Below are 120165 nucleotides of genomic sequence, written 5' to 3' on the forward strand. Positions count from 1 at the left end.
CATACAAACATTGACGTTTCAGGCTCATAAACAACTGTATTTATGTGGTAGTGCATACCGAAATTTTAAGCACTCCCACATAGTCCTTTACTCACACATTAGCACTTTCTACTCTAAGTAAAGAAATAAATGAATAAATACATAAATGGCAGGATGCATGTCACATGACTCACATTAACTGTTTAGTTGCTTCAATAGCCAGTGCAGCTGTAATAATTTGGGAGTGTACCGTACCTGAGTGCGCTCCTCCATTGATGCTACGCATGCCAGGACTCGTTGGAGACGGAGAAGGGGATGGATGCACAGTTAGGTCTGCTTCATGTTGGTGTCCTCCTGCCAGTCACTCCACCATCCCTGCATCCCTGCCCATTCAGTCCTCTCTGCGGTTCCCTTATGAATCTCGGTCCTGCAGCAGGCTGAGTCCCATCCCTTGTGTCCCCTCACCATCTCACTGTGGCCCAAGGTGTGCCCGGCACGCTCTCCTCCTCCCGCGTCTTCTCCCCGCTTCCCTCCCTCTCCTCCCCGTATGTCTCGCTCCAGCAGCAGCAGCAGTCGCGCTGTAGTCGTGACCAAGACAAATAGCTGCAGTGCTGTAGTCATGAATCAAACAGCTAGTCTAGCCTTGGGTAAGGAGCTACTTCTGTAGCTATGACACAGCAAACAGTTAGTGCTGCTGTTGTAAATCCAACAACCAGCTGCATTGCTGTGGCCGTGACTCAGCAAACAGCTGCAGTGGCACAGTAAATGTGTAAACAACAGCAATGCAATGCAGTCATGGGCAGCAGGTGGCGTGTTGGTTAGTGCTGAATACCCAGGTTTGAATCCCACCTTAAGTAAGGTGCTTACGCTGAATTAATACAATAAAAATTACCCAGAAATGTAAGTGCCGTGACTCTGAGAAGCTATCATTTTGATGGAGACAAGTTGCCATGTTTCACCCATGGCTCAATGAAAAGCTGCGGTTGTAAATAAGACGAACGGCTACAGCACTGCTGTTGTGACTCTGACAGACATCTAATGCTGGTGTATGGACTGTTGCTGCAGTTTTGACTTGTCGAAACCGGTGAGATTGTGTAGTTTTATGTTAGTTGTTTATTGTCTTGTCACCATACACAGCTGTACAGGAGAAACAAATGATGCTTGTGCAGGTTCAAGTGGAAAATAAATCAGCCTGGCACCACACCACACAACAAAGTGGACACATAGGTTTATTCATTTAGCTGACACTTTTCTCCAAAGTGACCTACAATGTTAAGATCATAATTATGCCACACTTACAATTATTTACCCATTAATTCAGCTAGGTAATTTTTCTGGAGCAATTTCAGGGTAAGTACTTTGCTCAGGGGTAATGCAGCCGGGGGGGGGGGGTTCAAACCTGCAACCTTTGGACCCAAGGGTAGCAGCTCTGACCACCGGCATAAACCATAAACACATGATGTCCTCATAATGTAGAGGACAGCTGGTAGCATTATTTGCATTTATTCAGCTAAATGAATAAATGTAAATAATGTAGTCATTCAAATACAGATATGATAAAATACATAGCGCAGCCAGTAATCTCATAGATAGTACTAACTTGCAGTAATTGTAACTTCTCCAAAAACAACTTAAAACGTTAAGCTACTTCGAATTATGGACTTATATATACAGTGGGGAAATGTTTAATAGAGCAATTTGGCACAAGTATAGTGGAAGACTCAGAAAACTATGTGTGTGCACAGATAGGATAGAAAAGTGTTTGCTGTACATCTACTCCTCTATTCTGTGCCCCAAAAGGCTGAGGACTGAGAGCTACTTAGGTAACCTTTTTATGATCATCACAATCAAATGGTATGGGGAATAAAGGAAGACCTGTTCCACTAGACTGGTGGAATGTAAGAGCATCCCTAGAACTTGCCAGTATTCTTGTCAATATAATTTCCCCATGATGATTAATATATTATTGTATTTCAAATAAAGCTGCAAGAGTTTCTTAACCCTCATAAAACCGCTTAAACTTTTAATGGGACCTGAGAAGAACCTTTTATGTCGGAGAGACAGTCGGTACATTAGTGTAAATGGTCTAAAGGGTATTACAGCAAGGAGTGGAGTTTGAACTTGGGTCCTTTGAGTTCAAAACAAGCCACTCTAACTACAACCCTACCTGCTGCTCACTTAAACCTGCAATTCTAATTTGCTACTTATTACTAAATGTATACTGAATTAGCAAACATAAAGCCTGTCCCATCATACTGGGCATCCCAGGGTACAAAAAGCCTTAGTTCCTTTCAGTATTCATCTCAACAGCAAGGGGGCGATGTAGCGTCGCTGTTCGCTCTCTTTCCGACAGCATCAAAACAGGAGGGCAAACACGGAAAGACACCGTGACATTATTTTACAGTTTATTGGTGCTCTCATACAAATCCACTTGTGACGACGCAGCAGGACCGACTGCAGGCCGGCCTTTACTCAGACAGACAGTGTCCCTTGTCCCCTGAAGAAAAGCCCACTCAGGCCCCGGGGACTGGCTCCTCGGCACCCGCGCAGACCCCTTCCTCACAGATCACGTGCCTCCCTTTATCCTCTAGTCCAGGGGTTTTCTTCACCCATTCCCCACTGGTCTTAGTCTCTGTAATTGTTGACTGCTACCGGACATGAAAATACACAGCAACACACATTCACAGAAAAGCACGTGCCTTTGTTGACACTCCTAGCAGGACTGATGCTAGCACACCAGGGTGCACTGATGAACATGGTGAACAGCGGTTACAGGTACCCAGATCAGCATCAGGCAGAATACAGGGTCCAAGCAGAGAGTCGTCCTCAGTGGTTTCTGCTCTGTGAATCTCCTGTGTCTATTATTCTTAATTTAGCTGATGCTTTTCTCCAAAGCAATTTACAGTGTTAAGATTACAACTGTTTACCCAGTAGGGTAATTTTTACTTGGGAAATTTAGGATAAGTCCCTTACTGAAAGGTACTACAGCTAGAGGTAGGAACTGAACCTGTAACTTTTGAGTCCAAAGGGAGCATTTCTAACCACTGCATTACCAGGTGTGTTGAACCTGTACCCCTCCGTGCCTAAGTGGGCACTCAATGTCCCCAGTCAAAACAATGTGCATGAAAATCAGATTGCAAATTCAAACATACGGTGTAGTTACACAAATAAAAGATTTTTTTTCTCGTCCAGCCTTTTCTAAGACGACTCAGACATAAGCCTCTGTTTGAGCCAGTGTATTCCAGCCCCACACCAGTGCTGCGCAGTAACACACGAACAGGACCAGCCTGTCGAAAATTAGGACATTTTCCAGCTTCGAGCTGCACAGTAGAAACACCAGGTATGCATTTGTGGAGTATATGTATGTGTTCATGTCTTCAGGGATATGATATTAACGTGTTTGGGGTGGGGGTGTGCACTTTTAGTTCCCTGCTTTAAAATGGAGAGTGTGTGCACTGGGTGAAACAACTAGTACTAAGAGCCCTTTCATTGCTCAAGAGAAGAGCACACACACACACACACACACACGAGGAGAGAGAGAGAGAGAGAGAGAGAGAGAGAAAGAAAAACTGTTTCACTCATACACATGTACACACACTCAGGGTGTTTCCAGACATTTGTAATACTCTTTTATTCCTTGGGCGTTCCATAAACCACCTATGTTGCTTTTAAATTTCAATAATAAAATTACTTTAAATAAAACACAGATTTTCTGGGGAAAAAAATTCTCTATCGGCCCTGTGCTTCAGTCAGTCCCAGTCTTAGCCGTTAGTGTCCCAGCATGCACCACTGTGCCCCTGTCTCCCTGATGCACATGTGGAATAAATAAAGGGGGGGGCAGGGGCTGCCAATGTTCTGTCGCCGGCACTCACACCCCACTGCGCCTCTTAAGGCAGCCAATTGAAAACGCATTTCAGCCTGCTGTTATGCTATTGGCTAAAAGACATCCAATCACTGAAAGATTCATATCCTGTTGGATTGAATGCAAAGTCAGGGTGTGTGTGTGTGTGTGTGTGTGTGTGTGTGTGTCAGCCAGCAAGAAGAGCCCCTCTGCCAAAAGGATCAGAGCTCATCACGGGATGCTCGGGTGGCAGGAGGGGGCGTGTCCCCAGTGACGCTGTTTTGCGCCGCAGGCTGGATGCGGCCCTGCTGCTCAGTCTTGTGGGCATGCTGTCGGTCCCAGTCCGTGCTCACAGCCTCGTCGTCCCAGATGGTGGACGTCTCTGTGTCACTGACGTAGCCCGGTTCGCCCGTGTAGTGTGTGGGATAGAGCAGCAGGGGCTCCACAGAGAAAGCGCGCAAGTTGCGCGGTTCAAAGTGCTCCATGTACTCAGCCCTGCGGGGACAGACAACATTGTCATGCTCTTAATGAAACCATTCATACCCACTTGGATGTGTTGTCTATACACAGCGATAAGAGCCATACGTGTACCTCTCCACACATAGGTAGTGCTTCGGAAGGTGTCTCAAGTTCAATGCAACAGAGAGTGTGGTGGTTAGAGCTGCTGCCTTACATCTGAAGGGCCCCACATTCAAATCTCACCTCCTGCTGTATAACTGGTTAAATCATTCAGCGAGCATTGGAGAAAAGCTTCAGCTAAATATATGCAAATATATTACTTCCCCAAGAGTCACACTGCTGATGGTTGTCCAACATTGAGAAAACCAATATCTTTCACAGGGGCTTTCACAGGCTGGCAAGGAGCCGCTGGGCTGCGCTACGCCGTGTCGCATTCTGCTCATGAGCACTCATACAGACACGCATGTACAGTGCCCCATTTCTCTCACACACTGTCACATAGTCACACTTCTGGCAAGCACATTGTTAAAGCTGCAGATACCCAGTAGTTTCTCAAACACACACTTCGTAGTGAATGCGTACATACACAGCCACCGACTGTGCCCCCTCACCCACATACACACTCATACACAGCCTCCATCTCAGCAGTCCTTCTCTATCAATGGCATTCTGTCCCTCTCAGTCAGGAGGCAGGAAGAGCCAGTCTGGCCTCGCATTCCACCAAGAGGGAGAGCAGGGGCGCAGGCAGAGAAGGAAAAGGGTGAGACAGGCCCATCTGGGTAAGGGGACACACAGCTGGGTGAGGAGGGAAGTGGGAGCAGTGCAGGATTCCCTCTGGAGGAAGTGGTCGAACAGGGAAGCATTATGTGTGCAGGGACCCCCTTTACCACCGATGGCCCTGAACAATGATGGTCCTGTGTGACCGGCTCACTCAGCTCAACAGAAAGGAGTGTGAGCAAAATGTGGGAGACCGGCCACATGTCTACATGTATGGGTTTAGGTTCGCCTGAGCCTACGTGTGCTCTCTAGCTGAGTGCAGTGTACTGTAGGAAATGTCGCCGTCCATGTCTGACCACTTACTTAGGGTGTTTGTTGAACATGATCGGCAAGAACTCGTCCACGGGCAACATCTTGCCAAAGATCTTTGCCTGCAGCAGCTTCCTGGCCCCCTGCAGAGAGAGGGCATAACCCAAGGTCCAGTAGGAGTAGTCCGCCACCACCAGATTGTGCACCCCCTCCACTGACTGCTCAGGCTCCTTCACCTGCATTCGCTTGCGACCTACATACCTGTGGGAAACAGGTGAAAAAGAAACAGCTAACATCTGACATCATCTGAAACCACTTGTCCCATGCAGGGTCACGAGGAGCTGGACCCTAATCCGGCAGTACAGGGCGTAAGGCTGGAGGGGGAGGGGACACACCCAGGACGGAATGCCAGTCCATCACAAGGCACCCCAAGCAGGATTCGAACCCCAGAACACCTAGCATGCCTTTCCGATTTACATATGATCACAGATCAAATACTCTTACCTAGACACCAATGTCTCGAAACACTCAGAGTAGCAGTATTTAACATACAAAAACATACAGGATAGCTCCGTCTGTGATTTGATCTGTTTATATAGATTTGAACTGTGCAGAGGGGAGTGCGTTGGTGCAGTGGGTCGGACCAGGTCCTGCTCTCCCGTGGGTCTGGGGTTCGAGTCCCGCTTGGGGTGCCTTGCGACGGACTGGCGTCCCGTCCTGGGTGTGTCCGCTCCCCCTCCGGCCTTACGCCCTGTGTTGCCGGGTAGGCTCCGGTTCCCCGCGACCCCGTATGGGACAAGCGGTTCTGAAAATGTGTGTGTGTATGTGAGAACTGTGTGGGTGATTTTATGTTGTACTCTGGAACTGCATTGGCCTCGTGTTATTAAATATAAAGCATTACAGGACTGTTATGTTTATAATGTACTGACACAGCGACTGCGACACATATTTAGAAATAAATAACTGTCCTTCGTTTGATACTGCTGACATAAGAATGTTCCCCGACACACAGTGGTCCAAACAGGACACAAAACTAGAGAATGTGAGTTTTTTGATTTAAAGTCAATTATACGTTTTCATCAAGACAATATGAAGCTACATCTCGACACCCCACAGATGTTTGCCCATCCTAATATAAGTATAATGATTGTGCAGTGTGTCTATGGAAAAAAAAATCACTGTTATAGGTCTGCCTGCTGCTGCAGAATAATAAAAATTGATCACACTGACACCCAAACAGAGCAGAGTCTGTTTGCAAGGCTACTCTGGTAAATGTTTTGTAAATGTAAATGCAGGGATAGCTGGTAGCATAGTGATTAGAGCTGCTGCCTTTGGCCCTGATGGTCATAAGTTTGAATCTCACTGCGGGCTGTAATATCCTTGAGCAATGTACAGTACTTACCCTACATTGCTTCAGTAAAATTACCCAGCTGTATGAATTTGTAAAAAACTATGTAGATTAATAGTGGGGTGTGGTGGTTTGGCCGGTGCTTGCTGTATGGCAGGACTGAAATCCCGTCCAGGATGAGTCCCCCTCCCCCTTTGGCCTGTGTTACTGGGTTAGGCTCCAGTTCACTGCAACCTCACTTGGGACAAGTGGTTGTTGATGATGGATGGAGATTAACAAAGTAAGTTGTTTTAGAGAAAAGCATCAGATAAATATAAATGTTTCATTTTTGGCTGTATGGGTAGATGTTTTAGAATGCATGTTTGTATCAATTGATGTTTTGTTTTGTGTTTGAGGATACATGAGCAAATGCCTCAATAAGATGTCCTCACACAAGATCCCAGGCCAGCTTGGCTTCTTCAATGTTGTCCATTATGGTCACCAGTCGGCTCTTAAATCGGGGTTCAAACCTGACATCATCCTCCAGCACCAGTACTTGCTGCAAGCCCTGTTCCACAACCTGGAAACAGCACCACACACAGTGTAACTGTGAAAAGCCACTAGTGGTAATATAGAAGATATTGACATTGTGGCCTAATGGTCGCAGGTTGAAATCCTCCAGAGCTACAGCTGTTTCAGCATCACCAAAGTGGTTTCTCCTAATGTCTAGCTGTAATAATTTACACTGTAATGTATAAATTACAAATGTTTCTCTGGACAAAAATGTACACTAAAAAAGACTCATAACTCAATAACTCATCACCCAAAGTCACTAATTTAAGTTTTACTATCGCTCAAATAATTTTCTCTTTAACTGATTCAGTCATGTTAATTACAATTCAACACTACAGTTAAACTACACCCATAAATCTCTTTTAGGGTAAGCAGGCTAAAATGAGCAACTCTTATTAAGAGTAATGTTGGATTGCTCACAACACTCTGTGGTCTACAAGAAGAGCAGTGAAATAGATTTTTTTCTTTAGTCTGGTTTGTTATTAATTGTAAGGTAGGGGCTTTTGATTTATTGCTGCTTATTGTCAAAAGAAAACATTTTGCCTTTGTGAATATGATATGGTCAGATATACATTCGCGCTTACCCTAGTTACTGCACTTGCACAGTTAATTATATTTAGTTCTCTATTAGTTTTATTGCTGCTTAGCAACATTCTTGAGGGCACTGCAGAAGAGTCTCGAACTGGACTTGAACAGGCAACGAGTCTAAGTCTTTATGTACTGTACAATTATTGCATGTTGCTGGAGTCACATGATACAAAACAAAAAATAATACAAACTAAGTCTATCATGATTCTGTGTTTAGTACACAGCACATCACTTCAGTTGAAGTTTCTGCAATGACTGGTGTGAAAGAATTGTGGTCGCTAATTGTTAAAAATCTTTTATGAGGTGTTTGCTCAGATATGCTAATAATAAGGCTTATGTCTATAGCTGTATTCATATTGGGTTAAAAGATTAAAAATGTGCATTTTTGAACGTTAGGATGAACTAGACCCAAGCCTGTCTAGTTTGCTGTACCTGTGTCCAGATGTAATGGTGACTGAGGAAGCAGCCAATCTCCCCTCGGGTCAGCACACGGCCAGAGTAGGGGTCCTGGTAGCCCGGCAGCATCTCAATGCCCAGCGCCTGGATCTGGGAGGAGTTCAGGGCTCTGACAGGTACACAGTGGGGAAAAAACTGAGTACCGGAGGGGACAGTAGGGAGAGTCTGAGGTCCAAAGCTTGATCTAACAGCAAAGTTAACCATGTCTTCAATATTTCTGTTTTTACAATTATCAGAATTTCATTGCTTAGTCAGCTTTTTATGCTAAAAGGGTTAAAACTTGAGGGGAGCGCAGTGGGTTGGATCAGGTGCTGCTCTCCGGTGGGTCTGGGGTTCGAGTCCAACTTGGGGTGCCTTGCGACGGACTAGTGTCCCGTCCTGGGTGTGTTCCTTCCCCCTTCAGCCTCACGCCTTGTGTTGCTGGGCTAGGCTCCTGCGACCCCCGTATGGGACAAGCGGTATCGGACAATGTGTGTGTGGATTAAAACTCTATATTTATTTCATGCAGCTTGGAGTGTTACTGAAGAAGTCAAATTAAATACCTCACTCAGGGGAAGCAGGGCCCCTCCTGGGAACTGACCCAGTAGCCTTCAGACCTTAACTACCATGCTGCCCGCTGCTCTTTATCACACTAATACACTGCTGAACACTTTCTTTAACTTTACCATATCCACTGTGTTTTAAAAAGAGAGCACACACTGAAAAGAAATCACCAGTAACACCCAGGTTACCAGACTGTCCTTAACCACCATTTTCCCTTCTGCAATGTTTCTGATTGACAGCTCCAGGGCAGAGCACTATACGCCCTTCACAGTTTCTCCACCTGGAGGGCAGAGTGCATGTTGGTCCATCTCCCCTCACTGTCTTACTTTCCATCGACTGCGTCCATCACAGTGGCCTCGATACCCAGGGTTGCCAGCGTGCACAACATCCGCTGTCGGCGTTCCAGGCGCCGCTTCAAGTTGATTAAGAAAATCTGAACAGTTTGTGCCAGAAAGGGGAATGGAATTAGGGATAGGGTTAGGAAGACACAGAAAGGATAACTGACGCAACGGCTGCAACCGTGCATAAACGACTCCACTGACACATTCCGTAAGCAAACCTAACCCCCTGGTACATTACCTCATCGAAGCCCATCTTGTCCTGCACTTTTGGAGGAGCGTACAGGTGTTGCGAGGGTTCTAGGTTGTGATCAACTGGAAGAAAAGAGTATAGTTATTTACCACATCAATGCATCCCTTTCCACGAGTTCACAGATTTTGCAGAGGATTTTCCTGGACAGCTGTGTTTCTCAAGCATGAAGTCAACGGGGGGCAAGAGCTGCTCACTCAGGGCCTCGGTGATGGTGTGAGTAAAGCTCTCGTCCTCCTCTTCTATGCTCTGCTGTGGTTTCAGGGGGACAGGCAGGAAGCCATAGTGCTCCCTGTTACACACGTACATCTGCACACCTGCAGAAACACAAGACGCACGTTGGCCTGGAACATGCGCAGACGCACTGACACACTGCATGCTTAGTACCATCAGGTGTGATCTGTATGAACTGCACGCAAATTCGGCTTTACAAACATAACAAACAGCGCAGCAGTTACGGACCCAAGTTTGTAATAAAATCTTTGCTGGCCCTGCTATTAGGCCTTTGAGGAGGAACCTGTCTCGCTTGCTTCAATAAAATATGCAGCCAAACAAAAGGGCGAAAACTGTAGGCTGTTTAGGAGAAAATGAAAGAAGTGACATAACAACAAACTAAACTCACTGCACACATTGCTTAGGCAATATATTTATTAGATCCTTTTCTCTGAAGTGACTTTCAATGAACTCTATGTAATGTTACCAGCCCCTCCACCTTATTTACCGTGGTGACTTACACTGCTAGATACACTACTTACAATGAGTCACTCATCCATACATCATTGGAACGCACGCTCTCTGTCACTCACACACTATGGGGAACCTGAACAGCATGTCTTTGGATTGTGGGAGGAAACCAGAGCAAACCCACACAGATACAGGGAGAATATGCAAACTCCAGACAAACTGAGCGAGGATCAAACCCATACCCTCTCATACCACCCAGGTGCCGTGAGACAATAGCGCTACTTGTTGTGCCACCGTGCTGCCTCATATTTATAGTTTGTGTGCGTGTGTATAGCACTAGTCTTGAGCAGCATGCTAACAACACATTAAATCAGTTCAAACACTCTTCTGACTTTGTATGCTAAAATGCCCACCCACATATCTGTCTCCCTTTATTACCTCATTTGATGCTAAGCCAAGAGTGTACAGAGGTACTAAAACCACAGCAAATCTTTATCTAGTAAAGTTAGAGGTGGGAAAACAACATCCTCCCTACTCTTATACTACATTTATATTTACTCATTCAGGTGACACTTTCCTCCAAAGGAGGAAATAATTATTTGATTATAGTAGTAAATACACACACACACACACATTTTCAGAACCGCTTGTCCCTTACGGGGTCACGGGGAACCGGAGCCTACCCGGCAACACAGGGCGTAAGGCCGGAGGGGGAGGGGGACACACCCAGGACGGGACGCCAGTCCGTCGCAAGGTACCCCAAGCGGGACTCGAACCCCAGACCCACCGGACAGCAGGACTGCGGCCCAACCCACTGTGCCACCGCATCCCCCGTTAGTAGTAAATACACACACACACACATTTTCAGAACCGCTTGTCCCTTACGGGGTCACGGGGAACCGGAGCCTACCCGGCAACACAGGGCGTAAGGCCAGAGGGGGAAGGGGACACACCCAGGACGGGACGCCAGTCCATCACAAGGCATAGTAGTAAATAATGATGCCTATATTAATTACAGAGTCATAATCACTTACGACAATGTTAGGGAATTTTTCTTGAAGCAATTCAGGAAGCACTTTGATCAAGAGTTCTAGCACAGGAGGCAGGATTCAAACCAGGGTTACCTGTTTTCCAAGGTAATGTGTCAAACCATTACACCACCAACTGCCCTCTACACCAGCATTTACATTTTTTTTAATTTCATACAGACACACTGGCCGCAGATCTGTGCTACTCTGAAGATCGCTCTTATTTCTGACCTGCTTGCCGAGCAGAGAAGGCAAAGACCATGATGTCATCAAAGGCCCAGCTGTAGTCTGGGTGTGGTGGGTGGAAGGCCAGGACCTGGGTGGCGTTGCGCCGCAGGTCCAGCAAGAAGGTGGAGTGCACCATGGGAACGGCAAAGCAGCCCAACCGCTTCCACTCACGGATCAGGATGTAGTCAGGGGTGCGCTTGTAATACCCCTGCCAATGAAGGAGAGAAGAACACACGAAAAGAGCAGACAACAGAAAAACAAAGGTGAGAGAGAAAACAGATGAATTTGGCTGGGGTATAGAACACAAGGGATGAAGGTCTTCACCTGGGGGGTGATGCCACACCAGAAGTTGGAGTACAGGGAACGTGACTCCAGCATGGGGGCCACGAGAGTCAGGTTCTCCGCCATCAAGAGCGTCAGCACTCGCGGGTTCGTCAGCAGGTTGTCGCTGTCTACAAACTGAGGAGGCACAGCAACAGCCTCACACCTTTCAGATCACACACCAATCCTCACACTCAATTAAAGCCCAACTCTTCCAGACTCACATCGCCCATGATCTCTTAAGTTCATGTTACGTGTAAATGTTCATGCACTATAACTTGGTCATGGTCTTGATCATGGTCCGAGCCCGGCTCGGGATAAGCGGTTTCAGACTCTGCGTGCGTGATCAGGAATCGTGGATATTCGGATGAGGTTTTATGCAGCTACTTATGTGATCTACATTGGTTCATATGGTGGAAAGAAACAAGCTAACTGTGCCTAAGAATCACACATCTGCAACTATGTCTCACTTTCTGCTGATGTAATGAACACATTGTATTTTCTGTGAGATGTACGTCGCTTTCGAGAAAAGCGTCTGATGAATAAATGCGCACGTAAATGTAATGGACAAGACCTCCCACTGTCCGATGCACAACATATAACAGACAGACACTGAACGCTTTGCGGTGTAATTATATCATTTTCCTAGAGCATGGTCTCAGCAGTAAGGGACTGCTCAAAATGCTCTGAAATGTTACGAGCATTTCAAACCCGGTAACTGCACAGTAGGTGGGAAACCAGACAGGGAACTGGGATGGAGACCAAAACAGTGCAGGTTTACATCCCAGGAGAGCAATAGCGAGTGTGCGCCACATGTGCTGTGGCTGTGAGGTGGTGGGAAAGTCAAGGTCAAGGCCGTGGCTGGACACCACTAGTAGGACTGATTCTGTTCAGTTCTTTAGCTTTCACACCTAAAGGTTCAACCCTTATTTTATGATGGCAGCTGATGTTTCTTCAACTGCAAGACAAAGCTGTTTGGCTGCATGTAGTGAAAAGCTCTGGAAAAGTGGTCAAGAGACTTCTGAAACGTTAAATGAAGAGCGAGTGATCACATTCAATCTGGGAGAGCAAGCACTGGTATTACAGATCTGATGAAGAGGTGAGAAAAAGCTGGTCACTGTCTTGAAGACAATGTCAAAAATTTGCTGAAAGTGCACAGAGTGTGTAGGAAGGAACTTCGAAAAGGAGACTTAGGAAACGTTCAGTGTGAATGACAGGTATAGTGTGTGAGTGTTAGTGGGGGAGTTAGTCTGAGTTAATGAATTAGACAGGGTAGTGTGTGAGTGACACAGAGAGTGTGTTCCACCAACGTATGGATGAATGACCCAGTGTAAGTAGTGTATCTAGCAGGGTAAGTCACCACGGTGAATAAGGTGTGTGGGCTGATAACACTACATAGAGTTCATCGGAAGTCACTTTGGAGAAAAGTGTCTGCTAAATAAATAAATGTAAATGTATACTCTCAATACTTTCCAGTCAACACTTTCATTACAGTAGTCCCCTCTTATCAGCAGGGGATATGTTCCAAGACCGCCAGCGAATGCCTGAAACTGCAGACAGTACCAAACTCTGTTTAAATGTTTTTTCCTATACATACATATCTACGATAAAGTTTAATTTATAAATTAGCCACAGTAAGAGATTAACAACAATAACTAATAATAAAATAGAACAATCATAACAATGTACTGTAATAATATGCTGGACAAAGGGATGATTCACATCCCAGGCGGGACGACGCGAGATTTCATCACGCTACTCAGAACGGCGCACAATTTAAAACTTTTGAATTGTTTATTTCTGGAATTTGCCATTTAATATTTTCGGAGCGTGGCCGACCGCCGGTAACTGAAACTGCGGGGAGGGAAACCGCGGATGAGGGGGGATTACTGTACTCTACAATTTTTGTGAAGGACATGTTCATCAGCAGAATCACCCCAGCAATGGTGTCTCACGACAGCTCCACTGTCTCACCAGAATGTAATCAGCCCAGCGCTCTCTGGCTGCTCTCAGCGCCGCCTGCCTCAGCTTCATCACATGATTAAAACGGGAGGCAGACCAGTGCTTTGGACCCCACTCATCGGTGTAGGATCTGCAAGAGGGAGAGCAGGTGATGACCACCATAGTACTGCTGGAGGACTGAAGGGGTTTGGCTCTGGGTGCGAGGGGGCTGCGGGGACTCACTGAGGCTCCTCCATGGGTCTCCACTCCACGTAGTGGTACTGGCCCTGCACATTCTTCAGCCACTCACGCAGCATGGCCGTACTGTTATCCACGCTGTGGTCCGTCGCTACCCTGCAACACAACACCACACTCCAGGAAAAGGCGACACGTTCACCGTGCGGTAGTGAAGAGTGAAACACACTGTTTTGCCCCGCACACCGGCGCCATGCAGTGCGTCATGCATCGTCGCTACCGGTTAAAACACACAGTAAGTGCTACAGAACGGGCCAGCGCACAGGAATGGCTAGAGGAAAAACCCAAGTCAGACACACATTCTCGGTGACTCTGCTCCGGCTGAAAATCTGGAAAGCTCCGACAGGGAAAAACAAAAATAAAAACCACAGCGCACAAACACATGGACATAAAACTTGTTTTACACTTACTGGTCTGAAAAGTAATGCTGGGAGTGCTGAATATGTATGACATGCAGGTTCCACACTCAAGGTGGCGATGACGTACTCACTGGTAAGTATGCTCACTGCTTTGGCACCTAAATCTCAGTTCAGTAACTGTCAGTGACCAGCCCCAGAGACCATCCCTTGGGCCTAAGGGGATCCCCCAGCTGAAACACTGGTCCCCTGTCCACACCCACACTATATTTAGTGGAGGAGAGGTTGGGGATGGGGGAGAGGGCTGCACCACAAACATTTTGTTTACCTGGCGGGAGTGAGGATGCCGTGCCAACCTCTCCAGGCACACGCCCACGCTCCCTCATTCACTGTGGAGTTTTCCACTGAGGCCTGGAATATTCCTCTGTACCCTATCCAGCCTCTCCACAATACATCACACACAGTAGAGAGAGAGACAACAGCACAGATGCATCATGCTAATCGTGGGCGGCACGGTAGAACAGCAAGTAGTGCCGCTGTCTCACAGTGCCTGAGTGGTGTGAGAGGATATGGGTTTGGTCCCCACTCAGTCTGTGTGGGTTTCCCTCCAGGTGCTCTGGTTTCCTCCCACAGTCCAAAGGCATGCTGTTCAGGTTCACCCATAGTGTGTGAGTGACAGAGAGAGTGTATTCCACTGATGTATGGATGAGTGACCCATTGTAAGTAGTGTATCTAGCAGTGTAAGTTTCCTTGGTGAATAAGGTGTGTGGGCTGATAACACTACAGAGTTTATTGGAAGTCACTTTGGAGAAAAGTATCTGCTAAATAAATAAATGTAAATATAATAAATCACACAAACATGGACTTAAGAGATACCCACACAGCAAAAAATATTTTCAACTACTGCAACGATACCGTCAGAGAAATAATTGTACATAGTCATTCTCATGCTTGAAACTGGTGCAAAAATATGGTTAATACAGTTAAAACACATTCCAGGAAGTACCAGTATATGAAAAATACAGTTAACAAGCTTATGGCCATCATGGACAATGACTCGCACCCTCACCCATGAGTTCTCTCACTGTCGAGGTGGAACTGACCTCTTATTGTTTGAGTGGTACTGAGCTGTGTTTATTACTTTTTCTTGAATGTTATCTTTTACAGGTTAGAGTTGGGGAAGCAAGTGTGCTGTGGCACAGTGGGTTTGGTCTGTGCCCTGTATGTGGCAAGTCTGGGGTTTGAGCCCTGCCTGGGGTGCCTTGTGATGGACTAGCATCCTGTCCTGGGTGGGTCCTCTTCAGCCTTGTGCCCTGTGTTGCCGGGTTAGGCTCCGGCTTGTCGCAACCCCGCTTGGGATAAGCGGTTTCAGACCCTGTGAGTTGGGGAATAGCATCACTTTTCTAAACAAATGTCATCCTGACAATTATATATGAGCAAATTTAGTCCACAACATATAAATACAACCACAAAAGACATACTTTACCACAAACATACATCCATTGACAACAACTACTTGTCCCAAGCAGGGTCACGGCGAGCTGGAGCCTAATCCGGTAACACAGGGAGCAAAGGCTGGAGGGGGAGGGGACACACCCAGGACGGGATGCCAGTCTGTTGCAAGGCACCCCAAGCAGAACTCGAACCCTGGACCCGCCACACAGCGGGCACCAGTCAAACCCGCCATGCCACCACACCCCACCATACCTGGCCACACCCCCCTACCACAAACATCCATCCATCCATCCATCCATCCATCTTCAACAACTGTTTGCCCCGAGCGGGTTGCAGCGAGCTCGAACCTTACCCAGCAACACAGGGCGCAAGGCCGAAGGGGAAGGGGACACTCCCAGGACGGGACGATAAACATACATTTAACAAAAAAAAACAAAGTATTTTTACATACCATCTGTAAAGACACTTATTTTAAACTTACTCAAACACACATAAATACCACAAATGTTCCTAAACGTACTGACATTAACCATTAATTAACATTATTATCCAATTTATGGGCAGTTGTTAAGCAGCGCTTTATACTTCAAGAAGTGCAGGCAGCTGATGGGAAGGATTGCAGACGCAGAGTAACACACACCCCAGACACATTTTACAGGCAAATACAGGCCAGAGTGGAGAGAGGGAAAGACATGAAGCAGTGAATGTGCTTTATTACATGGTACGAACACGCCAGCAGACATACAGCTACTGCAGCTGTGGAAACACCTGAAGGGCCATGAGCCGAGCCCTGGGGCGCACACACTCAGTCAGGTGTGTGTGTGTGTGTGTGTGTGTGATTGTTTGGTGCGTTTCTGCTTCTTTAATAGATGTGTGCATGTGAAGGCTACTGCGTCATACATGATGATGGTAGGTGCTTTTTTTCCCCACTGTATAGGAACAGCTGCTGTGAAGCTAATGGATGTGGATCAGGTTTACAAACATGTTTTTCACTCCAAAAATCCTGTTACTTGAATTTTTGTGCTCAGACTGGTTATTTTGAGACATACTTTTTAGAAGTATGGAATCACCAAAACAAAGATCAGACTTACTTGTCTTTTGACATACAACATGCGCGATTGATTAAATCTGCTCTCGTCTTTTGTTTGACTATTACTTTTTACTCTTTTAAGGAATGATAGTGGTAAAAGTCAAGGAATGGTTTATACACACACACATAGGCTAAAGCCGCTTGTCCCAAGCGGGGTCACAGCAAGCCGGAGCCTAACGCAGCAACACAGGGCAAAGGGCTGGAAGGGGAGGGGACGCACCCAGGACAAGATGCCAGTCCGTCACAAGGCACCCTAAGCGGGACTCGAACCCCAGACCCACCCGGGAGCAGGACCCAGCCAAACCCGCTGCGCCACTGCACCCTCCTTGGAATGGTTTATATATAAACAAAATTATTACTAGGAAGGTGATCAGGTATCGTGGATATTCAGATAAAGTGATGAACATTGATTCATATGGCGGAAAGAAACTACCTGTACTTTAGAATCACACATCTGCATCTAAGTGTTTCTTCCTGCTAATGTAATTTTACACATTGTATTTTCTATGAGACGTACATCACTTTGGAGAAAAGTGTCTGCTAAATGAATACATGTAAATGTAAATGTAACATTTTCCGATCAAGAAGGTACCATACAATGCTGTCCAACAATCAGCAAATATGGCTCACATTACAAATATTACAGCCAGTTCTCAGTAAAAGCAGTTAAGTGCTGGTGTTCTCACAATTGGCCGCAGTTTCAAAAGAGCCTAAATCTCTAATAACAGAAGTTTTAGATTACAGATTTACACTGATGACAAGAAGACCCCTCTTTTCATAAATGCTGCTAAACTGAGATTCCGTGTACACGTAACTTGTTCCATTACAAAGATCCACATTGCACTTTGACTGCCCACAAGTGTGAATGTTCCTGGTTAGTTTGCTTTGCTGTTGGTCAAGGAACAGATATTTGGGTAAGAAAATGGCAGATATCTGTAGGAAATTATTTCAGTAATGATCCAGCTGTGCAAATGGTTTCCAATGTAATGACTGAGCTAAAGCCAGCCTCCCCAGGCGTGGCGGTGTGCCAAGCAAATGAAGAAATATATTAAGGTAGTAGTAAATAATCCAACTGGCCGAAATGAGGATGTATGTATGTATGTATGTATGTGTGTGTGTGTGTGTGTGTGTGTGTGTGTGCGCGCGTGCGCACGTTTTCCTATGTGTAGATTCATCCCACCTGCTCACAGCGCACTTGTCATATTGAGTTTTAGGAAGCAGACGTGCATGAAGGATGCACCTCTTCACCTGTTAATGAAATCAGCCTCTATCTGCCGTACATGAGCTGCGTTCACATCCCTGCAGGAGGTCCATAGGAGTGTTGTTGCCCATATTACGTGAACTTTAACAACACGTGTGATGGCCTGTTTTTTCCAGCATGTTGTTTTGCCACATGATTACATCAGTGAGCACATACAGTACATACTTGTGTAAGTGCTCTGCAGATGTCTTTGTGTGTACCTGTATGACTTTGTTGGTGTATTTACATTACATTTACAATTATTCCTTTAGCAGAAACTTTCTCAAAAGCAAAATACAGGTCCAAGTGAACAAAAGAGCATTTCACAAATACCTTTAATTGCAGACACATTTGTCAAAGCACAGTAAATTTGTCAAATACAACCACTTTTCCTGGTGTGGATTATACCTGTCACGGCATGTAAAACTGAAATACTAAGGTGATCGTGACAGATGGTATGGTGCAGCTTTAGGAGAGACTCTTCTCTCCTCTCCTGTTTGGAGATTAGAAGAGAAGTGGATCTTAAAACAGTGGGTTTGAGACCCTTCTTCAATGCTAGGAGGGATTCAGCATCTCTGAGGGACAGAGGGAGCTCCTTTCTCCCATTGGAGGCAAAATCGAGAACCTAAACTTCTCATTTGGCTCTCGTATATGTGGAACTACCACGTGGCTAGAGGTTTCGAAGAATAGTGCTCTTGGTGGGGTGTAGGGAGTGATCAGGCCCTCTAGGAACTTATGTGCAGATCCTTTTACTGACTTGTAGGCCATAACCAGAGTCTTGTACCCATACAGGCCGCGACAGGAAGTCAATAGAAAGTGACAAGGAAGAGAGATGGAAATTTTAAAATGGAAAAATATATAAATTGAAATACAGTTGACCCTTGAACAACGCGGGGGTTAGTGGCACCGACCCTCTGCGCAGTCGAAAATCCGCATATAACTTTGGAGTCCCCAAAAACTTAACTACCAATAGCCACACTGTTGACCGAAAGCCTTACCGATAACTTAAACAGCTGATTAAAACATATTTTCTATGTTATATGTATTATATCTGTATTCTTACAATACAGTAAGCTAGAGAAAAGATAATGTTATTAAGAAATTGATAAGGAAGAGAAAATGTATTTACTGTTCTGTATTTATCAATACCGTAAGTTTACGTTGCCTGTTTATGATGAATCATCTGTCTGTCTGTCTATCAGTATCTACATCAATATTGTCTTATATGATACAAAACACTGTAGATGTTATATTTATTACTAGCACTAGACATCAAAAACGAAAAGATGATGTGAAAAAGAAATTCGTATTTATTTACAGGTATAACGATTCATGCATTGACAATGAAGAAGGAGCAATATGTCAATATGTCTGCTTTACAGTAGCCCAGCCTATACACTAATGAATGAATTGTTATAAAGTTTTTATGGCATACAGTATTAGTCATATTCATAATATGTACATAAACTGTATTTTATGCATTCATGACATACCTAACTTTTTCTTATCATATTTCTAGGCTACGTGATTCATCTGCGAGTTTTTTTCAAATTGTCGCAAATCTCCAAAAAATTTTCCAATATATTTATTGAAAAAAGATCCACGTATAAGTGGATCCGTGTAGTTCAAAGGTCAACTGTTTTGTTTACATGCATCATTGTACCGCCGTGCACATATATATGCTTCTAAGAGAGAGGGGTTATACGTGAACACGTGCCCTCCTCTACACCTCCTTCCACCCCTCCCTCCCGTCATGCTGTGTCTTCTTTGAACTTCTGGGCAACACTATAGCTCATTATTTTCTAGCCCAAAGCAACATAGCTCCCTTCAGTAACTCCCCATTTTAGACCAACATCTGGATGACATATGCTCCTGGTAGCTCATGTACACACACCTATTCACACCTCTCCCTTCCTCCCACCTGTCTGAACTAGCCTTTCTGTCCACTGTCACACGTGGGGCCGGGGTGCCGTGTTAAAGGAGAACGTACCCTGCTTAAGAAGTGGGGGGATATAGAACACTATTTTTTCCGAGAAAACAATTAGTGCAAGATGCGGGTAATTGGGGGGGGGCACAGCGGGTTTGACCTGTGCCTGCTTTCTGGTGGGTCTGGGGTTCAAGTCCCACTTGGGGTGCCTTGTGGCGGACTGGCATCCTGTCCTGGGTGTGTCCCTAACCCATCCAGCCCTATGCCCTAAGTTGCCGGGTTAGGTTCCAGCTTGCTGCGACCCCGCTCGGGACAAGCAGTTTCAGTCAGTGCGTGCGTGTGTGTGCGTGCATGTGCGTGTACATGTGATCGGACGGCTTAAGAAAGCTGCGAATAACGGTCGCTGGAGAAGAGATTGAAGAGGTGAACTGCTATGTCTATCTGGGATGGGAAGTGAATATGCACCAAGAATTAGGAGGTGAACTCGGAAGGAGAATCAGAGCCGGGTGGTGCGCATTCAACTCCATCCAAGAAGTTCTCACGGCAGGTGTCAACAAGGCAACACGTGCAAACCTCTTCAATTCCACGGTGCTACCAGCCATGCTGTACAGCAGCAAAACGTTGACATTAACAAAAAAAGAGGAGCAAAGGTTGTTGATCACTGAAAGGGCAATGGAACACAGAATGGTTGGTGTGACACGCCGAGACCACATAACCAACGAAGCGCTGAAGGAAAGCAGTAGAGTAAAAGATGTTATGGCAGAAGACAGGCGGAATAAGATGAGATGGGCAGGACACATAGAGCAGATAACGGACAACCGATGGACAGCACTCCTAGCCGAGTGGTACCCAAGAGAAGAAAAACAACCACCTGGATGACCTCCAAGGAGATGGGAAGATGATCTCGTCAGATGGGAAGGCCGTTTATAGAGGAGAAAAACAAGGAGAAGAGACGAATGGAGAGCGTGTTGTGATAGGTGCTGTCTAAACAACAGCTGATGGACCGATCGACCCAGGTATCGGATCCAGGTAATTAGTGGAACATGGCACAGAACCAGAGGAAGATCATGCAGGGGTTTTTCTTGAATGCACCCTCAGCAAGGACGAGAGATGTGCGGCTAGCTGGCGTGTGCTCATGAAGGGTGCCAGTGCCGTACCGATGGCTCTCGTTTGGCAGCGGCAGCCGCACGCAGCTGGGACACTGCACCTACTGTTTGAAAGGCGACGCAGTGCTGGGTCTGTCAGTGTGTATTCATGCCTGCGAAGGAGAACATCTGTGTGTTTGCTTGGCAGTAAAATCCTCTCAACCCCCAACCCCCACCAGGAGTGGGTCTGACGTGGCATCAGTTCTGGATGAGGACACAGAGAATCATGGTTCCTCGCAGGTCCATGTAGTCAGCTCTCTCGAACCACAGGCCAGCCAATGTACTTACATCTGGCTAAGCAACTGGTCTTTTCCTTTCACTTTTCATGCTAACACATTAACAACATGCACTCATAGACATATACACAATGTGATCAAGAAGTTCTGAGACTGGCCATCATGTGGCAGTGCTAAGCAACTTTGGACCAAATGCTCAGCCCTACAGAGACTTGTTACACTATTAAACGTAACATGCGTGTTTTGGTGACTTGCAACCACTGCAGCATCACACAGCAACCAGTCTCAGAACTTACCAACTGTCCCACATTACATTTATCCATTTAGCTGATGCTTTTCCCCAAAGCAACTTACGGTGTTAATCTACCTACAGTTATTTACCCATTTATACAGATGGGTAATTTTAGTGGAGCAATTCTGGGTAAGCACCTTGCTCAAAGGTACTGGACCCGGAGGTAAGATTCGAATCTGTAACCTAACCTACCAACTCCCCCACATGCAAGATGGATTTTGGCTCCAGCAGACAGCTCACACATGGACATGCTGGCATGGGAGGGCAGGATGCCCACAGCGCTGCTCAGTTTGTTTCGGTGGTAAAACTGTACAAAGACACAGCCTCCTTCAGCTAAAATTACATTCCAGCCTAAAAGTGGACGAGCGGCTGCTGAATACCTCATTGTCCAGCAGACATTCTGGTAAACCTTCTACCTGACGCTGTGGCCTGGTCACGGGCCATCTTTCTCTCGGGCCCCCTTCCCCTGGCATGAATGAGCCATTGTTTCCAGGAGCTTCAGGCACCTTCCCTCCGTGGAGCCCTTGGTTCCAAAATATACGTGTTCACTGACACACAACAAAACACGCCACGTGCACAACAGAGACATGGTACAGTGAGACAAACACCTCTGTCTGTTTGAGTGGGGATGAAAAGATGCCTGCAGCGACAGAGCTGCGGCACTTACAATCTAGCCCTTAAGCCTACCCTCCACCCCAAAGGTTTTACTGCACTCACTGAGGACAGGCCCCCCTCTGACTGACACCAGAGACACTCTTAAACTCCATCTCTAGAGCTCCAGCTCTGATCAAAACCAGACTAAGGCACTCTCATAGTGTTTATGTCCACACATACACACTCTGGCAGAACCCTAGTACTGATCACTCACACACTACCGAGTCAGATATGATATAAACAATACTACCAGTAACCTGGTACTCTGCATGCATAAACACACTCAGCGACTATGGCCCAGGTTTAGTCACCTAGAGACAGAAAGGGGGAAAAAAAAAATCCATCCCAGAATTTAACCCCTCGTCCCACAGCAAACACAGCCATTTCTCTGAACTACTCAACCCACATGAGTTAGAGGTGTCCTGCAGAAATACAACTGAAACGTCATCCTCAAAAGGACGAGTGCTCTGAGACCCAGTTACACCTGCCTATGGGCACTGCTTCAAACCAACAGAGGACAAGGAGACAAGCTCTTGTGTTCAAAGCCATGCACTGTGGTGTACTTTCAAGCATGCGTCCCGAGGGAATGTAATCATAGTATCAGAGGAGACTCAGAACAGGTAAGGAGCAGGGTAGTGCACCCGGCATCGAGAAGATGTTTTTCCAGTTAACACTGCATCTTCTTACCTAAACGAACCATTTAATCCACACTGTTGAACAAGGTGAACCCAGGAAAAGTAGTCAACACAAAAGCCAAACTATCTACATATACGTATATATATATATATATATTTTATATATATATATATATATATACACACACACACACACACACACACACACACACACACACACACACTGCCTGGGTGGTGTGAGAGGATGTGGGTTCGATCCTTGCTCAGTCTGTGTGGAGTTTGCATGTTCTCCCCGTGTCTGTGTGGGTTTCCTCTGGATGCTCTGGTTTCCTCCCACAGTCCAAAGACATGCCGTTAAGGTTCCCCCATAGTGTGTGAGTGACAGAGAGAGCGTGTGTGTTCCACTGATTTATGGATGACTCATTGCAAGTAGTGTATCTAGCAGCGTAAGTCACCACAGTGAATAAGGTGTGTAAGCTGATAACACTACATAGAGTTCACTGGAAGTAGCTTTGGAGAAAAGCGTCTGCTAAATGAATAAATGTATATTTACATTCATGCATTTAGCAGACGCTTTTGTCCAAAGCGACGTACATCTCAGCAAAAGTACAATTTATGCATTACGTTAAGAGAAGGAGACATAGCTGCAGACATGAAAGTCTCAAGCAAACATACATACTGTACATGTATGTATATATGTATATATACAGTGTGTATGTGTACGAGTGTGTTTTTGAATACAATAAGGAGAGGAACATTAAGTATTATTATTTCACTGACATGCACACAAACAGAGGTGCAGTTGTGTCTCCGCTCCCACGCTCACGCTCACACACACACACACACACACACACACACACACACACAGAGCAGGCAAAGGCAGCAGCCAGCCTCCAGCAAACCGTGAACAATCACTTCTGACAAGCACACAAACCTATTGTTCTCAGGCGCAGCCCTATCAAAGAATTGTGCAAAGACCTACCAACCACTGACGCACCGCCATTCATCATAAATCCGCAAGCTATCGGTCACCTTCCCTTCCAGGTGGCACATTTTGGTGTTTCCTTTCTATTCCCTTTCACTGTTATCATGTATTTTGTACTATTATTTATATTGCACTCCTTGTGTGAGTTTGCTTAATTTGGTTTTATTGTTTTATTTGTTGTTAACCGATTCTTTTTGCATTTTTACTTCTCTCAGTGTATCCTTCTTCCTTTTGCAAAGCTTTCCGAGAAGCTGCTTCTAAAGGTGTCATATTAATATATTCAAGATTCAAGAGTTTGTCATGTGTAGAGTAAACAGTTCGTCACACCATACAATGAGATTCTTACTCTGTGAATCCTCTCAGCAGCCTATGACATAAATCATAAGGACGTAAGGAAAGAAAAACACAAGAAAACCACAAGGCGTAAATCACAATATCAGTAATTATTGTCCAGTTCAGTGGAGTTAGCCTGGATCAGAGTTGCCCAGGGTGAACAGAGGGTACAGGGAGTGCAGACGGAAGCCTGCAAACCTGCCCCTGGGTAGTTATTAACAGCACCCCCCCATACCCCTTCCCCCCCTTTTCTCTCTAATTCCCTGCATTCTTTCGCAGCAAACTGAGAGTCCTTCTTGCAGCTCTTCTCCATTTGCTTTACACCTTCTGGGCATTTTACAAAAGTGTCTCAGAATTCTTGGGTCAGTCACACGCATTGCCTTTTAAACCTTTTCACACTCCAGAGTTCTCTCCCATGCAACACTTACACATACAGAGACACAAATACACTGGTACAGAAATGAATGGTACCACTGTCCAGTTGACTGAGTCTCAGATTATGAATGGATCAAAGCTCCACTGGAATGTAAATGTGAGACACCTTCATCAGCTGGTTACCATAGCCTGTTATAACGTTGTAACAGAGCCTGTCTTATCTGATTCACTCTCTCGCCAAAGCGTGAACTTCCACAGGTAGTCACAAGAGAGGGAAGAGAAGGGATGTGATATGGAGATCCACACTGGGGAGGGAGCTCTCAATGTCTCTGGGAAAACAACCTCAAAGTCCTATTTCCTCTCATGGGAAATGAGAACTGAAACAATCAAATCCAGGAATACCAAAAAGCCCATGACATGTGATGTGTGGATGGGAGAGTTTCCTCTGTGTTTGAACAGAATATGAACGATGGCTTAGTTTTTCAGGCAAGTATTCATAAATTACCTCTCCAGTATGGGGGTTGAACTGGGTCCTTGCAAACAGAAAACAATAATTCCCTACTAGATTTAGACAAGAAAAAAAAACACACAGACATTGACTGAAGCCGCTTGTCCCGAGCAGGGTCGCGGCGAGCCGGAGCCTAACCCAGCAACACAGAGCATAAGGCTGGAGGGGGAGGGGACACACCCAGAACGGGACACCAGTCCATCACAAGGCACCCCAAGCAGGACTCGAACCCCAGACCCGCCAGAGAGCAGGACCCGGCCAAGCCCGCTGCTCCACTACGCCCCCTAATAGACAAGAAAAAATAAGACCGAAAGAAGAGTGGCAGGTGAAGGTTGTAACTGACTTAAAATGACACAGAACCAGCAGAGTTAAGAGGGCTGCAGGAAGTGCTTTAAGTTATTAGAAACATTCATTTATTTGACACCAAGGTGACATCCCAGATGTAAATAATCAGCTTCACCATCGTTTAACCAAATTACACAGCTGGATATTCTTACTGTATCAGCTCAGGGTAAGTACCTTCGGCAAGGCTGTTGCAGCAGGTGTGGGTTCTGAACCACAGCCCTCCCCAGGACACCACCTGTTTAATGCAGTGTACGCCTAGGGCCATCAGTCATCACCCATCCACAGCCCTTCATCAAACTCTCCCCCATCTTCAAAGATCTGTCATTGCACCTCCCCCACACCGACAGGTGTGACCCCCAAGTATCTCATACGCAGCTGTGCCTGTATCCAGTTTTTATACATTCTTTCATTTGTGCTTGGTGCCAAAAGTGACTTCACTGTAAAGCTGATTACAATTTAACTGTCCATTTCCACAACTGGGCAAATCCTACTGGAGCAATTGGGACTAAGTTCCTCGCTCAAGGGCACTACGGGGGGACTCGAACGTGCGACCTTCACATCCAAACAAAGCAAAAGAGGCATTCTGCCCTCAAACTGCTACCCGAACCCGCAGCACGGAATCGCTACTTAACCGTATGCAGACAAGCCGGCTACGCCGGCCACGCCACGGGACTGTAAATCCCGCAAAGCACTGTAATCTCCGGCTGGGACTGGAGCCCAGAGCCCCGCGGTCACGCGACGATCGGACACGCGCTGCGACGGGAGCGTGGCGCGCGGGCTCACCAGAGGGCGACGCGCTCCTTCGGGTACTCGAGGCGCTCGAGGCAGCCCAGGTAGCGCGGGAGGCTGTGCGCTGCGTTGCGCGCCAGGATGGCGATCATCACCTTGGGCTTCATCAGGGCCGATTCGGGACGGGCGGCTTCTTCGCTCGCGGCCGCAGCGTCCGGACGGGTCCCGGGGGCCACGATCGCCAGCAGAGCCCACAGGAGCCCCGATCCCGCCGCCCGGAGCACCGCCAGCATGATCGCCCAGAAGACACCGGTGATCGGACCCGCGGCTCAGCGTGAGCGTGTCAGTCAGTGGGAATGAGCATGTGTGTGTGTGAGGGAGAGAGAGAGGGGGGTGTGTGAGAGAGGGAGTGTAGTAGGTAGAGCTGCTACAGGATGAGCGAAAGGAGCTGCCCCCCTCCTCCTCCTCCTCCTTCAGCCCCCTTTATTGCTCCAAACACTTCATCGGGGCATGATGAAAAAAGACAGACAGGCACTAAAATACAGCACTCAAAATACACACATTTTCCCCACTCGCACTTCCTCTCCGTCACTTTGCCCATCGTGTGTTTTTCCCCAGCAGCTGCAGTGCAGTCCGGAGAGACAGTTCAGGTAAGAGGAACAATGGGTCTGAGCGCTCCAGGTCATACTTCTTTCAGAAAAAAACTGGACAGTGCAGCACATTCCAAACATTATCCTTATTATCATTCTTATATCATAATATTCTGATTCAGATGTGGGCTTTGCTGAGTGGACAAGAAACACTGACTGTGCCAAAGGGACTGGATGCTTCTATTAGTAATCCTTTATCTGTGAGCACATCTCTATCCTGCCGAGTCTGTTTTAATATTTACGCTCATTTTAAACGTCACTGTCCTCCTTCATACATTTATTCATTTAGCTGATGCATTTATGTGACGTGCCTCAGTGTTGGATAACTTCGCGTTGATTTAGCCATTTATGCTGCAGGGTATTCCTCCTGCATCAATAAGGACAAGTACCTTGATCAAGGTGGCTGCAGCAGGAGAGGGATTCTGAGCTAGAACCTTCAGGTATCAAGGGGGCAGCCCTAAACACAGTATTACTGCTCCTCTTAAACTTTTCAGACTTCTGTCTGGTTTGTCAGAAGAAATTTTTGTGTATCCATGTATGTCTCCATTTATACCTAAGTACAGGGTGTCTTCTCAACCTTAGGAGCAGCCTTTCTTATAATAATATAATTTGCTTACATTGTATTTGTATTGATGGGGGTGCGGTGGCGCAGTGGGTTGGACCGCAGTCCTGCTCTCCGGTGGGTCTGGGGTTCGAGTCCCGCTTGGGGTGCCTTGCGGCGGACTGGCGTCCCGTCCTGGGTGTGTCCCCTTCCCCCTCCGGCCTTACGCCCTGTGTTGCCGGGTAGGCTCCGGTTCCCCGTGACCCCGTAAGGGACAAGCGGTTCTGAAAATGTGTGTGTGTGTGTATTTGTATTGAGAGGGGGCACGGTGGTGCAGCAGGTTTGGCTTGTGCCTGCTCTCTGGTGGGTCTGGGGTTCGAGTCCTGCTTGGGGTGCCTTGCAATGGACTGGTGTCCCGTCCTGGGTGTGTCCCCTTCCCCTTCAGCCCCACGCCCTGTATTGCTGGGTTAGGCTCTGGTTCACCGCGACCCTGCTTGGGACAAGCAACTTCAGACGGTGTGTGTGTGTGTATTATAGTAGGGTGAGTTGTTGGAGCTGTTGCATTTGGCCCCAAAGGCCACAGATTTGAATCCCACCTCCAGCTTTACCCTTGAGCAAGGTACTAACCCTAAATAGCGCAGCTTTATAAATGGATCAATAATTATAAGTTGCTTTGGATAAAAGTGTCAGTTAAGTGAATAAATGTAAAAGTTTCTAAGTCTCCTTCTAGCACAGTCACTCTTTCTCCACATTCTTGCCCTTACAGGATGTTCACACACACAGTAAGTTCCATGATCTGTGCACTCTGACATCATCCCTGTGCTGCAAACACCAACCTCACCCAGTGCCTGCGCTCATTTCCTACGTCTGTACACCAAAGTACTTACATTCATAACGTTCGATAGCCAAGTCCTTATTGATATGATTATGGGACCTCTGACCTGGAGTTCAGTTTAAGTTTTGAGTCTGCCAGGGTCTGGTTTATGCTTCATACAAGTTCCAGAGAGTCTCCTAGCTCCACCTAGTGCCATAAAAGAGTCCAAAACAATAATTCATAGAAGCAGTAAATTACACCATGTGCTATATAATCTGAGAAAAAATGTTCAGCAGGACACTTCTGTTGGGCTTCTGTAACTTGCATAGATTAGACTGCAAGATTATTTCACATTAGAAATTGCAAATTTTACTAATTCACTTTCACTACGGTATATGATTGTATTTGGCTCCTACATTTACATTTATTCATTTAACAGACGCTTTTCTCCAAAGTGACGTACATCTCAGAGAAAAATACTGAGCGCATTACATCTATAGAAAAGGTCCTCCGATATGTACTAGAACTTTATCAACGAACCCTCCCGTGAACACTCATTTGATAGAATACCTGCAAATTTTATTTGTGATTTGTGATCATTTCTCAACAAGTTGAGAGACAATTTGGTGCTTTTCACCATGAGTCAAAGACTGAGAAAGGATAAAATGTTACAGGAAGTATTGTTTTTCAATGTAGATGTTATATGTACTTATTTGCTTTTTCAAGGGTCTTTCAATTGTGTTTACCATATGCAACGAAGCCAGAGTTAACTGATTAACCTGCATGATCCTAAAAAGTTAGGATAGCACAGCCTTTATTAAAGCTCTCAGATATTTAGTGGGGAATTTGTTAAAGCTATTTCAGGTTGTGGTTAAACCACACACCATTACACTGGGTGTAACTACATCACTGTCTCCTAATTCATGAGCTCCCAAACTGCGAGGGCAAACCTCAGGGTAATTGAAAGAGGTCCAGAGAAAATAATGTTTCCTACACAAATTAACCAGGAATAGCGAAACAAATGAGCAAAGACCTTCAGCTGCTTGCAGAGATGTTCCAAAAGCATCCGGAGTAAAATTAAAGTGTCATTAAAAATTAACTGCTACACCCATTCCATTTTAGTAAGAATAATTTTTATACAATGTCAGTATTTCCTGCTGCTACACTGAAGCTTGTCAGTTGTCTCACATCATCAAGGGAATCTTATGTTAAATTGAAAAATATTATGGGTGTTTAACTGCATTTTGTTTTGGATTCTGTCTGGTTAACCTTCAGTTTTTGGTCAGAGAGCAGAAGACCTTTGTCTGAATATATTTATATTTGGAAACACATTTTAGGTGACAGAATTTTATCTTTTTTTTAAACCCTCTCTCTTTTGTTATTTTCTGACTCTCAAGGACTACAAATTGGGCATATAAGTAGAGCATTTTGGAGCTATATTAATCAGCAACTTTAACTCAAGTAATACATGGTCTACAAATAAAGAAACCATCTGACAATAGCACTAATTTGTGGCAAAAATAAATTTTGAGGTTCAAGAAGATAGTGATATTAGGACACTTTATAGTGCACTATATGAGTTCCAGTATCACTGTTTCACTGAACCTTAGAATTTTCTTTTGGCACAAATCAGCACTATTGTCCAGTGGTTTATTTATTTGCAGACCATATATTAGCTGTGCTAAAGTTAATTCCTTTTCTATAGGTATTTCCATTTTGTATGACATTTGAACATTTATTACGTTACTTAACCAATATATGTGCTTTGTTTTCAGTTGTACAATTTACATGGGATATTACATTTTCATTTTATTACTGCAATTTTTAATTGATATGCAAAATGAATATACAGGTTGCCTAGAGCTTAGGAGCAAACAACCATTTCATGAGCTGTTTATTCCTCCTAATGAAAGGTGGTAGTGTTTCAACCACCAGTCTCTCTTTCAACTGGCAGTTAACTTGGTGCTTGGATTTGTGAAGACAAGGGCTTTGTGCGCAGTGTCCTGTTTACGTCCAGAGACAACCCTCATCAACCAGCAGACACTCCCCTCCCGATCACACCAACAATTTTAACCTGCATGACCCGACGGTTGAGGTGCAATCTGATTTGCAGTTTTACCTCTGTAAATAATGGCCAGGAGCATTGGTTAAAAGCTTCAAAATTATTTTCCCGTTAAATGGTGTATAGATGAGTGACCCATTGTAAGTGGTGTATCTAGCACTGTAAATCACCTTGGTGAATAAGGTACTGTATGTGGGCTGGTAACACTACATGGAGTTCACTGGAAGTCGCTTTGGAGAAAAGTGTCAAATAAATGTAAATGTGTTACCTACAGCCTAAGCAATGTATGCAGTGAATTCAGTTTATGTCACTTCTTTCATTTTCTCCTAAGCAGCCTATAGTTTTTGCCCTTTTATATAGCTGCATATTTTACTGAAGCGAGTGAGACAGGTTCCTCCTCAAAGCCTAATAGCAGGTCACTTTGGAGAAAAGCATCTTCTAAGTAAATGTAAATACAATAAAAGTTTTGAAGAAAATACATCTGAAGTTCTGCAATTTCCTTTATGATTAAAAGTATCTATCATCCAACTAAAGATTGTGACAGCAGTTTGTCATATCATAAACATATGACAAAGAATGCTATTTGCTGTAGTTAGAATACACCACCAGTACCACCCTACTGAGAGAGAATATGAGGAAAGTTTCTGCCCGCACTTAGTTTGATTACTTGAACACTGTTTTAATTAGAAACAGATGTGTTTCTTAAGAAAACCTCATCCACAGGGCAACCAGCAGGGCTTTTACAAGGTCTTATTCATTGGTCACAGTTTAGCCCAATGATGTTTTGGAACAACACTGGGAGTTTCTACATTCTCTAGCTCTTATTCCAATGGGACAATATTACAATGGCAGCTGTAGCCTTCAAGTATTCAAGATTAAGTTCCCCTATGCATTCTTCACCAAGTGAAAGTTTGCCATTTTTTATGCAATTTGCCTACTTTTGGATGAGTTGATCAGAGCTGAAACAATGGAAGAAATGACAGGTGGAGTTTTTGTTAATAGAGAAACATTGAAGGAAGCAAGATAAAGGGCCCTTTGATAACTTGATATCAATGTGCCCCAAAGTAGACCAGTAAGAGCAGGGTAGAGGTTAGCACCTGTAGGGCAGAGGAGTAAAAAAACCACATACAAAGTCGCAACATGTGGTAATTATGCAGGTACAATGTGTGGTTACTGTCCATATCCAGACTTGCAATTAAAAACGGTAGCAAACAGGCAGCAGTGCACCCTTTAGTCCTGAGATTGTTGTCAGCAGATCCAGAATTACTGTTTTTGTAAGTGAATCACCTTTAGGTGTCCGATCAGGCACCTGTCCGACTGTCTGCGTGCGAGCGCCCTACCAGCAGCTGCATGGTCTGGGGCATGGGAGACAGGATGCAGGCTGTGCCACGTCCTTTGCCTAAGGTGGAGAGTTGACACAGGGCTGTGGGCACGCCTAACAGCTCCTGCTCTTGGCACACCCACAAGAAACATCTGATGACAGCTTCACAGCATTCGCTGCTTCAGATGCATTTTCCTTTCCAGTTTGCAGTGGTGCACAGGGTTTGGACTTTACATAACGCCTTAAAATACACAATAGAGGTGGGAGTCATGTTGTTCACCAAGAGCAGATAGTTGGGGGGGGGGGTTACAGCTGGTGACAAGCATCTGTTGTGTGTTCCCAGCGTGGTACCATAGTGGTAAACAGTCAACCTCCACCGAGGACACAAACCACATCATGCTTTCATCAGGGTGAGTCAAGAATCCCGTGACAGGCAGCGCGAGGGTTATGTCACAGCAGTGGAGGGGTATTACCACGTTCTCATCTGCCAGCACCAGCTGAGCTCAGTGTCTGTCAAGAAGATCAATACACTACAGATGGTGTCACCGGAGGTGCTCAGTTTGTATTCCTTGTATCAGCCCCATCAATGAAAGCAAGAAGGTGCTCTTCCAGGGGTCCGAGCAGCCGGTCAAAACAGATGATGGAATGTTTCCGCAGGCAAAGCGCCACTTTCCCTGCAGCTGCACTTAAACTCTTGACAGTTTAACAAGAGTGAGGATTACTTAACTGCATTGTTTATAACCACGCAACCCCGAGTCTTTACAGATTCAAAAAATGTTGGAGGAATTTAGGCCACTTGTGCACATTGATAATGGCTTGAGAGTTTGAGATGTGACCTCTCCATACTTGGACAATGTGATTCAGTTCAGAAATGTAAAAGTGTGTGTCTATTTCCTTCAATTTGAAACTTTGATGATGACTAAGACACAAGCAGACCAGTAACCTGCCACAATCAGCCCTCACCCAACTCAGATGTAAACATAAGTGAGAAGTGCTTGGTCCATAAAGGAATAGTACCACTAAGTGCAAAGGGCCAGAATATGTTGCCAGTCTAGTAAAATCTGCTTTAAACAATGTTTCCATCCAGAAATGGGACCACTGCAGCGAGAGCACAGGGAGAAGTGACCAAGAACATGGAGAAGCAGGGAGAGCAGGGAATGACCACAGAGGATGGGCAGAAGTGAAAGAGAGAAAGGGGGGCAGGCTGGAGGCGGCTGGTTTGTGTTAACAATAGATTAACAAAGCCATGCTGGCACCTCCATAGGTCTCCTAAGGAGGAGGAATGTGGAGAGATGCAAGCTCCACCAGTGGAAGCAGACAACTGTGCTCCTTGCTTCTACTCCAGCTCTCTTTGATTTAGGCACCCTAGCGTGAAGTTCTGTGGGCATGAGGGATCCTGGGGGGTACCATGTCCATTGAAGGCACCCCTCTCTGCTGCACACTGGTATGGTCATAGACTGGAGCTGCATGAAGAAATAAAGCCAGATTCAAAGAACATGGTGTACCCAGTTGAGAGCATTCTCTGTCTCATTCTCACACACACACAGGAAGGGATTTATTGGGTCTTACCTCATACTGGAAATAACATTGTCTTGCCCATGTCTAAGGTTAACAGCCAATAACCATCTCCCACTCTCTCAGAGCAGTTTTCAAAGACTCAAAGTACAGTAGCACCCAGCCAGGTTGGGTGTGGAACCACAACCCCAACCACCCTATTCCTGGAGATCAAGCACAAAAGCAAGGTGGAACCCTAATGTACCATGAATCCTGGCAGCAACCCCACTCCAGGATAATGGCCACAGAAGCAGCAGTTGTGCACCTTCATCTACACACCACCATCTGGTCCTCAGACTAGAGGAACCACCATTCCCATAAGTTTGTGCAGTCGAGTAGAGCAAACATGGGGCCAAAAAATTTGTCTCTACTGACAAATATAGTACCAACCTTTCCCTACCATACTAGTGCGCACGCCTGACCATGTGAGCTTTTGGAAAGCTGGAACAGACAGGAAACCATTACATTTTTCTTGTTTTCCATCTGTCTGGCGCTTGATTTGTATTTGTAGTTCCACCTTCTGCCCACCAGGTAGCAGTAGAAAATCACACTAGCCTGGTGTAAGGTCATTGTTGATGTAGTTACCGAAATTCTGTTATCAGAGCACAGCAACAGTCCACATGATGTCAGCGTGACAGTGTTCCTCATACTGACGATGAGCAACCAGACGGGAGTCAGAGCATATAACAGCTCCTGTGCTTTTTATTTTAATAGAAAAACAATAATATGGAAAAAGAAAAAACCAATAATCACAATGACAGAAGCAAAATGTGGATCGGGTGGTGGAACCTCTACTTCCTTGTTCTCACTTTGATGCTGTGTAAGACAGAAATAGCAAGACTCTGCCTTGCCAGGAAGCTTCAGTACTGCTGACATTAAATGAGAGACAGGAGGCTGAACTGACAAAGCAAAGTCAGCCTTGAGAAATACTGGCCCCGTAGCAGCGGCTGATGGGAAGTGAAGCCCAGAGCTTGTTAACTACACTCCACGGCACATAGCCCTCAACTCCACATCCAGTCAACCCAGCTGAACACAGGTATGGAACCAACTGGAAAAAGAGTTCATGTGCACAGTGCTGTGAACCAGTGGGCGTCGAGGAGGAAGGTCTGAGCCTGAACACAGCCTGATGGAAGCCGGATACCCTATCTGCCTAATGCTGACTGTTAGCTTACACTGGGGGCATGTTATAAGAGAAGCCAAATAGAAATACATAAAAAAGATAACACTTTGAAAATAAAAACAGAGTTCATTGGAAGGCAGGAGTTTACAATTTAAAATGACAAATTCTCCCCTTCTTAACTCTCTTTTCACCCTAATTAAAATATCTATTTCCGTTTATCACTCATGTCCACTTTTGAGTTCACCCAAAGTACTCCAGAGTTAAAATCTCAGTTCATTGAGGATGTCCTGGCCCTTAAGAATTCTCTGGCTCCCTTTCTTCTTGAAGAGAAGCACAGATAAAGAAGGGATGAAGGAAGGAATGCTTCTCCACTCTCGGCTCACCCACCATTCCATCTGCCCTCCTTCCCCAAGTGAAGGTGTGGCACCTTCTGCTCCAGCGTGGCCAGTGGTGTGTCAGTCTGTGCAGGAGAAGAGGACCGGTTCAGATCTCCACCCTGGTTCAGCAGGGATTGGGAGGCTCAGACTTGGCAACTGGATGTTCCTGTGTCCCTCCCATCCCAAACTCTGTCCCTCCAGAGAAGCTGTTTCCAAGCAGAGAGGGGGCCAGGCAGTTTGCTTGAAGAAGGGGACCAGGGCAGGATGGGGGCCAGTCTTCAGTCTTTGAGGATAGCACACATGCACGCACGCACGCACGCATATACATGGAGTCGCATGGCTTCTCACACTCGCGCTCTCAGGCACTCTCTCAGACCCCCCGGGACAGAGCTGGGGGGAGAGGGTGGGGGCCACAGGGCTATGTCACGTCCTCCTCCTCGGAGCAGTAGTCCCGTCCCTAAAGACACAGAGCACCGTCATAGTGAGACAGAGGAAGGAGAGGGGGAGTGGGAACAGACAACACCAGGAGCAGAGGGGCAGATAAGGTTAAAGCCAGAAAGAGGTGTGACAGGAAGGGGGCCCTCTTCCATGCCCAAATCAAGATGTAATACTTGCATTCCATGCACTTCCCGCCAAAGCTGTGTCCTTAGGGGTAAATCCTGGCTTGACTGTCTCTTTAAATCCTTAGACCCCACCCCCTAAAAATAAAATAAATAGCCAACCCATTTGGCCCACCCTCACCTTCTCAATCTTCTCATCGAGCATCCTGAAAAACTCCTGCTGGCTCTCTGACGTGTGGATACTGGGAATGAGAGAGAGTAAGAGAAATGAGCAAGGCGAGGGGAAGTGAGTGGAGGCAAGTGGGTGGAGGCACGAGGCAGCGGGCGCAGTAGGAGAATTTTCCATTACAACTGGCCAGGAACACACGCACACCCAATCAGAGCTGCACTGCCAGCAACCCTTTCTTTTCGCACTGAAACGCAAATGACTATGCGAAGCACCATTAAAAGAATATATTAAAAAGAATTCTGCTATTGTCCAAACCTTTTTGAGGACGGGGGGGGAATCACTGCAAACATACAGCACAACATTCTAGCAATGTGAAATGGCACTCGGAACTGTTAAATGCATTCAGCAGGACATATGTAAACATAAAATCAGCTCATTTAAATAATTTAATAAACAGTAAAATGCAGTAAAATGTGCGCAAACGAATGAAAATGCGTGAAGAAATTGCTTTTAAGAATTATTTCATTATTTGTCTTCATTACAAATTCCATCACAGTCCAAATTAATAATACAATATTTAGTCAGGAACTAATGTGAATATTTAGTTGGAGAAGTCATGACATCATCTGCATGTCCAATCCCAGAAGAATTACAGATGCACCAGAAGGCTCCACAGTGCACAAGATGCTTGGACAGAAGACTTCACACGTTCTGTGGCACTTGACCCAGCCCAAGGACAATATTCAAGGACTATATTGTCTGCACACTCAAACCCAGACACATATACAGGGAGACGGAGTGGTGAGGGCATGGCACTCACTTTGTCCTGTTGGCATTGGTGCCCGGGACCTCCTTGTGCTGCCTGCCCCTGTATGACATGGCGCTCTTCTCCTGAAACACAAACCCATTCGCACACCTAACATTAGAAGTGTATTGAAGATGGCCAACGAGAAGACAGTGTGAGTGTGTATTGTGTCAGTTCCTGCCTCCTGCTCCGGTTAGCTTAAGGAGATTTGTCTTCCAAGGACCATGTATTTGCTCACCCTGGTCCAGTTCCTCCTCCTCTGATGGCTGGGAATTTACCCACATTTCTGCTGCAGTTAATTAGAGCCACTAACAAACACTGGCAGGGTGGCACAGGGTGACAACATATTGCATGGGGGAGGGGAAGGGCTGTCATTTCATGTGCATAAACATACTCTCCCTCCATCACTCTTGCCATTTCTCCACCTGTTAATAAGTATGTATTCTATGCAGAGGATCTAGGATTTGTGTGCATGTGCATTTGCGTGTTATACATTGCCATGTAAACCTGTTAACAGTAAAAATGTCAAATTAAGAAAAAAGGCACAGCAAAAAAGTCTTCAAAGAAAATATTACTCGAGGTGTGACTACACCCCCCACTGAGCTTTAAATATTTAATAACGATCGATTAAAATAAATCAACAGTTTGTTTTAATTTTTTTCCCCTGAATGAGTCAGTTTACCTCGGGAAGTGCATAGAATATGACCAGGTTACTGATATAGTTATACAAAAACAGAGCAAGAATACAGAAATGGCTGAAGAAATTTGAGGGCTGTCGACACTTGCAGTAACATCAACGCATTCCTAACTTACCAGCATCATGCCTGTACCTGCTTTTGGGAGCAAAAACAGGCCGTCTATTTGCATGTGCTCATACAGGGATGTATGTGAGCGTGTGCACGTGTGTGTGCATGCATGTGTGAGCGAGAGATAGAGAATGTTGAGGGGAGTGATAAAGCCAAAAAAGAGCTAGAGAGTGGTATCTGCAAGTAAAAATATGAGCTGTTGCATGAAAAAGATGGCAGCAGAAAAGACAAGATCATACAGAGTTTGACAACTCAACAGCTGGCAGCTACTTGTAGCTTGCAGGTTACTCTGTAGTAGCTCACAACAAGCTTGACAAGTTTTGGGTGCAGGGAGGAGTTTCCAGAAACAGCTACTAAACATCAGAAGTTATGGAAAAAAATATTCCATAAGACAAGAATCTAAGAATTTATAGTTAAATAAATACAACTACAGCGTATACAGTGTTTATTAATCTGACACGGAATCCCCAGAAGGCTGAAAAGACTGCACCGTTTATGCTTCTCATGACAATAATTCATTAACAGCTCCATGCAGCAAATGACAAAAAACACTGCTGTTAATGTGCTTAAGAAAAGCCTGTCTGTTCAGTCCACGGTGTGCAAATTGTGTTAAGAAGGAAAAAAAGCTTCTGGAAAAAAGACAAAAGCAATGGTAGCCATCAAACTGTATATGTGTTTAGAGACGTCACCGTTAGAAAGGTTATTTCAGATGATTTGGCCTGAGTTGAAAGCCATGGTCAGACAAGTCGCTGCCTGTCTCCGTGTTTATGTTCACACTGCCAATATGAGTGTGCCAGTTATTAAAACCACAGCTAATGGATCTCATAAAATCTCGGGTGGTTTCCAGCTTCCCTCAACACCTATGCTACCCTTCTGTAATATTTTTAGGGTCCATATCGATCCTCTCAGTCAGCGTCACCACAGCAACCTGCAAACTCTCTTCTGGAGAGGTGAAAGAGAAAAAAGTGTGTGGTTCTGACAGCAGCAAACTTCCTGTTCAGCTCCACGCATCTTCGTAAGAATGTTTTTTTTTTTTTTTAACGACTTCAGTGGGATTTGGTCTAACTTGGTGAGTCAGAAAACATTTATGGCAGGGGGCTCAGATTCTGCTCCTGGTGGGATGTATGCCCCAGGGTTCCAGGTAGTCCCATTTCCCACCAGTTTAACTGGTACTGTCAAAAGTTACTGTATCTATACTAATTATACAAATGTTCTCCCCAAAATACCATTAAATGCATAATTTCAGTATACAATACAAAAGAACTGCAAGTGAATATGTATGTCTCATTTTATGTATTTATAAACGTATTTCTAAAACATTTCTTTTTTATGCAAAGCCTTTCAACAATGAAGCTAATTAAATAACTAAATGAAAAGTTTGGGGGGAAAAAACTGCATAAGCATGGCCTGCCAGGAAACCCATGATTTAGACAGAAATATTTCACTCTTTATGAAATTCACTGTGCCATAGTGATATTCAGGCTAACACGTATTAAGGTTTATACAACTGCAGTGTTCTGTCATTCAAACAAAGCTCTTCAAATAACTTCCGGAGCCAAAAAGGGGATGAATGCATGTGAAGTGAGCGTGACCATCTGCCATATCTAACCAGGTTTTCCTGGTTACGAGCGTTGACTCTGTCCTCGTCTCCGGCACGCATGTACTTCACCTCCTCCACGGCCTTCATCTTGTACTCATCTGCAGAGAATTGGGGAGAGAGAAACAGAGAAGGTGGGAGGTTTACATTTGGAAGCTGGATCAAACTCCACAGACACAGCCAGAATAAACTGCCATAGAGGTACTAGAGGATGAACAGTGAAACACAACATGGCAATACACCGTACTGGGAGTGTGGGACACCTGGTTCAAGTGTGGCAGCACTTCACAGCCTTATCCACCACACTTAACATAACATCTATGCACTGATTATACTGCTGCAGTAAAGAGACAGTCAACCTCAAACATTTCTAGTCAGCATACAAATAGCAGACATTTTTGTTTACATTTCCTCATTTGTTCTACCAAAAGCAAGTTGAGCAATTAACCAATAGCCAACAACTGCCCAAATCTTTAGCTGCAATCAAACTTGTGACAGTTTTACTCATTGTGTCTACTCCCATACATCCCAGCAGGAAGGAATGCTTGTCAAGTGTTTGATGACTGTGGTTACCATGGCTTCGCTCCCACAAATCGATGATGATGACACAGCTCAGAGCCATATCTCGGGCTGACCTATGGTACACTCAAGGAAAACACGGCTTCACCAGCTGTGTCACCTGACAGCCTGGGGCTATTTTTTACCCTACTATTTGTGTATCATTAACTGATCAGAAAAAATGCTGTCAGAAACACGTTACCATCAAGCAATGTTAAAGGACACCTCAGGCCCATTAGAGTAGCACTCCCTTTTGCAGGAACAGATCCTGAATACTAAACAGGATACTGATTCACAACACTGAATGGGACTCACCATCAGGCCAATTTAATCCTGTGCTTACCAACATGTGCTCATGCACTCCTTGACAAACTCCACAATATTCACATTTTTCTGACACCACAGTATTGAGGGATGAATTCAATAATAGTAATAATTTATGCAATGTATTAAAGCGTAATGTGTGAAGTGAAGGCCCACTCTCGCCCTCCTGTTACATAATCAGAGAGTAGCCCCACAAACCATCTCTGCTCTTGCCACCACATGGCTCACCGAAGTGGAAAAACTCCTGTTTGCTTTCATACACGGGCGACAGCATGCCAAACAAGGGCCCAGAGTGTGGCTGCTGGGAAGGCGGAGAGACCGGCTGTCTGTCACCACCCACGGAATGTAAACAGGCTGGAACTCGGCAGCCCACGCTGCAACATGCTCCGAGACATGCAAATGGAGCGTGCACGCATGCATGCACGTACATTCAGCAACACTGCTCTTGCTGTCACGTTAGGTAAAAGTCTGCCCTACAGACATGCAAAGACACGTTTGCTTGCATGTAGGATGGGTTGTAAACAATGATTAGAGAACGTTGCGTTTTTTCTCCCACCTTGATGGTCATATTGTTGGTAAGTGTGCAGCAACAATTTCTTTGACGTAATCAGTCAATTTTAGCATTTCTCTGTGTCTAAGAACATAAAGAGCAGCACAAGCGTAGGTCCCGTCCTGTCCCACCCCACTCCATCCTCCTGCCCCAGCTTCCAGCCTGCTTTGTGTGCCTAAGTGCCTGATATGAGTTTATTTGAGTGATGTCTTCACAGGCTTTCTTTTCATTGGCTGAAGCAGCACTTCCTTCATTTTCACTGGCTGGAGTAAAATGTCATTTCAATTTCATTTGTTGGTGAAGATCTCACTTTGTTTTCATTGGCTGGAGCAGTGCTCGCTCAAGCTGCCCTGTTGAGGGTGATGTCGTCAATGCCGAGGGCCTCTATACAAGTGGGCCAATTTAAAGCTCTCCAGGCTCAACTATCTGTTGCCATGCGAACGCTTCAGGCAGCGAGTAGAGAGGGCTCCTTTTTTTTTTTTCAAAATCTAAATCGTATAAAGAATTTTATTATTCAGCCAGTATGGCTGTTTTTTCCTTGCTTAGGCAGGATTTCTCTGCAGGGTGCTTTTTGTACAGCTGTGACTATTCTACTACTCTACTTGCAAAGTCTTGTTTATGAGGTAATCTAAAAGTTTGCTGAAATAATAACACAAGTTTGTTCTACAACAGATTTTGAGTAAGATACAAAGCAGTGTTTGTTTTCTTTAATAGGTAGCTTCCTCTTCAAGGTTTAAAGCAGCCTGGAACTGAAAAAGAAGGACTAACTCACCGACGTTCTAAAACACCCACACCCACGCACAGACTAGAAACATGCTCCAAATTAACCCCAGGACACTTAATAAACAATGCAATCAGAGCATGTTCATGCTCCCAGACTTTTCCTCTCTGTGTAAATGTAGCTCAGCCTTTCCTGCCATTGTGTTTGTGATGGAGAGGTGTTGCCAGTGAGCTAGGAGCCGATCAAAACACAAGAACATGACATGGCACACACAGCAACGCGAGCGGACACGAACGAGCTTTCGTGACAACCTCTACAAAGTCACCAGCAAGGACCCGCACAAGTCAGGGGGCTACGGCTTTGGTCGAAACCTTTCCTGCTGCACTCCATTCTCATTGAGGGAAGGGACAGATATGAACAGCCATGCAGTAGGCTGCTGGAAGTCACGGTGTGGAGGACTACATTCCTTCCTGCGTCGCAAGTTCATACAGCAACCCGTGCGTGGCGTGTTCAGATTTCGTTTTTGAGGTCTTGTTCTCAGACCCAGGCAGCAGTCTGCCTCGGTTGTCACAACCCATTTGCATCACTGGCACTGGAAAGAGAGGCGGGTGCCAAGGAGGGAAGGTAGCAGGAGCAGGTCGGTGTGATGCAATTCTCAGGTATGAGAGAGAGAGAGAGAGAGGGCAAATCGTAATGAGAGCTGGGCAGAAATAGGTGGCTGAAAAAGGCATGCTGTACGACACACAAAATACCCAACATGTGAAGATGAGAAAGAAGGTGGTAGGAAAAACACCAGGTGAAAATAAAACGAGCAAACGAGAATAGGGAGCATCTGAAAGAGGGATGGAGAGAACGAAAGCAGTATTTAAACCAAGTTCGCCCACTGCTGTCACAGAAAATATTCTTCCCCTCTGATCAAGCATCATCCAGTGCCTAAACCACTGAGGGTAAAGCAGAAAGAAAGGAGGCGAGAGAGGAGTGGATGGAGGAAGGGGGAAGGCACCTCCTGCATTTTGTCATCTGTCGTTCCCCGTGACGTTCCCCGTGTCGTTCCCTCTCGCTGCTCTTAATTCCTAATCCGTTCCATAATCCTTGGTCTCTCGCAGGACCAGCCAGATCACTATAATTAATGCTGTTAGCCAGACTGGCTCTTGTCCTCTCCCTTTAATTGTGATTCATCTAGATGTCAGTCCCTAGTCCCTAACCCGCTGCGTGGCAACAGGACAGGATAGTGCTCCATGCCTCTTCAATGCTGACATGGATCTCTCCCATTTCACAGAACAGGTCTTCACATAAAGTCCATTTCGCATAAAAGCATGTGCAAAACAGATAAAGTAATGAAACGCAAATGTTACGAATCAGTCAAGAAACAGGATTAAAAACATACAGACAAAACTGATACACATCTCAAAATGACAGGATTAACAATATTATCATCATAATCCATTAAAACAGACCAGCAAAAGGATGTTTTACAGGAAGCTTTGGCCTTGTGTCCAGCCAAAGCACAGAAGCAAAAGGGACACACATTTATCAAGCAACTCCGGGCTGAGAAATAAGAACTGAGCTAAGTGTTCAGCCAGTCCTTGACACACAGAGAGGCATCACACTGAAGAGCTGCTGCCAAGGCTAGGCGGCAAAGCGGACTCACCAGTGAGGAGGTCTCCGTTGCTGTAGGCCTTGCCCCGGCCCTCCTCATCGCTGGGCACAGCCGACACCTGCTTGGCTGAGGTGCAGCCCATCGCCTCACTCCCAAACCCCTCGCCTGAGCATCGCACACTCACCTGGAGAGAGAAACAGCATCCTGTCGGGTCAGAGATCAACAGGCACCAGCAGCAGATGTACTATCTGCAGACCTTTATGGATGACAAACCTCTGTTATCAAGCCTCTACAAAGTGATACGGAATATCAGAGCTCCTATCTTCAAGGTTCCTAGTTTTTTTTTTTTTTTTTTTTTTAAAAACAACATGCAACGCAACTTCAACAGCTGTAGCAGAAATGGTTCGATTTGCAATAAAAACTAGTGTGCGTTTCATAGTATTTTTCATAAGGTTTTCTAAACTTTATGCTGTATTTTGAAAGATTTATGTACATTTATTTATTCCGTTGGCCGTATACAAGCAAACGTGGATCAAACATCTACTACAATTATAATAATTTTGCCGATATAATAATTTTGCAAACTTTAAGGTACGCCAAATTCACTTAAAAGCAGAAGCACGAAAATGTCTGCAGAACATCTCAAGAATGACAAGGGGAAGTTTTCTTCGACCCAGCAACAGAGGACAGATCTGCTTACGAAAGAGTCCAATGGTCCAATTTAAACAGAAATGCAGTGAGATGTTGTTACAGAAGCTTTCATCTGGATCTGAGTATTGATTTAGCACTGAGTACTGAGGCGCAGGACACATGGCTCCTGGACTGCTGGCGCCTGCTCGCGCCTGCTCACCCTCTCAAGGGGATGGACAAGAGTTGACCGGGTCCATGGAGAGTGTCCGAGCAAGAAGCCATAGTCGACGAGACATCAAAGACCGCTGCCCACCCCCACACTACGCCTCACCTCCTTTGATGTGGACAGGAGGGCCAAGTTCTCCACTCCGCGGTGCCCACTACAAATGGAGGACACGGAGCCAGGTGTGTGCAGAGCACGAGGGGAGGAGCAATCGAATGCCCCCTGCTGAACCCCCCTACGCTTCTCAGTGAGATCCCTTTTAACAGGATACACTAGAGCTTGGCACGCACTGGTCCAGAGAGAACTTCAACAAGACACAGAGCAGAATGCTGGCATTCTGATTGCCGCACCAGGGCTGCTACAGACAAAAACACAAACTATTTTTTTTATTTTAAAAAAAAAAAAAAATGTTTGTTTGTTCTGGTATTCAAAGACTGCAGGGTGTGCTGAGATTGTTCAGACTCAGCTATTATTTACTATATTAAAGCAGTTAACTAGATATGTCACCTAACGTGGCATTTCAGGTGTCAGCCAAGCACCAATTAAAATGTATTATTTAAAACCTGGAGGGCTTTGTCTCACAAGGAGTGCAGCAAAGCCAAGCAGGATGTGTTGCTTTTCTCCGAATACTAACTTATTCAGTTCCTTATTTATATTTATTAATTTAGCTGATGCTTCTATCCAAAGTCACTTACAATGTTAGTCTACCTATTTATACAGCTGGGTAATGTCACTGGAGCAATTTAGGGCAAGTACCTTGCTCTGGGGTACTACAGCCAGAGGTGGGAATCGACGCTGTGACCTTTGGATCCAAAGACAGCAGCTCTAACCACTACGCTACCAGCTGCCCCAGCTATTTACCTTTGCTTATCTAACCCTTTTGTCCAATGCGACTTACAGCGTTAGATAGTCAACTTTAAAATTATTTACCCATTTATACAACAAAATATTCTTGCTGCAGCAGTTCAGAATAAGTACTTCAAGAATCATGGATGCTCCAGCAAGAGTGGGGATTCAAACCAAGGACTTTCAGATTCTAAGACACTACCCCACTTTATTCAAACAATTTGCAGGTGCAATACTTCAGATGTCACTCAGGTGCAAATGAAAACCAGAAGAACCGCTCCTTTTGAGCTCCAGAAAGGGAGGACTGTTTGAATACTTCTGCATTATCACGGTGTATTTATCCACAACTTCTTGTAATGGTCTAAACCTGGAGTGCACAATCCTGCTCCTAGGCACCACAGGGTATATTGGTTTTCATCCCAGCAGAGATCTTAAACCCTTAGCTCTCACTGGCCCTTCAAACTCAACAATGTACTTTGGAGTCCAGTTGCAGAGCGTTGAATCCTGTTACTTTTAACCAGCTGCAAGAATTCACCGATCAACACCTGGAACATCATGTCTGGGAGGCCGAAGGAGGCTTCCATGTACACAGGAGGAAAATGCTTGAGAGCACAAGCCCCACCCCCGCCCAAAAAGTTTCATAACAGCCATTGTTAAGCAACAGCCAGGACTGGGTCCTCGAGGTGATACTGAGTTATGAGGGTTCATGTTTGAAAGGTCAACGATCAGTATTGCTGCTGTTACGATGAGAAATCACCTCTGCATTTTTTCAGCCACGCATTACAGAAATGCATCTTTCTTTGCAATCTTATACGAACTACTTAGCATGAGTCTGAACAACAAACACAGATTACGCAACCATGTAGACGAGGTTATGAGCACAAATCTCAAACTGAGGAATGTGTATGGAAAATGGAAACACTGACTTTATAAAGGCTGACCTGTTGTACTTGAGAAGAACTGAGAACATCAAACGTTAGAAATGCGAAAGGAGACGGCTGGGGACACGACGACTCTCGAGAGCTGCCTGTCGCAAATAAAGCGGCACGGAGAAACGCATCTATTTATCCTAACACATCAGCTGATCTGAAGAGTCTCAAAGCAGAATGACCCGAGCAAATGAGTACACAATAACAAAGATGCAGAAACAAGTTCTCTTTTAATTTATGTTGTTGAAACATTTTAGCAAACAATGTTAATCAGTTTAAACACCACGTCACTTATGTTGCCAAGAATAGTTATCTTACTGTCTGGTCCACCGCGCAACTGTACCCAAGTCTTGCCAAGTGACCTGGGATATCTAAAAGTCCTTGGTATTTAGTTTTGCCAAAAAAAATTACAACCGTAAAGCACATTTTAAGAAGCTGGCTAGCTTGTGTTCGCACAGCACAAGTTAAAATCAGAAACGGCATGAATGTAACAACAAACAGACGATATAGGAAACGGATGAAGAAATATACAGAACGGTTGTATGTGGTTAAATTAAGTACAGTGAATGACACTGTCTTGCAAATAACTGTGGGGAAGTTTCTGGATTTTTGAGTGCAGACTTTAATCAACAGGCCAACAGCAGGATACTTCCCATATAACTAAGACAAGACGTGTTGGCTTTCCCTCCAAGCCAAGGATAATACAGTTCAAGAAAGTGGAAATACACTCTCCTCCCACAAACACACACCCTAATGGTACATTTCTCGATATTTTATTGCTCATTAGAAGTTAAATATTCCACATTCGTATAATTTTTCATGTTATTTGATAAGCGTGAACTAGTACAAAGTCCATTTTCAGCTATGAAAAAATTGTTTAAATAGACTGCGGTCTTTCTGATATGCAGGAAGCACAGAATGAATCAAAGCACATTTCTATAAAATATAGCATTATCAGATATCATTACCATGCATTTTCAACCCAGAGGGTCACAGTGACAGATTAATAAGCATGTCAGTGAGACTGGGCTTATCAGGATGGCGACAGCAGCCTGGGCTAGAAACTATTGTGTGTTCGGTGTGTGACTGACACACACACACACACACACACACACACACACACACACCAAGATGGCCAAAGCCACACCGGGACTGAAACCCAACACACCTGCAGATCCATGGTTCAAGATGTGGGGTTGATCTGCGAACAGCTGAGCTGCGGAAACCCGGAAGGCCCCACGCTCCATCTCCTCTGCTCCAGACACAGTCCAGTCCGTGGCCTCAGCGCCAAAATATTTACTCTGCTTATAAACACGCTTGGTGCTCCTCCTTGTCCCAGTTCAAACACTTCATCAGCCCGGCAAGGCAAACATACACTGCCAAAGCGTGTGAGTGAGCGTACAAAGGCACACGCACACATGCACACAGTAGCCGATGCCGAAATGAACGTAAGGGCACCGCTAAAGTGTAAGACAAGGAGCCGCACACCCCTTCAAGTTTCGCTCCCCCATTCAGCTGCACTGACACTGGGGAGGGGGGGGCAGGAATAACAGCTCTACTGTGTGAGCAAAGGGGAACTCCTCCACTGTGAGAGTAAGCAGGAGGAGGGAGAGAGATAGAGAGCGGGAGAGACTGGGCCATCCATTTCATAAGTCTCCTCTGTCTGGCAGTGTCTCCACTGAGACTGCGGCCTCAACACAACTCCAGTTACTTAACTCATCAGCTGTCACATTAATTGGCTCGGGAGTTCTGAGCTCCTCCAACGAGCAGAAAGAAGTTCATTTCACATTATTTTAAAGCGTGAAAGTAAGGGAGAAACGAGAGGTAAAAACATTAATTTCCCTTATACTAACATTTACTGACTTTAATCAGGGTATTTTGTTTTTAAAAATTCAACCACAGCTCTACTCCTAGAAAATAAACAGTGAAATGTTCAGTTCCTTAACTCTTCTGCCACCTGGAACTTCACTACCTGAGCTATATTAAAGAGCATTTGCTATTACTCTTTATTAATTTGGTTCCATTTCTGAATATATCTGTTTAAATGTACAGTGATAATGCAGATGTTTTTAAAGTATATACTGATAAAAGTACACGGATTGTGTGTAGATGCGCTTTTATGTGCTCTGGGTTGTGCGTCACTTTGGAGATAAGCATCTGCAAAACTGAATAAATGTACATGTGATTAAATGCAGACTCAGTGAAAAATGTCCATACACTGCAGATGATCGTGCATACAAACGCATTTGTATTTACAAACTAATTTGCTGACACACACATTGACAGATTTACTCCCCTATAATACACATAATATATATTTTCATTGCTCATCTGATATACACCTGCTACGTTTTTATTGTGGTATTATTAACGACCTTACAGTTGACATGCCTTGTGTGGCTACAGTAACAATGTCCCATCTACTGTGGTCAGGTCCAAAAGTAAAATACAGCCCCACCCTTGCGGTCCACAAATCTAACACACATGGACTCAGGTCAGATTCCTTCTCAATCCTCTGTACCTCCAGCTGCCTGGACTCTGTAAATACTCAGGATGCAGAGTGACAACTCGGACACATTCGACCACAGACCAGATTTGATTCCCTTGCCCTCCAACTCACCGCACCTCTGTTCTCGGACTCAATCCAAAGCAGATCATGTTGCGCAGCACTAATGCTTTCTGCACCGCTGTACATACCTAACCCGATGCTCCACCACCCTCACACTCTGCAGACTAACATACTCAGCATTCACCACACACACTATGCAGCTGCCACATGACACACACAAATACATCTAGGGAAGTCAATACAGACACAAAACGGAAATTCAGGCCGTACGCAACAGCACACACTCCCCTTACCCCTTCATCTAATCGACTGTAACCATGGAAACCCTCCTCACCGCATGATGTCATTCTGACATTGCATCACCAAATCAGGTCGTGTTTCTCCGATCCTGGAAATGACCAAGCCCCGATTACCAACTGGACAGAGTGCGACGGGGACAGAGGGAAAGTTTCAATGTGAGTGATGGATTGGGAGAGAAGTTTGAGAGTGACTATTAATAGAGCATCAAGCCTGAGAGACAGTGGCTTCTGTACAATATGTGCACTGCCTTGTTTGCTGGCAGAGTAAGAGCCAGATGCGCTTGGTGAATCATACTGTACTATACAATGGTGATCAAAGTGAGAGAGAGAGAGAGACAGCACAGACACACAGAGGTGGACAGATTACGGCAGCCACCAGGACGCAGGGGACAGACAGGTTCCACAGATGAGACGGCAGCAGGCCGACATGCGCTCCGGTCTCTCCATCTTCTCTAATAGGCCCTTAACCAAGCTCTCCCACAAGAGCCCAAAACAGAGAAGTGAAAATAAGTCTGACAATCTTGTACAGGTACAACTATAAGAACACACTGGCACAATAATGGCGAGACCGTGAAAAGGCGGAAGAGGCCAGAAGGAAGTGTCACACAATGGAAAGGGAACAGGCTCTTTGGTCACTCCATCAAGCCACAAGAGCAGCAGGACATAAGCTGCCTACCCCGGTAAATCAGAGTTTGGGCTTAACTGACATTCTCAGTACTAGAACCCTTGACGTGAAACTGCTGGTGGTATCAACAAAAGTGTTGCTGGAGTTCACTCCCACAATCCGGGTTTGCAACCAGCAGCATCCCACCTGGCGGGGGGGGGGGCTTCACGGTAGGTCAGGGAGCAGATCTCATGTCCAGCGGTGCTGAGGAGCCAAGCAGCTGTGTAGTCATAGGTTAACATGTGAACTGTTATGTTGTGTGTATGGCACACGCGGTCCCACAGCACTGACACACACACACACAGGCTATTAGAGCGTTATCCACATTCACACAACTTGAAAAAGACAGAGTGGCACAGCTTCCCTCCATGATCTCTAAGCAACTGAGCAGTAGCTGTCCGGGCCAGTCACTGGGGCTCTAAGTCTTAGCTGTGCCCAGCTGCGCTGTGTGTGTATACACACACACACACACACACACACACACGCCTTTTTGTGCAGTACAGTAGGACACACGGCTTCTTCTCCGGACCCTCCTGCTGAAACAATGACTCCGCTGTGAGTAGTGTGTTTCCAGCCAGCCAGGTGTGTCTCAGTCCGTGTCAGACAGACACACACATAACAAATAAAAAAAAAAAAAAAAAAAAAGAAACACACACCACCCTTGCTTATGCCAGCTTGTCCAGCCAAATCTACGCCCCACACAGCTGCGACCCGTTTCTTTCTTTCTCACTCCGGCCGCTCGGTCGGTCCGAAGCCCGGCGGGAAGACGGGCGGTAACAACACACACAGCCGAGTCGGTGGCAAGAACAAGAGAGCAGAGCCAGAGAACAAAGATTGGAAGAGACGGAGAAGAGGAAGGAACACACACCGCAGCGCAGAGCCACAGCAGCAGGCAGCGCACACGAGACGTGGTGCCGGTAACGGCTCAGTACACGGACTCACCAAGTCTCACTTCGCGACTCCGCTGGCGCCTCGACGAGCCTGGCGCGGCCGCACGGACGGACAGAGGGACGGACGGGTGGGACCCCGCGCTGTGGACTGCGGTTCGGAGCAGCGCTTCAGTCACCAGACCAGACCAATCGATGAGCTCTGTTGTGCTAGTCGCAGCTCGGGCGCGGACAACAAGCAGACAGACCAGAGCAAAGGAGCGCAGAGACATAAACAAATATCCCCTGCTTTAAAAATATTTAAAAAAAAAAAAAAAAAAAAAAAAGAAAAATTCGAATTGCGTGCAAACTGTTAACCAATAATTCCCTGTTCTGTTCGTTCATTTTCCCCGAAAGTGTTGTGATAACAGCTTAAAAGTGTGTTCCGTGTCCTCACCAGCACATCTAGATTGTGAGAACCGCTGCTATCACATGGTCATGTGTTGACGGCAGTTGGACAAACCGCACTCATATCTGAGCAGGAATCAAAATCTTACCAGTTTCTCTCCTCAAAACAACCACAGCTGGGGAAAACGCTTCCTTTTACATTACAGATAATCGTCAAACGCAGATGCGCTGGCAAAATCCAACGTATAGGTGCAGTCATCTATACAAGTCTAAAATTATTTTACTAGTGCTGATAGTTGCGAAAATCCTCCCACCAAACTTGAAAGTAATTATATTAGAAGTATTTGACACCTTTTCATTTCAACACGTATTTTATTCCTTGCACAAACCTTACCCCTTAATCCTTCAAAATTAAAGAACTACGATCCCAGCAAACCGAGGCGCATACATTTTAAATATTAATTTTTATTAAATGTCATTTCAATCTTTGCCGTTTTCTCGCTCGTCAGTCGGGAGATGTGAGGCAATAAGTGAGGCGACTGCGCCGCCTTGTGGCCATTTTACGACACTGTCCACCTCCCCGCCAACATGACAGCGTCCGGGGACAGCAGTGGGTCCATGAAGACAGAAGCGCTGAGCGCCAACCCCATCTCACACACATCCAGACTGAGCCTCCAGTTCTCTCCGAAACATACACATTTTACATACATACATATGTACACGCATATTTATAATTTATTACATTGAATTCTTGTCTCTTCAGGTCTTTGAAAAGGGCCACGAGGTACTGATCTCGACAGGCCAATCGCACAGGTAAAAATACCGTTTTCAGATTAGAAGAACGAAAAAAAAAAAAAAACTTCATTCCAATCAGTCAGTCATGCACAACTCATATCCGTGCTTCTCAGACACACTTTTGCACAAAGGAAGATGAAAAGAGAATACGTGACCAAAAAGAAAAACAGTAATAGAAGTGAGATCAGCTGAGGTTGTCAGCTGTGAGATGGAAATAGAAAGGGGAGGAACTGCTTTTCCGATGGAGTGCGCTGGAGGTACAAAGGCAGGGGGAAACACTGTGGGTTCAGCTAGGGTCACTGCTCATCCAGACACTTTCTCCCCCTGCGAGTGGTGCTACAACTGGCCCTTGGAGCCTTTGGCATGAGTCAAGAGTTTGGCGCTGGGGGGAGTGGAGTGGCTGTCAAAGCTCGTCCTTCTCCATCTGCTGGAAAGCCTCCAAGTCCTCCTTCCAGTCCGCCAGGAGTGCGTCCATCGACTGGCTGGAATCTCCGTCCGCAGCTGGCTCATCCCTGGAACCGACGTCTTGCTGGCCCGGCTCATCTTGGCCCACGGGGTGGTGCTCTTCAGTGCCCATCAGCCCCGGCTGTGCAGAGGGTGCAGAGCTGCCGCGTTCCTCCTCGGGGGAACAGTCCTCCTCCTCCTCGTCCAGCATGTCGCCTCCTGTGTGGGCAGAGAGAGACAGAAGAGTGAGAGCAGGCCACTGTGGACCGCTCAACACATCTGCCGCGACAGTACTCACGACAGAGTGTGGACCACACCAAATATGTCTGACTCCCACAACCAGACACTGGGTACCACATTGTCGGTTTGCAGGGACGTTACACAATAAAAACTGTGATATAAATATCCTTTTCTTAGAGAATGCCAATGAAGTAATATGAATTCAAATAAAAGCAGGAAAGCCAGGTAGAGAGAGGCAGTGTTTGGATATTTACATACCATTAGCTGACACTTCTCTCCAAAGCAAGTTGCAGTGTTAAGTTGCTTACAATTTGACCATTTATACAGCTGGGTAATTTTACTAGAGCAATTCAGGGCAAATAAGGTACGGCAGCAGGAGGTGGGATTCAATTCTGGGTCTTTCAGGGGGAAAGTGGAAGCTCTAACTGCCACACCACCTGCTGCACTAAATACACTTGTGCGACCAGCATTCTGCATTTTTACTTAAACACCTGTGTACCCTGAAGGAAGAACTCTGACTGTGGCTAAAGTAGGGGGGTTGAGAGCCGAGTCCACAGCATTTGCCTGATCGCACTCAAGCACCGTCATGTTGCACTGCCAACATTCCTGTCCAAAGGCATCCGCAGTAAGGCACGTAACACTCAGCAAAGGCCAGGGGTCAAAGGCAGCTCCCACATGTCTTCCCCACTCAGGAGTGACCCCCTTACAGCAGAAGGCATAAGGAGAAGAAAGGAATTAAGTACTTACTGCTCTTCAGAAGGGAGCTGTGCAGGGCTTTGCCCTTAAATATGGCCTCTGCCGTTCCACAAGGGGTGAAATGAAAGAACAGAGGAGAGATGAGGTTATGTGAGAAGGATGGGTTGTAGGAAGGGAGGAATGGGGAGAAAAATGGAGAGAAAAGGGAAAGGAAAAAGGGAGCAGCCTTAAAATAACCTGGTGTCCCCTGTCCAGTCTTGGCCTGCCTCCTTCCCACTAACACACCGGTTTCTTAAGTAGATACTGTTCTTCAACAGTAACTGCCTGCCAGCTTTTACAACGTACCACAAGAGAAATTCACACACCAAACTGAAGATTGGGTTACCTATTCAGGCAGTGCTGGTTTTAAAAAAGGCTATGAAAACAGGTCATCCTGTAACTAACAGCTGAAAAATACTGAGCTATTGAAGCACAAGCCCATCTGCTGGAGAATGGACTGCACGACACCCCCCACCCCCATTGATGATGCTTTCCTCTCCTCGTCCCTCACCTCGGTCCCTTGCTTTGTCACTCAGCAGGACCTCCACTTCCTTGTACTCCCGCAGTGCCTCCAGCAGGATGTTGCCCTCTTTGTGGAACAGGAAGAGGAGTGGCAGAGTGACATCATCTGTGTTGCGCCCGTCCCCTGCCATCTGGAAGAGCGGTGCCGTGTCACTGCTGCTGCCCTCATTGTCATCTGCCAGCAGAAGGAGCGAGACAGATGTCAGCGGAAAAGCTGTGCGGACAAAGAGTGCTGACAGCAAAAAATGGTGAGTCAATGAGCTGATCCAAGGACGTCCGATTTGTTTTCATCTACTCTGCCCACCCCACAGTTCTCAGCAGAACTCTCACCGATGACAATGCCCCCAAGGGCGCCAGCCTTCTGGATGTGCCTGGCTTTCTCCGCAAACATGCATTGCCCACGCTGCAGCAACGCAATGCGGCCCTGCAGCAGGGCAGCGTTGGCAAGCTCCGTACATCCACTGTATGGCTCTGCCACCACCACAAACCCTCGAACCTAGATGAGGACAGGGACAGGAGGTCCACGTGATCCACTGAGAGCATGGCAGGAGAACACTGGCCTGGTCAGAGAGATTCTAATGGTACTCACTCCCGTGCTGCTTTTAGACAGGTCCATGCCGAACTGCGCTGGGCCTGCAGTCAGAACCACTCTGCCAAGGAAAGGCTGAGAGACTATCTGGACAGCACGCGGTGGTAGTTGCTCCTTTTGCTGCTGGCTCGACAGCTCCATCATTTCTTGCATGAAACGGAGACCGTCCTCTGCAGCCACAGCACTCACCGCCTGCAGAAAATCCAGGGTGGTAATATTCCTACTCCACCGAATCAGCATTATTGGCAATTTCCATATTACCTTCCCCATTTTAAACACTGTTTTACAGAGAACGGTACTAAAACTTCTGGTCCACATGTATTGTCTATATTTATAAAACACACACGTGTGTAAAATGCGCGTATCACCTGTGTGGCATGCTGCACCAGCTGCACCCTCCCGTCCTTCAGGTGGATAAGACTGACCCCCATGCGGCGCAGTAGCTCCAGGTGCTCAGGGTTGTTGGCCATGAAGTCTCGCGCTCGCAGAGGAGGGCGGCCCAGGCCCGGCTCACTGGGGGAGAGGGAAACACATGGTACATTCACGCCATGCCTCCACCTGTGCTCTCATGCAGTGGTACACAGAAAGCTACATTCCACCATGCAGAAAAAGCAAGGGCTCCATACTCAGTTCCTGTAGGCTCATGTCACCAAACTCCTCATAAAAGTTCTCTTTGGTGTATTTAACATATACATTGTACAATTAAACATTAAATTTAAATATTAACACTGGGTCATTGTGTTATGAACATTTGAGTTACAAATTTTCAAGGATACAAACATTTATGCATTTGTATTGCATTTTCTTCACTTTAATCCACTGAACTGAAATTTGTTACTGGATAAGCACCAGAATACAGTGACCCTGCACAGGACAAGCGGTTGATGAAAATAAAAAAATATATTAATTAAAAAAATCTTGCACAATTTTTAAAAAAAATTCAGAACAGTTTTTTTTTTTTTTTTTTTTTTTAACTGAAACTACACACACACACATTTTCAGAACCGCTTGTCCCTTACGGGGTCACGGGGAACCGGAGCCTACCCGGCAACACAGGGCGTAAGGCCGGAGGGGGAAGGGGATACACCCAGGACGGGACGCCAGTCCGCCGCAAGGCACCCCAAGCGGGACTTGAACCCCAGACCCACCGGAGAGCAGGACTGCGGTCCAACCCACTGCGCCACCGCACCCCACTAGTCAGTTAATAAACTAATGTAGCAGTTTGAGTTACACACAAACTGAATGACAAACAGGCTTCCAGTCCCAACTGCGACAGTAACTCGAGAACCTAGCATTCATTAAAATTTAAAGCTCGTGTGTCACTGAAGAATAGCCATTACCATCCTACTCATGAGGCAGATATTTACATAGTACAGACAATTCTCTCAGGTTGAGTGATTAAATGAGAGGACAGGGTTCTGGTGAACTGAACACCGCAGAGAGCAAGTCTGAGACGCCCGAAATAAAGAAGTGCACAGCAGTGATGTCACACACTGTCTGTTCCTTTCATTTGCTCACCTGTGGGACACAGGGCGTGGGCAGCTCCTGTCTACGGCAGTCCGGATCGGTTCCCGCAGGCTGCGGGGGAAAGCTGGGTCGGGGAACAGCAGGCGGGTGTTGGGACAGGACCAGTCAAAGTTGGAGTCGTCCAGCTCCTCCCCTGACTAGAGAGTGAAGAAAGTATCAGGAGCAGCCATTTCATATGGTGAAAAGAAAAAGAAAAAAAAAAAAATATATATATATATATATATATATATATATATACACCAAGAGGAAAGGAGAGGGACTGATACCGTGGTATTGGCAGCAGAAAATGTCTGTGAGCGAAAGGCGGTGGAGAGGGACAAGGGAAGGAGGTGAGCCTCAGTGGTGAAGATATAGCCCTCTACATCAAATGGCAGATCTTCTGGGTCAGCAAACAGGAGGAACAGGTACTTGAACATCTCCGCCAGGAAAAAGGAGTCCATACTGGGGAGAGAAACAGCAAAAGGATGCAAGGGAAGAGAGGAGGAGGGTGGGCTGGCTGGCAGTCTACAGAGTCCCAAAATGAAACAGGACGTGTTCACTGCCACAGCACTCCCTGGCACTTCTCCCTCACCGGTCCTCATGACTGCCCGTGCGTACGTCCTTCATGGCTGCAAAGCCACACGGCACACGGGCGAAGCGGTTTAGGTTCTCCAGCACAGTGCGCCCCACCTCCAAGTAATAAGGGTCCCGCGTGGCCTGGGCAGAAGGGATGGGACCAAAGAGAAGTAAATACTGAGCTTCAAGACAAGAGGTTACTCACCAAAGTCTAACCATTATCACCTACTTGTCCACCCCCTCGGGCCCACGCTCACCTTGTATAGGAAATAGGTGCTTTCAGCAAACTCGGGACGCAGCGGGTGCTGTGCCCAGTGCACTCTGAAGTCCGTGGTGAATGCCTGGGGGACACGAATGGAGACAAGACACACGATCAAAGAGATGATGAGAAACGGCAAGACAGAAGCTGACAATGCAGACGACAGCAAAGCAGAGTATGAGAGGTACACGTAGACAACCTCAGGCAGGAAATTATGTTTCTTGGTGACTTGGTACAGCATCTCATGGGTCTCAATCGCAGGTCGAATATCTCCCTTCAACACCTGAAAGAGCAAAACAATAAGGAAAACTGCAAAACAGCAATCAGTTCTACACACAAATAAATTCAGTTCCTGACAGGCATTGATAAATACCCTTTTTGGAACTAAATTTTATGAAAATGTCTTAATATCAGTAATAAATAATGAGCTGTTTTTAAGTGGATCAGTAAATCGATATGAATGGACTAACAGAGCTCAACACCACTGCTCAAGGCAAAGCTACAAATGAGAGTTCTTCGTGCCATATGTGCCACCAGCACGTATGACGTGTCAGCACCCCACCTGCAAGCCTGGGAAGAAGGCCAGAAGCGAATCCATCCAGGTACGTGCTGGGAGCAGAGGCTTGTGGATATGAACGTCCAGCAGCAGGGGTGGCTGGCTGATGTATTTCATGATGGAGGCATAGTGCTTGAATCGAATCGAGAAAGAGCTTCACAACACAGGGCAGACATTTTATAGAAGGAAAAACTGACAGTAACACAAAGAAACCAAACTATTCTGCCACTCACTGCCACTTTTACTCCTTATTTTACTGCCTGTACTAGTTTTATTCCTTTTACCCTATTTCTTCTTTGTGTAACATACCTGGATAACTACTTAGTTCCAGTCTGATTCCCATGTTTCTGCAGTTTTGTCCCTGCCACTACGCTGCTGTTCGGTCGCTACATTGTAGTTTGTATGCTGCTGTAGCCTCACATAATTATTTCACACGGTTGCTCAGCAGGTAGAGCTGGTGCCTCACAGCATCCGGGCTGCACAACTGAAGGTAGGTTTGATCACTGTTCAGGCTGTCTGGAGTTTGCATGTTCTCCCTGTGTTCTCGTGGGTTTCCTCCAGGTACTCAGGTTTCCTCCAATAGTCCAAAGACATGTTTCAGGTATAGTACCTTGCTTTTTTGTGTGGATAGTTAGTAATAGCTTTGTGGAGTATATCTACAGTTGTCAGTTACCTTGGACAAAGGTATCAGGATGAAAAACTAATAAGAGTGTCTGCGGTGCTATAGAGCTGTTATGCTAATGAGGACAACTCAAAAGAAGGTCAAATTGGACAAAGAGCAGATACTAACAGTGTTGAAACGTTGTAAGAAGAGGTCGTCCCCAAGGAGGACGTAGGCTTTCAGCAGGTACTCGTAGTATGAGTCGATGCCGGCCCCGACACCACTGTCTGCAACACGAACACAGGTAACTTTGTCTATAAATAAGCTACAGGAAAAGGGATCACACTAGCAATCTTTTTTAAAATAAGCATTTTTTTTTCCTCTTTAAACAGCAGCACTCATTCTATAGTAAATTTTCTTCCTCATTTCATTCCCCTGCTTTGGACTTCTGCCCTTGCTGTTCCAAGATTCGCTCACCTCTGCGCACCCACTCTCCGGAATGGATGTTGATGGTGGTCCCGACCAGATTGCTGTTCCTCTGTCTCTTTTCCCAGATGAAGTCCAGGGCTCGTCTTGCATGGTTCTGAACATAAGCCAGGTTTTTATGTTTTTTTTTTGCTCAAGATGCTGCTACTGAGTAATTCAAAGGGCATGACAAAATGTTGCTAATGAATCTTGTTTCACAATACAAAGTAACACAAAATTTAGAGTTGCATTCTGTATGCATAGATTTTTAAATTATTCCAAGTCACTAATACACATCTCAATACTCATTGCTGATTTTGAACTCAAGGTGCTACTGTTGAAAGTGACAAATGAGTCGAAACATGCAGCCCCAGTCCATGAGGAAGTAAGACATTTTGGTATCCCTATTAAATATGAAAATGACACAAAGATTGCCAACAAAGTCAGTCTGCATGTTTTGTAGGACAATGCTCCCCTACAAGAGGGGGTGCGGTGGCGCAGTGGGTTGGACCACAGTCCTGCTCTTTGGTGGGTCTGGGGTTCGAGTCCCCCTTGGGGTGCCTTGCGACGGACTGGCGTCCCGTCCTGGGTGTGTCCCCTCCCCCTCCGGCCTTACGCCCTGTGTTGCCGGGTTAAGCTCCGGTTCCCCGTGACCCCGTATGGGACAAGCGGTTCTGAAAATGTGTGTGTGTGTGTGTGTGTGTGTGTACGCTCCCCTACACTAGCAGCAATATAACAAACATGACCACACATTTGTGTCATCATCACGGCGAGAAGCTAGCCAAACAAGTAGCCACAACAGCCATGAGACAAAGACTTTGCAACAGTCTTTTCCAACACACATCCATTGTCATCCCTCAGAGTTAGAGAAGCAAACCATCAGACTACTATTGTGACAGACAAAACAGTTAACATGGATATAGCCAGGGCTGTGGAATCGGTGTACAAAACCTTTGACTCCGACTCCAGTAACCCAATAATTGCTTCTGACTCCACAGCACTGCCCAAAGCTGCATGTTATTTTGGGGGTGAACTTATCCAGCAATTCTAGGTCTAAAGCTATATTACACCTCTAATTTTTTTTTTTTTTTTTTTTGGGGGGGGGGGCAACTTATACGCTGGTATATACAGTACATTTAGTCAGAGTCGGTACATTTCTACCAACTCCAGTAACCCAATAATTGCTTACGACTCCGACTCCCCAGCACTGGATACAGCAATCCATGAAAGTGCACTGCTCCCACATTTTAACTATTTTGCACACATTCTTAATTCAGTGATCCAAAAGGCATCACATGTTCTGCAAGTGAATCATATTCTCAGCCAACTTCAACAAATATGAGCTTTTTTTTCTCCATTTTAGGAACTGCTGTGACACCAAAGTTGTCGATACCAGGGTGGTGGAGTTGTACCGCACTGGGGCCTGTATTACTCTCAACAGCAAGGAGACATAGTGACAGCACAGAGGTCTCAATTACTCCGACAGTGCTGATATGCCTTTTTTGTCTTATCCCTTTGTTCGGCACTCTGTGTCACTATGTGAGAAGAGCACTCTATAAAAATAAATTGAATTAAATAGAAAAAAGACCATTACTACAACACTTCTTGGCCATCTGTTTCTGAATTATAAAACAATACATTAAAAATAAATTTAAGAAAAATAAAAAATAAATTTGATAAAAACAAGAACTGTTCAATTTACTGTATGTTTTACCAATTCTTTGAGTTTCAATTAAAGAAATATATACAGATGCTCCTCAACTAACGATGGGGTTACGTTCCAATAAAGCCATCTTAAGTGGAAAAATTTTAAGTTAAAAAAGAATACAGTACTTCACCTTCCAAACATCATAGCCTAGCCTAGTCTACCATAAACGTGCTCAGAACACATAGCCTATAGCTGGGCAAATGTAAGCAGGACACACACACGGGTGTTTAGTAGACATAATGGGATGCAAAAACACAAAATAAAATGCTTGACACAGTATCGGTTGTTTACACTCGTTGCGTGATCGCTACAGAGACTACGAGCGCGGCAGCGAGCCGCAACAGCCACTCAGTCATCGCCCAGCATCAGGAGAGAGTATCGTACTGCATATCGCAAACGCGGGAAAAGATGGAAGTTCTAAATTCGAAGTACGGTTTCGACCGAATGCGTATCGCTATCGTACCATTGTGATTTCGAAAAATTGTAAGTCGAACCGTCATAAGTAGAGGAGCATCCATACTAGAACCACTGTCTTGTGAAATCTGTATTGAGATAAGAATTGTTTCGTAATCACTGAACATCCAGATAATAATGAGCATAAACTTTAATAGCACACAAGTTAAAAACATGCCAACTACAATGTAGCTCAACTGATGATAGATGGATGCGCTTAGCAGCTGTCAGACTTCATCACCGCCGGCAGAGTGTCTCACCTCAAAAACAGGATTCCCAGTGAAGCGGCTCAGGGCTGCAAATTCCAGGATGATGGTGCCCGCACAGGCTGTACAAGTGTCCGTTTCAGTGCCCGTTCGGGTCTCTGGACCCCTCACACCGTAGCGAAGGTTCACCTACAATGGATGCACAGTATCGACAATCATTACTTAATGCTTTTTTTCCACCTTTCTTATTTTTAATTAAAAGTTTTTTCTCCTGGTTTTATATACCAGTATTCATGTATGCTGGCAAAAACAGTACTGGACTCTGACTCAATTACATGCCTGCATCTGTATCTTTTTCTCTGCTCTTGTACAGTCGGAAAATAAATGGAGTGGGTTGTATTCCTGGATGTATATTCTTGCGCGCTCACTCACCCTCATGTCATGAGACATTTCCGCATGCATTGCTGCCTGACTGTCGGACATCTCTACATGGATCTCTGATCACCACCTCCAACTCAACCTCTCCAAAACAGAGATCCTCCACCTCTCAGCTGGCCTGTCTTCCTGTCACGATCTCTCGATCAAACTGTACAACTCGCTCATTTTGCCTACCTCCTTGGCTAAGAGTCTGGGAGCGACGATTAACTCAAGTCTATCTTTCGCTCAGTACAAAGCCACAACCCGGACCTGCAGATACATCCTGTACAACATCTGCAGGATCTGTCCTTACCTCACAACAGACTCTGCACAACTATTTTGAGGCCATGGTGACATCCCATCTGGACTACTGCAACTCTCTCCTGTCTGGCCTTCCCGCTACTGCCATCAAACCTCTATAGTTGATACAAAACACTGCTGCACAAGTTGTGTTTGACTTGGCAAAGGGTTTCCAAGCATCTCCCCTCCTTGTCTCTCTGCACCGGCTTCTTATAGCTGCCCAGATCAAACTTAAGATCCTGGTTATAGCCTACAAATGCAACTGCTCCCAGCTCTCTACAAGACTTGATCAACTGCTACACCCCAACCAGACTGCTATGCTCTTCCACATTTGCCCACTTGGTGGTCCCACGCACAAAAGGTAAAGCACAAAGGTTTCCGGTTCTGGCTCCGTAGTGGTGCAACGACCTCCCCCTCTCACTCAGAACTGCTGAATCTGTCCACATTTAAAAACGGTCTTAAACCTCACCTCTTTCAGACTCACTTTGCCGATGATCTATTAAGTTCATGCAATGTGTAAATGTTCGTTAACCATAAATCTGAGATTAGGCCCATTAAACAATGGATAAACCTTCGTGCAGTCACTCCTGTATTGTAACGTAAATGTTTATAATGTGTGTGTGTGTGTGTATATATATATATATATATATATATATACACACACACACACACACACTTTCAGAACCGCTTGTCCCATACGGGGTCGCGGGGAACCGGAGCCTACCCGGTAACACAGGGCGTAAGGCCAGAGGGGGAGGGGACACACCCAGGATAGGACACCAGTCCGTCGCAAGGCACCCCAAGCGGGACGCGAACCCCAGACCCACTGGAGAGCAGGACTGTGGTCCAACCCACTGCGCCACCGCACCCCTATATGTTAAATTGTAACGACCCGCGTTACCAAGAGTTTGAGTGGGAAAAGGGGTCTATTGTAAATAGGTGACTTGTGGGAAAACGGAATTAAGTGTTCAATCACTGGGGGGACTTACAGGGAATGTAAGGGGGTGACTGTTTGCCAGTGGGAAAGGCAGAAAGCCTGAGGGGTGCTAAGCAGGCTGGGAAGGCTGGCTTGAGGTGTAGGTCCTCGAACTGAGGGTGTTATTTCCTGGTGTGCTAGTGTTCCAATAAACGTTTGTCATTTTGCTGCCTGTGCGTTCTTCTTCGCCCCATCAAACCCAGAATGCAGCACGCTACATTTACCTTTATTCTCTTAACAGACGCTTTTCTCCAAAGCAACTTACAGTGAATACTATGTAGTGTTTCCAGCTCACACACCTTACTCACCAAGGTGACTTACACTGCTAAATACACTACTTACATCCATACATCAGTGGAACACACTCTCTCTGTCTCACTCACACACTATGGGGGAACCTGAACAGCATGTCTTTGGACTGTGGGAGGAGACCCACACAGATACGGGGAGAACATGCATGAACCCACATTCTTTTGTACCACCCAGGCGTTCTAGGACAGCAGCGCTACTCGCTGTGCCACCGTGCCACCCAATGTTAACTACAATGTTACATATGTGTTATACAGTGTGTGTGTGTGTGTGTGTGTGTGTATGTATATATATATATATATATATAAATAAGGCAAGCAAACAGTTGGGAGAGCGTGGTAAAAAAAAGATTACCAGGAAAGTGATTTGGACTTGCTGATAAAGTTTTATGCAGCTACTCGTGTGATAAACATTGGTTTATATGGCAGAAAGAAACTAACTGTACTTAATCATGTGTCTGCATTTCTCTTCCTGCCAATGTAATACACACTGTATTTTCTGAGATGTACGTCGCTTTGCAGAAAAGCATCTGCTAAAAGAATAAATGTAGTACCGCAAGAAGTGGGGTCATGTTCCTTATTTTTGGAAAAACATGCTGTAAACGGCAGCTATATATGATTCTCTCTCTTTTATAAAAAAAAAAAAAAAAAAGCTGTAAGAGCGTTTTCCAGAAGGATCTTCCGTGACTCCCTGTTAGAAGGCAATCCACTGTAAATAATGGGAAAAGATGACAGACGTACACACTGTACTGTTTAAATATTTAAACCGCAACATCTATAATGTATGTCCAGACTGGCTTTATAAAAGAGTCTTGTTTTCAAAACAGTTTGATAGTAACATATTCCTCTTGTTTATGGAGTATTATCAAATATGTAGCGGCGCAGTGGACGCTAAAAGAGTCCGACACTGAAGAGTTTACATTGTCCACTTAAGGTTGCAAGCAAGAAGGATTTTTGGGCCTAGAGAGAGCATAGTACTTCACAATTCCTGGAATGTGACAGGACGTCTAGGAGGATGGCCCAAAGCGAGAAAAGGAAAGAGACGGAAGCAACATGTTAGTTACACATTTAAGGTCAGAACAAGTCAGAAGTAGAAAGAACGAGTGATTACAACCTACGAAAGGGGTAAACAGGGAAAAGCCAAGCGGTCAACAGACACACAGCACTGAGGCAGAGTGACGCACCATCACTTCGCTTGGCATAAAAAGGCTGCAGTTTATAAATTAGTTAAGGGACAGCTGGTAATGTAGTGGTCAGAGTTGCTGCCTTTGGAGCCAAAGGTTGCAGGTTCGGTCCCCACCTCTGGCTGTAGTACCCTTGAGCAAGGTACTTACCTTAAATTGCTCCAGTAAAAAAATTACCCAGCTGTATAAATAATAATAATTACCTAATTAAATAATTGTAACCTTAACCTTGTAAGTTGCTTTAGAGAAAAGCATCAGTTAAATGAATAAATATAAACTGAGAGCTCCATTAGTCAGTGAACTCTCCAAATCAAAATCAACTTGATTACACACAGAATAACTGAACTACTTTTATTTTTCTCAAATTTGTCAATAAGCAAGATTAAAATAGGTTCCTCCTGGAAGAAGCTCTGCAAGCGACCTTGAATTTTTCGCAACCCTAAGAAACGAAAAACAGCACATCCCTTTGTAAACAAAGCCAACGTGGAGGATCGTAAGCAATAAGAGGCTTAGACAAATAAGCCCAAGAAATCCATCTCAAACAGTCCACATCAACAATAGTAACTTAAAATACCTCCAGGCCTGTACTGATAACTCATGACACATTCGCAGAAAAGGGATGCGATGTTTAAACTTGAGGCCAGTTCCTTACAAATCCGCTCAACTTTGTTTCTGCTTCAAGCAGGATGTGTGATTACGTGCAAATGTAGGGAGGATTATTAAATTGTGTGTTGCCTTAGCCTTTTTTTTTTTTTTTTTTTTTAAATGCCTCTCAAGTGACCTACATGCTATTTGAGACATTTTGAAAAGAAAGTTACAGGTCAACAAAAGTCTAAAGGCAAATTGAGAGCTACACAGCACGTCTCAATTAAAATTAAAGGCATCCAATATGTCCTCAGGGGTTTTTGGCTCTGAACAAACATCTTACATTTACATTTATTCATTTAGCTGACGCTTTTCTTAAAAGCGATTTACAGTGTTAAGGTTACAATTATTACAGTCACAAGCTTACAACTATTTACACATTTATACAGCTGGGTAATTTTACTGGAGCGATTTCAGGGTAAGTATCTTTCTCAAGGGTAGTACAGCTGGAGGTGGGGATCGCACCGGCGACCTTTGGGTCCCAAAGGCAGTAACTCCAATCACTACGCTACCAGCTGCCCCTGTTCTTAATGTTTGAGATAAAATAACAGGAAACAGAATGTTACCCAGAGCTTATTTCCCTTGACATAATTCAGATCTATATACTATAACAGCTCTCCGGGTTTTATCAACCATTCAGGAAAGTATTGTAATTATAATTTCATGGAATACCACCATGTTTATCTTAAAAATATTAATCTGATTTTTGACCTTTTCATTGTCAATAATTTGATGAAATATGCACTGAGCTCAGCTACTCCAATCTGTTCATGAAAATCTGGCAGTGGAGCACTTGAAAGGCAGCACTGAAGGCTAGAACCTCAAACACAGAGACTTATTATAGGAAATGAAGATACAATTTAAATCTTTCACAAAAGTCAATTCAGCAATGTGGCAGTTTGACCAGTATTACCTAAAAATGAATGGAGGCTCATGTTCCTTGGTATTCAGGGAAGTGAGGTGTTGGTTTGAGACACGTTTAAAGTTTCTCAAGTCAAATATGTATTTGCTTTCATGCTTCAGAGCACAGCATGTGTCGAAGAGTGAGGGACATATCCTGCAGATGAGTCACGCTACAGATATCTAGTACTGACTGGCTCAGCAAAGGCAAGTAGCTCTTTCAAATCCATTGTTAATGGTGGATGTATTGTGCAGTTGAACTGAGGAGGCAACGAAAATGTTTTGTTTTACCAACTGTTTCTATATATTTACACACACACACACACACAGTATCTAGTATTTAGAATAGTGTGTTTAATTACAACAATACCAACAGACCAGAGGCAGAGCTGTGGTTAATTTAATGATGTGTGTTTTAGGAAGCTAAATTATAGCTGCAGAAAAAGAAATGTGATCATTCTAAAATGACTGAAGGCTTCATCCATCCATCATCATCAACGGTATACCCTAATTCAGGGTCATGGCATTCCAGGCCTATACTGGAACTATAGGGTTCTTTGGCAGGCCGGGTACAACCTGGATGTGATGCCAGCCTATTAGCAGGGAAGTCTCTCACTCACTCACTCACCCACCCACCCACCAAGAGCCATTTATAATCACCAATCCACCTGATACACGTCTTTATAAAGTGTGTGGGCGGGGGGGACTGAAGCATCAAGAAGAGAAAAAAGAAAAAAAAAAAAAAAAAAAAAAAACACAAAGACATGCTAACTCCACACAGACTGAGCTGAATCCAAACCCACATCTGAAGCTACAACAGAAAAACCTTCAAACATGGTAAGTGACAATGTGGATGGATTAGAGAATAAGATGACAACTTCTAAGGAATAATCAGTAGTATGAAAGCTATGTTGTGAAAAAAAAATCTATTTGCTGAAAGCATTAAAACAGGAAGCCAACAAGCTAGCATAAAAATGTTGCCCTGCAAGACAGACGAGAGCAGAGCACATGAACACTACTACTGGTCCACAGATGGGAGCCGTACAACATGTTCGTCCAGGAAGTCACATGTTTTTAGTGTGATTTCCACTCATTCAGACAAAACGCAAGAGTCTTGTAACAAATTTTAAGTTGCGTATTTAATGTCACTATAAGCGCTGAATTATTTCAGTATTAAGCCCTCTTTTCCATTGTTCTCAGTGAACTTGCTAATGCTGAAAGTATTTTAATATGACCAGAGGCTGCACTTTTACTATAGTGCCACTAGCTCTCCCCTACAAACAATACCTTGATCTGCCTCTTTGACTTGAATCGCTCTGATCACTTGAATACGTCAAGGACGCATTAAAGGCCAAAATACTTAACATATTAAAAACTTACTGAGTGCATTAAGAGTTTAGACAGGCCAACAAGGGTGGGGAATGTTAATCTGCACACTGCTATATTGTTTCTACCAAACAGGTTGCATCTCTCTGCCTCAAAACAAAATAGTCACAAGAATATAATACCACAACGTACAACTTAACCACTGGATCTCTAAAGCATGTATAATGAAGGAAATGCATAAGTAGCACTACGTGTGTAAATGCTCACCCTAGGGTAGGGCAGGCCACTGCTGGTGTTGAAGGCAGGCAACAGCCGGAGCCCCAGGTCCTTGGCCATGTGCAGCAGCTCATCCTTGTACCACAGCATGTGCTGCCCCCCTTCCTTAAGCAGCAGGGCCATGGAATGACCTCCCAGCAGCCCACTGAAGTGGGGAAAAGATAGAAAGTTAGAGATCTGTGTCATCCTCCATCCTGTAAAACAGAAGGGTCAAACTCAGCCCAAGAAGGTATGTTTTACTATCAAAACAATTTTCTTTACCATTTTAAAGCTACACATCCACAAACTTTAAAACACATCAACACATATCAGCCATGGCTTTTTTTCAAATTATTTTTTATTTTTTCTCCTGCATCTGCCATTTATTGAATTCTCGGGCACTCTCAGCTAAGCCAAATCCTCTCAAGACCCTCCTGCACCCCCTCCGTGACCTTACCCCAGCACACGAATGTTGGTCTCGAAGACGGATACGACAATGTCATTGTCCAGTCGCACATCTGACAGCACCCTCCTTACAGCAGCCTCAAATTCGGCAGTTTTGTTCAAGAGCTGAAGGGACACAGAGGGATCAGGAAATAAACTGGGCGTACACATCTAAGGCTGTTAAGAATATGCACTTCAACTTGTGTCACACAGCCAACACCAACCATCTCTATATCACTCACCGCCAGGGTGTCAAGGGTATCGATGAGCGTAAGAGAGAATCTGAAATGGAACAGCAAAGCACGTCACATACTGGAGGAAGAGGAACTACATGCCTTCTATGAGCCTTCTCTGTATCCATCTTTAACAGTACAGATATTTCTTTCAAACAAAAGGTAACACACTGTACCAGGGCATTGTATGGCATGAAAACCCGTTGTGTCGTTACTTAGCTTATCTCAAGCTGTCTATCAGACAGTGCCAGCCACACCTCAGCACAGAGCACTTACTTCCCCAGTGCGTCGTCTATGTCCCCTCTACTGGGCTCCAGCCCCCTCACCCTTCCCCGGCAAGTGAGGGGCATTAGTTCATCCGCTGGATATGCATGGTCCTGTCAGAGAGAGATCAGCATCATCTCACCACACATCTGTGTGTTTGTGCAGTGCAAACAGCTATGTGGAGTCTTCCAGATTCATGCTATCTAGGAACTGATTTTGAAAGCAGAGAAATCTGAAATACTTTACAGACTTTATAACACAAGGATTTATTACCTCTCTCCTTTTAGTGAGACAGTGCTATGATCAGTTGTTTCCCTGCACCACAAACGGCCTTTAATATAATGTAATACCCAACGTTATCTCAGGAACCTTTAACCCCATTACAAGTAACCACAACACTTGCAAAATCTAAACACCTGTCTAACCACCAAATATCTTGGTGAACAAGGTATGGGTTGATAACACCACAGAGTTCACTGGAAGTCGCTTTGGAGAAAAGCATCTGCTAAATAAAAGTAAAATCTTAACACTTCTTGCAGATAAAGTTAAACTGGTACAAATAAGCACATTAGATTACAACAGGCTAAGCAATGGTGCAGTAACACTTAGCGAACAGTATATTTGTGCAACAAACATTTTTCTCCAGTTCTAAAAAACAGTCTGAGATGAAGTGTCTCCAAATTAGAGCGTGGGACATACCATGTAGTTCTGATAAGCGTGGTCAAACATCTCCACCACCTGATTCCTACAGGGAAATGGACAGAGCAACTGATAACGGCATTCGGCCTCCCCTGGAAACCTACTTGTTGCCTCAATCATTAACCTTTATTTATCTAACACTTTTGTCCAAGGTGACTTACAATGTTATAAAATCAAACATTACAATGAATTACTTATTTATACAGTAACATATGCTTAGGGTATCAATTCAGGACAAGTATCTTGGATCAAGGTTACAACAGCAGAACTGGGATCTGAACCAGGAACCTTCCAATTGGAAGGCTGTAACCAGAACTCCACCTGCTGTCCACGACAAGCCTTCCTTCCAATCCACCCTTGGCAGCATGACAGCACTCACCTGAGTCTCTGTCTCTCCTCACGTGGCATTGCCAGGCTCCCCCTGAGCACTGTCCCCAGCAGCAGAGGGAGCAGCAGAGAGGGCCTCATGGCCAGGTGGGATCGCCACACGGTCCGCATAGCTGTCAGCCTGGCTCTCGGTCACAGAGCACTGATCGCCAGAGTCACACAGACATGCCCCACTCCGTCTGTCAAGGCGATCGCGCAAGTGTGACAGACTTTTGAAGCAGGCCTTCTCCAGTATTGCGGACGCCCACTGCCTGGATCCCCACGGGGGGGGGGTTCTTGAACAATGCCCCGCAACCCTGCTTTTTACACCTCTGCCAACTGCAGAGTCCTCAGTGACTCGGGGAGCATATAGCCAGTGGTCATCTGTCACGCTGAAAGGGTGGACACAGCCAGAGCCCAAACCTGCCCCCTTCTATGAGAAAGTTCACCACTTAGCCACAACAGCATCACAGTTAGTGACATTTCTTGCAAAAAAAAAAATAAAAAAATACACTGAAATAAATCTGTCTGCAAAATCACCCAGCAATGAGAAAAACAAAAACTCAAGTACAATTATTACGATCAATTATTAACCTAAATGGCAGAGCTACTACTCTGCCTGGCCGGCTGAAGTCCAGGAGTCACACAGTCAGCTGTCAAGACAGAGGTAATAATAATAATAATAATAATAATAATAAAAAACTTCAATAAGGACCCGCTGAGTCTGAGACAGTGAACAGAGGTCAACAGCGGCTCTCTCTCTGGACAATGAATGTGCAATCATTCGGACCCGATCACCACACCAGCCGTTTCCTGAGCAGAGATTAACAGTCCTTGTCGGACACACGGGGTGTGCTCGAAGAGGTCCGCTCCCTACCCTGTCCTGTTCTGAGTCTCGAGTCTAGCTGCCGCCGGTGCCCACAGCTGACAGTGACACGAGTCCCTCCGTGTGCCCGCTCTCAGTGCTCATGCCCTACACCACCGCTTTTCCGCGGATCTCCGTTCGCTTTCATCAGTTCGCTTTGTTCATGATGACAGACTGAGCCCGGTGGCGGATGACTGGGCTCCTGTCTCCTCATCATCGCGCTCCGCGCTGCTGCTGTCCCTCACCGTCCCGACCCGGCCGGGGGCCGTTCCGGCGCAGCAAGGAGTCCCCGGAAAACGACGATCGACAACCGATCCTCGGTGGAATCGTAGCGTGACTTCGTGGCAAGGAGTGTCTCTCTTCACAAACACGCGTGAAGTGTGTTTTCCCTTTCTTTCCGCGCTCTGTATACTCCGCTCTTTCCCTCGGCCCGCTCCGCTGCCGTTTCCCAGAGTCCAGCTGGCGACACCAGCACTACCAGGTCTTCGCTGACGTCCGTATCCGGGTAACATCCTTGTCTTCGCCCCGCCCACTTCCCCCCTTTACAGCCCCGCCAGCAGCTTCGCTCACGCCTGATGACGTGGTCCGATGAGCTCGGCGAAATGCCTAACAAATAAAGGTGGAAGTGTCTCCATAAAACGAAAAACTTTTTTTTTTTTTTTTTTAAAAAAAGGAAGTGAGCAGGGCTCGGTGCGGTACACCCTTGCAAAACATTCCCCAGAACACCATGTTTGCATGATGGTTTCCTTGATACTTGTCAACGTGTTCAAAGTAAATGTTTGAGTTTGAACTTCAACTTGTCTTTTTTTTTTTAAGTCGAGCTTGTATAAGAATCTAAAAACTCGACACATTATGATTATCAACTCCTGCACTCTTGTATGTCACCTCCGTCAGTTGCCAGCCAAATAATAAAAATGACTTTATGCATTATTTGGCATTATTCTGAATTACTTTTAACATTATACATTCTAAAATATAGGTTACCATAGGATACGACAGTTGCATAGGCTACAATGTTGTCCACATCAGTCTCAGCAACTGAGAATCTGCAACAAGATAGCAGCTGCTCACTGCTTTACAGAGCTGAGAATTGGGCATTTGGTTTATTGAGTCCAGGTGTGCTGATAGTTCAGTGGACCTGGAGTGGCACTTGTTCATTAAAGGTATTGTCACAACTCCCCAGGTTGTGACAGCTGCCAAAAAAATCATAGTAGTTGCTGACAATTACTTGGGTCTAACCCTTGTGTCAGACAAAAATATTCTGTAATCAAATATAAAGAATGCTTCAACAAAAGTTAAAAAGTAAACCGGTTTTATATTTTGTTGTTCAGATCCTTGTGCTTTAGAACTGGGCTGAAGCTGGAATCTAGAGATTCAAAAATAAGTACAGCACTACACATGTAATTATTAGTAATGGAATTAATTTTTATGAAACACACTGGTATAACAAGGAAAACACATTTACATGTATTCATTTCACAGCTGCTTTTTTCCAAAGTGATGTACATCTCAGAAAATACAGTGTGTGCATTACATTAGGGAGAAAGACTTAGATGCAGACATGAGATTAAGTACAGTTAGTTTCTTTCCACTATATAAATCAATGTACATTGCATGAGTAGCTGTATAAAACTATCCAAATAGAGAATTCCATCCCGCTCTTTTTTTTTTTTTTTTAAATATACATATATAAACATTTACATTACATTGCAGGAGTGCCTGCGTGAAGGTTTATCTATTGTTTGCATGATCTCAAAGCTACTGTTCATGAACATCTACACATTACACAAACTAGATAGATCATGGTCAAAGTGAGTCTGGAAGAGGTGAGATTTAAGACCATTTTTAAATGTGGACAGAGATGCAGCAGTTCCGAGTAAGAGGGGGAGTTCGTTCCACTACAACAGAGCCAGAACGGGGAACCTTTGTCTGTTACCTTTTGTGTGTGGGACCACCAAGCAGGCAGATGTGAAGGAGCATAGTCTGGTTGCGATGTAGCAGATGAACTGCTCCCAGCTATCCACAGCACTTGAGCCATTGATGCTTTTGTATGCCATAACCAGGGTCTTAAATTTGATCCAGGCAGCTATAGGAAGGTATCAGGCAAATACGGCAAACCAGAAAGACCTGTGAAGGACAAGGAAGGGAATGACATCATGGGAAAAGACCAACTTAACAGATGGGCAGAGCATTTTGACAAATTGCTAAACAGACCCACCCAAGCCAACTCCTACCATCCAGCCAGCTAAAACTGACCTTCCCATCAACTGCAGTAGGGCCACCAGAGAGGAAATCAAAAAGGCAATACTGAAACTGAGGGACTAGATGACATCCCTGCAGATGCACTTAAGGCAGATGTAGAGACTACTGTAGAGCTGCTGTACCCACTCTTTGGCAAGATCTGGAAAGAAGATGTATCAACAAACTGGAAAGAGGGCTACTTCAAGTTTCTCAAGAAAGGTGACCTTAGTAAATACTCCAGTTACAGAGGGATCACTGTAATTTGTGTTTAGACAGTTTTTAAACAGTCATCCTGGAAAGAAAGACGCAATTGACCCCCAGCTGAGGGACCAACAAGTAGGATTCAGAAAGAACCGATCATGTGCTGAACAGATCACCACTCTCAGCATCATCGTAGAGCAGTCTTTGGAGTGGAACTCCTTACTGCATGTCAACATTGTGGATTATGAGAAAAGTGTTTGACAGTGTGGACAGAGACCCTGCAGAAACTGCTATGGCATTATGGTGTCCCCATCAAGCTGTTCAACAGGATTAAGAGCAGCTACAATGGAATGAGCTGCAGGGTCATCCATGATGACCAATTCACCTGACAGTTCCAGGTCAAGACTGTCAGTGTCAGGCAAGGATGTCTGCTGTCTGCAGTGCTCTTTCTACTAGGCCTTGACTGGATAATGAAGATGTCCACAGAGCAGAGAAGGAATGGAGTCCAGCGGTCACAACTGGAGGACCTGGACTTCACGGATGGCACTGCTGGCTCACAAACACCAACAGATGCAGGAAAAGATCACAATGCATACAGACAACTAGGCCTCAAAATCAACAAGGAGAAGAACAAGATCATGAAAGTGAATACAACCTACCACACTCAAAGGTAGTGCACTGGAAGAGGTGAAGTCCTTTACCTATCTGGGGACGGATCATCAATGAGCAGGGTGGCACAGATGCAGACGTTAAAGCAAGGATCAGCAAGGCTAGAGCAGCCTTTCTACAGCTCAAGAATATCTGGAGCTCCAGAGAAATATCACAACACACAAAAATCTGACTGTTCAACTCCAATGTTAAGTCAGTGCTGTTTTCTGGTGCCAAGACATGGAGGATAACAAAAAACAACCAAACAAAGTCTGACATTCATTAACAATTGAAGAATCCTCCAGATCCATTAGTCAGACAAGATTAGCATTGCCCATTTATGGCAGAAGATAGCAATTACCAGCATGAATCAAAATCAGAAGAAAAAGATGAAGATGGATTGGGTACATGCTAAGAAAAACAGCGTCCAGCACGACCAGACAGGCCCTAATGTAGAACCCCCAAGGGAAGAGAAAAAGATCGTCCAAGAAATACCTGGCTACGGGACCTCCAGGCAGAAAAGAAGAAGATGGGCCTCAGCTGGAGCAAGCTAGAAGCAAAGGCACAGGATTGAGGATTCTGAAGTCTCTTGTTGACGACCTGTACCCCAGAAGGGGTGATGGGGTCTAACTAACTCAGCTATAGGAAGCCAATGCAGAGAGACGAGGAGGGGAGTGTGAAAGAATATTTTCTCTTTCCCATACAGCTATAGGAGACCCTGAAAGAAACACATTCAGACACAGACTTTTCACAACAACATCGGTCGATGGGAGAGCCCCAGAAATTGGGTGTCTCCCAGATCACTCTTAATTGCCTGCTTTTATTTGCCAAGCTCATAGATAATTCATTACAGGGAGTTACAGTAGGCATGTCAATATTTTCCTGCCTTTTTACTTAGGAACTTTCTGCTTCTTTTTTTCTCAAAATCCCTCACTCTAAAGCTGATCTATCCAACCCCCATCATCCAGCTTACCCTAAACTGACCTCACTCCAGGCAAGGCAGTACCGCCTGCCTTTTATGAAATGCTCTTGGTGCCCACAGCTTGCCTTTATCAAATAACCTCTGACCTGGTGCCTGGTACAGCCTGCTTCTCACACAATGGTCTCACATTTCACAGCACAAAGAACAGCCTTAAACCCAGTACAAAAATATTACCAATTACCGTGGTTAATTTCTACAATTATAACAATTTCTATGACTACTAAAGAACGGGGGGGGGGGGGGGGGGGGGGGGGGGGGCGCGGTGGGTTGGACTGGGTCCTGCTCTTCGGTGGGTCTGGGGTTCAAGTCCTGCTTGGGGTGACTTGCAATGGACTGGCGTCCTGTCTTGGGTGTGTCCCCTCCCTCTCCAGCCTTACGCCCAGAGTTGCCGGGTTAGGCTCCGACTCCCCGCAACAAGTGGTTCAGAAAATGTGTGTGCGTGCGCGCGTGTACTAAACAACTAAGTCAAACAACTTTTGCAGCAGCGTTCTGTATCAGCTGTAAATGTTTGATGGTAGTACCTAGGAGGCCAGACAGGTAAGAGTTGCAGTAGTCCAGACAGGATGTCACCATGGCCTGGACAAGTAGTTGAGCAGAGTCCACAGTGAGACAAGGACAGATCTTGCAGATGTATTGGCAGACCCCGGTTGTGGCTTTGATATGCTGAGAGAAAGATGGACTTGAATCAATCGTCACACCCAGACTCTTACCCGAGGAGATACTTAAACTGAGTGGGTAGTCCAGCTTGATAGAGTTCACGACAGGAAGACAGGCCAGCTTGGAGATGAAGGATCTCCATTTTCCAGAGGTTGAGTTGTAAGTGGTGATCTGACATCAATGCAGAGATGCCCAACAGGCAGGCAGCAATGTGCACAGAAATGTCTGATGCTCCAGGTGAGAACAAGAGGAAGAACTGGGTATCATCAGCACAGCAGTGGTATTTGAATCCATGGGCAGCGATGACAGCACGAAAGGAAGAAGTGTACATTGAGAAGAGCTGAGGGCCCAGTACAGAGCCCTGCAGGACACCAGTTGAGAGAGACAAAGGAGAACAGGCGCTCCGCCAGATTACTTCATAGGATCTGTTTGGTAGGTAGGACTGAAACTATTTTAGTGCTGTTCCTTTGAGGCCAAACTGACCAAGAAAGAAGAGTAGAATCTGATGGGTAACAACATCAAATGCAGCCAGTATTATACAAATATTAGCCTTTTGAATCATTAAATAAGAGAAAATGTATTAACCAAATTTTGTTTATAAACTAACAAATTATACCATTAATTAACTATTTTAATGATACCAAAAAGGAAAAACTGTAAGCTGAATTCTGGCCAAGTACAGACAGGGCTGGACCAAGAATCCAATGTCAGACTCAACGGACAAAGCAAGCAGTTGTGACTAGGAACATAAAGCTGGGCTAGGACACAAAGTAGGCTCAAGAACCAAGAGAAACCATTGTCTCACATAAAATCACCCCCCAGAAGTTGTACAGCAGTGCTCTTTATAGTGAGGTGCTCTAACTGAAACCAGGTGCTCTAACTGAAGCCAAGTGCTTCTGGTTGAGGTGCAGGCATGGTTGTGACAGATATAAATGAAATAACACAAATTATTCAATTCCATATATATACATTTTTTTTAACTCTTTTTCTACAGATCAGAATGGATTACCAGCCCACCAAAGGTGTCTGGTTCCACACACTGTCCAACCTGACAAGAAAATTTCTCCATTAATCATTTCTGATGATTAAAATCTTTAATCAATCAATCAATCAATCAATCAATCCTAAAAACTGTCATGCCACTAATAAAATCTAAAATAAAAGGATAAAAAACAAAAAGACCAACTAATATAACAACTGCATGACAGAACCTTTAAAACACTAAAAAACATACCCCAAGGCTTAAAACCGTAAATAGTTAAAAGCAACTTACCCATTACTTCACCACTCAAGAGGGGTTGTCATTTGGCATGTTCCCAGGGTGTTACCATATACCTTACCTACTGTTCTTGGGTGTTTCCCTTTTCACATCTCCCCTACTAACATTTTAGTGGAATAGGTGAATGGTACAAAAGAGGCCCTTCCACCACTCTTTGGCTTCTATGTAACCACATTGCATGACATCTTTCTCCACCCTAAATGTTAAGTCGGCCCGGATTTTGTGATACACACCCTGGATGCCCAAGTCTACCCGTGTCTGGACCAGTAATTCCAAAGCATTTTCTTGGCTCCACTGATCACCAGCCAAGTCCGAGTGGCCACTGCCTTCTGAACGCCAGGATTCCATACCCTCAAAACTTTGTTGTATGTCAAAACCATCTGTGGATCAATCTTCCTGCACAGGCGAGTCACCAAACGCCAGACCTCCTGCACCTGTCCGAAGTCCTAAAAGGCACGTGTGAGAGTTTGACTCTCGCCACACTGGAGTTGTGGGCAAAGTGGGTGGCCGGTCAATTTGTGCTTGTACAGGACTACTTTGACTGGCAGCTTACTTTGTAGACAACGCAAGTTCAAATTTTGCAGATGATGGTCAAGCCCCTTTGGCTGAATCCTGGCCCACGTGTCCTCCTCAAGCCCCAGAAGAACTCGAGTTCCTCTCCTCTCGACCACGGTCTTGTACAAGGTCCTGTGCTTAAGGAGGGTCTCTGTCGCGACCCCAGCTGCCGTGGGTTTACTCCACTTTACAGCGTGGCTGAAATGAACGGGCCGTGGTTCGGCATTCGGCCCGATGTTGGACCAAGACTTCACCAGCTGGAGCATCAGAAGGGCCAACCAAAGACGCACAAAGTATTGGTGGGGATGCTCAATCAGACCTGCCAGTCAGTTACATAACTGGGAGAGGAAGACCCAATCCAGTTTAAGAGGAATTTCAGACACGTCCCTTCCTCCCTTCGCCATTGGAAGGTACATAACCTCCCTCCTCACATACTCGTACCTGACCCCCCCAGACAAGACTGAAAACGCCTTTCATAAGGCCATTCTGCATTGTGGGAGGCAAGGGGTACGCCTCCGCAAGGTAGCGCTATGTGGGGAGGATGTCTGCCTTCAACGCCAGCATTTTCCCGATTAAGGTGAGGGACCTTATCCTCCACAAACCCATTTTCCATTTGGCTTTGGTCACACGTTCTTCCCAGCTGGCCCTGGTGGCACCTTCCGAAAGAAAGTTGACCCCCAACACCTTGAGAGGACCATTGCATCGGGAAAAACCATTGATGCAATCCTCTTTTTTTTTTCCAGCTGTGGAAGAACTTGACAAGAGACTTGCCGAAGTTCAGCTCCTAAACCAGGCCAAGCACCCGACAGAGCGACTGGTCCGAGCACAGGAACAACATAGTGTCATCTGTGTACTGGGCCAGCTTCACCGCCTCACCGCCACCTCCCAACAGGGGAAGGCTGCCGATCCTCGGATGGGCACAAATGGCAGCCCCCAGCAGCTCGATGTAAAGAATGTGAAGGAGCGGTGAGTGCAGACAACCCTGCATCACTCCACTCAGCTGGGGCACCCACCCCTGAGGGAGCCGTTGATGGTAACTCAGCCACCTACCTCGGTGTAAAGCATGTGCACCCACCTCAGGAAATTAGGGCCAAAGCCCAATCTATTCAGGGTGTTAAATAGGAAGCGGTGATCCACTCGGCCAAATGCTTTCTCCTGGTCCAAACTGACCAGCGCGAGGGAGACCTTTCAGTCCTCTGCCCAGGTGATCACATCCTGCACCAGGTGCAAATTCCAGAACACAAAATGCCTGGGCATGCCGCACGTCTGGTCAAGATGGATCAGGTCAGCCATTACCTTCTTCAGGCGCTCGGTCAGATCTTTCGCAATGATCTTTGCGTCGACACAAAGCATCATAAGGGGTCTCCAGTTGGCAAGATTGGCTTTATCACCTTTCTTGCACAACAAGGAGAGCACCCCTGTCCTCATGATCTTGGTAAGCATGCCCCTGCCCAGCATCTCTTCGACAACACGCAAGAAAGCCGGCCCCAAGACGTCCTAAAATGTGGAAAAAAATTCCACTGGTAAACCATCAAGGCCAAGAACATTGCGGCGATTCATCTTACCGAGTGTCTGACAGCTTGACCAAAGTGACGAGGCTCTCTAAGCCACCAAAGGCATCTTCAGGAACCCGTGACGTTAAATTCTCTAAAAAGCTCCTTTCTGTTACCAGGTCCGTTTCCCTAATTGTAAAAAGCTTTCTATAAAAACAAGACGCAACCTCCAACATTTGGGTAATATCAATGAAGGACTCACCTTTCTGGTTCTGCAGAGAGGTAAATCCTCTCTTACGTTTCAAGTCCTTCACCTTGTTAAAAAAGTAGGAGGTACACTTTTCATTCTCCTCTACCACTTTAAGTCTGGCACAAAGCAGAAAGGCTAAATTCCATGTATATACAGAGGTGCTTTTATGAATTTTGGTCATCTTGCCTTTCCAGAGGCAGAATCATTAATCACATCATCACAAGATAGCTGGCAGCAATTTTTTTGAAGTATTGAAAAGATTTATCATACAATAATTAAACATTTAATACAAGTGCTTAGTTAGTTATGGTTTAACTAACCATCAGTCGCACTGGATAAATCTGCCAGTAGACTTCAAAGGAGCCCCTAAGGAGATTCGTTAAAATAATTACAGATTCAGCATATGAAATACATGTCATAATGGTCATATAACAACGCTAGTAACTTATTAATACATCTTTGTTTTAGTATAATCTTCTAATTAAATTATTGTTGTGGTCAGATGATGCAGAGCAGAAAATTCAGAGGCTAAAATGGACACTAAGCTGTACAATTTGAAAGAAACAACTTCAGGAAACAACTATGTAACTGTGTAAATCACATAGATGCCTAGCTGGCTGCTGGCGTGTCTAAAATTTGAAAACCGAACATTGAACAACGGACAAGAACTCCATATCTACAACTGCCACTTGATTCTCCAACTACACACACACAGTCTGAAACTGCTTGTCCCAAGGTGAACCACAGCCTAACCCAGTAACACAAGGCACAAGGCCAGAGGGAGAGGGGACACCAGCCCCGCCGCAAGGCACCTCAAGCAGGACTCAAACCCCAGACCCGCCACACAGCGGGACCCGGCCAAGCCCGCTGTGCCATCATGCCCCCCACTTTCCAACTACAATCCTAAACAAATTAAATAACACTTAAGGTGCAATTAAATCCCAGAATAAAACACTATATGTAGCTTTCTTTTTCTTCTTTTATTGTTTTTCCCTTATTCGCTCCTTAAAGGCACCTTCTTGGGGGGCACGGTGGCGCAGCGGGCTTGGCCAGGTCCTGCTCGCCGGTGGGTCTGGGGTTCAAGTCCTGCTTGGGGTGCCTTGTGATGGACTGGTGTCCTGTCCTGTCCTGGGTGTGACCCTCCCACGTCCAGCCCTGCACCCTGTGTTGCTCGGTTGGGCTCTGGCTCACCATGACCCCACTCAGGACAAGCAGCTTCAGCAAGTGTGTGTGTGTTACCTTCTATTAGGGGTATGATTGGTATTCACTAATTTGCACTCTTGGCTGTTGCAAGATAACAGAACTCTACAGTAGCGACTCATTTTTTTCAGGAGGTCCCTGGCGGCCGCCTGTCCCTAAGCAGCCGCTTACGTTGCTTGATAGGAAGCAGGAAGCCAGGCAGTTCTGTTTTGTCGAAACAAGTAAAAGAGTGTTACGATACTTTTCAAAAATTGAAAAAAACAGAACAATTGTTTTGTTGTATTTATACGCGCAGTGGAAATACGAACACGGTATGTAAGCTACTGAAATTAAATATGTAGCTGTAGGAGCAAGCTGCGCTTTCCACCGCAACCAATCGTAAGTTTGTAAAACTACATTTCCCATGAAGCCATTGCTATATGGCAGACCCGCGGGCGTCATATGACTGAGCCGTGATCGCTATGAACTCAGCACGCACAATGATCTGGTTTGGTAATACAGTAGTAGTAAAAGCTGCTTCACCTGTTTGATTGAGCTGCCACTGAGTTAAGTTCTGAGATTCGAGGTGAGAGTGAGGAAGCAGAGCAGCAGAGGTACTGTCATTCATCGCTGTCCGCGTCTGTGTGTCTCCAGCGCCACCGTCGTCGTTACGTCCGATATGTAACTATTTCAGAATTGCATGTGCACGTGTGTTTTTTTACGTTTAGATCATGCACTACATTTTATTTTGCATTTTAAAACAAGAAAAGTCAGTGGCTACAACAAAGTTAAAATCATGTAAGGATAACTGGGGAACTAAGTGTATAAGCCTGGAAGGTCAGCTGAAGATTATTTGCAAGGAGAAGGGTTACTTTTTTTGGTGTTAATTCAGTGGAGTTTGTCCTTGTGAAACTAACTACTCACGTGGCAGATCATCATCATGTCTGTGTGTAGAAGTCATGCAGAAAAACACCTCGCCGGCTTTGTTATTGATTTGAGATTGGATGATTTATTAAATTAGAGGTGGTCTTGTGTGACTGAAGGAGGTGGTGTCCAGAGAATTTCCCATGTCAGACAAAAGTTAACACAAACTTTAACAGCTTTGAAGGAAGATTGAGGAAAAAAAACGGGAGTCTGAAATTCTGTAACTTGAATTCAAATAATAGATTCCCAGCTATTATTCCTACTAGTTAGTCAGTTGTCCAAAAGTCTCACATTTTTAATCTCCTATTGCTGTTGTGTGAAGTGAAACATTCAGGTGATGCAAAATGGATAAATAATGTGTCAAACAGCGTAAAACAATGCTTACTTCCATTGAAATTGTTTTTACATTCAAACTTTTTTTTTTTTTTTTCCTTTTCTGAACCGCTTGTCCCATACGGGGTCGCGGGAAACTGGAGCCTACCCGGCAACACAGGGCGTAAGGCCGGAGGGGGAGGGGACACACCCAGGACGGGACGCCAGTCCGTTGCAAGGCACCCCAAGCGGGACTTGAACCCCAGACCCGCCAGAGAGCAGGACCCGGTCCAACCCACTGCGCTACCGTGCCCCCCTTACATTCAGACATGTATCAGTTAAATTCGGTCTTGATGTTGCAATTAGATAAAAGTCCAACTGCGTAATGTTGTGCTAATTTTGGATGTGTTGTGTGTTTTCTGCAAGGAGAACCCATCACAACAGCGAAGGTACAAATGTTCAGTCCTGTGTCAAACTAAGTTGTTGTAGCTCCTGCCCTCTACTTTCCGACATGTACAGACTGGTTGTCAACATTTTTTTTTTTTTATTACTTTTTCTTCTTCATACCTGCACTGAGAGATGAGAAGAGCATAGAATGTTCTTTCATTGTGTTCTTTTTGGTTTTTTTTCCCCCTCTACCAAGGCTATATATATCACCCCACCAATGGCTTCACCCTCCAACAGGAAGCTCACGGGGCTGGTTGCTGCCACATTCACCCCTCTGACCCATCAAGGGTAGAATTCTTATCCTGTTGTTTTGGACTTCATATATATAGTCTTAATTTTGATCAGTGCTGTAGAGTTGGAGTCATAGAGTCGGAGTCAGAAGCAGTTACTGGAGTTGAAGTCTGAGTCAGTAAAAATGTATGCGCTCCGACTAAATTTACCATATATGCAGGCATATAAGTCAACCCTCAAAAATTAGAGTTGTAATACAGATTTAGGCCTATAGTCGCCGGATAAATTCACCCCAAAATAACGTGCGACTTTTGGGCAGTGCTGTGGAGTCAGAGTCGGAAGCAGTTAGTGGGTTACTGGAGTCTAAGCTTTTGTGTACCGACTCCAGAGCCCTGATTTTGATGAATCCTTTTTTATATTCTCGGTTTTAATCTACGTTTCCCTTTTTAGTGAGATCAATCTGTCTTTGATTGAACCATACATTGACTACCTGGTTGAAAATCAGGGAGTGCACAAGGTATTTGGTGAGTGTTGACTCTCCAGGTGTTTGTCTGCCTGGTGCTTTTCTCCCTGTCTGTTTAAAGTCTTCTGTCTTTATTTCTACAATATCTACTGTGTATGTGACTGTGGAATTCCTCTGTACTTTTACTGATTCTGCTATTGATACTGTACTTTCCCTTATGTTTAAACAAATCCCTTACCTCTCAGTGAATGGAACAACAGGAGAGGGTCTGTCTCTCAGTGTGGATGAGAGGAAAAGGCTGGCAGAAGAGTGGTGTAAGAAAGGCAAGAGCAAGTAAGTGTTCAACCTATCCTTAAAAAATGCCATTGTTCGCTGTCCATTTTATCCCCTTTGTCAAATCATTTTGTCATAAGCAATAAGTAGGTATGGGTACTGATGGCTTGCTGTAAAACTAAAAACTGTAAAATGGGATTTGGTACAACTTGATTGTGGTGTTAACTTGTCAAAGATTCAGCATCCTAATACTTACGTTAATTGTGGGTAAATATCCGCAAGAACTAGCAAAACATATATGTTTTGACAAGTATATATCTAATGTACTGTTTTCCCAGTAGCTAGCTGTGTGTTTTTGTGCAGTTTTTTTTTTAAATAAAAAAAAAAAGCTGATAGCCTCTCTATTTTTCTTTTCAGACTGCAGCAGGTGATAGTCCATGTGGGATGTTTAAGTCTCAAGGACTCGCAAGAGCTAGTAAGACACCAACTCTTATTATTATTTAATTTTTTTTATAGAGCGGTCTTCTCACACAGTGACACAGAGCGCTTTAACACATACAAAGGCAAGAAAAACAGATACAAACAAAGAAGACGGTCAACTAATGGCTACCATAATGAGGAACATTATAGAGCTATAAGTATACCTACTGGCCACCGGGGAAAGGAACAAAAACTCCCAACTGAAAGTTGAGGGAGAAAAAAATCTCTGGGGGTCCACAGGCCAGTGGTAGCCCACCCCTCCTGGGCATTCTAGAAAATAACAATTTGTAAGCCAGTGTTTAACAAGTAATTATAATGTTGGTGAATGGCATCTTGGATCCCCGACTCGGCATGGAACATCTCGATCGTCACAGCAGATGGACATCATCCTCTGTCAGCATGGGATTCGTCTTATGCCACAACATTGTGCATTTTAATTTACCGTTGCACCCAAAAACAGTCTTCTTGCAGTTCACTACAGAACTTAGGACTCTAGTTTGACATGCCATGTAATATTGCAGTATAGTACTGGAAAATATTTGTTTTTAAAATTTCAACCTTCTCTTAGCACATGTCATGGACACTAAGATTAACAAATTTCATGGATATTATATTGCAGAGTTTAATTTCCTCAAGACACAGTGCCACTGCCAAAACAAGTCTTGGTCTTTATGACAAAAGTACCCCCTGCTGCTTTAGACATAATTTGCCAGCATTTGGGAATTTACATCCATATTCACTATGTTAAGTAGGCCCAAGATTTTGCTTTTGAATTAATAAAAGTAAACAAAATTAGTGGCTACTTTGCTTAAAACTATATGTTCAGTTTAATGAATGTACTAATGAATTTATACATTATATGCAGAACAGTGTCCGCTAAATGAATACATGTAAATGATTGGTTAAATCAAGTTTTTTTCCATATACAGGGGTAAGTAAAAGAGAAAAAATTAACCCTCAGTAATATTAAGTATCCCTGATAAGTTCTGTGCACAGTAAAGTTTATAAAACAAGTTATTATTGTGACCTACTGTTCTTACTACATCAAAAACAAATTAACTTCATGCCCTTCTCTGCAGCATTGGTTTCCTGATGTCTTGTAAAACTACCAAATTTTATTGTAAAGTGACCACACTGTTTTGAGCGGCTGCCAATAAATTCTTCGGTGTTGTCATTTTTTTCAACGAAAGGCTCGTCATGCTGCTGAAACGGGAGCTGATGGAATAGCCGTTATTTCCCCCTCATTCTTCAAACCCACTAGTGCAGGTTAGTTTTCTCTGTACCCCATCTCCTTGATTTTCATCCTACATAGATCTCACACAGTATGTGTACTGTCCACTTGCAACCACCACATATGGGCCTTGTAGTGCTGTTGACAGGGTTGCATAGTCCCATAAGAATGCTGTCATCTTAGTGGAACCCATCTTCCTTTCTCCTCAGATGCCTTGAGACAATTTCTTCAGGAGGTTGCAGCTGCTGCTCCACAACTTCCCTTCTACTACTACCACATTCCAGCAATGACTGGCCTCACCTGTGAGTGTGACTATTATGCTATTGTTACACTAAGGCAAATGCCAATAAGTATGGCCTTTCTGTACAGGCAGTTCCTGGATTATGAGCAAATTCCGTTCTTAAGTCTGTCTTTTAAGTCAAATTTGTATGTAAGTCAGAACAGTTAGGTACAGTTCATATTTAACATCAGTTAGTCAAATGTTTGACTTAGTATATAGTGTACCTTTCTATGCGTAAAAAAACATCTGAAACATTTTGATACACTAAAATGTTTTTTAACATGATGATGATGATGATTCTAATAATAAATTTAAGTACGGTATTTATAACAGACAGAAATAAGAAATGTTACTACAGTATTTATAATGGCGAGAGAGACACAGATATCGGGACAAAGCCTTTTACATACTCCATTATTTTCGCTTTGTCCTTTAAAATTGTCCCTATCGTTGACCAACTGTAGCCTAATGCTCTTCCAGTGTTCGTTGGCATTTCACCTTTTTCCGATTGCGTTATTATTTCCACTTCAGTTTCAATCGTGATTGTTTTCATTTTCTTTGAGGCCATCGCTTGCATCACCATCACATTTATGCTTTGGTGCCATGGTTACGAGGGTAAAAACAAAAAAAAAATTTAAGCCAAATATAGTAACACACGAGACACTTAACAACAGCATGGTCTGACTGAGAAGAACCAAGTCTTTGTCCTACCTTGGGCCCATGAGCTGAAAAACCGCTGCAAACGCACAATGTTTTGATGCGCGTTGCAAGGTAAAGCCCATCTGTCATTATGAACCATTGTATAGAACTCGAATTCGTCATATAATAGGCTTTATGGGGGTGGTTCATAACTACGAGTTGTATGTAAGTCGGATGTTCGTAACCCGGGGACTACCTGTATATCTAGATTTATAATGCTGTTGGTATGCATGTGATTTTACAGACTTAATGGGAAAATTAACTGATGGTGTTTGTAAAGTGTAAAAGGATAGTTTCCCTCTGTCTCCAGTGCGAGCAAGTGACATTGTGGAGGGGATAGAGGAGACCATTCCCTCGTTCAGAGGGTTGAAGTTCAGTAGCAGTGACCTAATGGATTTTGGCCAGTGTATTTCCAAATGTCCTTCCCACTGGTCCCAACTTTATGGTGTGGATGAGGTAAGAACACTTTAATTTCCTGTATTCTATAGCAGGTCTGTGTTTCAGCCCTCTTCACTACTTAATATGTTAGGTTAACTTGGTTTGTTTCGTTTCGCTTTTGTAACATTCTCATTCCATTTTACCCACTCATATTTTAAAGAAGTCCGTAACGGAACTTGCATCAACCTTTATTCATTTACCTGATGCTTTTGACCAAAGTGATTTATAAGGTTAAGCTACTTGCAATGATTTGTCGATTTAAATAGCTGGGTCACTTTTACTGCAGCAATTCAGGACTAATGCTTTGTCAAGGGTCTCAGGAAGCAGGATTTCTTTGATCCAACGTTAGATGCAGTCTGCAGTTTTTATGATGTATTCATGCTGATCATGTGTAATCTAAATGAAGTTTTCTATGTTTTTATTTGCAGCAGTTGCTGGGTGCTCTGGTCATGGGTGCCAGTGGAGCTGTTGGCAGGTTGGTCTCTTTTTCATTGTGAATTTTGTTTTGTTGCCATCACCATCCTCATGAAGCCTACTACCCTGGCAGCATCCCATAACAATGTGACCTGCAAGTTATTCCCCTAATCTTATTTCTTGTATCCATTCTGTAATGTTTTTACAGTAATTAGTGAATTTGCTGATTTTTTTTAAAGAAAAATGTAAATGTAGAAACAATTACTTTTTGATATTTACAGTATGTAGATAATTTCCACTACCCCAATAATAATCTAATTCTCTATCTTTTACTGTATAATGATTGTGACAACTTATCTTTTCATATTGTTTCTGTGTCAGCACTTTTAACTACCTCGGTAACAGAGTAAACAGTCTGTTATCAGCCTTTGATGAAGGGGACCTCAGACAGGCCAGAACCCTACAGGTATCCCTTTCACACTATTTGACACAATTAAATGCATATGCTATTTAAGCTCACTTTATTCTAAAGGTAAATATACATACATACACACATACAAAGAAACCTAGTGGAACGCATTAAGGAGTGCTGCTAAATATGACATGGTGTTTTTGGAGACTGAAGATGAGTTTTCTTCTTTCTTAGCTCCAGATACAAGATATTATTTCGTATGCAGTGAAGCAAGGTGAGTTCATAATGGGCTGTGTGCATGCTGAGATAAAGGGTCGGTGGGCTCTGGGCTTAGAATATTGGTGTGACTGTAATGTGAAGTGTGGGGGGGCACGGTGGCGCAGTGGGTTGGCCGGGTCCTGCTCTCTGGTGGGTCTGGGGTTCGAGTCCCGCTTGGGGTGCCTTGCGGCAGACTGGCGTCCCGTCCTGGGTGTGTCCCCTCCCCCTCCGACCTTATGCCCTGTGTTGCCGGGTAAGCTCCTGTGTGTGTGTGTGTGTGTGTGTGTGTGTGTGTGTGTGTGAGAAGTGTTTATTTTTCTTAAAGTATTCTGTATGTTGGATTAAAATGTGTTTTTATGCACAGGGTTTGACTTGGCAGTAAACAAGCAGCTGATGTGTCAAGTTTCAGGATTGCCTTTGGGTCCACCCCGCCTGCCCTTGCTGCCTTGCCCTGGCTCAAAAGCTCAGTCCATTGCACAGCGACTCCAGCAGGTTCTTGGCAAACAGAAGATTTAAGGCGGGGGGGCAGGATCAGCACACTTTTTAAAAAATTTTTTTTAAAATCAAAATTAGACATATAAATCACAATTCTTTTGTGTGATATTGCCTCAGCAAACTGTCTCTGTACACTAAAAAGCTTTTTGAGCATTCTTAATCATGCATGCTTCATTATGGCAGTTTAAATCAAAGGTGTACAATTGCTGTCTACAAAGGCTGCAGGTTCAGAATGCGTTTTGTATTGTCCCTGAACAAAAATGATTGTTTAAAGTCTTTGGTTCATTATAAAATTTAGTCAGCTGGCTTCTGAAGTGCATTTACTGACACCCAGTAACTCTCTTTTCTCTTCAAATGCCACATGATATTATTTTCTTTACAATGGCTTTAAACAAAAAGTTGAGGGCTTGAGACAAGAAAAACTCAGAGATTCTGCTTGTCTACTAATTCTACTATACAAACATATACTCTGTGTAACTTATCTACATAAAAGTATGATGTCTACTCTGTAGTCAGACACTCACTCCTACCTGGGATGGCCTTTTCCTAGACAGTAGACATGCTCACTTTGGTACTTAAAGCCAGTCTTTTATTTTATCCTTTCTATGACTTTATAATATTTTTCATACTTCATCTTTCTCACTTAATAGTTTAAGTGTAGTAACTGAATCTTCCAAGTCCATACTAAATATCACACAAGTACTGTACCTTAGCAGTATCAAATATCTCACAAATAAGGGAAATATTTTTTGTAAGAGTATGTATGTTTACACACATTTCTGATGTTCTTCATTTCATATTGTGTAGTTTTATATGGAATCAATTTATTGGTAATTTTTCTAAGCCAAATGCAGTAATCTGGATTCCTCTAGAAGGGTCAGATGCGCTAAGGATAAAAACACATTTTTATTAATAGTATAACAAAATTACTGTGAACTGTGTTTATACAGTTTATACAGTACTCTGACAAGACAAATATTTCTGATTGCTAAACAGTTCTTTTAAAAGTCTGGTTAAACCTGTAAACACTGGAATTCTGCATTTGATCTACTGAAAATCTCTTTACAGCTCTTAAACGCACGTTGTTACACGGTCATTGTAACTTTCACTCTGTGCTCACTTTGCTCCAGTGTGCTCTTCCAATAGGTTAATTATCTCTATTTTTCTTGGTGTCATTCTCTTTTTGTTTTTCTTTTTCCTTCTCCTTTTTGTTTGTTGTGTCTGTCAGCAGCCCAAGTCAGAGTTGAGCAGTGAACAGTCTCAGACTGTAAATTAAGACAAAGTGACAGCAAACAAGAAGCATATAGCTGTTGCAAATAAGATAATATGCAGAATGAGTAGGTGTCCCTGTAGCATGTGGAGTTTGTAGTCTACAGGGAAGTAAAGACAGATGACTTGTAAGACATCTACATGACATTTAACTGTGAGTATCCACTATTTCTTGCAGAGTGGTCATGAAGTTCCTATTCAGGAGTTTTTCCTTTGTTAGTAGTTTGTTTCGTTTTATTTTTCATTTGTTTCATGGAAGATGATGTCTAGAAAAACACTGGAAATGTTAAAATTTGTGCTGAGAATTAAGGGCAGCATACAGACAATTTCTAATAAAGTTTAATCATCATGCCTAGTGACTTTGTGACCAAACATTTAGATTAATGAGAATTTTTTTCCTTTCTCTGCCCTAATGTGCATTAACATCAAATAATGTAGATTAAATATCTTGTATACTTTATAGCTCACTTCCATGCTTTCAAACTGTATATATTTGTTATATTTTGTACATGTGCACCAAATATCCAAGCCTCTAACCACTTTTAATAACATTTATAAATTGCAAAACACCTGTTTATATGTGGGTCCTAGCTCAGGTAGTGTTAAGACAGCTAATTCCAATACTTAATAAGGACAATGAGAAGTCCATATCGGAAGAGAAGCTTTAAAAAAAACCAATAACCATGTTTACACTATAATATTTTAATCTTCTGCAAAGTAGTCAAATGCTCTATTAGAACACTGCTCAATTAAATACTCTACCTTATTCTGAAAAATATAATACTGTTAAGCCTTTTTACAAATTATGCAAACACCAAGTAAGATGGGTTGCGTGCGCATTTAATAATCTGAAAATAGAAACCATTTAAAAATTTAAATCCTCTTAATCACTTCAAATTTGAAAGTGCTCTAATGTGTTCTTATAGAAGTTTACAAGATACCCTATGAATTGAAATAGATGAGTAGCTAGTATGGAATAAGTGATATATTCTATGTAGCTGGATTGGCACAATGCTTTGACATGGTTGTTCCATTCCTTCACTGAACCGCTTTATGAAGGTTAATCAATAATAAGGTCGGCTTGAACAAAAGCCAGCATACATGTCTAGTCTCCAGGCCACAAACTAAAAAACATTAATTGGAAATCTGGCTTTTTCAGTCTGTTAAAGACTTTAATACTGAGGAAATATAACCTTTTTCAGGACACTGATCCGAAGCACAAGGGCAAAGCTGCACTAGAGTGACTTAGGAATAAGCAAATGAAAGTCCTTGAGTGACCCGGTCCTTAAGTGACCTGGTTTGAATTCTTGAAAGCAGTAGTCCAGTGATTTTTAAAATCTCTTTGGTGTACTTAAGCAAATATACCAAGAATATACCAAAATATCAGTTTTGGAGAGCTGGTACAGACTTAGCCAGACAGTAATGCTCGAGATATACAAATACTACTATATATATAAACACTAATCTTGTTCGTCTGAATGGTTGTGTCATTGCCTGGTTTCCATTTTCTTGACAGTTACTAAACACATTAGCTGTTCTTACTCTAGCTAAAACCAATAGAAATATCTCCATTTTGGATAAATAATTTTAAAAAGATCTGTCTATGCTATTATGTAATAGGATGTCTTGAGAGGGGTCTGAAGACTCTTGCAAGGAGTCGTGTATATGGGCATCCCTTGTATGACAAGGGTTTCTTTTACAAAAACCCTTGGGTGGCATGGAGGCACAGTGAATAGCGCTGCTGTCACACAGTACTTGGGTGGAGTGAAAGGGCATGAGTTCGCTGCTCAGTTTCTATGGAGTTTGCATGTTCAGGGAGAACATCAGGGAGTGTCTGCGTGGGTTTCCTCTGAGTGCTCCGGTTTCCTCCCACAGTCCAACGATTCGTCACCCCAGGTGTGTAACTGACAATGTCTTTCACTGATGTATGGATGAATGACTCATTGTAAGTAGTGTATCTAGCAGTGTAAGTCACCTGGGGTGAATAAGTAATAAAAAATAACTACATGGTGTTCATTGAAAGTCACGTTAGAGAAAAGCTTCTGCTAAATGAAGTAATGTAAACAAAAAATTCAGAATTATAACCAAATGAAATTTGTACCATAACCTTTGCGTTTACTTTTATTGGGTATTTCTTCGCATTTACAAGGACCACATCTGAATTTTGAATGCTTCCCAACAGCTGGACAGCATGAGACATATTTATTTCATTTAGCAATCTCTTTGTACCAAAGCAGTTTACAATGATTAGTATTTATCTAACACCCTTATCCAAGCTGACTTAGTGCTAGATGCATTTACATCATTAAGATGATGCTTTTCTCCAAAGCGACTTAGTGTTAATCTATCTATGACTACTTACCCATTTGTACAGCTGAGTAATTTTACTGGTGCAATTTAGGGTAAGTACCTTGCGCACGGTTTACTACAGCCAGAAGTGAGAACTGAGCCTTTGGGTCCAAAGGCAGCAGCTCTAACCACTACACTATCAGTTGTCCCCATATTTACACTCCAATAAACTCCTTATAGTCATTCACCCTTTTTTTAACAGTAGAACAACGTAACACACATGCACACACTATGGGCAATTGAGTGTCCCAAGTTCAGCTAAAGCACTGTTGGTCAGAAACCAGAGCACCCAGGGGAAATCAGCAGAAACAAAGAGAACACACAAACTGCATGCAGACTGAGCTGTGTTCAAACCCTCAGACCAGGAGTGGTAAGGCACCAGTTGCTCCACCATGCCAGCCATGAACAACAGAGTAAAACAACACAATGGAGAAAAAAAGCATTTGTATTATAAATGGTTACAATATAGTAGATAGTGTAGCAGTTAACCATTTACAATACAAATGTACGCTGTGTTTCAAATGAGATTTTCACTGTGTTTAAAAGGTAAGGTGTGAATTTAGCATGTTTGCTGAAAGTAGCTGAACTTCTTGTCACTCAAGAACACATGCAGAGATTGTGTACCTGCTTGTTTTTCACTGTACATGAGCACCTGGATATTTGTGTGTTTGATGCCCAAACAGCAGGCATTTCTTGGCTGTGGTATTGGAGGTTCATGTCTTTGCTGTTTCTGATTTTCTTTCTCACACACGCCATGAATCAACTCATGCCCCACTAACATGGGGAAAGTGGCAGAACTGCATAGAATCCGTGGGAGAGTAAGCCTGGAGCAGGAGAGGAGCAGCCGGAAGAAACTGCACTGCTTAAGAGGAAAGACAAATCAAATCATTTGAAACAACAGTGATTGTAACCTCTGTATGCTGCACACTCAGTCATGCACATAAGTTAGGTTTTGCTGATAGTCTGAGTGCTTTGACTGGGCCTGTGTTGCTCCATGGAGGGGCAGGAGCAGGTGTTCAAGAGGGCGAGTGGCAGGACTGTGTGACACCAAACTGACCTGTATACATGTGAACACTTTGGACTTGAAAAAAGAAACGTTCAGGATTGGGGTCTTCAGTGGTAAGTCTCTGTGCTACACACAAGGTGTTACTTCTGTCACCTAACTACAGATATTTCATTAACCAGTGTCATCAGACAGTATAACTGATATTGATGGTGAAATTTCATTAGTAGGAGTTAAAAAGTAGAAGTATATGAAAAGCATAAGAGATACAGGTACTAGGAAAAAGTATCAGCAAAAGGTGTAAATGTTTTTAGTTTTGTATGAAAGACTGCATTGACCGTGAAGTGTTCATGGTGAGTTAGTTGTATGGAACAGCTTTCTTGTTACTGAAATATTACCCTTGAAGTGCATATCTCGTAAAAAGGTCAGTCTTACTTAATAAGAAAATAGGCAGTTAGGTTAATTTTATCATGAATTTACAGAACCCACACTTGTGTTAATGTGTCTGCATGCATGTTTATGTGGATAGCACTCTAGGTAGCACTCTACATATACTTACTTTTGTAAAAAGTGAGATTTACTACAGTAGTTGAAATGTGTAAAGGTCAATGTCAGTATTGGTTAAGTTATGTTCAGATGAATAAATGTTTTAAAAAGAAAAAAAACTGGAAAAATTATTAATATGTTAATTAGTCTACCAGTTACTGTCAGAAATGCCTCGTCTGTTTCTGTTTTCAAATCCCGACTAAAGACTTGCATGTTCACTCAGGCATTCCACCTCATAATGTAATTCCACCTGCCTTGGTTGTTTTTTATCACCTTTATAAAAATGCATATTAAATTTACTTAAATAACAAATTACTAACTCTGTTCTATCTTCTTGTTGAGTACTACTTCGCTACGTAAGACCTGAGGAGGCCGGCCAGTGGTGAAAGACGAATCCCGTGCTGACAGAGGATGATGTCCATCTGCCATGACGATCGAGACGTTCCATGCCGAGCCGGGGATCCAAGATGCCATTTATCAACATTATCATTATTACTTGTTACACACTGGCTTACAAATTGTTACTTTCTAGAATGCCCAGGAGGGGTGGGCTACCACTGGCCCGTGGACCCCCAGAGGTTTTTTTCTCCCTCAACCTTCAGTTGGAAGTTTTTGTTCCTTTCCCCAGTGGCCAGTAGGTATACTTATAGCTCTATAATAAGTTCTTCATTATGGTAGCCATTAGTTGACTGTCTTCTTTGTTTGTATCAATTTTTCTTGCTTTATGCCTGTGTTAAAGCGCTCTGTGTCACTGCGTGAGAAGAGCACGCTATAAAAATAAAAATAAATAAATAAAATTATAGAGCCCATCATTAGAGTCACCAGTTTCATTTTTGTTGTGTGATGAACAATGGTACATATGGTGAAAGAACAAACTAACCATAATTAAGAATCATACGTCTGCAACTATCTCTGTCTCCTAATGTAATGCACAAATTGTTTTTCTCTGAGATGTACGTCGCTTTGGAGAAAAGCATCTGCTAAATGAATAAATGTAATTCTGTATCAGCTGGAGAGGTTTTATGGCAGAGGCCAGGTGGTCAGACAGGAGAGAGTTGCAGTAGTCCAGGCAGGATATCACCATGGCCTGTAGTAGAAGTTGTGTATAGTTTGTTGTGAGGTGAGGGCCAATCTGGTGAACATTATGCAGGATGTATCTGCAGGACTGGGTTGTGGCTTTAATATTATGTTGAGAGAAAGACAGACTTGAGTCAATCATTACTCCCAGGTTCTTTGCCAATGAAGTAGGCAAAATGAGTGAGTTGTCAAATTTGATTGAGAGCTCTCGACAAGGGGGACAGAGCACCTGGTATGTGAAGGATCTCTCTTGTGGAGAGGTTGAATTGTAGGCGGTGATCAGATATCCAAGCAGAGATGTTTGCAGGTGGTGATGTGTGAGGGAATGTCTGTAGCTCCGGAGGGAAAGGAGAGAAAGAGCTAGGTATTGTCAGCATAGCAGTAGTAGGAGAATCCGTGGAAGGTGATGACGGTGCTGAGGGATGAGGTATAGATTGAGAAGAATAGGGGCCCCAGTACCCAGCCCTGTGGGACACCAGTTGAGAAAGGTTGAGGATGATAGGAAGCCCTGCCAGACCATTTGGTAGGATCTACATGATAAGCAGAACTCTTATAACCAAAGTAAAGCTATTTCAATGCAGTTCATTTGACGTCAAGCTGTCTAAGAGAGGAGAGCAGAATCAGGCGGTTGACAGTGTCGAATGCTGCAGACAGGTTGAAGATGAGGACCCAGCAATACCAGTGACACCAGCACTCCATGTTTATTGAAGCTGATGACTGCATACCATGGTGGATGCAACACGTCTAGCAAACTGGGACATCAGCTTATTAGGATTTAGCAACAGTGTTATAACAAGCTGTAAATTGACTTAAAAGTCTTTCTTTGCAGAGGTAATAGCCATAGAATAATTTGGCACATCTGATGATGGTTAAAGAATTGTTTCAAAGATCTGGAAATAAATCAGCATGGCTGTCTGAAATGTGTGTTTTCCACTGCACTAGTTCAATAGAAATGCCTAGTATATTACAATATCACAACAGTAGTATAATAATATAAATCCAAAACTACAGCTGAAACACATTAATGCTGGGGCAACAGATAGTGTAGCAGTTAAGGATGTAGATATCCAATTTGTAGGCTTCTGTATTAGTATAACCACTGTTTGGGTTTTAAAGGTTGTCATAGCCATAGGTGGTAGTAGGCATAAGCTCCCACAATCTATCCATTTATCTATAAAAATGCTATCTATAAAATGCTTCCATGGTGTGCGTCTCCAAAAGGCTCTGAAAACCAAAGTTCAGCTCCTGTCCTTTCATGTGTGGCTTAGCAACTAAGCCCGGCGAAACTTACTGACAGAATAAGAGGAGCCTCAACACCAGTTGTTTCGGACAGGTGGGACTCGTCAGCTTGGGAAGACAGCCTACCTAGGAGAAGGAAACTGTGATTTGAAACCTCCACTGCCTTGCAGCCAAGAGACAGGCACTGGTAGCATACAGGTCCTGTCCCAGTGAGAAAAACCTGCAGGTGCTCTGGTCTGCCTGAAGCCAAGTTCAGCAGTTTGCCAGACAGTGTGCTAACAACTACTGGCTCCAACTCTGTTCCAAAATCCAGGAGGCTGCGGACACTGGCAACATCCGAGGAATGTACAATGGGATCAAGCAGTCCGTTGGTCCACTACAAGACTGCTCAACTAAAGTCGACCACAGGCGAGGTCATAAAGGACCAAACAAAGCAGATGGAATCCTGGGTGGAACACTACTCAGTGTTGTATGCCAGAGAGACAGTAGTCACAGAGAAACCCCTTGAATATCACTGAGTCTCTGCCCACGCTGTTCAAACTTACTGCTGAGCCCACCCTGGAGAAACTAAGGAAAGAACTGAAAGCACTCTCTTCTGGAAAAGCCCCAGGGAAACACGACATTCTCTCTGAACTCCTCAAATGAGCCAAGGATACCCTTATCCCTTAGCTGCATGGAATCCTTTGCCATTGTTGGAGAGAAGGTTGCGTCCCACAAGATATGAGGGATGCCAACATCGTCACCATTTACAAGAACAAGGGTGAGAGGGTTCAGAGATGAACGGTCCAGTAATGATTTGTTTTTCTCTGTCAGACAAATGCAAGAAAAGTGCAGAGAGCAGAATAAACCCCTGTATATCGCCATCATCGAGCTAATCAAGGTGTTTGACCTTGTCAGCAGAAAAGGCCTCTTTGAGATCCTGGCTAAGGTTGATTGCCCCTAACTCTGCTCACTGTCACCAGGTCATTCCACAAAGACATGAAGTTGACCATCGTGTACAATGGCTCCACATCCAATCCTTTGACATGCTCAGCAGGTTGAAGCAAGGGTGTGTCCTAATGCCAACATTTTTTGCATCTTCTTTGCAGTTCTGCTAAAATAAGCATTTGAAACTGCTACAAAGGGCATCTGTCTTTGCACAAGTTCAGACAGGAATCTCTTCAGACTGAGAAGACTAAGGAGCGAAGACCAAGGTGCTCACAAAACACCTCAGGGATTTCCTTTTTGCTGATTATGCAGGAACTAGAGTCATTCATTTCCTGCTTCGCAGATGCCTGCAAGGAGTTTGGCTTCATGATTGGCTTAAAGAAGACATATAATGGACCAAGACATCAGCATCGAGCCATCCATCAGCATTCTCAACTACGAACTGGAAGTCATCCATGAATTTTTGTACCTTGGGCTCAACGATCTCAGACAACTTGTCACCTAAAAGCAAGAACAAGTGCATTTTAAAAGCTGCTGCAACATTTGCCAAGCTGATGAACAGAGTCTGGGCTAACAACAAGCTTAGTACACACACTAAAGTACAGGTATACATAGCCTGTGTTGTGAGCACCCTGCTCTATGCCAGTGAAACCTTGACTATGCTCAAAATAAGAACAGCAGCTCAACACGTTCCACATGTGCTGCTTCAAGTCCATACTTGGCATCACCACCAAGGACAACCCAAATTCCTGGTAGACACTTGCCATAGATAGGTGCACCTGGATGCAGGAGGTGAAAAAAGGTTTGTCAGGAATGAGACCATCTTGATGGAGGAAGCAGAAGATGGAAGAGCCCACAGGAAGTCCCGTGCCTGTGATGCCAGACTGGCCTCTGCCTTCTGCTGCACATGGTGCAGAAAGTATAGAAAGGACTGTCACTTCCTCATTTTATTGCACAACTACAGAAAACGCTGCTCGAATCAGTCTACTTGGGGTGAAACCCATGATCCCCTGGAATCAATGAGTGCCTACTGACTGAAACTTGCTCAAGGTATTCAACCTGAATTACTCCAGCAAAAACACACAATTGTGTAAATGGGTCAAACACTGAGTCAATTTTGGTTTTAATAAAAAAAATCACCTAAGCAACACAATCATAATAATAAGAGTAGTAATATAATCTTCTACTCTGTTCCCCTTTTTTCTTCTGCAGCAGTGCTCCCAGGGTGGCAGTTGGACCCCCATGGAGGATCTCTTGTGCCATATGCAGGCTGGAGCCTGTGCCTGCTATTACCTGCAGACATCCCACTCTGCCTTCTTCTATCACAGCCTGCAAGAATGCCTCATAACCATAAAGGGTATAACATAGTAACATGAGTCATCCACAAATCTTTTGATATCAACTTCTGTGTTCACAATGTAGTTAAGACAGTATATGTAATAAAATTGACTGAAGGACTGGATCATGTTATCTGTTGACAAAAAAAGCAAATGCAGTGCTGTAATTGTAGGTTTTACCTTTTTTACACATTTAAATATGTCTAGTTTCTTTTTCATAACAAAATCACCAAAATGTGTAGGCTTTGGAGTCCTTGGTAAGTACTAGTGTTTCATAGCAGGACAAAACAAGACATTTATGCCAGATATCGACTTCTTGCCTTCTGGGGGAATTCTGTTACCACTTAACACCATTCAGCAAATAAAAGTATTAGTTTTATTCAGCAAGATCATTGAACAGCAGTTCAGTACTCAAACCAGTGCTGGGAAGGCAGGGCTCCCCAAACAAAAACAATACATTCCTTAAATACAATTAGAGTGGGTGTCAGCTACTAACAACTTCTCATTGGTCGGATAATATGTTTGCATAACATGAATTTAGTTATTAAAACAAAGCTAACGATTCACAAAACATAGCGTTTAGGATGAGGACAGCATATTCCTGAGGACAGAAGGAAGACAAAACATCAAAACATGAGCATCTTCTACAGGACAGGGATGTAGGGTAAAAGACAAGATTGAACCAAAGCATCTGGCAGCAGGGAGGACACAGTGGCCCTGTGTACGTAACTGCTATATTCTGCAAGAGGCAGCATAAATTCTTCTCTCACAGTCTGATAGAACCAGGTTACTGGCCTAGAGCATCATACCACGATGTTAGAAAAGGGTTCCAGAGTTTATACATGCAAAACAAACCCACATCATAAAAGATACCCAGCCTATGTAGATATGATGTGAGTGTACATAAATACATATATATTATATAATATACATTTACACTTACTGTACATACATGTTACATTAACATCATACACATACACTATAAAACAGCTATTATACTGAGTTTTGTGATTTTTAAACAGAAATATGTGTAGGTGCGTGTGGAGTGGGGCTGTGAGGAGTAGGGAGACTGGTATGTGTGTTATGAGAGGGGCTGTGACTCAGACATACCCCTACTCTCGAAAGACATTTACATTTATTTACTTAGGAGATGGGGTGCGGTGGTGCAGTGGGTTGGGCCACAGTCCTGCTCTCCCGTGGGTCTGGGGTTCGAGTCCCGCTTGGGGTGCCTTGCGACAGACTGGCATCCCATCCTGGGTGTGTCCCCTCCCCCTCCGGCCTTACGCCCTGTGTTACGGGGTAGGCTCCGGTTCCCCGCGACCCTGTAGGGGACTAGCGGTTCTGAAAATGTGTGTGTGTGTACACTTAGCAGATGCTTTTAGACCACTGCCAAACTCTGCTGGGTAAGTGTGTGGACTGGCTGCACTTACGATTACAGATTAAAAATACAATACTGTTATGTTACAGTATGCAAAACTGTACATTGCTGTGTGGGGAAAAAAATGACAGCCAAAAGACATTCATCAAGTGCAGCTTGAAATTTGATGCCCTGTACACTATATTTAACACAGAATAAAACTTCAGCTGATTTTGAACCTCTATCTGCTTTGGTTTTCCTGGCATTTTTTAGGCCCTTAGGGACAGTGTTTCAGTTCCACTTAATGCATCTTAAATAGCAGTTGCGTGTATGCGAATATGATTTTTTTTGTCTGTTGCAGAGTATGCCACATGTGGCAGTGTCAGCTGCTCCGAAGTACCAGTTCCTTCCTGTTCCCGATTCCTTCCTAGCAAATCCCTGCAGTCCCCCAGGCCAGTAGTGCCCGCTACGTGATTTCAGGAACTGACCGTCTTCAACCCCAGGATATCCTTCAAGCAAGTATGTCCATCACATTGTTAGGGCTAACAGCCACCCAGGTACCTACTGCTATAGCTATTTCTGTGTGGCAGATGAGAAACGGCCAGGTGTAGTGTAAGAAGAGGGGTGAAAATAAAAATAAGCTCATTCACAGATACACACACATTCATTCATTCATTGCAATTCTATACGTGGTCAGACACAAATCTAAACTCACTCAGCACTGACAAGTCTAAAACTGTGACCATTCTTATATAACTTTAAAATGTTATCAGTGGCCATCTTCAACATTATCCTTACAATATACAGTACAGTACACTGCTCTACTGTAGAAATGATTATAGAAAGTATAGTATAGGCGTATGTAGCATTGTAGGCTGCTTTTGACAAATGCCATAAGCTCATTTGTATGTTGCATTAGAGAGAAGTATCTGTTCAATGAATAAATGTAACAGAACCATAGTACTTTTTTAAACACTACTTAAACAAAATTGCAGCAAAGAATTTCTCACAACCAGTTCTCCTCCTCACTTTGACCATGATTTCTTTAAGTTCATGTAAGGTATAAATGTTCATTATCATGCTCGGATCAATCCTTTACAGAGCCACTCCGGCAGCGTAACGTAAATGTTCATATGTATCACAAAAAAAAAAAAAACTACAAGGAAGGTGATGAGGAATCGGCAATATTCTGGTAAAGTTTTATACAGCTACTTGTGTGGGGAACATCAGTGCATATGGTGACGGAAACTAACTGTACTTAAGAGTCACACATCTGCAGCTATGTCTCTCTCCTAAGCTAATGCATTAATTGTATTTTCTATGAAATGTACGTCACTTTGGAGAAAAGCATCTGCTAAATGAATAATTGTAAATGTAAAAAAAGGCTATTTTCGTAGTAGAACTGTGAATAATACATGCTGCTAACTAACCTTAATAACTGCTCGTGTCACAGGCAGGCAAGAAACGGAAGAGTCAACAACTTAAGAAACACATAGTGCTGTCACAGTATCAAACAGATGCAGTGAACACAACCCTCCTGGTCCTCCTTCAGAATACAGAGGAAGCTGTTTGGCTTTACAAGACGAATGTTGGTAACTCAGATCGGCGAAGTTAGTGAGCACTGCTGAAAAAAAAGCTGAATGGTGTCTCTTCTCAGGTGTGTCAGGACCATCAGTTGGACTGGATGCCCCATCTCTTATTGTCTCACATGGACTGAAACATACTGTGGCACACTGCACTCCAGGTTTGGATGGGGCGAAGAAGGACGCACAGGCTGCATTCATTGCTTTCGGTCTGAGGACCTCATTTTCTCAAGTCCCTGCACTTCAAGGGTGCTTTCTCAGCCTGTTTAGCGTCCTCAAGCTTTATCTTTCCTTCCAACAGGCAAACACAGTCACCCCATCACTTATCAAGTGACCCCAGTGCAGTGGTTGAACATTTTCTTTACAATTTACACATAATGCGACTATCTACATTAAAACACACTTCCCGCTCGAACTCGCAGTAAACGCAGGTTGCTACAATATTCTGATGTGTCTGACTAATGTTTTTCATGGGTTGCCAACCCCTGTAGAAGAAAACAAGGGACACTTTTGGGGTTGTTTATAGGAAAATAAGGAACAATATAAGCGACACTTGAATTCCTTTGTAGCTAATGTGTTAAAAAAAAAAAGTCTCTGCTTAACTGAATTAAATGCTAAAACGAATCTGAGACAATTGCTTTTACTAGCTCACTCAAATCAAATGTAGTTTTACTTACTGGATGTATTTTAACCAATGCATTATATACATTTGTAATATATTTTGAAAAGTAGAAGTTTAAAGAAAATATAGCTAACCATATGATATGATGATATCAGCATCGGTGGTGCAACAAAAACACTGGAAATTGCTTGGGGGTCGACTCGTTTCCGTGGACGCATCGCCATCGATGATCGTTAGTCGCATACTACTCCACCGTGGCTGAGAGGAAAAAGCTCCCTTACAGTTTAAATTACAGTTCGCCATAAACTCGTTCTCCCTGACTTTGCTAGCCTAAGCCATCGGTTCTCTGTCTGCCATTCTTTTTATACTTCTCTCATCGTTTTTGTTTACGAGGTGGGCTGTTAGCCATGATGACATCTAGTCATCTAGTTAGGAGCTACCTGCCTTGACCCTCTCGCGCGGGGGGAAGTCTTCCCTTGACCTTTGACCCTTAACCCTCCCCCCACTGTCAAATGTAGCATCCAGGTAACGTAGCAATCTGACACTGACAGTCGGACTCACACACGCAACACAGCTTTCACATCCATTTTTACGATGTTTTCCTAATCTTTTTAACACTTTTATGCAAACTGCTAAGTTTATTTATGCAGTAAATATATGTAATAAATACTTTTATGTGCCTCTGGGTGTGAAAGGTTAAAATACGGGACCAACCCGCGTTCCGTATGGTTTTTCTCTTTAACGGTAATTTTCAAAAACAGTTTTCGCATCTTAGATGAGTTCATGTTTAATAGGGTCAAAAGTTTAATAGAAAGCTATTCATAAAATATAGTCTATATAGTGTTAGTATACTTCACGAACACCTAACGTTAGGTTTAACGTTAGATAAAGATAGAAAAATAAAGTACACTGTTCCTAAGACTTGTCCTAACGCGGTGAGGTTTGAACATAGAAGTCTTGGGTATATCCTCCTGAAAGTGTACAGCTCTTCCATGAGCGCGGATTCATACATCATATCGTCCCTACAGGATACGCCACGTCACTTTCATAGTTGAACTGTAAAACGCCCTGGAACTGCGTTTACAATAGCTCTGTATCCAGGAGGAGCAGAATTAACCGACGCGCCAGCTGATGTCATTTCCGGCCAGCTCAGCGCTCTCCGTGTTGTCAGCGCTGTTTGTTCTCGGTAGTTGTCAGTGCGTCGCAGTGGTCTTCTTTTCTTTTGCCTGTTCTCCGTCATAACAGCTAAGATTTTGTAAAGATGGTTCTGCTGACGATGATCGCGCGGCTGGCGGACGGGCTTCCGCTCGCCGCCTCCATGCAGGAAGACGAACAGGTAGATTTTATTGACACAATGAATCATTGAATGAATCTTCTGTTAAAAATCATGATGCTAGTAATAGTATGGTCACTCAGAACTGCACGGTGGTCCTGGGGTGTGTTTTACCACAGGCTCAGGCTGACGTACGGTATGTATTGTGCTGTCCTGTGCTGTTCTCCTGCTGTAATTTTACAGAAATGTCCTTCATTTCAGTCAGCTGGTTATAATCAGGCTCCTACAGGATCTGGCGTGTTGGCCACACTCTACTTATTTCCAACTGAATCCCCTTCCTCCGTGTCTGTGAGCACTGGGTCATGGGGGGACAGAACAAGGGTCAAAATGAAGCCTGCCAGTTTTCCCTGTCAGGCTGATGTAAGAGTTATTTCATGAGTATAGCTTTTTTCAGCACAACAAGAAATCCATATGCTTTTGAAAACTCACACTTTGAGAGACACAGTATACATCATGTGCAGTGTTGACAGAGGTGCTTCTTTGACACATAGTATTGATCACTATTGATCCAGACTGCACAGCCAAGGTCCTTGTCTTCCAAGGCACTGCGGGTTTTTAAATGTACATTTATTTCATCTCATTTGACAGACACTTTCTCTAAAGGTACAGCTTGTTTGTCTAATACTGGACCAATTGCTGGTACACATTACTGAAGTAGCTGGCTACAGAGGTTAATGAAAAGTACAAAACACAGTGATAATATTATGAGATGATCCAGCTATCAGGAGAGAAATAGTCTACAAGACATGTGTTTTGAGACCCTTTTTGAATACTGGGAGGGATCCAGCAGTTCTGAGGGAGAGTGTCTTTGTTTCTGTTTTACACTTGTAATACTAACAGAGGCTAGGCTGCCCACTTGCAACACAAGGCCTCATCTCCTGCTGTAGTGCTTTCAAGGGAGGTGTTTACCTTGAATGGATCCAGTAAAAATTACCCTGCTGTATAAATGAGTAAATCATTGTAAGTCGCTTTGGAGAAATGTGGCAGTTACGTTTATTTATTTACTTTTCTCCAAAGTGACTTCCAATGAACTCTATGTAGTGTCATCAGCCCACACACCTTATTCACCAAGGTGACTTACACTGCTAGATACACTACTTACAATGGGTCACTCATCCATACATCAGTGGAACACACTCTCTCTGCCACTCACACACTGTGGGTGAACCTGAACAGCATGTCTTTGGACTGTGGGAGGAAACCAGAGCACCCAGAGGAAACCCAGGCAGATGCGGAGAGAACATGGAAGCTCCAGACAGACTGAGCGAGGACTGAACCCAGGCCCTTTTGCACCCCCCAGGCCCTGTGAAACAGTAGCGCTACTCGCTGTGCCACTGTGCTGCCCAGTTAAATTAACAAATGCAATACATGTACCCATTTATTACGTAGGCATGTTAAAGTGCCTACAATTATTTACCCATTTATATAACAGGGTCATTTTACTGGGGCAATTTAGGGTACGTACCTCACTCAAAGGCGCTGTTGCTGGAGGAGAGATTCAAAGCTGCGAATTTTGGGTCCAAAGTCAGCAGCGCTAAATATTGTGCCACCAGTAAAACTAGGTGAGGTGAAATGCTATCCATGCAGCTGTTTAACTGCTACAGTTAAGAGCTAAGACTGAACAGAAACCAGCTCATCCTGCAACCCCCAGGGACCAAAGTTGCACTGCTCATGTAAACTTTGGTTCTGAAACACAAAATGGTAGGTTGGTTTGTGTAGAAATTTGCTGTTATTTACATCTTTCTGACTTTCTTAGACTCTATTTATCTGTCTCTTGGTCAAATAAGGTCTTAACTTATTTTTCTTACCCTTGCTCTCATGAAGGGAAGTGAGAAGGTTGGTACCACATTTTTTTTCTTTGCAGTTAAAATGTAGGATTGATAAGACAAGTGTATGTGCATTGAGTGAATAGCCCACAATTAGCCACTCTTTGTCAGTAACTTGACTCATTCTCATCCAGTATGTGTTTGTTAATATATTTTGTGCAAGAAATTTTACTAAACACTTCTTGTGATGGTTTGTTCTGTTCCCTGGGTTCAGTTGGGTCGGGATCTACAGCAATACCAGAGCCAGGCGAAGCAGCTGTTCCGCAAGCTCAATGAGCAAAGTCCCACACGATGCACCTTGGAAGCTGGAAATATGACCTTCCAGTGAGTACTGGACAGATAAACGAGCAATCGGACACTATTACACGCACATGTATGTAACTGGCAGCAATGACAGTTTTGAGGAAAGCACTTGTTGCTCAAGGAACCAGGATTAACGCTGTATGACATCTCAAAATGCACACTCTTATTCTTGTTCTTCTTTCTCTTCTGTTCCCACAAGCTATGTAATCGAGAAGGGTGTATGTTACCTGGTGCTGTGTGAGGCAAGCTTCCCAAAAAAGCTGGCTTTTGCGTACCTGGAGGACTTGCAGGCCGAGTTCCACGAGCAACATGGGAAGAAGGTGCCCAGTGTTTCCCGCCCATACTCCTTCATTGAGTTTGGTGAGAGAGCTGTTTGCTGTACCATTCCCTGAAAGCCAAACTGCTGTGCTTCATGGCCAGTTTCACTGAAAGTAAAGCAGTGGTAGCAGACAGGTCATTCTGTCATATACAGCTGTAATGTTGTTAATGTATTTTCGCTGTGTGCGACAAACATGTCCCCTTCCTTCTTCAGACACTTATATCCAGAAAACTAAAAAATCATACATCGACAGTAGAGCACGCAGGAACCTGGGCAGCATCAACACTGAGCTTCAGGATGTGCAAAGGATCATGGTGGCCAACATTGAGGAGGTATTACAGCGAGGAGAAGCCCTGTCCGGTAAGTATTCCACATTTGCTACTCCATGTTAACTGAACTTGGGAATATTCAGCTCTACTATATCATGATAAATATTTATCTTGTAAAATAAGGTGCGGTAGCTAATAATTGGTTGTGTTTTGCTTTTCTTTCTGCTATGCTGTCCTCTAGCTCTGGACTCAAAGGCTAGCAACCTCTCCAGCCTGTCTAAAAAGTACCGCAGTGATGCCAAGTATCTGAACACTCGCTCCACCTATGCTAAGCTGGCTGCCGGCGGTGTGTTTTTCATCATGCTCATCGTCTACGTGCGCTTCTGGTGGCTCTGAACATGAGGGATCCGGATGAAGGATACAGAGTCACAGAGGAGAGCAGCCAGAGAAAAATTTCTGACAAAATTTCAATAAATAGCAGAACATCCAGAAGGAGACAAAAAACAAGTCTGGAAAGCTATCAAACCAAAATCCTTCCTTCTCCTTTGAGACTTTGACACGGGACAGCATTCCATCTCCTGCTAGATTGACTTAGACCTGTAATGTAATTAGTATTATTGTTGTTATATTGCTGAGTTTAATTTACAGCAGCATGTTCTTAATGACTGCTTTCTGTGTGTGATAGTCTGCGTGTGAGAAAGAGGAACTGTTTAACTTAAAGTGAATGACTTAGTGTCTCCTGTACATCTCGATCACGGTAAAACACTACCAGTTGCCTCCTTTGCCTCACCTTAAGCTCTGTGTAGAAAAGTTGACAACTTTACCAACACAGGCATCATCAGTGGGCAGACTGAACACATTCATACTCCTGCTATTTTATTATTGTCACTCTGTCTTTGTTTTAAGGACAGTTCTATGTGTCTGTAAGAGGCTGACTTTTTTGGCTTTCCGATGGTGAGGGGGTGGGTGGGTGTGTGTTGTATGTGCAGTTGAAAGAAAGTGAACCTTCCAGGTGCCCCATCTCTTTGTCAGTTCCTCCTACACACTGAGTATTTAATGCATTCTTTTACAGACTGGCCAATTGACCTGGACCTTGTAAAAAGTTTACATATATTGTGTAAATAGGAACATTGTCAGTAACTGAGAAGGTTAAACAGTTATGCCATTCAGCTTTCAACTGTTAACTGCAAAAATAAAGTTAGCCATTTGCACACTTTCCATGCAGTTGAACATACTTAATTTTTGCCCAAGTAGATTGTCTATAACTGTACATAAGGCCCGTTAGCTGCAATATCCCTTCTCAAACCATTATTTTATAAGGAGGATGGGGCAGCAGGTGCTGCAGTGGTCAGAGTTCCTGCCTTGCACTCCACTGACTCAGGTTTGAGTCCCCTGTACTGCTGTTGTACCTTTTAACAAGATCTTTATCCTAAATTGTTACAGTAAAAAATATTCAGCTGTATAAATGGGTAAGCCATTGTAAGTAGCTTAACTTTATAAGATACCTTATAACGGGAAGTCAAATGTTAAATGAATAATTGTAAATGTGCGCTGAATGTATGACACAGGTGAAGGCTCTAAAGGTATACACCAGTTACTTCTGCCACAGAACAGTCTTAATCTATAAAACAAAGACACGCTATTTGTGGCAACCCCTATATTTTTCCATCCTATCCATATACAGGGTATGTGTCTGTTTCCTGAATAAATCATTGTAACTATGAAAATCCACACTGCATGGACCTTACATCCCTTGTGAAAGGCAAAGCATTATTACCATGCTTACAAAAGTACATATTTAAATACTGTAGATGTATTCCTGTAAGTGCTGCAGCAGGTAACACTGGAGCCTCACAGGGTCTAGGCTGTGGGTTTGGATGTGCGTTCCAACTTCAGCTCAGTACGGAGGTTGTATTTTCACCCCATGCTCAAAAAAAGATGTTTCAGTTGATTACAGTTCACCCTCCGTGTATTTGTATATATGAGTGAATGTGTGTGCTGTGTGTATCTGCTGAGTGGATGGATGGATATTTGTAAGTAGTTTAGTATTTATGTCATTGCAAGTCACTTTGGAAAAAGGTGTTGGTTAAATACTGGGTAATATTAAAAGAAAATGGTAATGATGCCTGATAGAATCTAATGGGTTATATAAACATAGGATATCATGTCACAATACACATAGTGATACCATGTATAATAATAAACATATAAAAATGCATGTGAATTCCTCACAAAATAATAATAATGTAGCATTCCCCCATGGAGCTACTTGAAACGGGCTCCAGAGTCAGGGTGAAAGAAGGGAGTCTTTATTAACACTGTATATATCTCTTTGGTGGTCTTAAAGATACCACAGATGACTGGAGAGTCCCCCAAGTCACTCCCAGCCCCCACGCTGCACCAGACTGTTGAGGGACCACCTCTCAGGCTCCCTAGGATTGCCCTCGAGGCGAACTGCACATAAATGATAAGACAACCAATCATAACAGAACAGCACATTATGTACAGACATGAACACTAAAATAACTATTTACACGGAGCTATTAAAGCTCTACTCAGTACGGTTACAATAATAACGGGGTGGATGATAGCGTAGTGGTTGGAACTGCTGCCTTTGTACCCAGAGGTTGTGGGTTTGAACCCAGCTACAGCTGTTGTATCCTTGAGCAAGGTACTTACCCTGAATTGCTCCAAGAAAATTACCCAGCTGTATAAATGGGTAAATAATTGTGGTGCTGTCCACGCACCTGGGCGAGCTGCACAGTGACAGGTGGCTTTCTTTCGCCGCTAACAGTTCTATGAAGCATAAAGTCTGCGGTGCTATTAGGCAGAACAGCTATGAACCTCTGGGTGTAGGAGGTAGGAGTAGGAGCGGTAAAATTGAATTTCGTTAGCGTTACTCCAGCGCAAGTGAGCAACGCAAGATCATACGGTGATCAGGTGAGTAGAATCAGTGTTATTTACATAGATTTCACTAGTACCATTTCGCTTACATGGTTATCATGAGTCTGTCACTGTTTTTTGTAAGTAGCTATTCAATTTAATAATAATAAAAGTGTTTCGTGATAGGTGTGTATCTAAATCGGAGCATGACAAGGAAAGCAGGGGAAGACAGGAAGATACATTCCTTTATAAACTGAGGACTAGTAGCAGCAAAACTGAAGAAGACAAAGAGGCAGGGAACTGAATGCTACAGAGAGGGAAGAAGCAGGGGGAAATGTGTGCTGCTAAGAGAGACAAGGAGGAAGCAGAGATACAGTCCGAGAGGGATCTTGTGGAGAAGCTCTACAGAGACAACACAGATCAGACCAGAATCAGAGATGAGCAAAAAAACACTCAAGTAGTCAGTCATTGCCTACCAGCTATGTAGGTTTCATAAGTTGTATCTACAAACACACACACACACACACACACACACACACACACACACACACACACACACACACACACATTTTCAGAACCGCTTGTCCCATACGGGGTCACGGGGAACCGGAGCCTAACCCGGCAACTCAGGGCGCAAGGCTGGAGGGGGAGGGGACACACCCAGGACGGGACGCCAATCCATCGCAAGGCACCCCAAGCGGGACTCGAACCCCAGACCCACCGGAGAGCAGGACTGTGGTCCAACCCACTGCGCCACTGCGCCCCCGCACCCCCCTCCGTATCTACAAACATAAAAAATCATTTCCAGTATCCAATTTGCATTATTAGCATCTAATTTTGTTTTATAGACATTTCTAAGTCCAGAGGTGAAGTTCCAGTACAGCCACGACTGAAGGTGTTTCCCAGGACTCTTCAGGGAGACAGGAGAAGCTTTAAGCGTGAATGGTACACAAGTTGGGGGCGCGGTGGCGCAGTGGCGCAGTGGGTTGGACCACAGTCCTGCTCTCTGGTGGGTCTAGAGTTCGAGTCCTGCTTGGGGTGCCTTGCGATGGACTGGCGACCCATCCTGGGTGTGTCCCCTCCCCCTCCAGCCTTACGCCCTGTGTTACCGGGTAGGCTCCGGTTCCCCGCAACCCCGTATGGGACAAGCAGTTCTGAAAATGTGTGTGTGTGTGTGTGTGTGTGTGTGTGTGTGTGTGTGTGTGTGTGTGTGTGTGTGTGTGGTACACAAGTTGGTTAGAATACTCCACAAGTGCAGACTCTGCCTTCTGTTATGCTTGTAGACATTTTAGCCTCCCCAGCCACACAGAATCCACATTCATAAAGTGTTTTTTTTCACCTGTCAGTGTCCAGAGATTTAGTACCGTTGAACATTTTGATTTTTCTTTACAAGGGGACATAGGATTATATGAGTTTATTTAATAATTTGGCATTTGGATGCAGAAAATGGCTATAGTTTCATTTTCTTTTACACGTTTCTCTCTGTGTTGTTTCAGATAACTTGCCACATGTTCCTAATTTGTAACATTTCCCTTTCTGTAATGTTACTTGACAGCTGCTTTCTTTTTTACGGCAAAAGCTTGATTGGCCAAACAAAGGAATAAACATGAAAAGTCTGAGGAATGTCTGCTGTAATATAGACTGAGTAAGCAGGGGAAGAGTGTCTACACTCTATTTATGCGTGAAAGACTTGTGTTCATTTTGTTTAATGATTCCCATAAGATTTTTTGTTTGCTGACTTTATTAAGCTTTTTGTCATTTTATTCTGAAATTATCAGCCTACATTTTTCCTTCTTTTGTATGGCATTGGAAATAAATTGGTAACTTTAAATTTCTTTCTAATCTATAAATTCTATAGAATTTACAGAGTTTCTACCTGTAGAATTTGCTTTTGGTACAGCATGTCACAGTCAGCTGTGATTTTTTTTTTTTTGGCCACCCCAATGAAATTACTGGGTCTTACCTGGCCATCCCAGAAAAAAGTTCTGGCTCTGCTCCTGTGCTTTAGGTGAAAGCATCAGCTAAATGAATACATGTAAAATAAGAAACGTTTGGAAGCATATCATTCAGTAGACACTTTTCTCCAAAGCAACTTCCAATGAGCTCTCTGTAGTGTTATCAGGCCACACACCTTATTCACCAAGGTGACTTACACTGCTAGATACACTACTTACAATGGATCACTCAGCCATACATCAGTGGAGCACACACTCACTCACACACTACAGGGGAACCTGAACAGCATGTCTTTGGACTGTGAGAGGAAATCCATGCAGACACAGGGAGAACATGCAAACTCCACACAGACTAAGCAGGGATTGAACCCATGTCCTCTCACACCACCCAGGCGCTGTAAGACAGCAGCACTACTCACTGTGCCACCGTGCCATGAATATTATTCATTTAGCTGATGCTTTTCACCGTGTTATTCATTTAGCTGACGCTTTTCTCCAAAGCAACTTACAATGTATCAGTATACATGACGTGGCTCAGTCAGTGACAGTACTTTGTTTAGCAGAGTTTCTCACACTTTATGTCAGTGTGATTTTCAGGGGGTACCTGCGGAGACCCTTGGTGCACTTCTTTCTACACGTGCAGCTTTACTGTACAGTTTGGTACTTCCTGTAATACAACTTTCCACCAGCAGATAGCAACAAAGTGATGTGCTCTAGTTACTGTACTCCGGAGTGTAGTTTGTGCTGCGCAGTTCTACATTTGAGGGTGTAATCCAGTCAGGTGAGGCAGAGCGGCGCTCTTGGGAATGCATTAAAAGATTACAAGCTACTGCAGAGAGGAAAGCTGTGTACGTACACAGGGGCCTCAGGCGGGTTGGCAGTGAAAACGTAGCCGAGAAGTAGGCAGAGAAACCAGGAAGTAGCAAAGGGAGAGCTCACCACTGGGCACAGGCTGCCTGAATGTTCGAGGCAGAGCAATTGACCAGGGGAAACCACAGTCTGTGGTGACATTCTGTCGTGTACATACGTCTGAGACGAGCCTGAGGTGGCTCTCCCCACTGAAATGCGTCAGACGTACTGTACCGCACCTCTTCGGAAAGCAAGCGGAAGGCCAGTTCTCACATTACCAGAATGAGCCCTGACTTTCAGTTTCTTAATTCATGGTTTCCTCTGCCTTGTCTACACATCTTTGATATTGAAAAGCCAGGATGAAATGGCAAAAGCGTGATGAAAGCCACATGCTTACGAAATGCGAGTGACGCTCAGAAGAAACAGTGAGGCAAAAGACGTAGCCTTTTTACTTTTTGAGATGTTCCTTGTGGAAAGATGTTGTCATCTCAGGTTGTTTATGGTTCCTCCACATTAACAGCTCTGATGCCCATCCATCCTGACCCCTCTTCACTTCAGCAGTGCAGTGAAGGCACCCCCATTTCTCTCTTCTTTGAAGGAGTGCATGGAACTTATTTTTCATGTATCTCCAATTGCCCAATCAGTTAATCTAACTTATTTACTGTATTTCACTTTTACGACAAAATGCTTGTGAAACACTTGAATTCAAGCAGCTCATATGGGGAAAAGTTTTACAGCATTCCCTGACCCTTTGCATGGAAGGTAATCAAGTAAGTTTCCTGCAAAACAGTAACACTGGTTATTATTTTGCAATGATAATAAATACACACACACACACACACACACACACACTTTCAGAACCGCTTGTCCCATACAGGGTCGCGGGGAACCGGAGCCTACCCGGTAACACAGGGCGTAAGGCCGGAGGGGGAGGGGACACACCCAGGACGGGACGCCAGTCCGTCACAAGGCACCCCAAGCGGGACTCGAACCCCAGACCCACCGGAGAACAGGACTGTGGGCCAACCCATTGCGCCACAGCGCCCCCTACACAGATGTATATAGATGTAATATTTATTATCAGGGGGGTGCAGTGGGTTGGCCCACAGTCCTGTTCTCCGGTGGGTCTGGGGTTCGAGTCCCGCTTGGGGTGCCTTGTGGCGGACTGGCGTCTCGTCCTGGGTGTGTCCCCTCCCCCTCCGGCCTTACGCCCTGTGTTGCCGGGTAGGCTCCGGTTCCCCACGACCGTGTATGGGACAAGTGGCTCAGAAAATGTATGTGTGTGTATGTGTGTGTATGTGTGTGTATGTATGTGTGTGTATGTGTGTGTATGTGTGTGTATGTGTGTGTATGTGTGTGTATGTGTGTGTGTGTGTGTGTGTGTGTGTGTGTGTAACACAGAAAGTGAAAGATAAGTGGGTGGAGAAGGAGAAGCTGTTCTGTGGAATCCAATCAGGCAGAAGATGACCCTTGGAACTGTCACAGAGGGTCAGATGTGGAGAGAGGAACCGGAACCCAAAAGAAGACATGCATCTATTGTCATAAAGTTCTTGACCTGGTCAGGGTGGCCCATAGCCTATCCCAGGACCACTGGGCACAAGGCTGAGGAGACATTACACCCTGGATAGGACACCATTCCATAACAGTAGGTACCACACATTAAGGGCAATTTAGCATTCATCTAAACTGCATGTATTTGGACTGTGGTCAGAAACCGACACAGGCATCAAACCTTGCAGACTGAGCTGGATTCACACCTATACCCAGACAGCTCAGGCACTATAAGACAGCAGTACTGTGCCACTGGGCCACTTTGCCGTCCTTAAAATCAGGCAGACATAGAAAACAAAATAAAATCAGAACAAAGAAGCAAAAAGCAAATGTTTGTGAGCTGCACGGGTTTTTATGACAAAAGATAATGAAGCAGAGATATACTGCCACCCTGCTTCCATCCCCCCCGTTTGTTACTATGGCAGCAGGGGGTGCATGACAGTCATGTGAAAACGAAGCTGATTGGATTAAAATACTTTCTGTGATCAGGGGTCAGGGATACTGCGAATGCACTAAATACTCTATTAACTTATATACATACCACACACACACACACACAAGCTTATTCCAGTTGAAACAAACAATTCTGGTAAGGAATCATTTGTACACAGTTGTTTGAAGCATGTGTAAATATTTCTACAACTAAGAGTATACTGACTGTATAGACACACATTGCACCAGTCTTCATTCTGCCTAAACAATAAAAAATGTATACAGTGCAAGGAACACAATGCATATACAGAAGCCAGGCATCACTTAGCTGACTGTACTGTAACCGTGTTGTCGAATCACCTGTTTTTTTAATATATGAACTCACAATAAGATGTCGCTGATAAAGCCATCTGCCAAGTAAATGTAGAGTAAATGTTAAATCATAAACAAATATTCGGGGCACTTGGTAGCGGATAGAGCCGCTACCTTTGAATTAAAGGTTGCAGATTCAAATCTCAAGATAATTACCCTAAATTGTTGCACTAAAAATGAATGCAAAGTTAAATATGTGCTCACAAAAATGCAGGAGAAACTGTTACAACAGGTGCTGAAGCCTGCAAAAAACTGAAATCAAGAGTTATGAGGCATATACTCACAGTAGAAGCTATATACAGTATATGCTTCTCATTCAATGTAAACACAAAGGCTTTTGGCCATGGGATTTCTTCAGCATATAAAGACCTTAACTGGACAAACAAATAACAAACGCATAGAGTCATGCAACAATAACTGATCGGAACAATGACAATGACTGGACACTGGGATGGCATGGCACTGATTCTTAATCCAAATGGATGCTTCAGGTAACCTTTACAATACATGTTAATTGCAAACTAGAGAAGAGAACGACAAACAAACAAAAAATGCACCATCCAATAGCATAACACATAGCAGATCAAGTAAGTACACGTGAGCATTGATAAAGGTAATAAAATAACAAATGACAAAAAAATAGTAACCCTAAGTGAAACATACACCAAGCAATACCACACAAAACAACTAAATAATAGAGTTGTTTATTACAAAAAACATGTCAAGGAGACATCCTGGTTCATTTCCAACAGGGACACTGTTTTCAGCTGCATTTTAAAGTTACGTACCATTCCTCCCGTTGGAGGAGCGGCTTGTCTCTATCACCCCCTCTCCTATGACTGTCTATGGCCTGGATCCCCATGAAACTTAACAAATGTAAAATGTTATATTCCTCTGTTTGGTGATATGTAGCACAAATCTGTCCCATTAACTTAAAGTGCTTTTCCACTGATTCATATCATAGTACATATAGGTATTTGGGGAAGCAGGTACAATAACTAAGGAACTGGACTTGTGACTTTCTTGGGGAGCTGGGGGGGTGACTGCTCCTTTACCCTAGATAAGGTACTTAACCTGAATTGATGTAAGGAATGTATCAGGTGGTATCAGTTATTATATATACTGGAGTGCAGTGGCATAGTACTAAGACCAGATTTAAAGCAGGTGCCAGTATAGAACTGGTCCACAAAGAAAAAAGGGAAATACCTGCTCAGATCTTACTGAAAAGGTGATTTAATGGTTTCCCCTATTCCTACACATGATTAAAAATGTAGTTTTTACAATTACATGGATGGAATTTATTGCTTCTTTTCCTGGCACTGTTTACTTAAATTGAGAGGAGTATTTGCCGCTGTTACTCCTCGTCCACTCTCACGCTCCCACTCTCCTAGATGGAGTGGAGAGCAGCTGCGTGGCAGGAGCCCGGGGTCGTAAACGTGGGGACAGAAAGAGGAAGCTGTGGCACACTGTGAATTATTATCCCCATACATACACACACTGAGGCCTGGGAACAGCCTGTTTCTCACAGGGGTCCATGCAGATTGTGAACTAGGGGCCCTTGCTGTTATCTGGGACTTACTGTGCTACAGCTTGTGCACAGTGTGGTCATGAGATGGCAAACACATTCACCTTCTCATACTCACAGACATTCAACCTACAAATACTGACAATGTGTCATCATGAAAGAGGGAAACATTGGTACGTTATGGTAACATTGTGTCTCTTGATAGATATTTATGTACATTGCATCACGTCACTTTATGGTTGGCTCAGGTGCACATGATGCAGTTGTTGAATGTTTCTACCCTCAAACCTCCATACTAACCGTTACTTTATACAGAATATTGTAGAGGTACTTATTTCAAGCTTGTTGATCATTTTTGGTACCCTGCTTTATATCTTCTAAGCTTACTATCTTGAGACTAGCAATAAAGGAAATAAATGCTGCCACAACTGGGAAGCCCTGTATTTCATATATGTAAATCACACCCAACAAACCATAACTGTACCCATATACAAATAGGTGCCCATAACTACACAGTTACAATCTAACTGACTTTAGAATAAAACAACTCCATTTCAAAATTTTAGCTGAAGTTCACTTTTCCACATTTGCTAAAGCCTAGTTATTATTAACAGTGGTGTTTAAGATGGGTAGGGAGGGTACTGGGTAAATTCAGATTGAGCAACTTCATTGGGCATTACTATATCATTTTTACATTTATTCATTCAGTTTATGGTTTTCTCCACAGCATTTTACAACTTAGAGTACACAAAAGTGGATTCAACAATAAATCAAGAGCTTTAGATACAAACATATTGTTATCAAAACACACATTAATACCTTCTGTATTTTACTGAAGTAGCTGTCTACAGAAGTGAATATCAGATACCAAATGCCTATAGGCAGCAGATGGTGTAGGACAACTTTATTTAGTTTTCAGGAGATGGAAATAGAAACATAACTGAAAGATGGATTTTGAAACCCTCCTTCAATACCGGCAGGGATTCAACACTCCAGGCTGCTGCACTGTCCTCGGTTCTCATTTTTCTTGACCACTCCGCAGTGTTTGACGAGCAGCTCTGAGTTAGAGAGGAAGTTTGTGCCACTACATCAGGGCAGAAGCTGAGAACTGAGGAGCTTTTGATTTTGGACCCCTTGTGAGTGAGTCAAGGAAGATTGCAGCTTTCTTACTGGATTATGAGGACTGATCAGATCCTCTAGGCCTGTGCTAAACCTTCACTGTTTTATAGGCCATAACCAGAGTCTTGAACTTGATACAGGCAGCTACAGGAAGTCAAAGGAGAGAGATGAGGAGGTGATCGCTTTGACATTGCAAACGCAGCTAATGCTGCAGTATTCTGGATCAGATGTAGATGTTTTGTGGCAGATGTAGGAACTCCACAAATTGAAATTAAGCAGTTGAGATATTACGACAACCTGGACCAAAAGCTGCCTATAATGTAGTGTGACATACAGGCAGATTTTATGAGTTTTGCAGTGGTGATGTCTTCAAGATTTGGTTTACTGCTTCAATGTGTAGGGAGAACCAAAAACATGCCTCTGTTGTTACTATCAGGCTTTTGACCGATGACGCAGATTAGATTAGCAAGTCATGCAGTTTGATTGCGTTCTCGACAAGTGGATTGGTCAGTAAGAAGATGGAGGATCTCAGTGTTTGAAAAATTGAGCTGTAGATGGGGACTGTTTATCCAGGCAGAGATGCTGCAGTGTCAGAGGATACATCTGGGCTATTTGCAAAACACAAAAGGAAGCATTATTATAGCCATCTGTGAGAGGCAATGACATGGCCAAAGAAAGGGCTGTAGATGCAGAATAGCGAGGAGCCTAACATGGAACTCTGCTGAATACCAGCTGAGGAGCAGACAGGGAGCTGCACACAAGGACCTGATAAGATCTACCTGATGGGATGATGTTTTGATTCTAAGGTTTTCTAGGGAGAAAAATAGGATTTGGTGGTTGATCATGTCAAACACTGCAGAGAGGTCAAGAATAATGAGAACCGAGGAGAGCGAAGCAGCCTGGAGAGCTTTTGATACTGCAGAGGAGGTCATCTAGATAGGTTGACCAGTCTTAACTACAGCAGGTTTAGAATTCAAACTCAGGAACATGAACATTCCTGAACATGACCTGCTGTCTTGTGTGTTCATTACATGTTTCTTGTTTTTGTGACATGCAGGATGTGTGTAACAAACAGACACACACCTGTACCTCTGACGGGCACCACAGGCTGGTCAATGTCATGTTTTGATGACACCACCGGGGTGTATTAATAGCTGTCTATCTGGATCCCCCCCTTCTCCCTCTGCCTCACAGCGCAGTGGTGTGAATACCAACCATGCCTCTCCTGTAGTAGCTTGTGAATTTATGACACAATTACCCAACGCCCCCCCCCAAATGCAGCTGGACTTGAGCCGGATGTGCTCGCTTTACATGCATACCCTTATTGCACAAGGAGATGCACGAGGACACTGATAAACACTTGTCGCCAATAAAGACAGATGCTTGTGCATTCACAGGAGCACATTTTAACATCAGCTCTTGTCACATGCCCTTCTGCTCACTTCCACCATTTTACGAAGAACCTTCTTGTCCTCTCATGTTAAACCACAGGGGCTGAAACCCTCTGGATGAGGATCCATCATATCAGTCCACAAAGAGGTCCAACACGTGTGTTTAGCTTACTATAGAGGGATGCCATATAACCTCCAGATAATTGGCATATTATTGTATAATTAATGTTACTGTTTTTATTCCAATATATTTACCATGCTGAACTCTGTTACTCTCAGTGTTGCTACAAGGTTAAAGATATGTCTACCCATCACATATTCACAGCAAGGCACTGGTCATAAATATGACTAAAGGACTCATAAACACAACAGAATGAGGTTCAGACTGGAGAAGCTGTGTGTTTTCCCATGGTGCAGTATAAATAGCCTTCATCAGAGTGACAGGGGAAGATAGAGCAGAATCCCACACACAACAGCACATTCCACTTACCTGCCACTGCCAACCCCCAGGTCACTTTTCAAGACATATGTATCCCCATCCCCCAAAACCTCACTCCTTCACCCCCCCCCCCAATCCACTCTTTCTCTGCATCTCTGCCCAGGGAGCTGGTCCTCTGTACTATGGTGTCATGCTCAACCTGGGTACCTTCACCAGGCGAAACTCATTCTGCTGAATCGGACCCCTGACCACAATGAAATGCTGCAGTTCCCTACACCACTGTGCTGACACAATCACACAAAACTGTCAGTGGTTCTGCACACATCACACACATACAGCCCTGCTATTACGCATGATGGTTACACTTAATGTTCATACTTGAGTGTTAATACTTCAAAAAGAATAAACATAAAGATACAGTGATGCTGTACGGCTTTTATTTCTATGTGCTCAAGTCATCTTAATGAATCAAATAGATCAGCGCCATTGGGACTGGTACTAAGGACGGAAGTGCTAGTTGGGTGAAACGCAAGGATCTTTCAATGGGCCTGGGGTTGATAGGACTGTGTGCCACTGACTTGTGTTCCATAAATCTGCTTTCCATAGACCTGCATTCCAACGGCCTATATAACAGTAAGTGACTGTTTATTTTGTTTTTCTCTGTCATTTCCTCACAAGGAAGTGGCAATGTAGTATGCTGTTTCCTTTTAATCCCTCCTCTTTGGGTCCTGATAATCTCAATCAAACTTCTAAGAAAGGCCTGGAGTTTCAGTTACAGTGCCATATTAGTCTCAGAGGACAGCAGAACAGGTTCTCAATAAAATGAAACACCTTTATTCTAACTGGCATTATATTTTGTAAGACGATGTTGAAAAAATAAATATAGAGAAAAAAATCTGACAAGAACAGTTATACAAAAGTTGTATAATTTATCAGTCTATGTAAGATGTAAGTGGTGTGTGGTAACATTAATGCCACAGTGTATGACATAAGACTATTTATAAAATCACATGTGAATAAAAAAAAAAACATGTCTCATGTTAAGTCCGCCACCACATGTAATGTATAAGGAATATAAATGACTGTGGTAGCATTTCCTACAGAAGTGTGGTTGGAGAGGAGCTAATCTTCCCTAAATATACCTCATGCTTCCTGTTACCCTTCTCTCATTTCACTGTAAGGGGCAATAGATAGGTGATGCTTCCGGCAATGTCTGTATATATTTTCGATGGGGGGCGAAGGTGGGGGTGGAGAAATCCTTCCTCTTAAACTCCACTCCCTCTGTCAGCTGTTTGTTCTTTTAAGCACATTTAGTAGCCATGTAATTAGAGATTCACAATCACACAGATTCACAAATTAATATTCTCCATTAGCTGCTCATATTCATTCATCTCACTGAGGTCTTGTCGTTTCCCTCTCATTCTGACAAGTCAGTGATTTGGTTTGAGGTGGTTTCCCACAGGGAATACAGGAGCAGGTCACCAAGGCCAAACCAAGCACAATCCCAGCCCCAATAAATGTAAATCATGTTTTTATCTGCTCCCTGACACCTGGGGCTGGCAGGTAAATTGTCCTCAGACTGATAGCTGTGTTTGTCCAGATCAGTGTAGTTGGCACAGCAAGTACTGGTGCTCTCTTCACAGTGCCTGGGTGGTGCGAGAGGATGTGGGTTCAATCCCTGCTCAGTCTGTGTGAAGATGTTTTCCTCTTGTCTGTGTGGGTTTCCACCCCCAGTCCAAAAACATGCTCTTCAGGGCAATTGATGATGACCCCTAATGTTTGAGTGACAGAAAGAAAGCATGTTTCACTGGTGTATGGATGAGTGACTCATTGTAAGTCACACTGGGCAAATAACACTACATAGTATTCAATGGAAGTTGCATTGGAAAAAAGCAACAGCTAAATAAATAAACCTAAACACTTAGAAATGTCAGGCAATTGGACCAGGATTTCATCCTTGTCTACTGTTCTCACACCACCATGGCATCAGATCTGTGTCAACAGAATCTGAATTTAAAGGAGCCACTGATCTGATGCCGTATGCCATCACTTAAACATGGTTAAAAATTCTCTTCTACATCTGTGGAACTGTGGTTCGAAAATCATTTTTCCATACTGAGGTTAAAATCTTGATTTTTTTTATGCCAGAAGGATATATTACCAGACAGCACCACATTTCAAGGTACATACTTCAAATTGCATATATTTATCCATGACACTTTTCTCAAAAGCAATTTACCAAAGCAAATTCTAAGCTACTTAAAACTATTTACCCATTTCATACAGCTGGGCAGTTTTTATTGGAATGACTGAGCATAAGTACCTTGCTCAGGGATACTACAGCAGGAGGTGGTTTTCAAGTCTGGGACCTCTGAGTCCCAGAAAGGTAGCTCTAACCAACATGCCACCTGTTTCCCCCGAAAAAGTAATAAAGACAAGTAAAACTATCAGACTTTTTTGACTACTTATTTCATAATACTGAAAATACAAAATATCTGTTAGATGTGGCAAGTTCTTTCCCATTTCAAATTTAATGAAGGGACTGAAGAACTAACATAAAGCTTTAACAATCTCAGAGATACAGCCTTTTGTTTTGGAAAAGTTTGTGCACATGTTTAAAAGCGATGGTTGGAAACTTCTGCTCACTTGACTGTGCTAATGGTCCAGCCAGCATGTTCATATCCTCTCCATATGGGTTACAAATGGCCAACCAGTCTTAGAGTGACCAACTTGTAAGTCCAGTTTCCAGACAGGCACTACATGGTGTTCAAATGCTAGCAGTTCAGCCTGACCAAAATTTGACATCTTTGGACCTGCATATAATATGAAAATCAGTAGAGTGATAAAGTTCTATGACACTTATCAGTTTCTGCCCATCCAATAAATAATAGAGTTCATTTTACCAATTAAATAGAAACAACCAACAAAAAGTGAGAGGAAAATTTACAAACCTGAGCTGATGTCACTTTACATGGCAGTAATTGTCTTACATGGTACTTTGGGAATGCATGTCAGTGGCCAGGTGAGTGAACTCGGTGGCTGAGTCATATAGTAGCAGTGACTCTCAGAATGACTGAAGCCTTTTTGCTGCCTCTGTTGCCCTAACAACACAAGTGACTGTGCAGCTAGAGCTTGCTTTGGTTTTTGATAAATCTTCACCTGGACCAAGTCATAAAAACAAATAAATTCCCCAGAATGCTGCTTGATTACTTTCATCCAAAGGAAATTAAATTTTTTTCAGCTGGATATTATATTAGATTTATTCAGGCCTAGTACCTTCAAAAGCACTACATCAGAGTCTTCACATTCTTCATCATTACACTACTACCTGTCTGTATGTCTTGATTAATAAAGATTTTTTTGTTCTCCCTAGCTCCCATGGTATTAAAATCCCTTTGTGTCGCTGTATTCAAACATATAGATATATATGAATTTTTTTTGTTGTGTGGTCAATGCAGTCTTCTCCTTGTTTACAGCAGCAATTCCATTGTTTTCACAAAGCTTCTTTGCACTCTTTAATGAAAGTACCACTTTTATCAGCTGTGATCAATCAGTACACCCTAAAATTTGTGTGTGTATGGCCATTGAATTCATAGAGTGATCATTCATTGACAAAACATTGAACTCCACAAACCAAAACTTTTTCCACATAGAAATATGATTTTAGAACATCAGTCTGCATTACAAAATTTATATTTAGCAGACATGGACAAAACCCTTAGATATAAATATATTTTAGTTCTGGTTCTTAGTACCTGATATGGTTATTGCATTCATTTGCTACTGTTTTGTTGTATAGTCTATTCTTTTATAAAAAGTGACTTCATATTTCACACTTTTACACATCTACAGCCCTTCACATCAAGACATTCACACAATCCGTTTTCAGAAACTGCCTGTGAGACTGTGACTGAAATTAATAAAAAATAAACAAAACTACCACTCACTTCACTCTGCAGCCTCATCTTGCACACATGACAAAACTGACACTGCTTAACAACTGATACAAAGCTTTCTGTGTTATAAACTAGACATACAGTACATTCCTCAGTAGTGAACCATTGTCACTAATAATTAAGCCTTATACATACACTGTCTTTATAAATCAATATAAACAAAAATGTTGTGCAAATCACAGATGTAGTTTAACTGTAACACCAAACTATTACAGGGGGCGCAACACAATCTTAACTGGGGAAAGCTTTGAATTCACAACTTGTTCATGCATAAACTATTTTAAAAATACATTGTTATGAAAATATGATCAAGTGGGACTTAGGTAAACCGATTAGACTCTGCTTGAATGTAGTTGGCACCTTTACTCATAGGTTGTCTCATGTATAAAGACAAAGGAACAAAGTAGTTTAGCTCGAGATTCACGGCTAAATAATCAACATCACAACAGAAGCATAACATAAAATCAAATCTGACATGACACAACTAAGACTTTGTCAAATGTCCAGGGATGTGAAAAGAGGTTAAACGAGAAAAAGTGGATTTAGCGCTATATATATATATTTCTTTTTTGATCGACATGGTTTAGTCTAATTTTATCTACGCCGATGATTCTTTGACGAAAATCAGAAAAACTACATCTCATTTTAATAAAAATATAGATTAATTTGGCTCATCCAGTTTAGCTCAAAGAAATTGGAGCCATAATGTTTTAAAAGTAGGAACCAAAACTTGACATAAAATATTTGCTTTAGGCACAACCGTGCCAAGGTGGGGGCAATGTTCCAGCAAGTCTAAACTTAAGCGTCCTCTAATGACTCCATTACATACCCTTGATAACATTTTTGGTCCACACTATCTGAAAACAACTTCCAATTATGACATTTAGCAAAGCACTAAGTACTTCATTTTATGTTTGAGGTATAAAAACCTTCTTTCCCTCCTGGCTCTT

General features: G+C 43.9%; 5 protein-coding genes across 10 annotated transcripts; 2 read left to right on the forward strand and 3 right to left on the reverse strand.

Annotated features, from left to right (window-relative positions):
- Window positions 1–2018: 2018 nt before the first annotated feature.
- On the reverse strand, window positions 2019–13936 carry colgalt2b (collagen beta(1-O)galactosyltransferase 2b). Its single transcript, XM_018728106.2, has 11 exons — window positions 13826–13936; window positions 13616–13733; window positions 11645–11779; window positions 11324–11528; window positions 9578–9697; window positions 9372–9445; window positions 9119–9225; window positions 8226–8358; window positions 7085–7212; window positions 5360–5566; window positions 2019–4315 (listed from the first exon to the last, which is right to left on the reverse strand). Exons 1-11 carry the CDS (start codon window positions 13897–13899, stop codon window positions 4042–4044), a joined length of 1575 nt encoding a protein of 524 aa, XP_018583622.1. The 5' UTR covers window positions 13900–13936; the 3' UTR covers window positions 2019–4041.
- Window positions 13937–34627: 20691 nt separating this feature from the next.
- Window positions 34628–49596, reverse strand: zgc:92140 (uncharacterized protein C1orf21 homolog). The gene is made up of 6 exons (XM_018728246.2): window positions 49374–49596; window positions 42323–42455; window positions 38531–38619; window positions 36131–36201; window positions 35323–35383; window positions 34628–35038 (listed from the first exon to the last, which is right to left on the reverse strand). Exons 2-6 carry the CDS (start codon window positions 42411–42413, stop codon window positions 35000–35002), a joined length of 351 nt encoding a protein of 116 aa, XP_018583762.1. The 5' UTR covers window positions 42414–42455; window positions 49374–49596; the 3' UTR covers window positions 34628–34999.
- Window positions 49597–50057: 461 nt separating this feature from the next.
- Window positions 50058–69023, reverse strand: edem3 (ER degradation enhancer, mannosidase alpha-like 3). 2 transcript variants are annotated; one of them, XM_029254708.1, is made up of 21 exons: window positions 67691–69023; window positions 67312–67357; window positions 66625–66725; window positions 66358–66397; window positions 66129–66241; window positions 65684–65837; window positions 59415–59549; window positions 57006–57111; window positions 56718–56815; window positions 55934–56059; window positions 55571–55654; window positions 55370–55453; window positions 55129–55253; window positions 54824–54998; window positions 54549–54694; window positions 53399–53543; window positions 53031–53222; window positions 52772–52937; window positions 52431–52616; window positions 51932–51979; window positions 50058–51163 (listed from the first exon to the last, which is right to left on the reverse strand). In XM_029254708.1, exons 1-21 carry the CDS (start codon window positions 67807–67809, stop codon window positions 50904–50906), a joined length of 2649 nt encoding a protein of 882 aa, XP_029110541.1. In that variant the 5' UTR covers window positions 67810–69023; the 3' UTR covers window positions 50058–50903. The 2 variants fall into 2 exon arrangements, with proteins under 2 accessions (XP_029110541.1, XP_029110542.1); XM_029254709.1 differs by lacking the exon at window positions 51932–51979.
- A 9450-nt stretch (window positions 69024–78473) lies between these two features.
- On the forward strand, window positions 78474–90153 carry npl (N-acetylneuraminate pyruvate lyase (dihydrodipicolinate synthase)). Of its 4 annotated transcripts, none has more exons than XM_018728036.1 (12): window positions 78474–78641; window positions 79907–79998; window positions 80392–80465; window positions 80650–80737; window positions 81095–81152; window positions 82348–82423; window positions 82598–82690; window positions 83678–83823; window positions 84234–84280; window positions 84601–84685; window positions 84866–84905; window positions 85254–87930. In XM_018728036.1, exons 2-12 carry the CDS (start codon window positions 79928–79930, stop codon window positions 85403–85405), a joined length of 930 nt encoding a protein of 309 aa, XP_018583552.1. In that variant the 5' UTR covers window positions 78474–78641; window positions 79907–79927; the 3' UTR covers window positions 85406–87930. The 4 variants fall into 4 exon arrangements, 3 of the variants coding, with proteins under 3 accessions (XP_018583552.1, XP_018583553.1, XP_018583551.1); XM_018728037.1 differs by lacking the exon at window positions 78474–78641 and adding an exon at window positions 79607–79712; XR_001964956.1 differs by lacking the exon at window positions 78474–78641 and adding an exon at window positions 89792–90153 and having other exon boundaries at window positions 79722–79998; window positions 85254–86807.
- Window positions 90154–99832: 9679 nt separating this feature from the next.
- Window positions 99833–104013, forward strand: sec22bb (SEC22 homolog B, vesicle trafficking protein b). Of its 2 annotated transcripts, XM_018728062.2 has the most exons (6): window positions 99833–100029; window positions 101851–101862; window positions 102067–102176; window positions 102355–102515; window positions 102688–102834; window positions 102985–104013. In XM_018728062.2, exons 1-6 carry the CDS (start codon window positions 99955–99957, stop codon window positions 103137–103139), a joined length of 660 nt encoding a protein of 219 aa, XP_018583578.1. In that variant the 5' UTR covers window positions 99833–99954; the 3' UTR covers window positions 103140–104013. The 2 variants fall into 2 exon arrangements, with proteins under 2 accessions (XP_018583578.1, XP_018583579.1); XM_018728063.2 differs by lacking the exon at window positions 101851–101862.
- The last annotated feature ends 16152 nt before the right edge of the window (window positions 104014–120165 follow it).

This window comes from Scleropages formosus, chromosome 9 (assembly GCF_900964775.1).
Source record: "Scleropages formosus chromosome 9, fSclFor1.1, whole genome shotgun sequence".
Lineage (NCBI taxonomy): Eukaryota > Metazoa > Chordata > Actinopteri > Osteoglossiformes > Osteoglossidae > Scleropages > Scleropages formosus.

Excerpts from the sequence above, each read along its gene's own strand:
- colgalt2b (XM_018728106.2), bottom strand. The coding sequence starts at position 13,899 with ATGCTGCGTGAGTGGCTGAAGAATGTGCAGGGCCAGTACCACTACGTG. Across the intron at positions 9,226-9,371 it reads ACAAGATGGGCTTCGATGAG|ATTTTCTTAATCAACTTGAA; the intron begins GTAATGTACCAG and ends CAAACTGTTCAG. Across the intron at positions 4,316-5,359 it reads ATGTTCAACAAACACCCTAA|GGCTGAGTACATGGAGCACT; the intron begins GTAAGTGGTCAG and ends CTGTCCCCGCAG.
- zgc:92140 (XM_018728246.2), bottom strand. The coding sequence starts at position 42,413 with ATGGGCTGCACCTCAGCCAAGCAGGTGTCGGCTGTGCCCAGCGATGAG. Across the intron at positions 38,620-42,322 it reads CAACGGAGACCTCCTCACTG|ATGAGTACAAGATGAAGGCC; the intron begins GTGAGTCCGCTT and ends AATTCTCTGCAG. Across the intron at positions 35,384-36,130 it reads ACCAATGCCAACAGGACAAA|TATCCACACGTCAGAGAGCC; the intron begins GTGAGTGCCATG and ends TCTCATTCCCAG.
- edem3 (XM_029254708.1), bottom strand. The coding sequence starts at position 67,809 with ATGCGGACCGTGTGGCGATCCCACCTGGCCATGAGGCCCTCTCTGCTG. Across the intron at positions 66,242-66,357 it reads ATACCCTTGACACCCTGGCG|CTCTTGAACAAAACTGCCGA; the intron begins GTGAGTGATATA and ends GTGTCCCTTCAG. Across the intron at positions 52,617-52,771 it reads CCTTGGGGGCATTGTCATCG|ATGACAATGAGGGCAGCAGC; the intron begins GTGAGAGTTCTG and ends TTCTGCTGGCAG.
- npl (XM_018728035.1), top strand. The coding sequence starts at position 79,859 with ATGTTCTTTCATTGTGTTCTTTTTGGTTTTTTTTCCCCCTCTACCAAG. Across the intron at positions 79,999-80,391 it reads ACCCCTCTGACCCATCAAGG|TGAGATCAATCTGTCTTTGA; the intron begins GTAGAATTCTTA and ends TTCCCTTTTTAG. Across the intron at positions 80,466-80,649 it reads GGGAGTGCACAAGGTATTTG|TGAATGGAACAACAGGAGAG; the intron begins GTGAGTGTTGAC and ends CTTACCTCTCAG.
- sec22bb (XM_018728062.2), top strand. The coding sequence starts at position 99,955 with ATGGTTCTGCTGACGATGATCGCGCGGCTGGCGGACGGGCTTCCGCTC. Across the intron at positions 102,516-102,687 it reads ATACTCCTTCATTGAGTTTG|ACACTTATATCCAGAAAACT; the intron begins GTGAGAGAGCTG and ends TTCCTTCTTCAG. Across the intron at positions 102,835-102,984 it reads GCGAGGAGAAGCCCTGTCCG|CTCTGGACTCAAAGGCTAGC; the intron begins GTAAGTATTCCA and ends GCTGTCCTCTAG.